Here is a 144179-nt window from a genome sequence, read left to right on the forward strand (position 1 = left end):
TAGGAGCGTGACTAACGCAAGGTCCTTGGTCACGTTAGTCACTTTTGTTGTTCTCTGTTTGCAGCATTTACCTCGATTCCCTTCATAATATCTGCAAAAAAAAAAAAAAAAAAAGCAAAGGAAGTGTAGTGTCCAAGGCAACACGACTCCGTGTGTGTGTGTGTGTGTGTGTGTGTGTGTGTGTGTGTGTCTGTGAGCGAGCACATGGGATGTGGCACCCTCTGCTCCACGGTTCACGGACAGGCCTGTCATTACATTTCTCTGGTACAGAGTCTGGTCTTCAGAGGAATGTCTACACCACACTCGCACATACACTGTGCGTCTGACTCACTTCTCCTCCTACCACAGCAAACATTTCCACACAACTCAAAAAAAAAAAAAAAAAAAAAAAAAAACAAACATAAAGAAAGCTCACAATTAAAGAGCCTGGGGTTATTGGTGGCTTGCTCTCAGATTCTGATGCTGCATGATAGATTTCACGCTCCTCTCGGAGCGATGGCCATGATATTGAAAATAATCACAAAAGGATTTTCAAGCTACTCGACTGAGACTTGTTGTCGACACAGACCTACAGGGGCGAGCGCTTAACACTGCCACGCACAAGCATGCTGCGGAGCGTTTGCTACAAGCCCACAAGAAACGATGACAAGTTAACACCTAAAGAGGCAGGCAGCTGTGCACGAGATAAAAGGCAGAGCTAAAGCGAGGTCACAGGTGTTAAGCAAAACTTTCTTCAACAGGAAACGTGATGAGTCATGTCTAAAATTTTGATTTATTCCACTTGCAGGCTCTGAGACCCTGTGAGATGTGGGGATGAATTTTTCAATGACGCACAGTTTTCAAGCATAAAAAAAACGTTAATAAACAGGAAACCCAGTTGCACTAGTTGTGCAGTATAGTACTGTAGAGAGCTCTGCTCTGAAAGCATTTTAACTGGTATCTAGTCATAATGTTAATGCTTTAAAGCACAGGTGTCAAACACAGGCAACGCTGTACGAGTGTCTAATCTGCAAAGTGAGAAAATGAAAATAACTGCTAGCTCTAATTTGTGGGCTGTTTTAGTTTGAGAAGTGGACACAACACAACACTGAGAATCGGGACTAGACAGCAGACATTAATGAGGCCAAATTGCACTTATTTTTCTTGAGAAACAAAAAAAGTAAAACAAAAGAGTTGGTTAAGTCTGTTAAGTCACTGGTCCGGCCCACTTCAGATCAAATTGGACTCTATGTGATCCCTGAACTAAAATGAGATTGACGTCCATGATTTAAAGTCTTTAATTAGAGAAGAATTGAATATTTTAAGACTTTATTATCCCCTTGGGGAAATTCTGTTTCACAGCACTTTACATGCACTGATCAGCCACAACATTAAAACCACTGATGTTCTGCTGGGAAACTTCTGGACTTGAGTGGATGTTACTTAGACATGTAGCACCCACCTAAACCAAACCAGACACCCCCACCCCATAGCAATGACACTCCTTGATGGCAACAGACACCTGCAGCCTGACACAGACACACACACAAAAAGATTTTAGGAACAACTAAAAAAAAAACATGAAAAACAGCATAAGGTGTTGACCTGGCCTCCAAAGTCACTAGATCCCAACCTCATCAAGTATCTGTGGAATGATCCACAGAGACCCCTCCCCTCAACCCATAGGACCCACATGAAGAAAGAGGCATTTTCAGACTAAGAACTTTTCTATCTTAATTTTATGAATGTTTTTCTTATCCTATTTTATTTTACTTTTAGGGATGAATAAAGTCTAAGTCTAGTGACAGTGGCAGAACACACAGTAAAAGTGGCCAGTGCAGTGAAGTCCAAGTTCTGCTTGGAAGGAAGTTGTTGCCATGCAGGCATGACGCTACACCAGCCAGCACTGTTTGTATTGGCGGTGCGAGTGCAAACAGAAAAAAAGCCCTTGATATTTATTTACCTGACGTGACATTTTCACTGCATTTCAACTAAATAGTGAGGATGATCCCTGCTGCACAGCCCTGTGCACACTGTGAATCCAAACACTCCAAAGCCACGAAAACATCTGGGTCTGGAATGGACATCATAATCCAACTGATGTGCAATGAAGATAAAATGTTTCTCAGCCTCAGGAATCATTCCTCTGTAGTAAAAAAAAAAAAAAAAAGAAAAACACCACAACTGCTCGTATTTTCATTTGACAGCTGCCTGATTGTAGTACTCCATCTTCACCCTGACCTCATCCTGCCCGGTGTCTTAAATAAAGCTTGATTTCTTTCCAGCGTGTGACTCTGGAACTGTTTCTTTTACAGACTGGCTGGGCGGTGCACTTCCTATGGCGTTCGCACAGTGGCCAAAGAGGACGAGGAGAAAAATAGATGGAGTGTGATGAAGAGAAAGGCAGGAGGAGAACAAAAAAAAAAAAAGTAGAAATAAAGAGGGATGAGGAAAATGAGCTAAGGAATGTGCTGCTGGGGAAAAGCAACGCGGGACAGGCCGAGGACAAAAAGTGGACATGCAGGAGATGTACACAGTCCTGAGGAGTTACATTGCTTAAAAGCAGCTCTGTGGTATAATAATTGAGCCGTTGTTCATAATAATGCACTCTCTCAGTTTTAGGTTCTGTTGTTATAAACCCTTAACATAATTAAAATCTCTTTGTGCGGATGCCTGTGGGAGGAGTTATAGTAAAGCATAGTATGAGACGCACCTGTGTGATCATGCATGATGCACGGAAAGCCTCCAAAACAGTTGGGACTCATCAGAGAATGGACATGGGTTTTCTGAGAGTGTCCTGGGGTGTTAGTGGGGCGCCTTCGGATCCGATGGGTTGAGGGGAGGGGCCTCTATGCTGGATCATCCCACGGGTACTTCATTAGTCCTGCTGCCCTCAGTGAGTGTCGTTGCTATGGAGTGGGAGGGCGTATTGCCCACAATACAGAACATTGTATTGCCGCAAGGGCGATGGTCAATGTCAGTGGTTCTAATGTTGTGGCTGATCAGTGTATGTAAAGCTACATATCTGCATAGTTATTTACTCTATGACAGACCAAATGCATGCAAGTGTGCATGCAAAAAATCACTTGATTTCAACACTACTCGAGAGTTTGTGTACTTTCAGTCTCTTTCCTACTCCGCCCCTACTGCACTTAGCTAACTTAAAATACAAATTTAAGATCCAGATCCAAAGTGGAAATCAAATATTTTTCAGAGAGTTCTTCCCAGAAATGTGCAGCACTTGGGTGTTTTCCTTTCACTCTTTTGTCCAATTCATCACAAACCAGCTCCGTGGGGTTAAAGTCTAGACCCTGGGCCGTGGTCCATCTCATGTTTTCAAGCTTTCCATCTTGTTTTTATCCTGAGGTAGTTCTGGTTGAGCTTGGACTCAAGTTTTGGGTCATTATCTTGATGTAGGATGAAGCCCTGAACAGATATAGCAGAGGATACTGCGCGCTGCTCTAAAACTGTTGACCGGTAGAGTATAAATATGAAGCAAACTCATCCACTGCAGACACACAGTTGCACTTGGTTTGGAAGAATTCACAGAATCGGTGGAATCGGTACACAGAAACATATTTAATTCATAAGAGATTTACAATATTTTACATATAACACATACTGTATCACAAGGCACGTTAAAATGTCTTTGGCGTTCTCCTCAGTTTCCTGTTGCTATAGGCAGAAACGTACACTGTTTTTAAAAAATACTTCTTTTTAATCTCTGCATTCAAAGGTAAGCGCTGTAGTAGGATTACTTTCCCTTTATTGCTGATTTGTCTCCTATGTACACTTATCGTCTCTATGTACAGTACATTGTGCTTGTTTATCTGGCAAACAAGGTTAAGGCAGACACACACACACACACACACACAAGCACGCACGCACGCACGCACACACTCGCACCCACTTGCACCCACGCACACACACACAAACGTGATGGAGTCAACAGCAACATTAGTGTTCAGGCAACATCTCTGCTGATTTTTTTTTTCCTTTTGGCTCAAAAACGACCACAGAAAGGCACTTTGTGGCAAAAGCATGTTAAAGTACAAAAAAACAAAAAACACATAGAATGATAAAAACCTGTATCACATGGTAAAGTGCACATCCAATATCTTTGGCGTAATCTGTATTTCTCTTAGAGAGGCGTGTTTGCTTGGACACTCTCCACACTCAACACATCTTTAAAAGCTTCCAGTTAACTTTGGCTTTTTTTTTCTTTTTTTTTTTGGCTCTGTTTTCAGCTCATTATGGCATTTTAAGAAGCGGTGAAGACCAAAAGCATCACCCAGAGTTTATCCGTACTGGGCTACAACAAGGTAAGACATTTCGACTCACACTCAACCTGGCTCAAAGTCCTGCAAGAGCTCAGCTCCTGAACATCACTGTCGACAGTTCTGCCCTCAGCCCCGTCGGAGCAGAGGAAGTGCTCTTGTCGGGGATGAAACAAACAAAACGAAAAAAACATAAAACCTCTCACTGGCTCTCACTTCGTGTCGCTCACCGAGCAGTCCACAGCTATGATGTTCTGTATCTCGGAGATTTTCACCTCCTCCTCTGGGATCTCCACCTCTATCGGGAACTTCAGCTCCTCGGGGATCTTCTCCGCCGAGGAGCTGCGGCTGGACAGTTTGTCCATCTCTTCCTCTAACTCGGAGAGGCGTTCGGCCACGCAGTGGGCGGTGAGGCGGGCCTCGGGGTCGTGGTCCCAGCACTCCGTGATGGTGGCACAGATCACCGCCACGCCCTGCAGAGGGGGAAGAGAAGCCAGATTTGAGACTTGGACTTTGCAGTTTTTAGCATCCGGGAATCCTTGTAGATGTTCAATTTTTTTTTTTACTTTAATGCATCTCAAATATTGCAGGGATTGCAAATCCCAGATGTGTGCTGCAATATTAGCAGAAGAGAAGCTAACAGTGCAGCTTGATCCCATGAGGCCAAAATGGATCACTCTGTTTTATTTTCTTTATATGTCAGTTATATGTATGTACACAGCAGTTAGGTATATTTATGTCAGGTATGTTCATGGCTACGGCCAACCTACTATTGCACAAGTTTGAAATAAAAAAAAATAACTTCTCCATTGTTTGGGGGTCCTTGGTCTGATATAAATATTTATATATATACATGATATATATGAGAAATATATTTTAAAAAATGCTTAAAAAAAATACATATTTTCTATGTTGGTCCATGTACACGTCCATGGACTATTTCAGGAGACATTAAAACAAAATTTAAACATGTACTTTATGTGTAAAATAGCAACACAGATTTTTAGAAGCCATTGACATTGTCTCTGATCAAAAGGTTTTTCGACCCGACCTGACACAATGTGAGGCTGTATTTACTTCTGATTACTGACTAAACGTGCAAAGTCCTGCTGCTCAGTTAATGAACGGAGGAGATGACAGCGCAGGGGTTCAATATTAACTAACAACTACATCCTGAGAGCTAGCATGTGTTCGTTTACAGCTTGTGTGTGTGTGCAAGCTGCCAGGGTGAAGTGTCCATGTGCTTTTAATGTACTTTAAGTCCGTGCACTTTGAAGTTATTACAATGCAGCGACCTTACTGGTCCTAATTAACATACTGAATAAAACATGAGCTACAGTCTCGGTAATCAAACATTCACGACTGTGCCCTTGTAAGAACTGCGAAGTATTTTCTCACTGCTCAGTGTGTTGCTTTGGAGGTTGGCTAGTCTCTGATGTTTCTTTTTTTGTTAATGCACTGTTAACTGCCAACTTTGATTGGCGGTGTATTTTAACTACCTCTCCATGATTGCACAATTTAGCAAACTGCAGCATTCAATAATATTTTTATAATAGGCTCTAAGTTATTCACTCTAAGATGATCAGTGTCTGTGTCTTCTCTGTGTAGCAGTGCCGGGTGTCTGACCTGATGCCTGAGCCAGCTGTCTGGTATCTCGGGTCTCCCTCTGTCTCTCAGCACGTTGTCCTTCATGCTCTCCACACAGGGGTGCTCTCGCACTTTAGATCCATACGCCAGCTCGTAGTCCTTCACCTCTGCAAGAGACAAACGCGCAGATCAGACGTGGACTGCTGATCCTCATCTGAGCCACAAGTGAAGGAACATCTAACCCCATCCTTGCTTTCGTGGTGGCTGTGGTCGTCTGCGCAACACTCCCAAGTTAGTTTTTAATGTCAAAACATGTACATGAACACAAACGAACCCACAAAATCTCAATGAAAACGTACAGGTTGGAAAAAAAAAAAAAAACATCACGACAACAGATGGCAGCAGGTTGCCTGTTGAGCCACTGCGACTAGAAAGTGTGAAAGCATCCTGGTATGAGATCATTCCACCCAAAAACCACTGAGGTGTTATTTCCTCCCGAGCTGTCAGTTTCGTACACTGGCACCAATACTGCTGACAGTTGGAAATAAAATGTCTTTTATGAGGTCTCCATGGGAGGGAAAACGCCCGTGCTGGCACCTGAGCGACGATCGCTCTTAAAAACAACAAATCAGCTTCCGCTACCAAGAAATTAGTCTCAACCTCAGACCGTAGGACATCAGAATCACTTTCTGGTATGTTTTTCTGTTTCATGTTGAAAGACTAGCTGTGGGGGGAAAAGGCATCACGATGAAACCATGAAAAATGAAAAACAAAGTTCTGGGATTGGGTCCAGACCTCATGAAACCGAACTCACAACAGCTGCAGTCTGTCTCCAGCCCCCAGAGAAGGTTCTCAAGATTTTGCAGTTGCTGTGAAACGAGACACTCGTCACTGAAAAGTCATCTTTGTTTATCCACCCGGGCCAGAGGATGATGTGCAAATACCTTAAGCATCGGGACCTAGACCTTTTTGCATCCTCTTGGTTCTGAGGGACTGAGATCTGTCAAGTGGCCCAAAACTATTCCAAGTGTAATCAGTTAAGGAAGTCTTGTTTTTTGGGGGGGTCACTAAGTCCAAAACCAGCTTTCAAAAGTAACAGAGCAGGTTAAGACACCTACTAAAATACAAAAATGGTATTTAAAATCACTCATGGCTAGAAAGAACGAGCAGCATTAAAATGGTAAAATGCAAACTTAATGCATTACTACATCTACTGTATGTATCCACCATCCTCAATATTTAAGCCCTCCTTTAGGGAGATGCTATCTTCAAAATTAGTCAGCTGTGACAACTGGAAATCCTGCAGGAGACTCTACTTTCAAACAACTCTTAGAGAAAATTCCCGAACAAGTAAAACCATGACAAACCCTCCAAGCAACAGGTGTGATTTTACTCAGCGAGACAGATATGAGAAGCTCGTATTTTCCTTTATTTTCTACGTGTATAATTCCTTAACCACTGAACGTGCTCGTGTGTTATGATTAAAGCTTCCTGGACTCCTGCTGGAATTTTTTTCGCTGCATGTATCTGCCTCCGATCCGCTACAGCAGAGCGGTGGTATGATGAAATCTAAGAAAAGCTGTGTCGTTTCCTATAAGTCAGGCTGCCGTACACTCAAATGCAGGAAGTGGGGAAGTTGGATCAGAACCGCCAGACAGGAAGTTGGAGGCCTGGGATTGGGACTATGCAAAGAAAAGCTGACTCTACAGGCCCACACTTCCTGTTTTGACATGTGGAACTTCCCCCGTTTTTGGTATTTTAAAACAGGACCCAGCCCGGCCCGACCTATTCCCCTGGAGGTTATTTATGCCAGGGCTGGTATTGTCCTCAGCGCTCTGCTGTTTAGATCTCCTGCTGTGGAGCTGGTATAAATACCACACATTTTCCTGGAATGGATACAGCTGAAACACGGAACAGCAGAGACGGAGCCGACCTAAAATGAGAAAGTTGGAAGCAGAAATAAAAAGAGGTGGAGTGCTTTCTAAACCTGAAGACATCTACAAGTGGAAAAGGTCTAATTTCATGGTCCATGACTGGCTTATATACACTTGTCCACATGTTTCTAAGAATGAGACATCATGGCTGTCAACAGTCTACATAAGGTGTATGTACATTTGAAAGCTATGACAAGAATTCCATCCGTGGTTTGAGGACGGATTTCACAGGAGACTACAAGCAGAGTCTCGCTTTCCCTGAGCTATCAGGGGAAATCTAGGATTGGGAAAATTGGGAAAGCACTTTACAACAGTTTCCTTTTCAGATTATCTGTCTGGACCCTCCTTTTACCACGAGTTTAGCAGAAACCCTGTGATCTGCTGCATTCAGACAATCACAGCTCCTTGTTTACCCTGAAGACCTCCGACTCGCATACTGATGCAAATTCACAAAATAAATGTGCAAACCTGTGCAACCCACACGGCCTAACAAAGCGTCTGTCCTTTTTTAGAGAAACGTGGGCTGGATTTTTGTGGCGGCTCTGTGGTTAGCACATTAGGGGGAGGTGAAAGTTCAGTGTCAGCACTGCCAATACTGCTAAAGAATAAATGGCGGAAAAGGTGGAGGATAGTTTTGCTACAAACCAGTGAACCCGTGTTATAAAAAGAGTTATTATATTTACACATGAGTGTCCAGCAAACAGCATGTGTTTTTTAATTTGTTTGGTTTCTTAGAATGCATGTATGAATGCATGGCATTTTAAGCTCTTCCTTCCTCTTCTTAAGGGCTGCGACACCAAGCAGATGGTTTGGGAGGATCCTGGTGTTGATCTGTTGGTAAGCATGGATGGCCCTAGTATTTCCAGTCACTGTTTACATGCACGTGAAAAAAAACAACTAATTATTGCCCTAATCCTTAATAACTGGACAACTTAAGGGCATGTAAACACGTTTCTCCGACTAAAATCAGTTAAGACTAAGACACGCAAATAATGTGATCGAGTGGAAATCGATTTTCCCCGGCATGTATACGCCTTAATCGGACTTAAACTGGATAACGCGTGTGTGCATGCTCCACAATTGCCGCGTTGGTAAATGACCCGGAACAAAAATATACGAGAAAGCTGGTCGCAGTAAAAGAAGGTAAACAGAGCCGGTAGAAGAACCACCTGAGGGATAGCGCCATCTTATCTGAAACTTAAGAATCCTGCACGTTACATACGAGATAAAAAGCTGCACTATTACCCAGGTTGCTGTTTGAAACAACTTTTCAAACAGACGCAAAAGGTCACCTGAAAGGGGGTCGTATTAACCTGCTGAAAAGACACATATCGCCACCTAGTGTGGAGGAGGAGGACATGTCCCTGTCAGTTATTAGATTTTCTCCATTGCATGTAAACTGGGACAAGAACATTCAACTTTTGAGCGTAGCACCATTAAGCTGTGCGGGTAAACTCAATGACTGTGTCACACACTGCTGGCACCAGTTGGACCCCTGTCAATGGCTCCTCCGGTCAACCCACGGGACCCAGAAGAACCCCACTAACAACAATCTGTTGCACCACAGGACGCCCTCCGTCCATTCTCTGATGAGTCTGTTTGAAGACCTACACAATATTAGGAAGGTGGTTATAATGTTAAGCTTGATCAGCGTGTGCATAAGCAGCCTGCCCAGCAGGGCATGACCATCAGCCTCTCAGCAGCTGTTGCCAGTGACCGTCACACTTCATGCACCACAAGGCTTTTGCTTGGCGCGGGGCAAACTCTTTGCCCCACTCCATTTACCCTGCATAACCCCTCAGCTCAAACAGAACACGCAGGCCTTGCCTCACCCTGCAGGCTAATTCAGGATATGTAAATAAAATGCTCAGAGACAAACGGAGAATGTACTATAACGGACCACAACAACAACTCCGGAGCAGGGTAGTATTTCAGATCCACCATTCTGGACCCTGTTGTTGCGGTGGGAACAGAAGAAAGACAAACACACAAATAGGCTATATACACACAATCTCAGACTGAGACATAAAAACAGGGGCGGATGAGGGTGTCTGTCTCGTACCTCTATCGCTCTTCCTCCGTCTCTAAGTGCCTCTGTCTCTGAAATAAACACGCACACACATGTTGGAATGTGGCTGTCTTATTCTAAATGTCTCAGACTGTCTAGAAAGGGCCAACGAGGCAGAGGGAATGAGTTGTGCGAGCTGCACTCTCATGAGAGCAGGTCGAAAAAAAAAAAAAACACAGTCAAAGTTGTAGCGTGCGAGTCTTTCTACTCTTGTGAGATCCACATTGAGATTTCAAACCCAAGACCGAGTAGGTTTTTGGAAAGCGAGGACACTTGGCTTCGTGAGCATATTAACTGTGAGATGATTCCTTTGTAGCACAACTGCATTGTAAAAGAAGTTCAGCCGAAACTAATTTGGTGTTGGCCTCTGTCAAAGTTTTCCCTTGTCAACAGATTCTGTTTGTGATTTATTTCCATGGACAGCATCTTCGAGCAGCAGCTGGGGTGTCTGGTTTTGGGGACGCCAGAATTGCCTTCCATCAGACCGTGACCTTCAGCATTTTTATCCAAGCTGCTCGCAGGATCCTACGAGATCCCTCACGTCTTCTACACTCCCATCAGGTCACAGACTGCCTTCGTCCAGCAGTCCAGCTCCTGAGCTCTGAGCCCTGTCTGCTCCAGCGTTATACTGATCCTCCATCCCTCATCACATGGTTTACCTCTATGTAACCAGTGATGCTTCAGAATACTTGGTAACATCTTACTCTAATCTGACCACTTTTTTCCAGTAATGAGAAATAATTTTTCAGACAACTCATGTCAACAACAACAAACAAACAGCAGCAAATGCCGCCACTATTTTGAGTTTGCGGAGTAGTGATTAGAGGCACAGCTTGGAGGCCGACGGGTCACAGATCTAACTCCCCAATTTGCTCCGGGGCACAGGATCAAAAAAAAACTTTGGTGGAAAACCAGTGAGTTGGGGAGAGCTGAAGAAGTTGGTCAGGCAGTGTGTTTTCCTGGGAAGTTAGGGGTGGGTTCATACCGATTACTGGTGTTTCTTTCGTTATGATATGAAATTGGATGAATTACAGAAATGGCAGTTTAAGTATGGATAATTCTTTTTCCATTTCATCTTGATAACATTTAATTCTATTTTTTTAATCTCTGCTGGAAATTTCCACCTCAGCAGTCTGAGGTGCCATGCAAACTTATTTTACCTCTAGTGTGGGTTTATTCTACAATATTTACTCATCACAGTAAAATAGTCCTTACTTAATCTACTGCATCAATCTTTATCTTAAACAATAGGAAAATGTTTTAAATATATTCACATAAATACCGTGATACCGGCAGAATTTTGATATATATCTTTGGTCACACCGCCCAGTCCTAGAGGAAATGTTGCCTTTATTTATTTTATTTTATTTTATGTTAAATAAAAACATGCATTTTATTTATTTTAACTTTTAACTCTGCATCCTCATATGGGGATATGAAGTTTTAGGTTTTATTGCAGCTTCATTTAAACCCTGTTAAAGATGATGCTTAGTTTTTATACGTCTTACTGATCCAAAATACCTTGGAGAAATTAAAACTGCTGACCAAATAAAAGCTCGGGTATCAGGAGGTTAATCTAACCTCGATACTTTCAAAATCAAGTGATCAGTAAAGCAACAAAGCGGAGGCGGAGGACACTACCTCCTGTATTGCAGTTTGCACATGTTGTGTTTTTACTTCCTTTGTGTTCCATGTCCACATCCTTTTAATTGCCCATCAGGGACAAATAAAGAGCTTTGAATTTGCAGTTGCTGTCAAGTGCGGAACGGTTGAGATGTCCAAGGGTGGAGGGGGACCTGTGAATATGTGTTACCTTCTCTCTATTAGTAAGAGTGTCGCTGAAGATTCTCAGAATATGGTCGGATAGGATTTTTTACGTTATTTTCTGCAAGGGAACGCACCTGTCCATCTCCAGGGTCCATCTTTCATTTGGAACAGATAAATCATATTTGAAACAAAGGAGAGAGTTGATTAAGGTACCTGTGAGAGGGTGAAACGCGATCCAGGAAGTCCAGTTCAAGTAGCAGAACAATGCATTTAAAAGCTCACCAACGGTAAAGTTTACACTTCTGACTATTACTTCAACTTCAACTGCCACTGACAAGCACGAGGCAAACTTGCAGCATCCAGACAGATGCTTGTGTGAGCTCCGAGTGAAAGAATGAAAGGCGTCCTCCTCTTGTTTTCAGCCTCGCGAACACAAACACACTTGCACACTCGCAGCCAGCTTAAACAGGTACAACATCCACTCCGGCTCTCTCTCCCCCTGATTTCCTGCCCAAAGAAGGGCAACAGCAGAGTTCAGATTGTCTCCCTCACACATCAGACATTCCTCAGATTCCTGCAGCAGACCTGGAGCTGAAATCAAGGTTCAGCCTGACAGAAAAGACCATCAGCCTCCCCGCTGACATATAAACCCTCAGCCACTGCACAACAGGAAACAGTAGACCTGAATCTACTGTCTGCGCTATCTAGGTCACACATGCACACAGAGGGGGCAGCGCGCACACAATGCATCTACTGTAGCAGGTAAAAACGACTTAACATTAACCCCAAGTTATTTAATTTAAAAAAAATTCTAAGTAGTTTCGCATTTTCCACTTTAAAGAATAAAAGGACCCGTGTGAAAACCACTGTCTTTATAACTCCCTAAACCTTTTCAGCAAATTAAAATCTAAAATTTCCGAACACAGGGATCTCGAATGTTTTTAATTTTAAAAGTCACCACTGTCATGATAAGGAGTCATAACGTCCAGTTTGGTTTTCCTTCTGCTTCATGTTTCATGAATGTTTCTCTTCTTCCTGTTTCCAGACGTCTTGACAAGCATGCCCCACTTTTTATAGCAATACACTGATCAAGCATAACATTATGACCACCTTCCTAATATTATGTTGGTCTTCCATGTGCCTCCAAAACTGAAAAAAATTGTTGTTAGTGGGGACCTTTGGGTCCTATGGGTTGAGGGGAGGAGCCTCTGTCAGGTTGGGATCTAGAGAATTTGGAGGCCAGGTCAAAACATTTTGTAGTTTTGAGTTAGAGTTGTTCCTAAACCGTTTATGTGTGTGTCTGTGTCAGGTTGCATGCTATGGCAAAGTGTCATTGCTATGTGGTGCGGGGGTCTGGTCTGGTCTGGTCTGGTCTGGTATGGTCTAGGTGGGCGGTAAATGTCAAAGTAACATCCACACAAATGAATGCCAGGTCCAAAAGTTTCCCAGCAGAATTGTCACAAGATGGTCAATGTCAGTGGTTCTAATGTTGTGGCTGATCAGTGTATGTGGAGCTACATATATAGATATAGTATAGTATAGTTATTTACTCTATGGCAGACCTAATGCATGCAAAATCACTTGATTCCAACACTATTCAGGAGTTCAGTTACTTTAAATACTCTCAACCTACTCCAGTCACACTACACTTAGCTAGCAAAAATACAAATTTAAGATCCAGACCTTTTTTTATAAATATATATATATGATCAAACAATGCACTGAATTAAAAACTTTGCCGTAGAAGCATCTGAAGTGAACACAGAGGCTTTTTTTATATACTAAGGAAATTCATATAAGAACTGAAGACCAATCAAGACCAAAAAACATCCTCCAACTTACTCAAAGTACAACCTAATCAGAGTCATGCTGATAAAGCGGAGCCAAATGCGACAAAACCCCCACTGTACACTATGACGTCGGTACTGTTGTGATAAGCCGACCCTCGCTGCTTGTGTTGTCGCTGTAGAGTCTACTTAAAGGCTGACCCATCACCTCAACAGATTTGTTTTGCACCGTGTGTGCACATTACCTCATCCACCCCACAGGCTAAAACAGGGCACTGCTGTGTTTGTACTAGTGTGTCTAGTGTGTGTGTGCGTGTGCACTGACCTCCAATAGCTTCACACCGCGACGTCATCTCCCACAGCACCAGGGCCATGGAGTAAATGTCCGTCTGCTTGAACGACTCGATGTTCTCCAGGTTCAGCCGGGCCTCCAGCACCTCGGGGGCCATGTAGCGCGCGGTGCCCACCTGCAGAGCGGAGGCAGCGCAGAGGGTTAACTCACGGGCCACGCACACAACTGCTAACACCCGCGCACTGAAAAAACACCGCCTCTTTGTGTCTGTGATTTATCGTCCTGTAGCAGCAGTTAAACATTGGGACAACTCACTGACAACAAACCTGACTCACACATCTGGCTTGATTCAATTAGTGGACGAGATACGGGAAAGAGATACAAGACATGTTCACTACTACTACTACTCATTTATTTGGTTTATGTGCCAAAAAACACTACACTCACCGTGACCCCTAGAGGGTACGCGAAGGCACTGCAGGGGGGGTCGCGAAATCTTTGATTGATCAGACATTTTTATAGATATTTTTTTCCATTTTCCACAAATTCAAATACACATTAACACAAATTCAACATATTTTAGTGAAGAGATAAATGGAGTCATATATTATATATTTGAACCCGTGTATTGTTTTAATAATTTAATACTGAATGCTAAATGATAATAATAATGTATATTTATAAACAGCACTAGGCCACGTTTAATATAGGACACATATAGTAGGTAGGGGCTCCCTACTTAATCTCCCCATCAGTTTGGGGGGCCGTGGCCTGAAAAACGTTGAAGACCTCTGCCCTACACTATGTCCATGTTGTGGCTTTATGGCTGTGTTTCTCCATCTCTTTCCGAGATAGAACAAGTTTTTCAAATAAACTAGTGAGTCAGGATGAGCGAGTCCTTATTCAAGACGAATTAATTCTATATGAGGACCAAATAAAAACAAAAAAAAAAACAGGGGAAGTGAAAAATATAAATACTATTTTTATCTATAGATATCATATGACATCTATACATAACACACATGACCAAATTCCTCAAGCCTGAAAGCCAGACAAACTCCCTACCCTCCCCCATTATCAATTTCAGTTTGTCCAAGTAAAGTCTCAAGTTCATATTCTCTGACTATGACTCCTTTTTGAACCTTTAACCTCTGTTTAAAACCATCTGACTCTTCTTTCTGCCACTGGTAACGTACGAGCAGGAAGCAGCAGATGGAAAACTTTCTCGTGAGTAACGTTTTATCGTGTGTTCAATCTGTATTTTATCATCAGGAAAACCCATGCCAGTAAGCGCTACTCATAATTATCGATGCTGTTGACTTGTGGCATTTTAATTTGATCTGAGTCCTATTACTGTGCATGGTAAAAGCAACACGCAGCGACAGCATTGCGTAAGATTAAATCTTTCAAAGGTCCTCTGTGGTTTAACACAGAGTCAGACAAGCTTATTGGCTATGAAAGAATAATGCTGACTACTGATTGGTGGGAGACATTTTTCATGCATAGCAAAAAGTCACTGGATCGCATGAACACACATGCACACAAATAACTGGGAATTTCCAGAGTCCAAATGTGAGTGGAACGCACAATGACAGTATTTGGTCTTGTAATTGTCTCGAATGATGAAATGGGAAGAAAAGACGCGATTACACAGCCTGGTGTGCACGGTCAAGAAGATGAAACAGCGATGAGTCATACGCTTTATCTTTACACGTGGAACACAGACTGAGAAGGACTGGGACTCTGTTGTGAGTGGCACTGAAGAGATTGCATGTCACAACAAAGCCTCTTCCTCTATCCCTTGATTACCTGTCTGTCTGTAAGATATCTATCTTCCGCCAGCAAACAAAGTAGTATCCCATTTAAAACACACTCTCATGAGAGGGAAGGAAAACAAACACGGAAAACTCATTCCTCATAAACCGAAGCCGTTACCGTAACTGCAGATAATAAGCTTTATCTTTAAGCCTACAGCTTCATCAGAGTCAACAAATAACACACAGTACTCAGTTGTTGGCCAAGTTTGCACAGAAGGTCTGTAGCCACACTGTAGCCAGGGTCTATTTTTGTTGATGAAACTGATCTACTTTCCGTGAGAAGGATGAAATGAATAATACATTTCACATAACACTTATTAGGGAAACCAGACTGCTATCTGACCTGGCCACTGTTGCCGAGCTCATCCACTGAGAGGCTGCTGTCCAGACAGAGTCCCAGGCCGAAGTCACACACGCAGCACGTCAGGTCATTCTTCACCAGGATGTTGGAGCTCTTCAGGTCTCGGTGGACGATCGGTACCTTCAGACGCAACAGAGGGCGTTTTGAGTTTGGGTCAAGGTGAGTTAATATTAAAGCAGGACACAGAATGTAGGCAGCGCAGTGGTACAAACTTCAGTGTAAGTGGATAGTGATGAGTGATGTAACTTAATGACATAACATGGGTCGTGGTGTGGTCACTAAAACTAAAATGAATCACAAGTCCCTTTCTTTAGAATACCTATTTCACTATTGACACTTTTACTAAGATTTAATCCCTTGTTTCCCACTGTCACAGTCCTACTTAGGAAATTTAAGAGGCAGGTGTATTTACGATAAGTAACAAAGGTAAGAACTGTGAACAAAAGATGTGTGATTAACTTGAACCAGCAGTGAAGCATAACATTATGGCCACCTTCCTAATATTGTACTTGTCTCCCTTGTGCCTCCCACACATGTTGTGACTCATCAGAGGACGGACCTGGGCCCTCTGAGGGCGTCCTGTCGTGTCAAGATTCAAGATTCAAGATTCAAGATCACTTTATTGATCCCCGCATGGAAATTGTTTTGTCCAAGTGTCTCAAGATAACAGAGAACATAAATGTGACCGTGCATAGACATAAGAGTACGAGTCAAGGAGAAAAAATAGAATAAGATAAAAATAAAAAATCTTAAAAATAGGGTAAGAATGAGGTAGTAAACTACAGTCCAAAATTCTACAGACACAGACATGAGATATATATACATTTTAAAGTGTTTCAGTCTGGATCCAAAGTGTCTCAGTGTTTGTTTTGGCCGGCAACACAATTTTGTTGGTCGGGGGCCTTTGGGCCGGGTCCTATGGGTTGAGGGGAGGGGCCTCTGTGGACCATCCCAAAGATACTTGATCAGTTTGGGATCTAGTGGATTTGGAGGCCAGGTCAACACCTTGTGCTGGCTTTCATGTTTGTTTTTTCTTCATATCAGTGTCAGGGTGCATCCTGCTGTGTGGTGGCTGCTGAACATCAAGGAGTGTCATTGTCATGGGGTTGGGGTCCCTGGTCTGGTCTAGGTGGACAATTCCTCTTTAAGCAACATTTACACGAACACCATATCCACAAGTTTTCCAGGAGAACATTGAATTGTCACAAGATGGTCGGTGTTTACTTCTCCTGTCAGTGGTTAAAATGTTGTGGCTGACTGGTGTATATTAAACTATATGATGTGACTGTTCTATTGTCTACTGTCAGATGGATATAACTACAGTGCTGTACCTTAAAGCGTCCACAGGGAAGGCGGTCGCTGTGGAGGTGGGCCACACCTCGGGCCAGAGAGCTGCTCAGTACGTGCAGCTCCTCCCAGCTGAGCACATGACGCGCCAGGTGCTCCTAGAGGGAGGAAGCATGGTAGGATTGGAAGAATAAACACAATTTATAAAACGAATCAACACTGCTACACTCATAATATGCAGCTGAACAGTGCTGCTCTCACCTGTAGATTTCCCCTTTGGTGGAAAGCAGTGATAAGCCAGTACTGTTTCTCCACTTTCCGCTCCTCGGCCGTCAGGAAATGGAGGATGTTCTCATGTCGGAGGTCTGTGTTGGAGAAGATGTCCTTTTCGTTCTTCCACGACGCATACTCCTCATAGGGGAAGATCTTCACGGCCACTGTTTCAAACTGATCCGACGTGGTCTGCTTCAGTTTAGCCTTGTACACCTGAGCAAAGCGGCCCTTCCCCACCTGAGACGTCAAAAGTTCAGATATTAGTTAGAGTTTGCGTCGGCAGCAGAACAGCTGCACAGAATAACTCTGAAATACTCAGTGGCTTCGTGTTTACCAGCTGGTCCAGCTCTATATTCAGCGGCTCCGTGTTGTGGTTGAGGTTGTTGGCGTGGGTCGAACTGCTGTCTGACCTATCGTCATCCATCATGATGGCGCAGGCGTCGCTGCAGTCCAGCCTGCTGGCTATCGGCTTGCGCTTCTTAATGCTGTTCTCCCACATTTGGTTGAGCTGGCGTTGGTGGTAAACTCTATACCAGTAGAATATTCCAACAACCATTAGCCCCATCACCAGCATAGGCAGCAGGCTCACCAGGATCACTGACAACAAAGGGTCTTCTGGAACTGGTACACCATCTACAACTGGAATAACAAGTTGGAGAGCATGAAGTATGGCTGCTAGAGCATTTCAAAGGAAGACACCTGATGAAGTGGATACGCTATAAACACATGTACTGTAGTGGAGGGAAGAGAAGAGTATTTAGCTACTAGACGCAAGATATAAAAATTCCCCATCTAAAAGCTGAAGTGCTTGTGGGTTGTTGATGACATTAAGAATCACTTTGAACCGAATCATAAAAGCCAGCTATGAAGAGGCTTATAATGTTGCATGTGCTGATTGTGGTTGAATGACTCTTAGAGTGAGTCAAAATAGTTTGTTGTTACGCCTACGGGACTGTGCCGTCTTTGACTTGCCTAACTGAAGCTAAGGTGGGCGGATGTAGATGTGCTTGTAACCGCTGACGCGGCTACAAAACCCTGCTGAAGAACTGGAGTAGCAGCCATTTTGGGACTATTGAAAGACTGTTAATGCACAGTCAGCATCGCAACAGGCTTTTTGATGACAAAAAAAAAAAAAAACTCTCCGCTGTTACGTCGGTTAGTGTTTACCAGAGAAGACGAAATTTGGCTGAAATCTAAATACGGTTTCAGTTCTTATTTCGGTTCTTTATTTTTGTGTGTGACTTGCATTTCTCCCTTGATATGCATGTTTGATCAGGTGCCTCCTAAATATTATTGTCAACACATCCCTGATTTTAAGAAGAAATCAGCAGCCAAATGAAAATCAGCATGAAGAGAAGGTAGTGGCACTTTTTGACAACTAATTTTTAATTAGTGTCTATCACTAATTTGCACGTAAAAACCAGCACACTGTTGCCTTCCACCCCCGGGCAGTAACACAAACCAGGCTACCACAGGGTAATCACCCTTTAAGCCTGTGATATGAAAACATCATGCTTGTCCCGGCTCCATACTGCTCTGTAAATCTTGCACATTCCCTCGTAACAATGAGCATAAAATTTATTTATAGGTTCCGTATCTTTTGGTTTGTGATCTCAATCAGTAGGCAGCTGACTCTATTTCAAAGCCGATGGACCTACAGTGGACGCCGCCAAAAGTGAGTGAGCTGCCTCCACATCTAAGTGAGCTATACCATTAACTCCATCCCCTCAATTTGACTGCCAGTCCGGCCCGAATGGCAGCCAACCCTCAGAACTGCAGCGGCGGGGAGAGAACAGTCGAAGGCCTGTCTGCCTAGACTTGGCCCGTCCCGGCCTGGTCTGCTCTGGCTGGGCAGCTTTTCAAAGAGTGTCTCACTCGGTGTCTCAAGTGTACATTACCCTCCGGAGTGAAGTTGCCACAGTGGCAGGCTGTAGGTTCTCGGACCAAGGTCTGACTATTGAGCTGAAGGAGCACCACTCTGCGCTGATTTTGTCTTAATATTTCATACTTTAATACATTTTCAGCATTCAGTGCTGATCCCGTATGAAATTCACACTTAAATTCTATATAACACATTATACATGGATTTGGTTTGGTTGGTTGCTGGTTTGAACCCTTGTCCATTTGCTCCTTCAGTCACTCAGCCTGCTCTGCAAAGGTAGGACAAATTCTGCAGACAACATGACGTCATTAAATTGCAGTAGCTAAGTGTGAGGAGTTGTGGTAGCTGGCTATTGACGCATGTTTGTTTGATTCCTGCGCTTCAACTGCATCACTTTTTTTATGAAAGTCTACACCAGAATAGTAACTGAGCCAGCTGGTTCAAATAGTAAACAAAACAGCCGTCCTGTATTTTGGTGGTTTCTGAACAGCTCTTGAGCTGGAAACCATTAGCTGCATCTGGCAAAGCTGTCACATTACTGCATTTTGCCTCCAAGTGCCTTGCCCTACCTAAAGCATGCACATTACTAGTTAGACCCCTAATTAAAACTGCCACTCAACCTAGCGCCCATTTCCCTAGGGCTATAGGCTAACGCCCAAGCTCTATGTGGCCAAACCTGATTCAGCAGGAGTTGGAGAACTTTAGTGCCGCTGAGCGACTTTAACTAGTACACAAGCTGAGGCTAGTACAGCGTAGCTAATGGTACTCAGGTTCTTACTTGATCATTACATCACAGAGAACTAAAGTATTTGAACAATAATAACTGAGAAAACCGAGAAGTTTGTTCCTGCACAGAGGGCTTTCAGAACAAAACTAATTTGTTACAACAGCCTTTGTTTGGGAGTTTTTGCAGCTTGTTCTCAACACATCAACCAGGCAGAACTTTTTTTTCTCGTGTGGTGTCCGACAACCATTATGTGATTGGTCAGAAAGTGGGGAGCATAGGGTGTGTGGTTGCATGCTGAATGAACCAGAGGGACCAGGTCGTCAAAGTGACTGGTCGACATCCAAAGATAATAAAAATGCCTCTCATCGTCCCTCTCCCACATCTCCTACAATTCCCCAGAGTTTGGTACTTCTCGTGAAGTATAAATGACTTGGCCAGAACATGGCTTTATGTTAGCTGCAGCTATAGCAGTAGACCAGCTACAAAGAATATTGTTTTATTTTTTATTTTTTAGTTAAGCTACCTACATGTGGACACCGGTCAGTTTGAACTGAGCCACATTCTGTCAGTTTTGGGTCAAAGTGTTACAAAGCATGTTTGTATTTTTATAGCTGGTTTAATTTGCAAAGGTGCCAAGATCAGAATCAGAATCAAAATATCTTTATTGGCCAAATGTACAATGTACAAGGAATTTTACCTGACGTAAACAGCAAAGATTGAACCACTACACAGCCAACTGCCGTGGCTGTCGGGCAAGTACAAGGAGGTTCTGAGTTTTTGTTTATTACTTCTAATTGCAACACATACAGTGTCATTACCTATCTAATTTACACACTTTAAACTGTCTGATTCCCACTCCTTAAACCAACTTTCTTTTCAAACAGCAGGATGAATAATATCTTCATTTTGTGTATGCATGCGCGTATGTCTGAGCACTTAGTAGTAAATCTTGCTCAGATTGCTTCGGGCAAAACCGCAGAGGTAATGAATCAAACATTTTGAACACACACGGTTTTTTATCTTTCCAGATTCAAAAGTTCAGCAGTAAAACGGGTTGCAAAAACGACTGCCAGACAGTCAGACACTTCTACTCGGATTCCATGTGGATGTACGTGTGTGTAAGCTTTAAGGGTTTTAGGATTGCTTGGAGGTTTTTAGGGTTCTATGATTATTTCCTTGCTGTCTCGCTGCCATGATTAGGGGTGTGTATTTGAGGCAGGAACACCGCCAATCAGACGGTGCCAAGATAAACCGGTAATAGGATTCATGTTGCCTTTTCCAATCAGGATGCCAGAGCATTGCTCCAAGAGGTTTGACACATCATTCAGACTAATAGAGAGATCCCCACCTCGGGCCTCCGATTCCCGCTCACGTCATCTGCGTGTGTGCGTTTGCGCATGTGTGTGTGCGTACAGTTGTAAATTCAATGAATCGCGAACGCTGCCATCTCTGACTCAGACTTTTAATGCTCTAACCAACGGTTAATTACTTGGATTCTTCAAAGCGGTTTGTTCAGTCACAAGTCGGATATTACAGAGGAACTCCTTTCTTCGGAAAACGACAGAACCAGACATGATTTCATGTTTGAAACAGGTGATGGCCAGATAGATGGCAGCCATTATAAACACAGCGGAGACCGAAGCACGCATCCAGCAGGCCCACACTGTGCCAGTTCATCCACACGGCCAGCATCTGAATCAGCATACGTGCTGACTTGACCATTTCCATTCAGAGTGGGATATTTTGTTAACACGGAAAAATGTTGTATTAATCAGTCAGATAATTGAATGTTTGTCGTAGCAAATGTGGTTCTTCGGATTATAACCAAGTTCTTTCCCGTACTTGGGCCACATGTGGCGAAACACTGTGATAAGATAACTCCAACGAGGAAGAGGAGGTGGGGGATGAGGTAATGTTTAGCCAGTGATAGCTTAAAGGTGACGTCTCTAAATCAGAGCTAGATGCTGCAATAGTAGATCCATGTTTTCCTGTAAAGTTGATTATAATACTCAGATTTACATGCAGGGAATTAAGAGCCGCAACAGTTCGTATAAAGTACGTTGACTGATTTCTCAAAACAAGTGTCGTCCACATTAAAGTTTATTTGTTTTATTTTATTGGTTAAGTAATTTTGCAGCTCAATTCAACTGCAGAACACTTGGATCTCGCCGTTTCTGGAAGTATTAGGGCCAAATTTTCATGTATGAGCCCTTCTGATCTTAATTATGACTCTGTTATTTCTGTTATTTCCGATGACCGTTGTTATGTTACAGCCTTATATTAGAGTTCTTTGATGGGATAACGGATGTCCACACACAAGCCATAAAAGAAAATCAACTGAATTTAATGCAGCTTCAATGTTATGCTGATATAATCAGATCCAGTCCAATCCAGTAGAGTTTGAACCCTCGTAATGTATATAAATAACCTGCCTTCATCCAGCCGGGTATCATATTATGGTGGAGCGTGGAGGAATCCAGCCACAGGCAGGCTGGTAACACGGACTAAAAGTGAGTATCACGCTCACTATTTACTTGTTATGGTAACAGCACTGCTTTTACAAGCACACTACTTCATAAACATGGCTCATATCCCTCCAGCTCCCTGCTCCTTCCATCCAACATCTCTCCTCTCTGGTTGGTTTGCACCTCTCCGTCGACTTCCTCAAAACATCCAGACGTTCTCTGTCCCGGCCAACGGTACTCTTGTCCCTCGCCTCCTTCTTATGCATCTAAAAGAGCTGGCCTGTTTGAGTCATTTCGTCTATAAGGCGGTCTGCTCTGTGACTGAACGACTGATGTGCTCACTGATGACATGCCAAGATTCCACACTGAAGGAGGAACTGTAAAAAAAATATGAATAAAAGGCACATCCTGGTACAGAGCACATCTTCTCCTCTTCCTCTTTGCAGGCTGCACCAAGAACTCATTCTACTCAATTTTTCCCCTTTTTTCCCAGCGCTTATCTCCTCTTCCCCTTCTTTATCGTCAAAATAGAAACCCTCAGTCGGCGTCAAAAAATCCCCACGCCACAAGGAAAACGGCCGATATGCCAAAATAACTTGTGAAATGACTCAGGCGACATCTGTGCCGCAACCCTGACTGCGCGAGTAAAGGAATCTATGTCAGAAATGAATTAGCTCTCCATCAATCTCACAATATAGAAAGCCTCCTAGCGCGTACAACTGAGATTCACAAGAGCACAGCTGCAAATACACCGCTAAAACAAATAGCATGTTACAATGACAAGGCAGCGGCATCAATGCCTGAAATGAGTTCCCGAGCGCCAGAAACACATGTGTAACTGATTCTGACTGAAAGGCGGTGATCGTCTGCTCTCAATCATTTTTACACGATCTTAATTTGAAACAACTGCTGTGTCAGAGCGGTCCAGGTCTCTCAGAGTGCGAGGGATAACCACTGATCACTTTTTGTGCCCTTGCCACATGAACGGGGAAAGTACGGCATGTCTAAAACCAGGATCCTAAAATTTCGGTTTGACTTTGTCCACATCTGAACTGTCTGAGCGTAGACTCGAACGCACCGAAAGATTACAGCTACGGCGAGGCCACAGTTTTCTAAACTGATTTAAAAGCACGTTGTATTGTACCCATGGAGAACATCTCGAAAGGGCTTTTTATTTTCCCTGCCATCTGAGATAGTTTTACTCTCAAATCAAACCTGTAACTTGAAACATGCCGGCTTTGTAAATATGCTTTTGTCTGAGGAGGATGTTTCCCAAGTTGTCTGGCAAAAACACAGTTTTAAGAAGCTCCAGCGTGTGTCTCCGTGGTTGAGCGTTTTTCTTGGCCTTTGGAGCAACTTATATTGAGACGTGACACATGGTGGTTAAAAGATGAATTGTGTTATTTTTTCTCCTTGCTTCCATTGATGCCTTGTCAGTCAAGGGTAGCGCAACAAGCTGCAGCTTTTCTGACAGAACGGGTTACACATCACTGCACACATGAATCAACATCAGGACTGGTGTTTGTTATTTCTGTCATCCTGACTAGTCTAGTGTACTTTGCACTATTGTTATAGGCTTTCTTTTTTTTGTACACCAATAACACTGTATGATAACATACACCAATGAGGCATAACATTATGACCACCTTCCTAATACTGTCTTTCTGAGGGTGTCCTGGGGTGACTGGTAACACGATGTTGTTAGTGGGGTGGGGGTCTTTGGGTCCTATGGGTTGAGGGGAGGGGCCTTTGAGGATAAGGCTTCTTCCAGTGCACCAACAGATACCAGTGACCAGTTTGGGATACACAGGATTTGGAGGCAGGCCAGGTCAGCACCTTGTGTCGTTCTATATGTTCTTATAGAGTTTTTTTGTATGTGTGTGCCATTGTGTGTCATTTCAAGGAGTGTCATTGCTATGAGGTGGGTGTCTGGTCTGGTGTAGGTAGGTGCTACATGTCTAAGTAACATCCCCATGGACGCCAGGTCCAAAGGTTTCCCAACAGAACGTTGTCATAAAATGGTCAATGTTGCACCATTTAGAGGCGGGATAAACACTTTTATCTTTTTATTTATAAAGCCCTCACTGGTCATTTACCACCATATGTATCATCCATGCAGGACTGGAACACAGGATTTCGCTCCGCCCGCTTAAATGTGTGTCCTAAACTTTAGTCCCAAGTGACCTCAGTGTGCACTTGCTTCACTTTTTTTTTCAATCTTTGTTTGGTTTTGTATTTTTATGTTGTTGTACCTCGACATCACCGCAAATGAGGGAACCTCAATGATTTTAGAGACTTAAATAAAGAATAATAATAATAATAATAATATATATATATAACCTGTAAGTGGTCTTAATGTGGTGACTGATCAGCGTAAGAGCCTCTTTACCTGCCAAAACCTCGAAAAAATATTCAGAAGACAACTGTAAACATTAACAGGCAGCAGTGTTAGCATGTTAGCATCTGGTTGAAGAGGGCACAGAGAACGAATAAAAACTGTAAAGTTGCTAAAACCAAAACAATGAGCTCAAAGAGGCTAAACGTCTTAATGAATCCTCATGAGCTGTATAATCCACAGTACTTTCATCATTTCACTCAATGTTATAAAAATAATGATCAGCTTAATTTTCTTAGCCGTCTGTGATGGATTATCAAGTTATTGCCTCATCTGTAAACTTGACACAGCTGTGTCTCCCACACTGAGCAGCTTTGAAGAACAGTAACAATGATTTATTATTATTATTGTTATTATTATTATTCCGTCTCATCAGATGGACTCTTGATACACCTCCCCATTTCACCAAGTCTCATTAGCATATGACTGGCATCTCGCTCAGCTGTCAGTCAGCACCAACAAACTCTGCCTGTGTTCGCTGCTGTGGGATCATAATGTTCGCTCCCTCACCGTGACATTTTCAACACATGTTTGATTGTACAAACACATTCGCTGTCACACATGAGAATCCACAAGTGTGACTCTCAGGCAATAAACGGCGCGCACAACAACACCATTGCGAGCATGTCACAAGAATGTAATGCAGGGGAGGAACAATGTGAGGCATTTGCAGAGGAATAAGCCATGGCAGTGGTCCAACAAACAAACAAGGACTTCCTGCTGCATGTATCCTCAATGGGAGGAAGGAACCACAGCCCTTACCCTCAGGGGTCCCAGTGTGTGTGTGTGTGTGTTTCTCAGTGTGAGATTAGACTGACGGACACAAGATAGAATAAGATTCAGAAAAATACTGAACGTATGTTTTGACAGAGCCTCTGGACTTGTTAAGCTCATCGTGAAGAGCAATGCTGGGCAGTGAATGATTGCACAGAGGAATAGAGAAACATTCACTGGACACAGGAAAGTCAGAACACCAGCTCTTTTACTAAACGGAGAAAAAATGTTACGTAAGTGCTGGTTATGGCCATGCAGATAAATAATAGCTAATATACTGCCCACATGTTAGTAGTTTGTGGACGAGGCCTTTGCCAAAGAGGTTATGCTCCGTTTGCAACACAAACTGGCCGAAGTTTAGCTGTACACAGACTCTGAGATTCATTGCTGTAACAACACCATGTTTAATGTGTCACATTTAAAGCCAAGGTATGCAGTTATAGCCATTATAGCTTAGCTATAAACGTATAGTTTACTCACAAACAGCTAGCGATTTTACACCAATCAGCCACAACATTAAAACCACTTGACAGGTTGAGTAAATAACATTGACCATCCACAGGCGCCCCTGCCCTCAACCCACAGGACCCCCACTAACATCATCCCGTTGCCAGACACCACAGGACGCCCTCAGAAGGCCCATGTCCATTCTCTGATGAGTCGCAACCGTTTTGGGGGCACAAGAGAGACCTACAGAATATTAGGACATAATGTTACGCCGGATCGAGGTATGTAAGAGCTACAGGTGCAGGTGCGACAGGGTGAAACTACAGTGCCAGAACAAAGGAGACAGCGTGTCCCTTGCAAATTTTTGTCCTACAGCCAAAGAAAATCCAAAAGTCTCCACACGACTAAGTACTGCTATGTGGAGTCTTGCCTTGAAAGAGTCTTGAAAACTGCTCTGACTACAATCATGGGCAGAAGAGGACACTAATCACCTTTAACGACATTGTCACATCAAACAATGATTAATGAATTAGCCGACCCGTAGCAGCAGCCTGTTATTCACCCCAGAGGTGCTCTGTACATAGTCGGCCTGTTCCCCATGTGCAGAAGATGTTTCAGATCTGAGTTAAACACAGACAGGAAACCATACGCCTGAGCTCACCACTGTGGCTGGCCTGCGCACACATACAGACATACACACAAACACACGTTCAGAGAGGCTGAGGCAGACAAGCAGTTTTTCTTCTCAGCGCTGTGAGAGCTGAACCCAGCTGTGGGTCTATGACCACACTGAGGATTCCCCGACTGTTGTTTACGTGCAACACAAACATCGCGTTTCCACTTCCTGCTCGCACTGACGCTGCATTCTCGAGTTACTCCACGGGACAGCAGCGAAGATAAAGAGACCCCACGCCCACCCCAAAAGAAACCCTGCAACACTGTGAACTTTACAAGAAGCATTACACGCCGAAATGCACGCAGAGTTTCCTTGTCAGTGGTTGGAGGGAAAGTCATAGGAGGGGGAGGAGGAGGAGGGGGTGGGGAGATGACAGTGAAAATGAATGATGATTTATTGGTAAATGAAAGTAGCCACGACAGGGACACATAAAATAGCGAGTCAATGCAGACAGAAGCACTTGGTTGCTCATTTACAACTAAAATATGACGAAGGAATTCAAATTCTTGTTGTTCTGATTATCCGTCCATTTCATAGTCGGCCGACCAGACACGCATTAACGGCTGAGTAAACAGTGTCAGCATTTTCTGCTCTTCGTTTGTCTCGCTCGAATGCATTTGTTTGTAGAAGCATGATTTGTCTGTTCTCCCTGGATGAGAACAGACAAATCATCAACAAATGCCATGAAAGGTTCACCATTCACACTGAGATCTTTAGGTATTTGGTATTAGTCTAGCCTAAGAAGTATACAAAATAAGCGTCATCTTTGAACTGGATGTAGGTTTTGAAAAATATAAAGGTGGACGTAGGACGATTTAAGTCACCGAATTATAAAAACTCTTTATTTTAATGCAAAAGCAGAATTGGAAACGACTAAATCCCAACGTCCTCAAACGAGTACTTGTGAATTTGTTAAATTTGCTTGTCATATCAAACTAGAAAAGTGAATAAACAAACAAGTCTATTGAGCCTTTGCTACCGGTACATGGCAGAGAAAGGTGTCTCCTTATGAGGACAACTGGTCTAAATGAAGCAGAATACGACGCAACAAACCTAAAACTTAATGTCCCCATATGAGGACACCGGGTCTCAGGAGGTTAAAGTATCAATAACTAATTTCTTTGGTTATCAATATGTCATCAGATAATTCAACATGCAGCCGCCATGGAGTAAAAATCCAACTGATGAATGCAATTCCAATTAGCGCTCACATTTCAGCTCTATTTGGTCTCCACCCTCTCCTGAGAAAAATACTTGACTCTAAAGTTGCTTAAATCTTGAATATATTTACCTCTTTTTGGTTTTTGTTAACCTTGTTTATCTGTTATTTGATGCTATGTACTCACCGGGGATGAACCGCAGTTGGTCGTTGCACTCCTCATCTGTACAGGAGCAGATGTGAGCCACGCCGCTGGTTATGTTCTTCTCCTTCATCATACAGGTGGAGCTGTTGTAGTCGTCCAGCATCACGCCGTACAGAGGCTGGAATCGGTCGTGGCAGAGAGTCTCAATGGAGAATCCTGTCTCATTCTTCCTCCTGACCGACAGACAAACAGAGGAGAGGTGTAAGAAAAACCAAACAGAAAAGAAAACATATTTACCGGGTAACTCATAGTAAAGTGACGGAGGCGGTCTTCTGCTCTGGGGTACGTACCAGATGGCCACACAGACCTCGTTGATGCTTTCGCAGGTGGATGTGATGCTGCAGTTGCTCATGCAGGTATTGTTGCCGTCACAGGACGAAGGCTCCAGATCACAAAACTTACAAAGATTGTGCATGCGGATGCGATAGGGGTTATCTGGTGATTATTAAGAAAAAACACAATAAAAATATCCATCAGCTTAGAATCACATTTCATGCATTCGTTTTTCCTGGGATATTTTCTTGTGGTAAGGTATAAAACATGGCAATGTGGTTCTTGGTTCACAGGATGATATCTCTGTAAGCACAGTTCTGATACACGTGATATTTGCTGTGAAGATTTATAATCCACAGAGGATGAAACATAGTGCTTTAGTCTCCCATGACCTAAGAAAATAAGGGAAAAAATCTCCATATTGCCAGGAAGCAACCCGGTCTAAGGAAACCCTTGCAATGGACACATGAACCCTACCCATTTGATGAATCCTTCTTATCCGTAAATGCTACCAGCAGGGTCACATTACCAAATACACTACTGGCAACTATAAACTAACAACTTCACAACATCCTGCATCCACTTCAATGTTTCCGGCATCACTAGTAGCTTGGAAGATGATCTGTTCTCTTTACAAGTACCGAATGAAGACTAAACAAGGCTTAGTGAGAAGGGTATCGACCATTTTAAAACAAAAAATAATAAAAAGAAATAATAATAAAATTGCTTCTGCATAAGTTGGTACATAACACGGACCAAGGCACATTCCCCTAGGATATGAGTCTCCTCCTTTGTGCACTGAAGCTGCGGCAGCTAACCTTAGCTTTCCTGCTGAAGGCTGTATTATACCAGGAACACTTAATGAGCTGTAAGCACAACACAGATATACTGTCATGCAATGGTGGATATGTTAGTAAATAATTAGACTTCCCACGAGCATGGAGGAAAAAAGTCCTTTGGAGTTGTGTTTATGGCCAACTGCAGAATGTAACTCCAATCCCCACTCACATTTCAGCTGTTTTGGTCTTCATTTCCTTAGAAAAATATCTGGCTCTGAAATTGCTTAAATCTTGAGTATATTTACCACCTAAGGCCTATTCGCATGGGATTACTTGTTACTTGATTATAGATTCTGATTTTCCCCCCTATGTCTGTTTCATGTGGCGCATTCACACAGGATAAACAAACTCTTTGTTTTACTCAAATGTGTGATAGGTAGTTGTGGCTCTGCTACTTCCCGCCTCACTCCACTGTGTGTCAGAGACAGTTTAAATTACTTTGCAAATTGTAATGGACGATAAAAATACATTTTTAATACTATTTGTCCTGGGTATGAAATTTCCAACGCCCTGTCAGTGTTTAAATCAGCTCCATCTTTACAGATGAACACATTAATGGTTGATTTAATGATTGAATCCGTCTAAACGGGCGAATAGTTCAGCGACATCTTGACTTTGCTCCCAAACATCTGTTCCAACTTTGAATTATAGCACATCCTTCATAGTCCTGAAGTGACAAGAGGCAGAAAAAAACACAAATCAAACAAAAGTCTTAAAAAGGAAAAACTCACCCCTAAATCACAGATGTCAATTCGCACTGGATTTGTTTTTTCAGAGGTACTCTGTGTTACTGTGAGAATTACAGTAGGTAGTTGGCGGCGTAATAGACGATTCGCATAGGATTAAGATCACAGACGACCTCCGTCATTATAACAAATTACCCCAGGTAAAAAGTAACCCCATGGGAATAGGGCTTTCCTCACCAGCTTTGTATATCTGTTTTTTTGCTTCTAGTCTTGACTATAGCAAGACAGATTTATCACAAGGATGTGAGGGGTGAGTCTGAACCGAAAAAGTGAAACAGCAGTCGGCAAAAAACAAACAAACAAAACAAAAACAATGAGCTGAAAGATTCTGAACTGCAGGAACGAGTCTCTGTGTGCGTTAATCAAAGCCTAATTAGTACTCACTGGGTGAGAACTGGAGTTGGTTGTTGCACTCCTTATCTGTACAGGAGCAGATGTGAGCGACGCCACTGGTCGTGTTCCTCTTCTTCATCACACAGGTGGGGCTGTTGTAGTCGTCCAGCGTCACGCCGTACAGAGGCTGGAATGGGTCGTGGCAGAGAGTCTCAATGGAGAATCCTGTCTCACTCTTCCTCCTAACAGAAAGACAAACAGAGCAGAGATGTCGCCATTAAAAAAAAACTACCTAACTAGTTACCAAGTTAATCATATTAAAGTAATGGAGGCAGTCTTCTGCTCTTCGGTACCCACCAGATGGCCACACAGACATCTCTCACGTTACTGCAGGTGACCGTGGTGGAGCAGTTGGCCTTGCAGGTCTCTGAGCCTTCACAGGACGAAGGCTCCACATTACAGACCTTACAAGTCTTCAAGAACTGGAAATTGGGATTACCTGGAGTAAGCACACAATAAAAATATCTATTATTTTGTTTTTCCTGGGATATTTCATTGTGATATGGTGCAAAACATGCAGGGCTTTTTAATTTAACACTAACTTAATATGTGTTATTATTATTACTATTTTTTAAGTCCTCTGTTTGCTGTTAGGACACGTTCTCCTAGCTTCATAAATTTACTGTGCTTTCCGAAAACAGCGACTTCAATAAAAATAGGCCGGCTAAGATGATCCCTCCCCGAAACTCGGAAATTCCATATTCCAACTTGAAAATTTCAGGCTAAGGCCTAAAATAAAAAATAAAATAAATTTTGTATATTGTCACCGTTTGCTGAACATTAAAATATGTGCAGCAGTTATCTTTTACTTTGGAAGCAACCATTCCTGAGTTTCACATCTCAGAGCTCATTTTTTTTCAAGTTGTCTTGAATGCAGCTGGATCTCAACCAAGTTTTCCATGACCCACCCCCACCCTACTTCTGATTGGCTAGTGATGTCAGTTTGGAGAGGGAAAGCTGCCTTACTCTCGGTCCATTGGTAGGTGAAGTCAGCTGACTGCTCAAACCTGACAATATCCCACATCATCATTGTTTTTCTCTCTAAATATGGATGTTTTTAATCGCAATCAAACGCCACACGCCGGAGAGCCTGCACAGTGCCAGAATACTTTAAGCCCTGAACATGTCAATGTGCTTTTTGTTTGACTGTGTGGTGTCTCGGTAAGCACAGTTCTGACACATGAGATATTTGTTTTGGAGATTTAAGGTCCCCAGAGGATAAAACATTGTGTTTTTGTGTGCCTTATGTTGGTTTTATGTACTCACGAAGGGGAAATTGGAGATTCTCGTTACACTCATCATCACTACAGGAGCAGATGTGAGCCGCGCCACTGGTTGTGTTCTTCTCCTTCATCACACAGGTGGGGCTGTTGTAGTCGTCCAGCGTCACGCCGTACAGAGGCTGGAGCGGGTCGTGGCAGATGGTCTCAATGGAGACGCCTGTCTCACTCTTCCTCCTAACAGACAGACAAACAGACCAGAGGTGTCGCCATTAAAAAAAAACAACCTAATTAACAAATAACTCATATTGGAGTCTCAATGGAGAACTCAATCTTCCTCTTGACCGACAGACAAACAAAGCAGTAATATTTAAACAGGGTATGCATTAAAACTGTATCCAGTTGCATAGTAAACCATGTTCATATACCTACCAGATGGCCACACAGACGTCACCGATGTTGCAGATGGATGTGATGGGGCAGTCGGGCTTGCAGGTTCCAGTGCCGTCACAAGTTGAAGGCTCCACATCACAGAACTTACAAAATCTGCCTTCTTGGATGAAGGGGTGAAACGTGGGCTGACCTGAAACATATACACACAAAAATAAACATGAGGTGGCATTTTTTCTTGCAGACATGCAACAGGCGATCTGGCCTTTGGTCCATGGGATGAAACCTGGACGCCATGCTATTAAATGAGCTGGTTAACTGTCAGTAGCAAGATAATAGTTACCTTAAACCGACATCATGCACCCCCTTCAATGTTTCTAGCTGTTTTCAGGCCCAACATATCAAACCTGAGCAACAGGAGTAGCAGGGAACATGATCTGTCCTGTCTCTCATCAGCTGACCTCTTTGCTAGTACGTAAAGGCTAAACATTAACATTAAATATCAAAAAGCACTACTTCTTCCCTCCTATTCCTCCTATTTTTTTTTCCAGAAGCTAAAAGCTAGTAGGAGAGTGCGGTTAAAGAACCAACATCTGCTGCTTTCAGTCATTATAAAGTAATGCCTGCATTTACTGTAGCAGTGACTGATTTCTTTGGCCATTTGGAACATTGGAATGAGCTGCAGGCACAACACATATGATAAGTTAGCAAATATCCTGGTCGTATGCACTCACTGGGGGAAAAATACAGTTCGCTGTTACACTCCTTCCCTGCACAGGAGCAGATGTGAGCCACACCACTGGTTGTGTTCTTCTCCTTCATCACACAGGTGGGGCTGTTGTAGTCATCCAACATCACGCCGTACAGAGGCTGGAGCGGGTCGTGGCAGATGGTCTCAATGGAGAAGCCTGTCTCATTCTTCCTCCTAACAGACAGACAAACAGAGCAGAGGTGTCGCCATTAAAAAAAACAAAACAAAAAAAAACTTCTTAGTTGACAAATAACTCATATTGGAGTGACGGAGGCGATGCTCTTGGGTACCCACCAGACGGCCACGCAGACATCGCTCATGTTATCGCAGAAGGATGTGATGAGGCAGTCGGGCCGGCAGGTCCTTGTGCCATCACAAGTCGAAGGCTCCACATCACAGAACATGCAAAAGTTGTTTTGTTGGATGATGTGGTCAAAAGGGTAGTTAGCTGAAAATTATACACACAAAAATAAACGTGAGGTTAAATTCAGGTTATGCCGTGTAGCCATACTCAAGGGTCAAGACACGTGTAGCGCAGTGTGGTCTGTCGGTACGTGTTTCTGAACCATGTGTTTAGTTTCCTCTTACAATTCATCACACAGGTGAACAGAGGAAAGTACGGTTCGTGGTAGTTTTCACAAAGACCCTGAAATACATACATAAGCACTTTGACGCAGGTGCTGTGAGCTCACATAAGTGTATATGAATCTGAGTAAACAGGAGCTTGTTTGGCAGAGGAAGAGAGGAGGCTAATAAATAGAAACCCAATCGGCTTTGACCCTCTGACACCAATAAACATGATATACCCTATGGAGAAAAGACGCACAGGTGAAGGATACAATGAATAAATATGCATCCGTTTCACAGCAATGTGGCAGATGAAGGTGCTGGATATAAATGAACATCTGACCACCAATAAGAGCCAAAATCAAATTCCAGGAATTAAAAAATACAAGTCTTCTAGTTGTTCCCTTTTATTTATTTACAAGTTTGGCTTAATACTTGTATGAACAGTTTATTTCGTGGGATAACAGGCTGTTGGCTTAGGTATCTGTACATATTTTCCCTGTGTAAACTAGAACACTTTTATTTGGAAATGCTAAATGCTTTTAGGTTTGTCATACTTTCCACCACTTCCAAACTTTCTCAAAGACCTTAAAAATCTCCACAGCGCTCAGGAGCTAGAAAGTCCCTATGGGTTAATCACTCTGAGTGATTCACTTCTAAATCTCATCATCATAATCCTTATAAACTGCGTCATCAGATTTAAACAAGCACGTACATGTCATACTGTACACAGTGTAAAAGACCTCAGCTGATGGAATTCGTTACGGTTGCGGCCATGTATTGTGATCTGAGGTAACCACCACCAGCGAAACAGCTCTGCCTCTGAGCCACATTCTAGATCAACCATTTCAAATGTGATAAATCAGGTCTGGGGCGACTACAGGCTCCAGAGAAGAAGGAAACAAGCACACACACAACGACAACACAGACAGCCATCACTGAATCAATGGCAGTCTGTGCCACAGCAATTCCTTAGATGAAAAGATTTTAGACACACAACCACTCAACTTCGCAGAACCTTGTCAACTTGACATGTGGCACTGGAAACTACTCAGACCCTGTGAAATGCGTCATCGTTTTGCCTTCGAATTTACTGCGAAGTCCTTTCCTAAAAGACGTAATAAATCCAGAACATTCATTCATTTTGTGCATGTGGGTAAGGATGTTCTTATCAATCCAGAAATATCGATACTTCCGATCTAAACCTGTCTTTTTTTTTTTTAGAATCGATCTTCACATCAAAATATCGACTCCTGGTCCACTTTCAGGAGAAGTATTAATACTTTTATGACACCTAATCTGTGATCATTTCTAAAAAAGTAAAAAGTGTGAGACCGAGCGCAGGGAAATGCTGCCAACACCTGAGACAGACCCCTGTGATGGAAGCCCTTAAATATCCAGGTATATAGTGGCATATCATGTCAGCAACATATCATGTTGTTTGTTAACAAAAACATATAAATGGGAAATGAAAGAGAATGTAGAATGAGACATTTGTGGTCAAAGTTCAAGTTCTATCGAGTTCCAATCTGAAGACCACTTTTGTCTGGTCCAAAATTAATTATATATGAGTCAGAGCGACTGTTCTTATTTTCCTTTTTGTTTGAGAGAGATTTTTTAAATGTGATTTGCTCAGATTTTCAGTTGACTGAATTTGGACACATACTGTGATTAAAGAGAAGTCTCATATTTAGCAGTTTGTTTCATTCTTATAAAAATACATTTTTGGTATTTGGTATTACTTGGTATCGGACCGAAAGGAATCCCTAGCTGTGGGGGGTTATCCCAGCTGTCATTGGGCAAGAGGCGGGGTGCACCCTGGACAGGTCACCAGTCTACTGCAGGGCCAACACAGAGACAGATAATCATTCAAACTCCAATTAAGCTAAGGAGCCCTTGGAGGTGGGAGGAAGCCAGAGTAACCGTACATAAACCACACAGACACAGGGAGAATGTACAAAAAACACAGAAAGGCCAAAGTCAGTCCAACCCAGAACCTATCAAAGTCAAATCCATGTGACAAATGATTCACAAGGTTTCCAAAGTACATGACCCCTGACGTGGATAATTTTAAACATGGACACGGACTTAGACGTGCGCTACGACTCGATGTGACCTCGTCATATGGTGAATGTGCTTTCCATTTTTTTACCGGGTTGTAGCTGAAATCTGCGTTTCGCATAAATCATACATACCGACTTTTTCTTTTTCTTCATTTCTGCCACAAAACAAAGGGAAAAATCAACTTTCAGATGTGGTTACACTGATTGGAAGGTAGTGCTTGCGGTACAGTGAGTCGCGTGCTGCCTGGGCACATAATCAGTAAAATCTTATCCCTGTCATTCTCCTTTTCATGACTCCAGCCGCCTACGCTGCTCTGATCTCCGCCTGCTCTGTGACCTGTTCGGGCATGTCCCTGACTTCAAGCCAGCGGCTGGCTTAGGAGAGACTGTAAACAAAAAAAAAAGAAAAAAAAAACGTAGACCGCGTTAGCTTGCACGGTTTACAGAGATTAAATGTGTCGTCCTATGATTTATTTAGAAATTCAGAAAGGGAAGGAAGCTTCTCCGTGTGGCTTTGGTGTTCAAATAATTTAACCTGCTGGGTGGGAAAGGAGCTCTGTGCTGGCTGTGTTGTGGTGCAGAGGGGTTGTTTCAGAGTCTTGGAAACTTCTGCTGGGAGGTCTGGGTTTAATACCTCCGCCCTGGTTGAGCTTCACTGAGCAGGACCCTGAATTCCACGCAGCTCTGCGCCGTGTTTATCGATTATATTCCAATGAGCAGAAACGCTGGGCAGTGGTTCAAGTCCTGAAGGTGTGCACTGAAAATGTGCAAATGTGCCTATGTTTCATACATGCACAGTATTTTTAATTTAAGTGTCAATATTAAAACATCTATGAGACATAAATAGCAGCACATAGTTTGAAAGGCATCAAAAGTAATAAGAGGCTTGTCATTTACGCAGTAAACATAAGACGCTAAGATTATTCTCCAGAATGTGCAACAGAAAATACATCACTTCCTGTCCTCAGATGACTCAGCATGAGATGTAAACCCCCTGGTAGTCTTAAAACTACATAAATAAAAACAGATAAACTACATGCCACCTGCTCTGTCAAACGCAGGGGTGCTTCTTTTATGTTATGGCCGTTTTTAACATGAAAATTCAGTGGAACTGTTTTTTTGTGTTTTTTTTTTTTTTTTACCAAACTTTCAGAGCTGACTTCAGTTCATCATTCAGAAAGACAAATATAGACAGTCAAAGAAACTAAACACCTGAGCAGGGTGAAGAGGTTCAATATCCTCAACAGTCAACTTGATGCAGACCAGACTTAAGGTGAGCTGAAGGTCTGAAGGAGGTGGCGTTGGAGGTCTGGGTATGAGTATTAGCAATAAAGCTATAAAGTGTCTGTCTATGTCTGGGTGTCCAAGGTGTGACAAGTTTGTTTGACTTTATTTGGATCTTTCCACTTGCTTTTGGTTGATTAGACATAATAGCTCAATATTGAATGGAAAAAGATAATGATCATGTATATTTATAAATAGCACTAGGCCGAGTTTAATATAGAGCACATACAGTAGGTAGAGGGTCCCCACTTAATCTCTCCATCAGTTTTTGGGTCCGTGGCCTGAAAAACGTTGAAGACCTCTGCTCTAACCCATCAGCTGCACCACATGAATGAAGCAGCTGATGCTAATCATCAAACACAAAGTCGACATCAGCTCTCTGCCAGAACTAATGCCAAACACTAGTGTAAATTTTACACACTTTACCCCTTTTATCCCTCAATGGCTGTCCAGTTGCTAAAACATCTAAGGACTCGAGACATTCCTCTTCAGAGCGAGTGAAGAAAAAGCTCATCTGATAGCACAAATCGCCGCTTCGCCGTGACGAAAAGGGCGCCTCTCCCGCAAATGACAACAACAGCCCAGACACGTCTGAAATCACAGAGACAACTGCAGTCTATGCTATCGCATAATCAACTGAAACGCCCGTGCATCTGTAGAGCCGCATGGTGAAACCCAACGAGATCAGAAGAGGTCTTCACACATGGATTCTCATCGCCTGCCCTATATGTCGGGGGCCAGTTCCCTTATAGGGCCCTTGGCCGTTCTGTATGTGTGTGTTTACATGGGAGGTGTGTGCGTGTGTGACACCTGATCGTAGTCTGCACAGGTCGAGTTATTCATTTAACAGGAAGCACAGTTAATATCCTTTCAAGACACATTCCGTCACACAGAGGCTAGTTTGAGGCAGGACAGGGAGAGTGAAACAGCAGAGAGCTAACACCCACACAAAACCTCAGAGACAAATAAAAACTGGCGATTTAGTGCCACAGAGACTATATGGATCTGAATGAGTAACAAGTTTAAAGTTACGCTCTGTGCAGCCACACAGCTCAATAAGTCTTTATGGTGGTGATCATTTTTTATTGTACTTTTGTGCAATACTGATTACACATTAGCAGTTATTAACTGTAAGCTTTTACAGAACTGTTTATTTACTCTTTATAACCCTTTATTTTGGTCTGGCACACGTGCCCCTGCTGTCCTATAAACATTTACTACAAACATTCTTTGCAACAGAATGAATAAAAAAGGATAAATGCGTCTGTCAATCCTTTTGTCTGAGCTTGAGTCAGAATCTTTATAGGCTGCCGCTAAAGCTAAAACAAAGATTTCCAAGTCGGGATAACGAATAACCTTTTGCGAATTCCAAAAGGGTGCATGGTAAGATCATTTAAGAAAACTGACTGCAAATGCCCCAGATATGTTTAAAAAGGTATTCCATCGACTTATAGTTCAAATCCGGCTATAATAAGTGATGTATTTCAGGAATAGTTAAAATTCAATGCAATGCAATGCTAGCTTACTGTCTAACGCCAGCTAAAAGTAACTGATTGACTGATCAACTAACTGGCTCTTGTTAAAAATACTGTTTTGAGGATACAGCTAACTATTTAATGCTCTGAGCTACAAAGCTATGTGTTTATTGTTAAAGTGCTGCATTGAATTGCTAGCTAACTATGTAACACTTTGAGCTTGTTGTTTAACTTGTCAAAGCACTGTGCAAAATGGCTGGCTAGCTATTTGACACTCTAAGCTAACTGTTCAGAGCTACTTGGCTATGCTACTTGGCTATGCTTGGCTGATAGCAACGTAAAACTAGAAGTTGTTTAGCTATTTGTTCAACGCTATCCAATAGGTGTCAACCATGGAAACAATATTAAAGTTTAACTATGCCAAATGTTCAGCTGTGATGAAAATAACACTTCCTAATATTGACAACTGACAAGATGTGACTTATGTGTTAAGTGTTTAAAGAATGGTGAGAATTTCCTGCTGCTGCCGGTGTCAATACAAAGCTAGAGTGACATGTCCTAAACTGTACTTAATACACAGACATGGAGATGAACCATTCCACACACACAGCATTTAGACTACCCATGTATCAAGGTTTTCAGCTAATAGCAAATATCCTGTGTCACCAAGAAGTACCACTTTGTGTTGCTTTGATGGTTTTTACTCTGAACCCATTCTCAGTCGCTCTACGTCTCTTCAAAGACTAAACCATGGTTTTTACATACTTAGTTGCTATTTATGAAAAAAGTAACAGCACTTTGCTGTGATCACACAACAGACTTTGCAGCCTTACACCCTACATGTTTCAGACTGTGCATTTACGTCTGTGGTGTGATACGGTCATTGTTCCAGCTGCTAGAACACTTCTAAAGAGACCTCTCTTGTTACTGCAGCAGTTTTTCCTGAAGCAAGTCCAATTCGTTGGAATTACAATATGAAAACACAAGTGACCCCAGCGCGTCACAGGAAAGTGGAGGAGGAAAGTGTGGATTGTCATTAACTGTGCTCTTGATGGCTCCTGAAGGGGCCGTAATTGAAATGTGCAATTTCTCCTGTTAGTGTAGGAGGGAAATCATGCTACTGTGACCAGCTTCCATCTGGCAGTCAGACCAATGAATAATGTTGATAAATACCTACTTAACTCTGCAAGAAAAAGTGCAGACAAGTGTGTAGATGAAGAATCGATTGGTGTTATAGAAGAATTGCAGGGAACTTAGTTTCCTTATAGCACATGTGCAAAAATAAGTCTGAATTAGATGTGCTTAAATGCATTCAGAAACTCAATGCCATAAACTGGTCACAGTCTGATTGGTTGCTCCATCTTTCAAGACCTTGAAGGGTCTTGTACAATCCAGGTTCTGGCGGGCTGCATCTGATTTAGTGGTACGTGAAGTACCAGCAGTATATTAGGTAGGTGCGGTCAGAACGTTTTGGCTCATTGTCGTACATTTCTATGCACATTTCAACAAAACTTTAAAAACAGGATTTCTCTTTAAGCCATTCATCTGTTTTGTTTGGAACCTGCTGGAACACGCTACAAAAAAAAAATCACCAATAATTATGTGTAACTCCAGACATCACGTTTCCCTCCAAAATAAACTTACATTATAGGCTGCGCCTTAATATTAAGCTCTGTTAGAATTATTTAGTGAATCCATTAATGTTACAATGCACAAAATTTGTTGAAATTCACTCTGATGACATTTAGAATTTTGGGAAATCTGCCCGAGAATAAAAGATAAGAAATGTCATCTGTATGTTAAATATGAAGCTGAGGATGTTAGCTTAGTTTAGCATAGCGGTTGAGGGAAATAGACTAGAACAAATTCCACCAACTGGTTACTATTATTCATTACTATATGTCACACATAGTTCATTAATTATGCATAGCATGTCAAAAAAAAGAGGTTACGGTTAGGGTCCAAATCCCTCGCACATTACATCCTTAGAAAGATCCAAGAGTGGAGTGAAGTGAGGGAAATTTTAAATGTTTTAAACAACTTAGCTTGAGGTTAGCAGATGTTGTTAACTTTGAATACAGCCAGGATAACTGTATCACCCAGTTTTTAGTCTTATCTCTAGCTAGCATATTTTCCAAATTGTCATGTGATTTCTGCTTTTAACCACAGATTGTTCCTCTTTCTTGACTATCACAGCCAATTAAAACCATAAAAGCCCATTCCACAACATCACGTCACATCCAGTGTTTCCTAGCATAATATCAAATTGCAAATACCAAACAAAAGCCTATTTTTCTATATCTTCACGGAGCACCTTGTCCCAATAGTGTCCCAAATAAGTCCCCTGTGCTTCTCCTTCCCTCTCCTTCTTTTTCCATACCAGTGAGGATGTGAGCTCAGAGTCAATGGGAGGACAGACAGGAAACCTGAGTGCAGTTTATCACCCGTGCACAGGAAAGACTGCTCCGATCTGCTCAGATGTGACTGGAAAGAGTGAAAAATCTGCACAGTGGGCAAATATGCTATAGATTTATGTCACTTAAAGGCCTGCAGCGAACCTGCCATAAATCAAACACGACTATGAGCAACAGAGTCCTCCAGGAACATTTCAGGATTTTCTGCATTTGGTTTACGGTAAGAGAAATAAAAATCTGATGGGAGTTGTGAGTTTGTGTTTTTTTTTTTTTTTTTTTTATGAAGAAGACTTGGAAATCAGGTTTTAAGGTGTTTTGGCAGGTTGAATTTTAAACCGTGCTTTCAGGTGTCTACATGTACTAAAGTCTGCTGGTTTATTGAGCACACATTCCACTGTTAAGCTACGGTTCCTCCCGATTTAAGCCTGTAAAATCTCCGAAATCGAAATTTATCATTCTTCACTTTCCTGGAGCAGTGCAGCGCCACAAACAAAAACGTGAAAACATCTGAGTCGGAAATAGGAGCCCTTCTTCTTTCTGGTCAAGTCATACGGCTGAAACGAGCAGAGACAACTGGCAAGAGTCTGCTCAGGGGCTACATAACTGCCTCAGCAGGCGGCTTGGCTCTCCCCCTCTGCTCCTGAAAGTTATCCTCCCACTTCTTTTAATCCATCTCTCACTTTAACTTGGCCCTAATCTTCTCATTCCTCCCTGTCTTTATCTCCCCCCCTTTAACTCCCTCTCAGGTTCCCCTCCGCCGCCATCCCACCTTCTCTTTGACCCGGAGGGTGCAGCAGAGCGCATCCAGTGGGAAGTCGACTAATATGGCAAAAAAAAAGAAAGTCAAAGACAGTCATTTCAGAGGGGGAGAAGTGGATGACCCTTCCTCTTCAGCCCAATAAACTCAGCAGGCAGCAACTCCCCGGAGGCACAAACTGCTTAAACTGAATGTATCTCCCAAAATACAGTTGTACACAAGTCTCAAAAGAGAGTTGCTCAGAGTCTGTCCCCCTTTTCCAAGAGCCCTTTTAACCTTGTCCCATGACTGACAGCTTCAAAGTAGCTGTCTTGGCTGAGCACAATGATTGGGAAATGCACAAGCTCGCGGTAGTCTCTGTCCTGACATGATGAAGACTCCCTGGAAAGGAAGGAAGACGGAACCTGGCTGTGACAACAAACACCCCCACACCCAGAGTGGATGGCTACCAACACCAACTGATGCAAAAGATTAAAAAACAACACGAGTCCGGCCTCCCCGTTTGAATAACCACAAATGTCAAGCTGCTCCAGAAACCGGGAGAGTGGTAAGGAGCTTCCTGCAACCTGAGGTGCTGTCGAGAAGTCAGCGAGTGTGTGTGTGCTGGTTTGTACTTGGTGAGGAGCATGGGGGCATGTGGGTGGAAGTTTGTATGTGTTCTTGTGCATGTGTGTACGGCTATTTGCGACACATAATGCAGCAGGACCCCACAGTCCTTCTGGTATGTGGGATTTCCAGATTGAAAATAGGCCCAGCCGTGGGAGGAGCGCAGGAACAAACGGCGGAGAGGAGCAAGGAAGGGAGGGAGACGTATAACGAGAGGGGGGGGGCCACGCGAGACATTTTCATTAACGGAGTCTTCTTATCTCCTCCTTCTCAGCTCGGTGCTCAGTCGAAGCACCTGTCAGAAAGGCACGGGGGAAGTTTTTTGTGGTTAACTGAAACGGGAGCTGTCACTGTGTGACAGATGGAAAGCGGCTGGTGAATTCACGCTGTTAACACGTGGAAGGGAAGCACTGCAAAAAAAAAAAAAAAACTTACACTAACAAATCAGAAACCACTGCCATCAGGTAGGAAGTGAGGCGCAGGCTCGGATTGTGTGAACCGACTTCCCATCTGATGTCACGGTGCAGCCACAGAAACATTAAGAAAAACAATGTTCGTTCGTGTGGTGCACGATGACACTCGAACTAATAACCATAACACAAGCCAATCAGTGTGATTTACCTCTGCCTTTAAGGGGGAAATCTTCAGTTTAGCCTTCTGTTTGATCAAGATTGCAGACTCCAAAATCAGGAAAAACACGACTAAAATCTTCTTGTCTGTTAGTGCCTATCCACCTATTAGATACTTCTCACATGGCAACTCAATCACGCCTTTCACTACAGCAACTGTCTGCTCAGCGCATTCCTCTTTAAAGTTTAAAGTGTCCCTGTTTGTAGCAGAGATACACCAATCTTCATGTATAAAACTGGCAGAAGGACCCTTAGATGCTCCTCAATGCAAGAGACTTTATATTCAGAGGGTAACTTCAGATACAAGATACAGAAGGTGATGAAGATGTGTGAAACTAAAGAGTAAGGAACACACAGTGTCCCACTTTGTCAGAAACCTTGCTTATTAAAAGTAGCTTTCCATCCAGCTGCGAACACAGCTGCTGACTTCTAGGTGATGATGCTGTAAAATCTGGCATCACGCAAACGGTATTTTGCGTTTGCATCCGATTTCCAGGAAGAGAACAAACTTTGCAACGGCCTCTGTGTACAAACACTCGCGTGCAGTAGTAACCACAGTGGGGAGCATAGCTGAGCGGTGCATCAGCCCCGCTGCGTGAGTCACCTGTTGAGCCTCGCTCTTCTCGGCTCTCCGTGGAGCCACGCTTAACGCCGTATTCCAACTACGCGAACCAAAGTTTAGTGTAAACGCGCCTCGGCTGGTGTTAGTTCGGAGGGCAGTTAGGAGCTCGGCGAACAGGCGGGGGAGTTCGTCAAAGTTTAGGATGTTCGTTCACTCACCGGCGACTCTGGTCTCCAGCAGCGCGGAAAAGAAAAAGACACATAGCGCTCTCCAAGTCCAAGTAACAGAAAACCGGTATGTTCCCATGTTTCTGCTTCTCCGGCCCGAAGGTTCTCATTCACCCCAAAGAGGACGTTAAAGATTAAAAAAAAAAAAAAAAAATAGAGGATGGGAACTAGTTTGGTGTGCGCTCCACTCCGCTCAGCAGCTGGAGAGTCACTGCTGAACCATCCATGCACACACCGACTAAACTCACACGCACTCGGCTCTGACAGGAAACCGGAGGAGGGAGGGAGGGAGGTGCTCTCTCTCTCTCTCTCTCTCTCTCTCTCTCTCTCTCTCCCTCCACCCAAATACTGGAAATGGGAACAGTAAACAGCTTTTTACGCATTTATGCAAACAGAGACGTGAAAAGTTGCCAGCCAACTTTCTGGAGCATCACAGTGCCTCCACTGACTTCTAGCGTAGACTTACAGCTTTAAACCCAGAGAGACACACTGAGGCCACTGTTATGTTGCAAAAGTGTGTGAATGTACACATGTTCACTGCCTACCCAAACATAATGAAGCTAAATAGCGTAAACTAATATAAAACATAGGGAATTCCACATTTGCGTTTATACAGTGGGAAAACTTGAGTGGATAAATTAACCTCTTGAGGCCCAGTGTCCTCATATGGGGACATTACATTTAGATGTGTTGTCATCATAAGGAGGCAGTTTTGTCTGCCATATACTGGTAGAGAAGGGTCCACTTTATTTATGTTTATTAACTTTTCTAGTTTGATATGAAATGCAAATTTAAAAAATTCAGAAGTACTCATTTAAGGCCATTGGAATTTCGTTGGTTCCAGTTTTGCTTTTGCATTAAAATAAAGAGTTTTATATTTTGGTTCACTTAAATTGCAATGTTTGTTTTTTTCAACACCTACATCCAGTTCAAAGATGATGCTTATTTTTTTATACTTCTTAGGTTATATTAATCCCAAATACCTACAAAATCATAATCTTATTTTAAATAAATTAAGATGCATTCCAAAGTAATGCTTGGGCCTCCAGAGGTTAAAAGAAACAACCCAAATCAATTGTAATGCATGACATTACAACCGAATTTACACTTTTGATACTTGATTGATACTATCGACTGGCACTGCACTGTTCCTTTTAGAAGCTTTTGGACTCTTGGAAGTGCGCAGCACAAAGTGACTGAACAGGTATGCACACCTGCTCACACAGAATAGGCAGTCTGCACACGTTTCTATTTGTTAAGTTTGTTCCTGCACTCTCCTGTATCGACTAACAGCTTATGAGCGACACGCTACTACGTCAGGTGATATCGCTTTGAGGAGCAGTCAATCTACATAGGTTTGCACGAGGCAGGTGGAAGAAGTAACACTTAGTTGAGTAGATGTGCCAACAAGGAAATGTTGATGTTGATGGAAAGAAAGGAGTGTTTAGGCTCACATTCCATTCACAGATGAATGGTATTGATCCCTAAAAATAGAAACTGCATTTTAACACACTCCTTACCTGATCAAGTATTAACATGATTCACATGAGTATTTAATGTGACGCTGTTTCCTGTTCATATTTTGTAAAGTTCTTCCTTGGTGTTTCTTGTCTTGTGGTCTTTCCCCACTTTCATTGTTGAATTGCTTCCTCCTACCCCTGCTTGTCTTGCCGTTCTGTTTCACGTGTTCCCGTCTTGGTTTTTGGTCTCTGCCAGCCTCTTTTGGGTTAGTATGTTCTGCTTTTGTTGAGTTTTTATTTGATTCATTTTGTTGCATTGCATGCAATGCGTTTCCGTCCAACTTCGCCAGAAACAGGACGAGTAAACCTCTGAATCATAGGTCTTCAACAGAGAGTCCACAGGGATACTGCAGATACTGCAAAATCTTGGCTGACTGATTAAACATTTTTATATATATATATTTTTTTTAAATACACATTAACATGAATCCTACATATGTTAGTGAAGGGATAAACGGAGGCAGAAGACGTTATCAGTCAGCACTTCAGCCCTGCTCTAAATTATACTTAAGCAAATTACTTGAACCAGCGTACAGTTTCCATACCTGTCAATCTCAACATTGCATCATGAGCAGTCAAGGAACCTGAGTTATCAACCAAATATCCATGCAAACTTGTGGAACAGCTCTGTGTCTACAATCATGTACAGTGCGTGCAGCATCCTGCCTTAATCCCACATATTGTTTCCACTGAGGTTAATTTGTCATTTAAGCACGTGAACTGTTTGACTGATGAAATTCTAGAAAAACTAAGTTCACATGTGGGGATACTGGGCGTGCCTGTGTGTGCGTTTGTGGGTGTGACCGACGAGCTCGCTGACTGACGAGTGGCAGCGCTGGCAGTGATCTCCGCTGCATTCTCGTGGCAGCACAGAAACCGAGCCCGGTGGTGAAGCTGAGCCTGTCGGTCTGCATATGTGACACAGCAGGTCTGAACATGCTGCTCTCTACCAACACTGGAACGGAGCCACACTCTCCCCAGAGTCTCACAGCCCCCTGTCGACTCCCCCCCCCCCCCTCCCTCTCCCCCCCTCCTTTACGCATCCTCCAGAGTCAAGCTCCTTCAGTTACAGGTCAAGACCCAGTGGGCCGGAGTCCTGGAATACAGCCTGGGACTACAAAGAGACTGAGTTTGGCTTAATGTCTAAAAAATAACTGAAAGGGAAATTCTCTGTTGTTATTTTGGTCTACTGTACCATGGAACTGTTCTCAGTGATTCAAACTTAATGAACAACTACAAACTGAATTTGAAGGTATTTGTTTTGTTGTTTGCTTGGCAACATTAGAGCATGTGTATACTGATCTGGCATAACATTATGACCACCTTCCTTATATTGTGTAGGTCTCCCTTGTGCCTCCAAAATGGTTGTGGCTCATCAGAGAATGGACATAGGTCTTCTGAGGGTGTCCTGCGGTGTCTGGTAGTGGAATGTTGTTGTTGGGGTGGGGTGGGGGGTCTTTGGGTCCTATGGGTTGAGGGGAGGGGCCTCTGTGGATCATTCCACAGATACTTGATCAGGTTGGGATCTAGTGAGTTTGGAGGCCAGGTCAAAACTTTGTGATGTTTTTCACGTTTTTTTTTTAGTTGTTTCTAAACCTTCTTTGTCTGTGTGTGTGTCATTGTCATTGCTATGGGGTGGGGGTCTGGTCTGGTCTGGTCTGGTCTGGTCTGGTCTAAGTGGGTTGTACATGTCTAAGTCACATCCACACAAATTAAAAGTCTCCTAGCACAACATTGTATTCTCACAAGATGGCCAATGCTGTTCACGTCCCGTGTCAGTGGTCATAATGTTATGGCTGACTGGTGTAGTTCCAATGCTAGTGAGGCTCCCAGCAGACCCAAACAACACCCTGCAAATGCTGTGGCCATTTTTTTTTTTTTTTTTTTTTTTTTTGGCACACCTTTATTTCATGCCAACATTAAAATCTGAATCCTGAGCAGCAGGAAATAACATCTGCATTTGCTCTGAAATGATTTATAAGTTTCCCTCCTGGTGTGATTTAAGGTAATTGCTGGTGGATGGGAGAAGTTGGGAGTATGTGTATCAGCAGTGTGCTGTCAGTTGTTTCCTGGTTTTGAGGAGTGTGAAACCAAGAAACAATTTATTTCTGGCATATTCCAAGTGTGGATCAGCTGTGGTCAAAACTTGGTGAACTAGGTCATGGCTGTTACACGATGCATTCAAATGTCCAAATGTTTGGAGTTACATTCTCAGACAGGACAATGTATATATACTATGTCAGTGTTTATAGGTGTGTGTATTTGTAGCTGTAAATATAGGTACATATATGTGTACATTTATGTGTGTATGTGCATATATATGTGGGTACACTGACTGCACATACTGCATATACCAATCTATATATTAGTATTTTATATTTTAAATACTATGGTTGTTAAATTCCTTCTAACTTAATACAGTCATATGACAATAGTTGTAGCTTGTTCCTTATTTTTGGGTTAATTTTGCATTTTCTTGCGGTTTGCACTTCTGGTTAGATGCCAAACTGTACAATGGGTTCTACACTAAACCGTGTGCGCTCTTTAATAACTACCAGCTGACTTCATTAAATCTCAGCACATTGAAACTTTCTTCGTTCTCCATCAGAACAGTTTTCATGTTTGTCAGGTCCTCGCTGTGTGTGATGATGTTTAACATCCTGAAGCTCTCTGGACCAGAGGAGTTTCGCAATAACGGAAACTTGGATGCAGATGGGATAGACTCTTTGCTTTCACGTAGGCTCAGAAAGCTATTAAAAGAATATTTTATTTTGACGCATGTGGTATCTGCTTTGTTTCTCTGGCCCCAGGAGATGTATAAACAGACACATCATGTTTTGAGGGGCCTGGAACAGAAAGCCTCCATTTAGTGCTCTGCGGTACATTTGCTCCATGTGCTGAATGATAATCTACAATTACAATATTTACAATGATTCATACTTGCATTCAAAATGATTGTCTAACTTGGCATGCAAGGGTTCACCTATGTAAAGGTTATCTGCCGATCTACATGTGCATGCATTAAAACTGACTGTGTTGCATAGTTAAGTGGCAGCTGATAATAAAACCATGAAATGTAGCCTTGCTGAGTTTGTATTTTTGGATTCTAGTCGCAGCATAATAAGTCAACTGCTATCTAATATAAAAATGCCATCTTAAAAATGTCAGCAGTGAAGCAGAATAAATATTTTTTTATTAGAAAAAGTCACAGGGTTAAAAGACAAATTTAAATGTCAAGATCCAAATGACACAGCTGACAGTGTCATACGCAACTTTCAAATCTGGCAAGTCTTGGATGCAGAAAGAATAGCTTAAGAATAGCTTTCTCAAATGGGAAGCTGGTGGTTGAAAACAACATCTGAGAAATTGCTACCAAAGGCTTCCTGATGGAGACGGGAACAAAAGTTTCTGTATAAGCAGGCGTGCAAGGACTGGATGTCCAGAAACATGCTCCCCTCATGTTCACTGAATCCCACTGAAGTTGAAACTTGTAGAGGTGCACTGGTAAAAATACGTCGCTGAATTCATCCCTGCTTCTCAGAACAGTGTACTGGAACGGCCTTTATGAAGATTGATCAGTGTGGACCAAGGATTGCAGAGCAACTAACGATCAGGGAATTGAACTGTACCCCAACCCTAACCCCCTGATGATTGCAATGGGCAAACCAAGGCCTTGTTGGCAGTGTAAATGACGTTTAACCACTTTATAGAGTAGTGAGACCACACTATAACTGACTGGACCAGTGGACTGGCAACACTGTAGGTACCGCTAACGTTCCCACAACAGTCTAGCATGGAGGTAGGTCTGTGCTGTTGTTGGGGTGCCTTGCTTCTGCAGAAACTAGTAAATGTGATCATATCAAATAAATGGAGAATATCACTCTGGACAAGTTGCGGGTCTATCACAGGGATAAGACACCATCAATTAACCTTCAAGCATGCCTTCAGACAGTAGGAGGAAGTAGCAGGAGTAGAGAAAGCCCACTCAGGAAGAGCATGCAACCCACAAACGGGGCCCCAGACGGCTGTGAGACATTAGTGCTAACCACCACACTACTGTGCCACCCACTGAAAATCTTCAGCAGCATATAAACTAAAAAATATTGGAGAGCAGACAGATGTTGCACATGAAGAACAGATTAAAACTCAAAAAGAGGCATCAGAAGCTTGTCAGAAACTACTCAGTGAGTACATGTAGGTGAACTATGCATTATTAAAGGGATACGCCAAAGAGTTGGATAAGTGAGAAGAAGCATTTTTAAATCGGTCCAGACATTGACCCCCAGCTTTCATTAACACAGCGGCGTGACTGGTTTTCAGGTGCTGCGTGGTGTCCATGCGCATGCAGCGGTGCTTTGCAAATCCATATCGTGTTAAGTGACATTGACATTTGTATTTGTATATGTACAGGTCACAAGAAGTAATTAGGAAAATTCTTGAGTTCATTTATCACTTTTATGAACATCTGGCTATATGGCAACAATACATTACAACACTTATGCTAAGCTAAAGCTAACTTAAAAGCACTGTTTCTTACTTGTGAGTGACTAAATTTCATATAGGGGCGCGTATCCCTTTAATCTTTAGTTGATTTTACCAAGGTCTTAACTAGAGTGTCTACAGCAAAAGTGCAGTATATTTGTTATAATACATCAAGTGTCCTTTAATGAAGACATGAACATTTAGATTTGAGTATTTATAAATGGGATATGCCACCATTTATGTTTCTGCCTCTCCTGTTACAGTAGCAGCTCTCCCCAATCACAATTATTAGCCCCGAATCAAAACCAAAACCAAAACCCTGCCGTGGATCCAACTGCCCCTCCAGTGATTGTCTTATTCCTATCGTGTTTGTGTGTTTAGAGTGCTTTAAGGGTGACGTCATAACAGGATGCCGTCTTCCGAGCTGATGAGGCCCATAGGGATTTTCAAGAGAAAGCAGAAGCAGTGGAAACTCACAGGCGCAGTAGGTACATTACAGTTTATCTGACAGCCCGCGGGCTCATTATGAATTACACATTTTATAAAGATAGTATCGGATTCTGTCATGCTCCGTCTTTTCAGGACACATACTGTGCTGCAATTGGGGGCCTACGTGAAACAGTAACTACACACTGCTCAAAACTTTCCCCTCGTGTCTGTGCAAGTTGTGTTTCTGACCACAGATGATGATTCAAAGCAGTTATCTCTTTACACATAAGCACTTTCACAGAAGAGAGAATGAATTTAAAAAAAAAAAACTCTCTTTCTCCCCTATGTATACATTTGCATATCAGTCTTCTCACTTTCTCGCTCTTTGTGGTTGTTTTCATTTCTTTATGTTGGAGAAGATCATACGACGCAGGGCTGTCTGGTTGCACCTGGAGGTTGCTCATCATGCTCTGCAAATGTAGGTGTTGAAACTCTATTATCTCCTTTCTCTTCTCTTCCTAACTGTCTGTGCGTGTTTCCTGCAAGAGGGAACCCTCCTCTGTTGCCGCTTCTGAAGTTTCCATGTCTCTGCCCCATTTTTCCTCGTCCAAATTAAGTGTTGCACATTGTACAAATTATAAAGTCCTCTGAGGGACATGTCTGGTTGTATTTTATATAAAAGACCTACAAAGACTTCTACCATTTGACCAAGCACAGGGGACAAAATTAATACTTGGCTGATTCTATTCTTGAGTCAAATCTGTGTTCATGTTTTACGTTTTAGACCTTTAAACTTGACATGAAAATCTAGAATCACCAGGACATTTTCAGGAAATACACCCAGAAGTTCCTTTCCACACAGCTGACAGCTGGTCATGTAACACTTACTGTAAAGGTTCCTCATGTGTCTTTATGTTCTCTGGTCACACAGAGTGGCCCTGAAGAAATGTAGATTACAAATCATAGCGAGATGTGACATTTCAGTGAACGTAATTCAATCCCTGAGTCACCTTATAAATAAATAAATAAATATACCCGGGTTTCGTTTTGCCCAGACCCAGTGTGGTTAGGTGTGAAACTGAACTACATATTGCAAACTGAATTTTCCCCTCTGTTATAAAGCTGATTAGCTGATTATTATCTAAGGTTACAAATGGAGATTTGGCCTCATTCACAATGTTTTTATTAGACTAATATTAGTAGACCACCAAGCAGAGCGCATCATGCTCTCGCACCCAAAGGCCCACACTAACACCCTTCTGTTACCGGATACCACATGACACCCCCCAGAAGGCCCATGTCTATTATCTGATGAGAAACAACTGTTTTGCAGTTGATGTTTTCAAAAGACGCTGTCCTGTCCTTACAGACGTTGCTGCCTGTTGGCATCAATGAGCTGAGAGCTAAAGACACTTCTACAGGAAGCTGCTTTTTTTGGCGTTGGTCGGGTGAACATGTGGTGTGAAGTGTGCGACTTCTATCTGATATGTAAAGTCCCTATTTGTGCAACCAACGTGAATAAACCCACTGACAACGTAGGCACGATGCAACACAAACACACGCGCGCGTACACACACACACACACACACACACATTTATCACACATCACTGATATGACTATTTAGTGAGTCAGATCAGCCCCCTTTCCTCTCTGTTTCTCTTCACAGACTAACTTGCATTCCTTCAAGTCCTGATCATTTGTCACCGAGGCAACGTGCCCAACAAGCAGCGGCTTACTGACCCTTCTCCAGGTTTCAAACCATGTTCTGTATGTTATATGTTGGCAGCAAATGCAAATGAACACACAGTTGTAGCAGTTAAGTCTTGTGCACCACCCCAGCACTTCACTGCCTGTTGACAAGGAAAAACACATTTACAATTATTCATAGTATTAGTGGTATTACTTTCGCCATGGCTACACACAGATGGCCTCGGTGCATGGCAGCACGATGCAGGACTGCGCCAATACGTGTGTGTGTGTGTGTGTGTGTGTGTGTGTGTGTGTGTGTGTGTGTGTGTGTGTGCGCATACGGGAAGTCCATCAGACTCCAGTAAGGAATGTTGAGAACAGCTGTGGATATGATCAAGAATTTACACAGAAACCGAACCTCAAGATGGTAAGACGTGCACACACACACACACACACACTCGGAAAACACTTCAGTCTGTGTAAACATTTAAAAAGGAGCAAACATCCCATCGATCCATTTGTATTTGGGTTACTGATCCATGTCAGGGTCAGGGTCACAGCGAGTGGAGTCAGTCTCTCTCGCCGTTTTAAAAATGATTAAAACATGCTCCACATATAAGATAAGATAAGTTGGCCCTCAGTGGGCTACAAGCTACAAGCTTATTTCAACTGGTGCAGAGAGAAAAAAAAAACACAAAAAAAAACATAAACTGACCTAAAAGTGTGACCTTTATATGTTGTGCCCATTTACTCTTCACGTTGTAACCTGGTGATGAGGCTTGCCCCATGAGGCCGGCCAACTCCACATGCATTAGTTAGACAACACCCACCGGCCTAACCACACACACAACATTCTAAAATGGTGGGCTGTGTGGACTGATTCTCTTACCGCCTCGAGGGACCATTCAGCCACAGTTTTTGTCACTTCCAAAGTGGTTTTGTGTTTGGTTTTGTTTGGTTTTGTTTGGCCTGGGCGTAGATCGGAGAAAAAAGACCCACTGCGGTGAACTACAGACTTTGCATGGTGAAACGTGGAATAAACAAATTACAATTTTCTCAGAAACTGTCTGATTCCACAGATGTGTTACATCAGTGAAACTTAAGGTTGGTGCCCACATATCACTTCTCATTACATTGAGCTATGTCTCTCTTGTGTTTTTCCACGGAAACCATGGTTACGATGTTTGGCGAACTGCGTGGAATGCATATACACAGACATAACATTATGACCTCTCATCTAATATTGTCTGCCAGACCTCTGAAAGTGGTTTGCAGCAGATCCTTGAAGTCCTGCTAGTTGTAGGTAAGCATCTCCACTTGATCTGTAGTATCTGAAGGCCAAGTCATCACATTTAACCAGGTCCACTCCTAAAACCATTCCAGGAAGATCACACTGGTCCAGTCCCTTTACGCAACAATCTGTGTTCCTATGTTCTGACACATTTCTGTCAGAACCAGCATTCATTTTTCCAGCAACTTGAGATACGGCAGCTAGTCTGTTGGACTGGATCACCCAGATGAGCCATTGCTGCATATGCATCATTCAGGTTCACTACTGCACTAACCACTGCAGACTGAGAACGCACCACGAGATCTGTAGTTTTGGAGATGCTCTGATCCAGACACTTAGCCATCAGAATTTGGGCCTTATCCTTCATCTTGCCTATTTTCCTCTGCCTTGTCCACAAACTAAGGGGTCAGCGATTTGAGACATGGACCACAATGAGCAAGATAGTGAACCCCAAGGCACTCTCAATGCACTGGAGAGTGAATGTGTATGTGCTTGTCGGTAGGAATGGGTATATAGGTGTCATTGTGACTCCAAAGGACTTTGAGTGCCAATAAATGCATGACAGTTTACACAATGTCATGACTGATTGTAGCTACATTCAAAAGAACAAGACAAATACCTACTCGCTCTTTCACACTTCCAGGCAAGTCCTTACATGCCATTGTCTTGAGAGTGCAGTGTCTTTTCTTCCTTCGAACACAACAGGATTCAGGAGAATTCTGAAGGAAACGAAAGAAAGGAAAAATTAACACACTCATCCCCATTCCGATACGAGTGTCATACTGGAACTGGATTTCGTAACAAGTGCCACTATTACTCAACTCAAAAGAGACTGCCTCCCTTTCGCCGCCATCTCATACACACACACACACGTTTGTACAAGTATCTTAGTGAGGACTTCCATTGACATGAACGTCGTTGACGTACATTCCCATAGGTCTTCAACATGGGGTCTGTGGAGATACTGCAGGGAGGTCAAAGTTTTTTGGTTGATTAGATTTTTTTTTTATTATTATTATTTCCTCCACAAATTTAAATTTCTTTAAATGCACATTCATATGAATCCAACATATTTTAGCAAAGTGGTAAGGGATGATAATAATATTAAATGCAAAACGATAATAATAATGTATATTCATAAATAGCACTAGGCCGAGTTTAATGTAGAACATATATGATAAATAGGGGGTCCTTACTCTCCATCAGTTTGGGGTCCTTGGTTGGCATGAAAAACGTTGAAGACCTCTGTCCTAGCCCCTTACCCTAACCATCTCAACTAAGTGCCTAAATGTCCTCACAAATGCCCTCACGCCAATGGTGTCAATCTCTCTAGATGGCCATAAAAATACACACACTCACAAACACACACGCACAGTTGTTTGCGTAATTGTGTCAACTCTTTAATCTACACAGCCCGAGGTGATTAGTGTGACACATGAGGTTGTGGAAACGGGCGTGCACACGAGCCCTGGTTGGTCTGCATTCGCAAATAAACACACGCACACGCGCAGTCGCGCCACTAATTGAAAGCAGCCGTTTGCAGTGAGCTGATAAGCGCACAGCTGAGCACGTCCACCTGTTGTGTTGTGGACTGAGGAAAAGCTAATGTTGCAACATATGGCTCTGCGGTGAAACACTCATTAAATAACCGGAGTACAAAATGCAGGAATTAATGAATGACAAAGTTGTCGTCAGCAGCTCATTCACTTACAGATTTTCAATAATCCTATCCCTTGTGGCTGAATGGAAAAAGATTAGTAGATTATTTCATGTGAGGCCGAACGACAATAGGAGCTCGTCGCCATCCAACAATGGACTCTTATTGGTTTCAGCTGACGCTGGCCATCACTACTTGCTTTTCTATCTTTTTCCCTCCCCTCATGTTTTGCGTCTCTGTTCATTGTTCACAGTGCCGTTTTGTGTCCAGAATGGAGTCATTCTCCAGAAAATATTCAGGGGTCATTCACTTCCCATTGGCTTCAGTGGAAACTCAATACCCTTTCATCGTGCCTTCACTCAGCAGTTCTTAATGCTTTGGGAAGTACCCTCCGCCCCCATCCCTAATTCTTCTCCCCACCCATCAGTGTCCTCCACCCAGCTGTTTTTTAAGGAAGGAGCATTGTTCAGTCAAATAACTTGTAACGCTTTGCGAGAAATGCAGTGGAAAAAGAATTGTATCCTGTTTCGTTTGCAGCATTCCTGCGTGAAGTCTTTCCAAACTGCATGAAGTAAATCCAAACGGGGTTCCCCCTTTGGCAGTTCTGAAGCATAAAAAACATGCACATACCTTTATGTATAAATTTGTGAGCATATTATCTAACTAGCTAGCCATATGTGTCAGAGGTAATCGGAAAGGAAACTGTCCTATGAGGACTTTGCAAAGATACAAAGATTTGGGGACATCACAACATGAAGATTGTAAAAAAACACAACCCAGTAACCAAGGAGTTACTTTTATCATATTTAGTGTTTGGTGCCAGTGGTGCTAATGTTTTAGTTGTGTGCAGCTCACCATAGAGCCAAGCCATAAACATTCTAGCTTGTTACTCCTAGCTTGGATTACAGAGGTTCTTTACTATCAAAAAGACTCAATAAGTACTTAAAATATGATCCAATGCACCACATCAGCCACAACACTAAAACCACTGACAGGGAAGTAAACAACATTCACCATCTTGTGACAGTTCAGTGTTCCGCTGGGAAACTTTTTGGCATTCATGCATATGTACCACCCACCTAGACCAGACCAGGCACACCATCCCCATAGCAATGACACTCCTTGATGGCAGCAGCCATCCCCTGCAGAATGCAAACTGAAAAACTATATTAGGCAGATGGTCATAATGTTATGCCTGATCGGTGTGGCTGTGCGGATATGACTTTACATCAGAGATCATATTTTAGCTTCTCTTCCTCTGCAACCTGTAAAATACAGAGCAGGAGTTAAAATCCCTCTCCTTGTTTTTACGTATTTGTTCATGGGGCTTAAGGCTGTTCCATAAAGCAGCTCGAGATAATCCTCATTGTTTATTACTGTCGCTGTATAAACACTAAACTGAACCGCAGCCTAAATTAGTCAGTAGTTCAACGCAGCCTAAGTTCCTTGGCTGAGAAACGGCACGATCATCATCTGTAAATCTGTCAAAGTGACCCGCTGTAAATAAAGATTAGTCTGATCCAGATAGTCTGAGCATCTGGACACATGTTTACTGACAGAAGACGTCTTTATATCCAGAAAGACATGTGAACAGAGGCGGAATAAAAAAGCTCCACAGAGAATGCCGTTGATAGAGTTGACCATGTTGCACAGTAGGAACGATGCATTGTTCGGGAGCAGAGGAAGAAGTGGAAACCTGGAGTGTATTAGGGTCAGTCCTATCACCCAGACCACCCCGCACTTGCTACACAACACCATTGTCCTGTTTGGGAGGTTGGTGGGTAGACAAAGGCCAGGAGGGCAAACAAACACTGAACAAATATACTGTGAGAAACCTGCACAGATCAAAGTTCAAGGATGCCAACTATGATTTTCCATCTGATAATTTCAACTGTGTGAGAAAGCGAGCTATCCTGATAGACTGCATACGACCATCACACATTCTCTAACTTTTACTCGAAAACAAACAACCCTCGAATCGACTTCCCACACTGACCCCTGCATGCTGGCCGTATTTGCCCAGGGAAGAGAGTGTTTTTCTTTACAGCAACCATCTTATGCAGGGGGGATGCTCGGTATGCCCAGAGGAATGTTGCTGACAGGAAGGGCCGGACCTGAAGCCAAGAAACAGGAGGAGCACTAAAGGAGAGGGAGATGGAAAGAAAATGAAGGAGAAGGAGGAAATAATGGTAGAACATACATTTTAAAGTTTTTTTTTTTGTCTTAGGTTGTTGGTTCTAGGAAATCCTTTATGTGTCATTTCAACCCTACTACTAAGGGTACTAAGGGAAATAGTGATGAAATGAACCTATTAAGTTGCAATTAAATCTGCAGGTTTTGGGGAGAACTAAGCAAAGTGCAACTCAGCAGCTGTCGCCTCAGAAGTAATCCAGGGATCATCTTGGCTTCCTCTCCTGTTTTTTGATGGGGTCTTTTGAGGATTAGAACCAGTTAGCAATTATTGGAAAACAGGAACTGATGAGTGAACGTCAGGATGTGTTTTTGTGCTTTTGGTGACTCGCGGACAAACATGCTGTCAAATTAATCACCAAGTTTTCTGAAAAACACTCTACCAGGAATTTTGAACGTTTAAGCCAAACCCTAGCACCTGCTAAAGCCATCCTTTGGTGCCACTTATTTCCCTAAACATGCAGCCTATGTTCGCTTTTTTGTGGTGCACCCGATTTAAAACACACATCCGCATTTAAAACTCACAGTAGTTTCCCATTGGATACGCCCACTTCCTCTGAGTTTTTCTTAACAGGACTATTCTGTGAAGCAAACAATAACATGTAAGCCAGCAGAGGTTGCAGAATATCCCACAAGACCTTGTGTTGCTCCCAAAAGAAGTTTCAGCTAGCGCCAAAGCCAGTGCCAGGAGGATTTTAACCCGTTAAGACCTAAACATCTTATGGCATTTGAATGACATTAACTCGACGATGGACTAAATTGAAAGTGTGGCCGAAGAATGTTAAGTTGCAATTTCGGGGGAAAACAAGCTGCATTTACAGTAATGATGACGCACAGCTGCTGTCGACTATAGTTTGGGGAGCGACCCAAAATCCGACATCCCCAGGAAGAGAGAATTGTTTGAGGAATTTGTTGGTAAAAGCGAAGTTAGTTATACCCTTGAGATGTCTCAAAGGTTTTCCAGACAAAAGCACAAATTCCCAGTGTTCAGCCTCAATTTGAATTTTGTCAATTGCGCAAACCACTGTGAGTGACGGTAACTGAAAATATGGGAAATACCAAATTCTCTCAGAAGGGGTTTTATTGCAATTTGTCAAATAACAAAACCTTATATACAACATGTTGGATGTGCAATAAGGAACTCACAGTCACTGTACCCCTGCAGCTGGTGTTGTATTAGGCAGCTAACCTGCAATGTTTTGAAGCTAATGGTAACGGGACCCCAGTCTGTCCAACTCAAAATAACCACTTCCTCCAGGACATCCATGCAACTGGCCAGTCTTTAGCATGTACCAGTCGTACTTACCGATATTGTTAAAAGGAGCATGCTAACGCTACTGTCAAATAGCCTCTGTTCATTCCAGTTCAGTCCAGTCTCAGGTTAATCCAATGATCTGAGTTTCAGTGTCCCCTCAACTCCAGCAGATGTTTCATAGAAAGTCAGTAAAGCAAGTTAACTGGGAACCTACTGACCTGTTCACGATGAACTAGAAAGTTGCTCTTTAAACATTCTTGCCTGCACACACACAGTTTTGTCCAACCTCACTAATCATCCAAGCTAGAAACGATAGCTACTTAAATATGTTGGTTAAGCCTTTTTTCATTGTTATCAGTCAATTCTATAAAGAAGGAAGACAATGGATGCAGTATTTGCAATAAAAAATAAAAATCATGCATTAGTTTTTGCATGTATTTCCTGTGATCCCGTGTTGCAGTCAACCCAATCTGATATCTGTATCTACTAATTAATAGTAGCTTGTTGCAGGCTGTCAGGAGTAATCAGAGTATGGGAACAAATAACACCAGATAAGAGTGGGCGGAGGGGCGGAGTGTGTTTGTGTGTTTCTCTATGTGTTTATGTGTGTGCAGGAGTTGTCCAGGCACTGCGAAACTGGAATGTTCGTCCATGCATCGCACTGCACAGACAATAAACTCACACACACACAGTATGTGAATCACGTCAAGGAACATAACCCTTGGCATAAATTTGTTTCATGGAGAGTTACCACTACTCCAACCATTTATCACCTTTATCCTAATGTAAAGCTAAACATTGTGATGGACCACATAAACAGATTTATAACCTCATAACATTTGTAAAACAAGTACAGAAAGTCTGTCTCTGCAACACAGTCATCACATTGTCCCATAAACAAAGAAAACATAGAAACAGTGTTGCCAAAGAACAATTTAGAACCTCAAAAAGAAAACCATAAACCACCATTAACATCATGAGGGAAATGAGTCAGGAAGCGATGACCAAAGCAACTTGTGTTCGAAAGTAAAAACGAAGCATCTAATAGAAATTGTCCCTATCTGTGTTATTGTGGAGCAAAAGCCATTTGACATAATCTTTTCTTCCTGCATTTCCTCTTCTACTTAATCACTTATCCTTTTCCTGGCAAGGATGCAGGAAAGACAGACGTCAGCAGCACAGAGGGAAGCGTTATTGGAAAAGGCAGCGGAGCAGGGCAGGGTCTTTTTGGGAAGAGATAGAGTGGAGTGGTTTGTGCCAAACACGACATCACTCACAAAAAAAAAAAAAAAAAAAGAGTAAGTGGGGCGCTGGACTTTGGATGCAAACTGAAAGGGCTATTATCATTAAGTTAAATGAGCTAAAATTGCTGAGAAATGCAAAGAAAAGCTTGTCAAAACAGTTTTCACACACACAGGAAAGGAAAGGAAATGAAAGGAAAGGAAAGGAAAGGAAAGGAAAGGAAAGGAAAGGAAAGGAAAGGAAAGGAAAGGAAAGGAAAGGAAAGGAAAGGAAAGGAAACTGGGGCACACTGTTGTGCAGATTCCCTTGCTGTTGGCATGGCTGTAGCGTAAAACATATACTATAACTAATGTCATATAAATCACTAGTTCATAGTGGTTATGTCAGTACCAAAGTCCATATGTTAATATATTTATTTGCCCATCCAACCAAATAAGTGCTCTTGTTGTCACACTTTTTAAAATTCACTTCTGTGTAATAATCATTGATAGTGCTTTTAGCCTGTTAGCTAGAAAGACTTCCTTTGAGAAAATTAGACATTTGTGTCTTTATTTGAGCAGCAATGAGGGTAAAATTAAGGTTAAGAACTAGAGAAGCTACTTGCATGAGTGGGAAGAAAACCCTGCAAGCCCGATCATGCTCGTCTTTTTTTGTTGTTGTTTGTTTTGTTTTTGTGGGGATATAAAATTAACCTTTGTGTTGAATTTACGAGTTTATAATGTGACTGAAATACAAATGGTTGGTGCCTGCATAGACAGCTGGACTAAAAAGTACTTGAGACCATGATATAAATGGAGTTTAACGTTCAAATATGCACAAACCTTATGTTGTTTATATAGTTCTACGTGTTTTACAAAGTGTTTGTGTTGCATGTGTCGCATGCTTATTGCTACAGTACCCAAAATGCTCCTGGCTTTGACATTTGCTTTTAATATGCATGTTCAGGATTATTCAACTATGTGGAATATATTTAGTCTCTGCAGCAGATGATCATCATTATACAACCAAAGGCCACTAAGGAACAGTGACACTCTTAAGGAAATGATTGTGTGACTACTACAAGATTCTGTTTAGCTTCATTCATCCAAAGCCTGAGCCTGATCTCCTCCTGCGTCTGTGGTTCTGTAATTCCATGTATTACTGCCGTGTGCTTGTTGACTGTCTGCTACCGCCTTTTCCTCCTCTTCCTCCTCCTCCTCCTCCTCCTCCTGCTCCCTGGCTGAGGCCCGTGTGAATGTGTGTCTGCGGTGTACCTCAGACATCAGATGTCGCGGCTCGACTTAGCTTTTAGAGGTTTGACCTTTCACCTCCGCTTTTTGGAATCCGCAGACTGTGAGTCCTGGTGTGAGGGAATCACGTGGCTCATGTCTGCTCCTCAAGCTTCATCCGTGGACCAGAGAGAACAGAGAGGATATAGTCTGCACGCGAACAAACGTTGTGGCAAATGAACATGGCTGCACATAGATACATGTAGAATGACACACAAAAAAAAACAAACATGCGTGACCATGTTGCTCCACTTACTGTTCCGGGTGCTTGTTGAGGAGCCACACAGCTGGCATGGTGGACATCATGCAGAGTCAGACAGTCAGGCATAACACCTGTCTAATATTGCGCAGCTCTCGCTTGTGCTACCAAAAAAAATTGTGACTCACCAGAGAATGCGTCACAGTTGTCAGGTGCAAACATTTCCCAGCAGAACGCTGCATTATCACAAGCTGATCGACCGCTGTTTACTTTATCTGTCAGTGGTTTTAATGTTATGGTTATGATCGAACGTGGCCGATATCACAGAATAAAGTTTCACTTTAGTCACTCTTCCTGTGTCATGACACCACTCACAGTTTATTTTAACGCTTACGCACTTGGTGTACACGGCTTCCTAAACTGCAACTCACAAGTTCCACTTTAACGCAGCGTCACTGTGCCAACACTTCAAGCTGCGTTCAGAGTCGGAGTGTGCACTTCGATGCAGGAAGGCTGAGCGCACCTGAGGCTGCAGATGATGAGGAATTCGTTCTTTTGGCATTAATGAAGCGAGAGCGTATTAAATAATATCTGTGCTGAGCGGTGCTATTAAATGCCCCAGGGAAGTTTGGAAGTGATGAGAGAATGTTATATAATTCCCTCGGCAGCCCCAACCTGCTTGCTTTAAACGCTTAAGTAGTTCTCCAGGACACATTTTCAATCCGGTCCAATTCCAGAGATCACATTGTTTTATTTTAGCTGACCAAACCATTAAAATATGCCTGGATCAGCCAAGATTTGATGCTCACAATAAGCCAGACATATCTAGATATCTCCAGTGAAATGCCTTTATTATAAAATATACTAGGAAAGAATAGTGATGAGGAGGAGACAGTAAAGCTGACTAAATGATGGCATTTACATGACCATAAGTTGTATATAATTTACATTGTTTATATAGTTCTGAATAAAAGCCTTCAGGGTCACAATAGGTGGTACAACACACATCTGCATGATTGGTGGTGTTCTAAAGGTTAGATTTCATTTTTTTTTTTCCACGTGCCAGACAATCATTGCATTCAGTTGTAGAAGCTGGATGTGGAAGCTGAGATGTACAGCATGTGTCAGGTTATGGAAGTACAACCACACAGCTTGTAAAATGCTTCCTCTCATTTCTCAAGCTGGCAGGACAGGAGTGCACTACGGTCGTCTGGCGAAGCCATCACACAGACACATACACACACGCACGCACATGCATGCATGCACACGCACACACATGCGTGCACACACACACGCACAGCTGGACAGCTGCTCAAACACTCACCCGTCATGGCAGTAAGTGAAAGTCAAGAGATGTTTTGATCTGAGAGAAATACTGCTGGAGAAGGAAAAAAGAAAAAGATCCAGATCTTTAAAGTGGAGATCTGAAGGAGAAAGGATTAAGAAGGAGAATAAAGGGCCCAGAAGTGAAGGTTCAGAATAACAAGCAACACATTAAAGGAGTCTGACATGCTGTACATTTGGGGAGGGAATATGTGCATGCTGCATGTTGCACAAGTTTTACACGATTGAAAGAGACTGGTCGAGCCGAAGGGAAGCAGGGGCTCATCAGTCAGCAGAACATGATCTGTGCAAGGTGCCGCCCTGTGATTTCCCCGCTGCCGCTGTTAATCTACCGCCTAACCTCTGCATTTCTCTTTCTGCAGCCAGAGCAAAACCCCTCGAGGTGGGAGGGGAGAGCGTTCTCACGCCGCCTTCATCTTCAGACTTTTTCTTCTGTAATTTACAGATTTTGAGTTTGCTTTTAATTATTCTCGCAGTCTGGTTTGATTTTCCTAAATCATTTCGGCGCAATAGATCACAGAAGGTTCTCCAGGCACCGCAGTAAATCACTTGAAATTTGTGCCACACATCATTACTATAAAGAAATTCAGAGAGGGGGATGGCGTTTATTTTCATCAAACAAAGAAGTCCATATGAAAGACAGAATATGACTGGTGTTTCTTCCTGTTTGTTGTCGCTCTGTTATTTACGACAGACATTGATTCACGCCGCGTGACGCTATTTGCATTTTCGTCTAATGCACGTTAAGCTGTCTGTAATTAAAGAGCGTGTGCTTTTCTCTCAGTTCAGAAGACACAGCATACCATTCTTGAGCTCTCGAACCAGGATTCAAAGACTGGAGCTGAAGCTGCTCTGTAATTTTGGTATTGTCTAAATCCCTTGAAATGACCTTATTGCCAGACATTAAAATTGATATTAGATGTTTCTGCAAGGCCCCAAATCAACATATTTTGACATTGTTTTTTTTCTATGACCATAAAGTCAACATAAAGAAAGGATTGCGTTTTAAAAAGCTATTATAAATGCAAATGTCTGTAAGAAAAAAAAAAACTGTCTGCCTGTTTGTCTGATGCGTTCAGTCTTTAATACATAGTTTTGTCTTTGGCCTTGATACCACTGCTTGCTGGGAGACAAAGGGCCTGTTCAGACTTCGCATTAAGATCCTATCTGGGTGATCCGATCCCGTAAAGTACAGGTGTGAACACCCCCAGGACGCACCGAGAGATCCGATCTCTGACCCCGTCGGGTTCATGGGAGACATCAGCTGCAACAATATTCTACTGCGCCCCAGATCAGAATGAGAATCAGAATACTTTGTTAATCCTTCAAGGCAATAGTTTCAGATCACGTCTGTGTTTATTTGCACACGGAGCGTGAAACTGAGATTGGATCTGGAGACGCGTGTTAATGTTAATGTTAATGTTACTGCGAGGTCTGAACACGTGCACCCAAACCTGGCCTCTTGTGATTGGAAAACCCAGATCAGCTCTTAATGCGAGGTCTGAACAAGCCCCGACCGACTGAGGTGGGAGTGGACTCACGCCTCAGTTCCTGGATAACAGATGAACTCTCCAGGAGACGTCAGTGCGTCAGGCTGTGAAACTGCACCAGAGCGTCACAAGGGACTAGGGTTACCTTTGCACATATGCTTTACTACACGACTACACTGTTTTTTGTTTTTTCTTTTTTCTTTTTACCTCATTTGCTGACTGTGATTCCTCATGTTTCTATTCAAGGATGCTACTGGATACAGAGTTTCCCACGGGATCAATAAACCTCTCGATATTAAGGGTCACGTGCAGCTTATATTGGACATATGCTGTAATTGATGGATGTATTTTATACAAAATGATGAAAAAATTCTGTCGTTAAAATACTAAATCGCAGCTGAATTACTCCATCAGTCTTACTACTTGTACAGCTATGAGAAATCTGCTAATATATAAAATATTCATACTGTACAATCATCTCCCTCTTCACCCGCTTTATTCTTTTTCATTCCAGTTAGTAGTGATATACAGTGTTTTTATATGCACGCGTCCATGGAGCCGCTTCGGCCGATATTTCACGTGAAAAGAGGAAGCAGGACAGAGAAGGCAACAGGAGAAAGGAAGCAGCGAGGAAGTACTTGAAATGATTCACCATGGGAAAGTGACACAAGGTTTTTAAGAGTTGGTGAACATTAAACAAAGCCCGCGTGAGACTTACGAAGCGAAAGAAAACAGAGAAGAGCTGGGTGGGACGTGCATATAATTCAATCTGTAATTCCATATTCGACTCATGCGACCTTGTCGGATTGCTGTAGCGGAAGGGCCTCTTGTACCGGGAAAGAGAACATTTATTTCCCCGGGCTGACTGGTGAAGGCTAGTAGTGGCTGGTGGGGGAGATTTGTTTCGGGAAACTGTGGATTTCTTGAAAACACTGGTGAAGTAAACCCATGCACAAACAATGAGTATATTTTATTTTTAATTCCCACCAGACAGATGAGGATGCCGGGACTATTTTTACACTGAAAAAAGGAATAAACACATATTTCAGTTTCACCTAGTAGTATCCTGTGTCTTTGGTGAGCAGCAACCTTGGTGCAAAAAGTGAAGTCACTTTGTTGTTAGCTATGTTGATGTTTTTATATTAGCTAATATCCTCAGGCATAAAACCTGTATGAGAATATTCTCAAACTCTGAGCCTGGTCCCTACCTCGCAAATGGAAATGAGAAAGTGGACTGTGTAAGGACTAGGAACTTGCAGTAGTAGTCTGAAGCGGAAAGCATTCTAGACAGTCTAGTGGTTAGCCCCATTCATAGACAACGGTCCATCACCCAAAGCGCTGCACCACATCCCCTGACATGAGGCTGCTGTTAGTGGGGACTGTGTCTACTGGCCTATGACATACTAATGCTAACGCTCATGGCCACTTCTGTACTCTGCATAGAGCCGGACATTTCTTGGCTTTAGGTCACGTTGTAGGAAAAAACTAGTGTAGAGGAAACGGGGTCATCACAAGTTGCAGGCGGACTGCTACACCCATTTTCCCATTTTGAAATGCGACCTGAGTTATAGGTGATTTAGATGCAGAAGTGATGGTGACAGCGCAGAGCATACGCGGTCCCTGCACCAAGTGGCAACCTCCGGGTCTGAGCGATGAACCCCATGCTGAAGTGCAAAAAGCTGCAGTTCATCGAGTGGCCACTTGAGGCTGTAGACCTCTAAGTTAAAAAGCCCAACTTTACAGCATTATTAAACATGCTTACAGTCGTTTATTTCCCTGAGCTAACAGGTAGTGTAGAGTTGAGTGGGCGGGTCTCAACATCCAGGCTGCTTTAGCTCTGCCCCAAAACAACCCCATGTCCATATTTAGAGTGTCCAGGTTTGGGCGGAGTAAAATTCATCCAACATAGCGATCGTGGGCCCCTGCCCACTTCAGGCTTCATTTTCAAGGATCAGAAACCAATGGGTGACGTCACAACGGGTTTGTCCATAGTATATACAGTCAATGCCCTGTACAGACCCAGCTGCACCTGATGTGCACCTCCCCTCCCCATCGATAAAGATGGAACACCTCAAGGAAAGGCTAACTGAGGAGGCTTGGAAATAAAAACATTTGCACGACTTTGGCAAAATTTCAGCAAAAGCCGCATAAATGTTAAAAGTGAAGCAGGAAGCAGAAACAAAAATGAACCCGACTGGCAAAGAAAGACACAGCGCCGACTAGTGTTTAGGTGGTGTTTTTACAAGGCGAGCCAGACTGATTTTTGCACAGCATAAATGACTTGCATAAATGAATGCATAAGTTATGGCGCCTATGTCCAAAAGTCCCCTAAAAGAGCCTTTAGACTTATTCAGATACTGTTTGGGTGGTGACTGCTACACTCAAACGCCACACTGCGCTTCAAAAGTGTTCCTCAGTAGATAAATGTACTTCAATCTGATACCATGCCGAGCAGTGGGAATATTAATGATATAACTTGTTTCCATTCACTTCTACTCGATCTCCCAATAAGTGCTTCAAAAGTTCGTCCTCATCCTCCCCAATGTGAGCTGCTGTAGTTGCTGCTAAGCAGATGCAATGTGTATTTCTCTGATCCATATGTGTATGTTTGTGTCTCTGCTCTGCAGAGGTTTGATGTCAATTTTGGTCAAGTGTTTTATGGATGTGTCATGTGTTGCAAAATGTCTGTGAATGTCTAGTGACTGGCTCGACGGAAGGAGACAGAGAGAGTAAAAGAGAGACGGTGAGCCCACATGGCCGTAATTTTTCCTGAATGATGATGTGATAAACTTACGGGAAGCGTGTGTGGTGTGTTTTCAGTCGAGACGAAACACATTTTTCACATTAATGTTGCAATAGTTTCACACAAATAGACCCGCAAAGTACGTGCTTGGCCAAAGGAGGAGAATAAACACGTTTGCACCACATTGCTTGTGAGGCCTTAATAATTTCCCAAAAAAATAGAAGTTTGAGAAGGATTTGGAAAGCTGATACTAACACAGACACGTCCAGGTATTCAAGAAAACTGTTCCAGAGGTCCGGGGGTCACGGTTTAATTAGTGAATAGCCTTGGCACTTGCACAGGGACCAGAGATCAGATCAGATCAGATCTGAGCTTCACATATAAAATCTCAAAGACACAAACTAACAATCAAAAGAGAAAAAAAAAAGAAAACTGAGAAGAGATTACATATGCTCACAAAGAGACACAAAATCAATGCTAGAAGAAACAAAGTAACCACAAAGTGACACATAGCCATAAAGAATGACTGTGGTATCACGTTTTGCTGCAGAGTTCTGTGTAGTCTGAGAGACTATGAACTGCAGAAACGTTCTGTTTAAGTATCATAATCATGTATTTAGATTTACACTCTAGTCCGGCCGGTTTGGTTTAGGTTGGGTTATCCACAGCAACATTTACGTGCGCTATTGAGCACAAACACGGCTAACATGCTAACATTTCTTTTGAGCTACTTAACCCAGGTACAGGCACAGACTAGTGGGGAAAGGTTTTAAGAAAAAGCCAGTCTACTGAAGATAATAGATAAGGAGGGACAGGAAGATGACCGTGCAGACATGAGCCGCGGAGCAGGGAGGGAGGCAACATGAGAACGAGACAGGAGCCAGGGAGACGAACTAAAAGTTAAGAGGCGGAGACAGAGCTGCAGGAGAGAAGAGGCAAGGGTCAGGAAAACTGGCGAGAGGAAACGCTCTGATGCAACATATGTAACAGCTTTGCAAACAAAGAGCATGGAATACCTGCAACAGAGAATAAGTTCTGACAAAGAGGTTATGGCGGATTTGAGGATTTGTAGAAGGTTTGATTGTAACCAAACCAGTAACATAACAGCACAATAACCTAAAAACAACTTTAGATGTTTTCCTTTATACGAACAATCTAAAATCGTTTAAGAAAAATGTTTCAGCACATTGCTGCCATCTTTATCTTACTTCCGGACCTCGGTGTTGTGTTATGTCTGCAATCAGAGCTGTATATTAGAGAGAGTCTGGACAACTCAAATCATAGGCGCCATGTTAGATACATCTGAGGGAAGATTCTATAGTGTAACCCTATGGGGCAGATGTGCTATACTGAAATAAATCACTTATTTTCACCATTAACAGGCCTATAAATGTTATTGCCAACATCTGTCAATATGTAAAAAGCCCTCACTTAAATATCCCAGTGTCTGTCAGGCCGAGACTCAAAGCAGGACTCAGGACTCAGAATGCAGAGATGACAAAAAGGCTTTATTTGGATTCCTCAGAGATCCCTCACAGAGGGACAAACAAATGGCCACAAAAAAACCTAGACGCTAATCTGACCAGTGAAAACAAAAAACTCTCCAGAAGGAGGAAACTCAAATCAAAGTAACAAATCAAAAAAATAACACAAAACACTCCGAATGGAGGAAAACCTCAGGACTAAGGATATAACTAAGAAAAGACTAAACAAACAAAAACTCTCTCTTCGAGAGGATTCACAGGCTTACTTGAAACTTCTTTGGTTGAAGACATGAAGCAAAGCACGAGAACAGGTTGAAGACGATAACACTCTGGCACGAGACAAGGGGAACACAGACTACTTAAACACATGGAGGGAAATAGGGGACAGGTGGACACAATCAGGAATCAGGGAAGACAATCAGACTGGTGACACATGAGGAAGGGCAAGTGACCTGAAACAAGAGGAGAGTTACTTTTCAAAATAAAACAGGGAATGACAGGACAAAACAACCCCAAGACAAGACACCCTCACCACGGTGTGACAGTGTCTACCTACTTTAAATATCTTGAATGAGCTGTAAATTTATCTTTCTACATGGACATAAATTACAAGCACACATGGGTTTCACAGTATATATGACACTAGCTGCTATTTTTCTAAGCCTTTAGTCTAGATAACTAGCTAGCATAAAGCTAGCATGAGGCTAGGTTAACTTCAAACTCAGTTCATTTGTAAAGCTGTGTTTTTGAGATCAAGCTACACATTAATGATGGTATGGCTTCATATAAAATCTTAACAAACGTCAAAAAGAGACATTAACATTTACCTCACATAATAGGGAGATAAATCAGCTGACATCCAGTTCTTCCTTTTAAACGTCTGCTACCATAACTTTCTGTTTTTGTTCACCCCCATGTTTTACCCCACAGCCTGTGTTAGGCATTGTATATATGTCATTTTCACACTTAACATTTCAAATTCATTGCATGTTGCAGTAATCCAGGCTAAGGTGGTCAACAATGCCAGTAATACAGCCACAGCACCAGATATAGGCCGCTGCATATTTCACTGCCTCCTTCCTTCCTTCCTGCTTGTTACCGTTTAAAAAAAAAACTATTTGTTACAGGAAACAAATTCAAAACCTCCAAGCTAGCGACTTACAGTGGGTTATTAATAATCTGATGTGCAATAAGGGACGCCAGCTGACTTCTGTAAAAAAAAAAAAAAAAAAAAAAAAAACTTGTTTGAAAGGTGCTGTGTGAACATATGTCTACAATACTCCGTATACAGCACAGACAGAGTCTCTGGTCAGGCTGACCGACAGCCTCCATCTTTCCTGGCAGCGAGCCGTGACAGTGGTCGGAAGCTTAGTGGAGATCAAACACTCGCTTTAACCAGAAAAGACAAACCAAAGCTCAATTAGCCCAGTGTACACAACTATCAGCTGACTGTAATCCCAGCACAAAGCAGAGGAAGATAGACCGGATTAACTCTTCTTCTCTTCTCTTCTCTTCTCTTCTCTTCTCTTCTCTTCTCTTCTCTTCTCTTCTCTTCTCTTCTCTTCTCTTCTCTTCTCTTCTCTCACACACTAGCTTCGCCTGATTGATTACTTCCTGGTTGCGCTGGCTTAAACATGAAAACGGTGGAATCAGGACCACTTAACATTTATCCACTCCTTTTTCTAATCACATTCATGTGATCGAAAGGTCACCGCAACCAATTAACTTCACCTGCGTGAGTCTGGACCGTGCCATCGCCAGCCAGTGAGACAGTCTCGCCCTCCTGTTTGCATAACTGTCCTGTTAATTGTGTTTACTTTTACTCCCTCCTCCACTTTCCTGCTTATTTTTTGGCCTCCACGGCTACTGCACAGCAGAGCACGTCTACGTCGGAGCTGACTTGTTTGCATAGGACTGACTCATGTCGACTGTTTCTTTATGTAAAAGCAATAATAGTATAAAAGATTATTTGTTTTTGTTTTAAATAAAGAAGGAGATTCTGAAAAGGTTGCAGTGATGCTTATCATTTTTTTTTAGAAAATCCAAGATGAAAGCCGCTGCTACGGACAGAACGTCGTCACAGATGCAGACTGTGAATTCTTTGTCTGAGGAGCATTGCATAACAGTCAGTCTTTTACATGTCAAACAAATTACAGCCTAACATGGAGAAAATAAATGCACACTGTCGCCGCGCTCGTTCCCTCTGTAACCAAAAGCAAATTTGGCAGCGTGTCCTCTCAGGACTGCTGTTGCACTACAGTACTAGAGTTTCTGTTGGCACTGACCCTGGATGCTTTCTGTGCAGGCGAGATTTCCTCCCTCTTGGAGCCGGGAGTTTAACCTGCCATAACACTGGATAAGATACAGTGTGCTTTTGCTGCAGTGTAGCGCCGTGATTTACGCAGGATGCATAGATTCGTGCTAATTCCCTTTATTTGGTCCTCATTCAGACTTGTGAGGTCTGTTTCCTTCTTGCTAAATTTTTCCAGTTTTATTTGCATGGTAACAGTTAGTCACTATTTTGCAACACACATCCCGCATTCTGTTACACACCATTTTTACTCTCCAAAGAATGCAGAAAGTAAACAATGCCAGATGTAACTGTGTGTTCTGCAACACAAAACGCCGCGAAATGTAGGAAACGCTGGCAGAGGTGGAGCCTTTCCTGACGTGATGATGTTTACTGGGTGGTCTGGGGCTGGACGCGCCTGCACACCGAGGGGTGGAACTTCATTAAAATGAAATGATCGGGGAATTAATCACGATCATGTCGGGACCGGGCAGAGCTCATCTTAGGCATGGACACGGTGGTAGTTTGGACACGGTCCGACTGATCCGCTTGGGTGGGGTGGGTGGTGCAGCAAATCAGTGTCGGGAGTTGGAAAACAGACAATGTACCAAACCACCCTGAGACAACCAGTGCGTCCACATTTTATATGGATCATTTCAGAAAAACTGGTGTAACTCTTGATTAATATCTCAGAGACTTCATGCTGCTACTTTCCTTCCCCATACCTCAGACTGTCTCTCATCGGCCTTTTCAAAGCCTTTTCCACAGCAAACAGTAGAATAAAAGTCAATAGTCTGTGAATGTCAGACTGTGCAAAGCCTGTTTAATGACTCATGGCCGTTCTATTGCAAACTACCTCCTGAGGTTGTGTTAAGCAATCGTTTCAGTCGAGGGGTCAGCAAAACACAGGATTCCAACATGGAAGTCCCCTGTTGGTTTTCAATCAATAACCAAGGTTGTAGCCATATGATACGTTGGAAAAGTATGTATTTTAATGCAAACCAGGATCTTTCACTGAAACAGATTATGTTTATTTCCAGAACTAATTACTTATTGCTTTATTGCAGACTTCCTGTAGCTCCGGCTGCTGCTATCAGATTGAAAGGATGAATTGGTTCTTGGGAAATGTTTGTTCAACTCAGGAATACAATTTCGCAAAAACTGGGAGGACACGGTGCATTAATTCACTCCGCAAATTGGACATCGCCGTTCTTACTGACATCACCATTGTCTGTCCTCGTTCTGGGGATGGATGCAACGGTTGTGGGAGGGGAGGTAGGGGAGAGAGTGTTCTTTTTGATTAATTTAAACAAACACTCCCAAACACCGACCGCACGTCGCAATCCAGAAGAAGCTACACGTGCACACACTTTTGTGCACAGTCCAGGGGGGATAAAAAACAAAAAAAACCCAGAGGAGCAATGATCTGTTACCAGAGATTATTTAAATTCTGAGGTTTTCTCCGAACAAAGTGCCTCAAAGTATTTACAGTAACTGCTCACGCCCATTCTGCAGAATTCTGTCCGTTGCAGAGAAGAGGAGAGAGCATTGGTTACTCAGTCACGGTCACCATCTGCAGATTTGCCACTCACTATCTGAGAGTCTGAGGTCTCGTCTGATTAATTCAGACAAATTTCAGAGGAACAACAAACCGCAAAAAAACAAACAAAAGAGAAAACCCACATGACAACACATTCTCACATGGCTCACATGTCCTTCTTTCCTCAGTCTTTTGTCATCATGATTCTTATGCAAAAACTGTAAGATGGTATTGCTTTGCAGTTTTTTTTTAAATATATATATATATATATGGAGAGAGAGAGAGAGAGAGCCTTTCTAGTCCAGGACACTCGGGATCACTAACCCTCTGGTTAATAACCCACTCTACCTGCTGAGAGGAGTGTTTGTAGGAGCAGACCTTTAGGAGGCCCCAATTACAAGGTTCTTTCGTTCCTTTAAATTAATACATTAATATAAAAACAATACTACTAATAATCTTTATCCCACAGCATGTTTTATCAAAGTAAATAATGGAATATGTTGCTTGCAAATCTATTCGACGTTTCTCACCTCTGCCAAACTCAGTTCAGTTAGGACACATTACACTGCTGCAGCCCTGACTTTTCCTCCTTGGTGGCAGGTGAAGTTGCACCAGAAATACAATTTATTTTCTGGGAAACGCTTATTAGTCACCACCTCTACTAAAGCTAAACCTAGTGCCAAAATACTGGACTGAGTTTGTTTTGCTTCTATTTATACAACTAGCACTTAGTTTGGTAACATAAAAAAGCAGAGTGGGGAGAAAAGCTTTTCTCCTGTCCAACTTTAGAGCGCGAGCATGCGGCCGCTCCGGAGGCGCCATTAGAAATGTGTTTCTGGGAAACGCATTCCTATTGTCCAAATTTGACCTGTCTCGAATGTTCTTCTGTGTCACATCATTTTATGTAAATGCTGTCTACTTCCCATTGATTTTAAAAAGAAATGTACAATATAGGCTATATATCTATATAAATTATCTCTATAGATGTGAAATACAGAATTAGATGCTACAACACTCAGGCTCACTCAAAAGGATTGGATTATACACTGTACTTATTATTATTATGATTATTTTCTACTCACACGGTCTCACAAGGTCGCTGCGTGGAGAGGTTGGCATGGTAACTGGTCGCCATTATGCCACATCCTGTATAGCGTCACATAGCAGCTTAAAACAACACTTATCCAGAAAATTGCCACTTGAACATGCATCAATATTATCTTAACTACCTGATATGATCGAAACCACCCTTGACAAACATTTTTTTGGCATGTGTTGTAGTGTTTTAGTTCGGCCCAAGTTCCATCCACTAACATGGCGGGAGTGGAGCTTATGACCTATACTGCAGCCAGACACCAGGGGGAGCTCTACTCGCTTTGGCTTCAGAGCTGCATATCAGAGACGGTCTGGCCTTGTAGATGTACTGTGTTGAAAGAAATGCCTTATTTTCACCATTAACGGGCCTATAAATGTTATTACCTCTCATCAGTCTCCTGTGTTCATCCATCGCCGTTAAAAGTTTGAAATTACTCAGAAAAATTATAAATACTCAGAAATAGTGAAAATTTAACTTGTCTTACGGTTATTTCTTATCTTATCTTATCTTATCTTATCTTATCTTATCTTATCTTATCTTATCTTATCTTATCTTATCTTTATCATGTTATTTTAGTAGTAACTGAGGCAAAGTTACATGTCAGTTAAATCTTTCTATCTACATGGACATAAATTGCATGCAGACATGGGTTTCTCAGTATATATGACAGTAGCTGCTATTTTTCTAAGCCTTTAGTCTAGATAACTAGCTAGCATGAGGCTAGCATAAGGCCAGGTTAACTTCAAACTCAATTACTTTGTAAAGTGTTGTTAGCATTTTTGAGGTCAAGGTTCACATTAATGATGGTGTGACTTTATTTTTCCCTTATAAAGTCTTAACAAACGTCAAAGAGAGACATTGACATTTACATCACATTATAGGGAGAAATCAGTTGACGTCCAGTTCTTCCTTCTAATCTTCTGCTCCCATAACTTTCTCCGTTTTTGTTTTCCTGATCCTGTGCTGGAGCTGTAGGATAAGCACTGTGGCGTATTTTAACTTTTAATCCAGTGTTATGTCTCTGTTATTGCCACTTCTCTGTGGATGAATATTGGTTAGATGTATCTAATATGGCGCCCATGAAACACCGGCTTAGAACCAATCAGCATCAGACGGTCCATTCCCTATAGGCTTCACTTTTTAGGAGCAGTTCTGCCATCCATCTTTGTGCAGTCTATGGTTATGACCAACAGAAATGATATTCCATGTTGCAAAAGTTAAACCCAAAACACCTGTTGTCAGCCAACTGTGATAGCATCAGTGTAAACATGACACAACTGTAGAGAAATCCAAGCTGGTCTCTGGATGTTATTACATCTGAACATAACAGTTGTGTATCCATTGCAACACACAAGTCTGATTTTCATTTGAACTCACAGATATTTACTGGTGTATGGTCAGTGTTGGGGAGTAACAGAATATATTTTGGAAGTATCCCTCCCAACACTGTGTATGGTAACCTGACTATATTTACAAAGCACTTTATCCAACCACGCAGCAACAATTTACCATGCGAGACGCTGGCCAGCCGCAGGGAGCAGTCTGAAGTTTTGCTTGTTGTTATGTAATAGCGGATTATACAATCAGCTGAGATATAAAAGATCTGAATGAGGTGCTAGAGAGCTCCGGTCCTCAAGACCTTAGTTATTTTTTTTTTTTATCTCAGAGGAAGTTACAGGACATTTGTTACAAATACAAGACAGCCAAAGTCCTTAGACACTTCACAAGCAAGGAGGAAATGTCAGGCAAATAGGAAAAGCACAATTTACACAAATATAAATATAAAGTTTCAGAGATACAGATAATAAAAAAAAAGAGTTTTGAGTGGAGGTCGGAGGTTTTTAGAAAGCTCGTCTAAAGTCTGATGTGAAGGTGTGAACGTTTTCCCAGGATATGTAATAATAATCACAATTAATTTCAGAAGTCAATCCAGATCAAATATGGTGTGATGTGAGGACTTGAAGTGTGCTAGGAAGTCTTCATCTTGTATCTCGAAGTTAAAGTTTTGAAATTTAAAGGATTAGCATATTCACACATGATACACTGATCAGGCATAACATTATGACCACCTTCCTAACGCCCTTTGCCAGGTCAACACCTTGTGCTGTTCTTCGTGTAGCGCACAGACTCGAAATTCAGTTCATCTAGTTGAGGGTGGTGAGGAGTGAAGAGGATCTCATGAGGATCACTGACTGAGTTTAGCACGGAGGAGAAGATGGTGGTGGAGACTGGGCGGGCAGTCCGAGCCTGGAGACCGTGGGAGAGAGGCAAATCGATGACTGAAACAGGGAGTTGTCGGCTTGGCACACGATGCAGATGTGAGGCGCAAGGAAAAGAAGCAGGAGGAGGAGGCTGGGGGTTGATGTACAAGCAGTGATGAGCTGATGAAGCCCAGCTGTCAGGAGGGCGAGAAGAGGGTATCTCTAAGTTAAGATGTGGGCTTCAACGTCTTTGAGTTATTATCCAGATGGGAACTTCTCCTCTTTCCTGCATATTGTACAATGGGGAAACAGTTCACATCAAGGGCACGCTCAAAAGTAGTGCACCAAACAAGCATAACATTATGACCACTGACAGGTAAAGTGAATAATACTGACCATCTTGTGACAGTACAACGTTCTGATGGAGCAACTTCGCATTCCTAGGAGAATATGTGTTGACTTTGACCAATCAATAGCTGGACGTATGAAAATAAAAGCATCTTTATTAGGAGATGGTCAGATAAAGGTTGATCTGATCTTTACCACGAAGTGTATAGAGGTGGAACAGCTCCTGTAAAGTAGAGGCCGTAAACTTCACCATCTCCATGTTAGTGGGCGGGACTTGGGCCGAACTAAAATAAAATAATTTATTTTCAAGGATGGTTTCTGTCATTTTAGGTAGTTCATACAATGTTGATGAATGTTCAAGTGTCAATCTTTTGGATAAGTTTCGTTTTAGAGTTTGTTATTCGACGCTATAGAAACAGGAAGTGATATAATGGCGACCACAGTTAAAATGCAAAACGTGAAAATAAAAATGGAAAAAAAAAAAAAATCAGCGTATAATCCAGCATTTCCAAGTAGCTGGTGGAGGTAGAGCAGAGCGTAGTATTAATTAAACAAAAACATCAGTGAGTCTGGAGGAAGTGTGGGCGGAGCATCCATATCGGGGCTCCGCCCTCTGGACCGCACTGATTAGAGACTCTGGCTCCAAACTCACAAGAAGGTGCTGCCCATATCCTTGAGAAAATAGTGTCAGTTTGGATAAATGGGAGGAAGTGGAGACTTGTCCATGGTGGAGACATCTCCTAATCAAGTATCTGTGAGATGATCCACAGAGGCCCCTCCCCTCAACCCACTTGAACCAAAGGCCCCCACTAACAACATCCTGTTGCCACAAACAAACCCAGAAGGTCCATGTCCATTCTTTGATGAGTCACAACTGTTCTGGAGCCACAGGGGAAACCAACGCAACATTAGGAGGGTGGTCATAATGTTATGCCTGATCGTTGTCTTGATTCTGAATCCATGCAGCCCCTTCTCTCCAAAACAGATGATGATGTCAAACTCCTCCCCTCTCCCTGTTGCCCCTTGGTCCCACACTATTTGCCCCCTTCCATCTCACCCTGTTCTCCGTCATTGCCCTCCTTACATCTATGTTTACTCCTGTTGTTAGGTCTGTCCCCGTGGCAACCAATCTGGGCTTTCAGGCTTTGAGTCTGAGCTCGGGAGCGTATCTGGAGAGGACGAGTGGAAATGAAGAGGGGAGAGAGAGAGACTTTCCAGACATGGCAGGGAAAAATGCATCTGTCTGGGAAAGCGAGTCCCGCTCTCGAGCTTTAATTATCTTTTAAGACACACACGGGGGACGCGAAGGGTTCCAAAACGTAGGGATGAGTGTATAGAGAAGCCAGGGAGATTCATTCTGCAGATTCCTGCGTCTTCTTTCGCTTCGCTACGAGTATAAACAGGCACACAATGTCTAGAAAACAAAAAAAAAGAAGAAAATATTAATGCGGGGAAGGAAAGGGCAGAGTGAGAGCATGTGAAAGAGACATTGTCGGAGTAGAAATAAAAATAAAAGCAGGGATCTGATTTCAGGGTCATCCTGAACCAGATAAAGATGATAGAGGCCTTAAATGAACCTGCTGTGCAGAGAAGCATCTGTTTGCCAGAGAATAACTGAGGCCTCCACCCCAGACCAGACCAACACTGAGGTCATTGTTGTTCCACAGCCACCGCTGGGCTCCAGCAGTGGGGCTTCACGCTGGTGGGTCCTATCTCAAAGTACTTTCTACTCAGTCCCATGGTTAGACAGAGATAAATCAATAATTCAGTGAGTTAGAGTGGCTTCACGGCTCATTATGTTCCACAGTGTGTATCATACCACCATGTCAAGGCACACACACAACAGACAGACAGTGCTGTTCTTGGTTCTGAGTAGCCGTAGGTGGATATCCAATGTTTTAATTCAGGATATTCTACTTTGCCCCAACTCATGTCTATGTTTATTTGCCTAAGGAGTACAAGAATCTGGTAAACAATTGGCCTCATGGTGCAGAGAAAACCACATTCAGATCAATACAACTAAAACCAAGGAGATTTTAGTGGATTTTCGCATGTCCAGGCCACCCCATGAAGCCTGTAACCATCAACAGGGAGTGGGTCGAGGTGGTTCAGACCTATACTGTAAGTATCTGGGTCTACATCTGGATAACAAACTGGACTTTTCAGCTAATATAGACTCAGAGTTGTCTCTATTCCCTCCGGAGGCCAAGATCGTTTAATATCCAGAAGCTGCTGGGCATGTTCTACCAGACTGTAGCTGCTAGTGCCGTCTTCCACACTGTGGTGTCCTGGGGAGACAGCACTAAGATAAGATAAGATATGCCTTTATTCATATCTTATCTTATCTCAGTGCTGTGTCCCCAGGAAGAAGCAGGAACCCTCACAGCTGGACAAACTGATACATAAGATGGACTCTGTGGTAGGGGCAAAGCTAGAGTCAGACATCGGTGGCAGATGCAAGGACTTTGAACAAAATCTGTACCATTACGAACAGTGTCCACCACACTTTACACAAGCAGGGATGGATAGCGACACTCGGCACCGGTGCTGACACAAACAGTAGTAACCAGACCACAAAGCAGACAAAATAGAGTTCGGTGCCTTTTAATTACCTCCTTATCTCTATGTACTTGGCACCTGCATGTTTGGAAGTGAACCTTCAAAATAGCTTAAGGGGAAACAGTCAAAAGTTTGGCTGTACTTCACCTCAAAAGATGCCGACTCGGCATGTAGTGGTGGCTCGAAACACATTATAATGCTGGGTGTGAACACTTGCTTAGAGCCGGCGGGTTATGATTCAACACACAGAATACCTTCAAACACATCTGTATAGTGACAATACAGATATGTTTGAAGGTATTCTGTGTAAGTTCTAATTAAAAGGCGTGGCTATAAATGAGAACCGAACGTTGATGCATTAGTTGTTTCGCTCTGAATGGAAACAGTTTTTGACCACTCAAGGAAGTGGTTTAGACAGTTACTTGTTCTTTGTGGTATGCAATTGTGCGTCAAAGTGAGTCAACAATGAAAAATCTTGTCTTGGACAACGTTTTCTTCATGTTTGTATGATTTTGTTTGCGAGAACACTTGTTGGCGTATTGCATTCCTTAGTCCCTTACCCTAACCCTAACCATCTTAACAAAATGCCTAACCCTAAACTTAACTCTCTTACTCTCTTAACTCTAAAACAGGCTCATAAAGAAGTGAGGATCGGCCAAAATGTCCTAATTTTGCACAAATGTGCTCAATCTGATGGTGTAAAACTCTAATTGGTCCTCAGAAAGATAGCTGTAAAAGAACACAGACACACACACACAATGCCCATCCTGTTTCATGTCCACAACACAGCAGAGGTCTGACAGTTAAAACTAATGACATCACTGTGCAGCTTTATTCCATGCTGAGCTCTGTTGTTGCCGTTTCCTTCTTTAAGTGATGCGATTGCATTCCTATGACACAGCTGTGATGTAGCAGACCTCAAATTAAACTCAAGCTGCAACCTTGAACTTCACGCCTTTTTACCACTCCTCGATCAGCTGAATCAATCTGTCAATTGAATACATTTTTGTAATGTCATGACTCTATTTCCAATATGTACCTCACCACTGAGGCGTATCCACAGACATTCCTTTATTGAAATTTAACGCGGAAACAACAAAGGGACAACCCTGTGATTTCATTTCACCCTCAGTGTTTGCTCATCCTGGTGATGATTGTAAACACATAACCGTTTCCGCTCTCATGAAGGTCCACCCAAATTATCCCCATCCTATTTCATTCCCCTGACTCACAGTTGAAAAAAAGCAGGCAGTTGATCAGATGTTTTTGACCGAACACAACAGTCAGTCTGGTTCAAATCATAGACTTTTTATAAATATGGACAATGTGCGCTGCTTCCTCGTATTGGCCAAAGTGACGCTATTTTTCCCTGGGATTCGGGCGGCGCCACCTTGAGACTTTGGAGCCAGAGTTTAATCAGTACGGTCTGAGAGTGGAGCCACGATATCGATGACCCCACCACACGTCAGCCAGACTCGCGTTTTCGTTTAATCAATTCAGTTACAAGGAAATGTTACTGGTGGTCACCATTATGTCACATTCTGTTTCTATAGCTAATTAATTCAAAAAGTTGTTACTTGAGTGTGCATTAACATTATATTAACTACCTGAAATGACAGAAACTGCCCTTGAAAAAAAATGTATTTGACGTATATTTCTGTTTTTTTAGTTTGGTCCATCCACTAACATGGAGGAGGCACAGTTTTTGACCTATACTGCAGCCAGTCACCAGGGGGAGCTCTAGCTGCTTTGGTTTCACTTTTGAGGAGCATTTCCGCCCTCTTTATACAGTCTATGGTTTTAAACCCCAGGGTCATCTGAGAACATTATGGTGGAAAATGTGAATGCACTGCGTTTGACGCTGTTGAATTAATTAAAATTTCCAAAACTATACTGCATAGGACGTTTCTGTCACATTCCCTTAATCAGTCCACTTCTCATGGTACTGCAGATGTTGGATTCTTTTCCGGGAGTGTCCCCGGTTAGCAATGCTTTTTGGTTACAGTACAGACGAAGTGTACATATTCGTAATGCCTTTACATCATATTAGTAGGGGAAGACGTATTGCTTTCTTAAACCCAGGCAAAAACATTTCAAGTATGCAGCACCTGTTGGCTGCATGCTCAGCGGTGATGTCACAGTGCACCTACACATTAGTCCAGGACGGACGGAAAATATTCACAGCTCTTATTCAGGTGAAATGTGTGAAAGGCTGCGCAGTCAAAACCATTCTCAAGTAAAACCATATGAGTTAATAATATATTTGCTTTAAAAAATGATAAAATAACATACTTAAAGTTCTTTTGATTTGATTTGACTATTTTTTTCTTACTTTATATTCTATAGGACTAGTTTACTTTTCAAAGAGAAACATTGTGAGTTTTAATTTGTTCCAATTATTCTTAAATGATTTCAAGAGTTTCAGTTTGATGCAGTCTCTCATGCTTCTACAGATTTCCAGCAAGTTCCTTTATCTTATTTCCGTGTGATTTCCTCGAAAAACTGGACCCAAATTCAGACACTGACACAAACTCAGGCAACTGAACGGAAAAAAATCCCCCAAAAAGCACACATGTCAAGTCATGGAAAATGGTCGAAGCATCTATTCCAGACATTTACAGCTTTTACGCTTTTCAGGGTAATATGGAACATGGATGTTTATCAGCTGGAGTCAAGTATTCCCAGTAGAAATACATGACCTGGGTAGGATTTATTGAACCAGGCTGATGCTGAAAAGGCATGAAATTAAGAGTTTTCCAGGCGCCTTGTGCATTCTGTAGCAGGTCTAATATAATCCAATTTGATTGTGTAGGATTTTAGTTGTTTTGTCAAGATTCATTTGTTTTCACCTAAATGAGACGCAGCCAAATTTCCCAGATATCTCTGCTGGTTTTAGCTGTCACAGCTCATTTAAACTATTTAATGTAACAAATTTTTCCTCTGCTTTTTGCTATTAGCTACAGCTGCTCATTATTCATTGCTTTACCAATTATTTTAACTCCCAATTATTTGCTATTTCTAGGTGTCAGCTCTCCATCCATCACGTTTTAGCCAACAGGTAGCTTTCTCGCCAGTTTAAATGTGTCACTTGTCGCGGTCAGTTGCAGCTTTGCCCCTGAAAAATCTGTTCCGCATTAGAAAATTTTATAATTTCTGTGCAAATAAGCACCTATACTTCAGCAAAACTTCGAAAGCAGTAAATGAGCTTCATACTTCATCATCCACTGGAGTACAAAAGATCAAATTAAGTGCATAGTATTAGGGTAAAAGGCACCTGCCACTGTAATGAGGATAAAGTGTCAGTGTACATGCAGTATATATTTCATTGTACTGTTAGAGTACTATGTCAGTAATTCCCTTCCCGCCTGAAAGAGTGAGACATCAGGGAAGAAGAAGAAGAAGAAGAAAAAGAGACCGTTGAACCAAAGCGGAATGGGGAACAAACTGTGTAAAAGCCTCGGCTGGAGTTTCCACACATCTCTCAAATCTTTACCCCCACTGACTGAACATACAAGGAAACTTATCTGATAATGGTTCAAATATGCTTTTGCGAAACAAGGCCCTATTTGTTATCTGTGCCTGTGACTCATGGTCTTGTAGGTTTATGGTGGGTGTCTCCAGCCGCTTGCTTCGGGAGTTTCTGCAGATTCTAATGAAACTGGCGCTAACCAGCTGTGGACTCTGCGAGCGAGACGGTTATATAACGGCAGACGTGTTGACAAAGAGGCGTTTGATGTGTTTCTCGCAGGTTGAAGATGTCTAGGTTTCTAGGGAGGGATTCGGCCGATCCGCTCCTTCCTCCGCTTTGACTAATGATTCTCTGATTACGACATGAGATACGTGGATATGGTCAGAGTGATGGTGCAGATTGCTGGTGTGGTTCCAGCTCCTCATAATGTACAGTAGTGTGAGCTCCTAGGAGTCCTGCTAATGAACAAAGCTCTCACTGTGCGGCAGTGGAATATCTCCTCTATCTCCCTCTCTGTGGCTTGGAAATATTCTAAATCTCGCAATCTGACAGAATGGTGTAATGCACTGTACATGCACACCCACTCGCACACAATCACTTAACTGGATGTGCACTTTGCTCCCCAGAAACCCCTCCCTTTCTTCTCTTGTCTATGCACACAGAGCGCCCTGTTTAACAGATCTCGTATTCAGATCAAATGTCATGGAGTGTGAGCCGTAGGGGTCCGCGTGGCCCTCGAGGTCGGAGCGAAGGGTCGGAGGTCAGCGCGTTCAGATGAAGCAGCTTGATTGTGCAGCGGGTTTTATAGTCATGGACATCAGTGTTGAGTGAGCGGGCTGCTAGGCAGCGCCGTGACAGAGAGGTCAGGGAGCAAATGAGCAACATTATCCGAGCTTTTGTTCCACCACGCTGCTCCTCGCACACACTTCACCCATCCTCACGTCGGCTCTTCTTTTTTGTTTCGTTGCACACGCACTTGCTCGGCTCTTGTTCTTTTCTAGAGAGCGCTCTCTACCAGGGCCTTTGCACGGGATGTGCTTCCATCTAGTGGTGTGATTGTAGCGATGCAATATGCCGCAAAAAGGAGTAACCGCCGACAGCCACAGCTTCTACATAGTTCATGCCATCTCTGACTATATTAAATTATTCTTTATGTTTTTGATAATCATTCTCTCATGCGTAAACTTATCGTCCTGCACATGTTCTGTTGAAAAGTAATTAAAATACATGTAAATAGAGGTGCACTGTATTTTGAGGCCTAGATGTCAAGTGTTTAAATCTAATTTTAAGCCTCTGTTTTCATTCTATAGGTCTCCCTTGTGTCTCCAAAACGGTTGTGACTCATCAAAGAATAGAAACGGGCCTTCTGAGGGTGTCCTGTGGTGTCTACAAACAGGATGTTGTAAGTGGGGGGCCTTTGGGTCCTTTGGAGTCTCTGTGAATCATCCCACAGATACTTGATCAGTTTGGGATCCAGTGAATTTGGAGGCCAGGTCAACTCCTTGTGCTGTTCTTAATGTTTTGTGTGTGTGTGTGTGTGTGTGTGTGTGTGTGTGTGTGTGTGTGTGTGTGTGTGTGTGTGTGTTTGTAGTTGTTCCTAAATCATTTGTGCGTGTGTGTCTGTGTGAGGCTGCATCCTGCTGGGGATGACGGCTGCCATCAATGAGTCAGGGAGTTCCTGGTGGTTCCTGGAAGGTGGTACATGTCTAAGTAACATCCACATAAATGCCAGGTCCAAAAGTTTCCCAGCAGAACACTGAATTATCACAAGATGCTCAATGTCATTCACTTCAACCTGTCGGTGGTCATAATGTTGTGGCTGACCAGTGTATGCATCATATGAAAGGTTGTCTACATTCATAAATGCTGTTAATACATCTGGTGACCTCATTAAACCTTGTGTGTAAAGTGAACGAATGCATACGTTTAAAAGTTGACTTTGAAAGACGGCTTGAAAAGGCAGAGAGGAAGGAGGGAGATGAGCCGCGTTATCAGCTCGTTCGTATTCATGATGCATCACAGCTTTTTATAGTGAAGGATGTGTGATGTTCATTTTTTTCATTTTTGAGTTAAACGTGTACCTTATTCCTTTAACAAACTGACTTTGACTTTACATTCTGAAACACTCTCGTGCGAGTAGATGAAGGAATGGCAAGTAGCCCTTTTGAACACAAGATGGCACTCTGAACCTTCAGCAACATTATTAATTTATGTAAGCCATAATCTGGATGGAGGTCATTTCTGTGAGATACATTAAGTATCATCTGTCCCAGCTGATGAATTGAACCATTATTTTCCCTTGGCTGTTAATAACATTAGCACTTCTCACAGGATATCTGTGGGACGATGTAGGAATATTAATGTAATTCAGTCAGATAAAACAGAAAACATTTAGACTGTAGTACTATTATTATCATTCCAACCTGTGTTTGATCGAGGAACTACCACCTGACATTCACAGGGCGGCTCAGCCACATCAGCAGGGGTTCTAGATGATGATCCTGGACAGTAGGCTACTGTACCCTGTCCTGGAGGCACATATCACCAATGTCACTCTGTCCACACACTTTCACCTCCACAGCATCAATCTCCTACGTCCATCTCTGGCGCAGAACTGCACGCCCTGATCACATCCCGCACTGATTACCCTCCTTCTTCTTCCTCTTTTGGTTTTAAACTTGTGTTCCAGCAGCTCCATCGGCTCCTTGTGAAGCTCGGCCCCGATTGCGAGATCACGTTACCGATGAGATGAGTTAAAATGAAATGAGATGAGATGAGACGAGATAAGCTAAAAGGAGATGAGATGAATTAAGCTGAAATGAGATGAGGTGAATGGGATTTCACCTAATAACAGGTGAGGTCAGGTCAGGTCAACGGAAATGAGATAAAATGAAATGAGATCAGCTAAGATGAGATGAGATGAGCTAAAGTTAAATGAGATGAAATGATATGAGGTCAAATGTCATGGCAGACGGCTTTAGATGAGGTGAGGTGAGCTGTGCCGAGTTTAAATGGTGTTGTATTTCAGAAAACATGCACATAATTCAAAGATAAATGAGTGTATTTCCTCAGAGTCATATTGTCCAGAGGGTGTCTGGGGTCCCATCGGCGTGGAGGAAACTGGGCAGCAGCTCTGAGTCTCAATCTGATCTTCACACACCATTTTACACATCATCCCACACTCTCAGATCCTCCCCTGCATGTCAACTCATGGCCCGACCGTCTTCCGTGGCTTTAGGAGCATTCAGTCACTCAGCTCTGAAACACTCTCCCCCGCTGACATCTGAAACATATACTCTCTGACGTCTTTCAAATCCAGAATACAGAACGCGTCTCTTTGAAACGGCTTCATCTCCTGCCACTATTTAAAGTCAGCATACTGTTACGTTTGCTTTGTTACCTTCACACTGTTTCCTTGTTTTGCGCGGCCTGCTCGTCCACATTTTCCACCCAGATTCATTGTCCCAGCCTGTAGACCGAAACCACTTCTGAAACCCTTTTCCACAAAAATGTCTCAGTGGTCCAACAGTAGTCAAGGAGGGACAGCCCGTGAACTAATGACAGGATGTTGGTTAACCGAGGTCGAAGGCTATATCATCTAGTTTGAGCTGATGGAGGAAAACAAGTCAACTCAAAAGAAATGGAAGAAGAGCTTGATTGAGTCCTGTTTTCTCTTATGTCATGTCAACCTCCAACTTTGAATGAGCGAAATACTGAGACCTGCAAAACCTATTTGATGAAAGAAATGAATGAAAGCGCCACATATAAGCTATAGCTCTGTTACCCTTATTGCATTAGAACTACAGTTTGTTGCATTTGTGAAATCAACATTTGATTTCTTTATGTAATAAAGAAATAAAGTATTATTCTGTTTAACTCTTGAAAGAAAGGCACTTTCATGAATAAGCTAAAAATAAAGTACACAGCTGGAATAATAATGAAATCATCAAAATGAATTCATCCATTCACTATAAAACCCAGGGCCTAGGTCGAAACATTGTGGCTGTCACCTCAACACTTTGTCAAGCATAGTTGAAGACCAGGTGCATCCTTTCATTTTCATTACCTCCCCAGAGGCCTCTTTCACCAGCAGGCACAGCTCAGGAAGAGTTTCAGTTGATCCTGAAGAAAAAGTTCAAGGTGAACAGCGCAGAATCTGAAACTCCCCATTCAGTCATAAATAAAAATGTTAACATATACCATTAAGCCCCAAAATGGTTTAAGAACTACTCCTGGCATTCGTGTGGATGTTACTTAGACATGCACCACCCACCAGGAACCACCAGGAACTCCCTGACTCAGCGATGGCAGCAGTCATCCCCAGCAGGATGCAGCCTCACGCAGACACACACACACAAAAACGCTTAAGGAATAACACAAAAAACTAAAACATGAAGATGAGCACAAGGTGTTGACCTGGCCTCCAAGTTCACTAGATGCAAACTGATCAAGTATCTGTGGGATGATCCACAGAGGCCCCTCCCCTCAACCCACAGGACCCAAAGACCCCCACTAACAACATCCTGTTTGCAGACGCCACATGACGCCCTCAGATCCCATGTCCATTCTTTGATGAGTCACAACTGTTTTGGAGGAGACCTACACAATATTAGGAAGCTGGTTATAATGTTACGCCTTATCGGCGTATGCTGTTTTGCACAGATATCTCCAAATTGTAATTTTATTATATTAGTAGTATAACTTTTTATACTATATTTTCTTGTTGTGAGCGAGTATATCAAAATTCTAATGTGCACGACTAGTGTGCAGCTTGAATGACAATAAAAAAAAAATAAAAGTCTAGCCCCCGTGGTCTATTTAAACCCGCATTTTTATTGTCTCTTGCCAGTATAGTCCGGGTTATTCCCTGTGCCAACGCCTGCCTTGAGCTTCCTGCCAGCTGGAGGAAACGCTATCATGCGGAGAGGGGGGAGAGTGTTCTCAAGTTTCGCTCTCATCACAGAGCGCGTCCCTCCTTAAGACGCACGGGCTCTTACTTTGAAACTCTTTCCCAGACGCAATCGTGGAGCTGGGACAGCCTGTCGATCAACTTGAAGTTTTGCGGAGGAGAAAATGAGCGTGTGGTGATGTTACCTGCAGCAGCTTGGACGGTCACAAGCGCCGCTGAGTTGGAAAACTTTTTTTTTTTTTTTTTTGAACTAATACGTCTTCGAGTGATTCGCAACTTCAGGACCACCGGCTGTCCGGTGCTGCCTGTGTGAGGATCCAGCAGCACAACTTCTTCCAGTCGACGAGATGTTTGCACGATAAATGACTTATTCACTGAGGCTGGAGTGGAATGCACTCGACCGGGGACGCGCACGATGGTAAGACAGTCTTTTTAATTTTTCTTTTTACCCAGCAGCAGTTTCTTATCAGACAAGACGGAACAGCTCCAAAAGTTTGGGCTGAGCAAACTGCTGAGCAGGCAGATCTTACAGACCTGCAGAGCCCGACTTAAAGGGTATCAGTTCATGGCACCACCAATAAATGTGCTTTCCAGATAGATTTGTTTCAGTAATGTACATTTATGTATATGTTGCTTGTCATACGAAAACATACTAGTGCAGCAGATGCACCATTCAGATTTTATTTATTTATTACATTTCTGCATAAAATGACTCAAAATTGAACCATGGAAGACGCAATCAAACAGATGAAACAGTAATACTGAATTGCATTTATTTGCGTTTACTTATTATGAGTTGCAAAAGTAAGTGGACATTTGTTTTCAGTATCTGGTCTGACCCACATTTTGCAGAGATAACTTCAACTATACGTTTCTGGTAACTGCTGATCAGTCGTGCACAGCAGCCTGGAGGAATTTGACTTCATTCCTCAGTACAGAACTGCTCCAGTTCTAAGACGTCTGTTTAACTTGGCCATTCCAAAAAAAAAAAATGTATTTGTTTCTTCTTTTATCATAATTTTGTAGAAGCCTTGTGTGCTTGGCGTTCTTGCTGCATGACTCAGTTTCTCTTAATATTCAGCACATGGACAGATGTCCTATATTTTCTTTTAGTATGATCGGAATTCATCGGGTCCATCAGTGATGGCAAGTCTTCCTGGCTCTCATTCAAACCAGACAACTTTACTTTGGTTTCATCTGTCCGCAAAATATTTTCCCAATAGTCTTCTGGCTTGTCTGCATTATGTTCGACAAACTGCAGGCAGGCAGTTTGGACAACAGTGGCTTTGTCCTTGCCCCTCTGCCATGCACACTGTGAATAAACAAATACACATGTGTAATTTCATTGGGAATTTCTTTGTCTGCTTTCAGGACCTTTGTAAAAAAGTATCCACCGATGTTTTGAATCATTTTATGCAGAAAAGGTCACTGCCACAGCAAAAACAGCATTTTTCTTGTTTATTTCTTGTTTTTTTTTGTTGTTGTTTTTGACCTCCTCCATGATTGTGTCATGGTTCCCTTAGCCTCTGATTAGTTGCCTCACAAGGTAGTCGTGTGTTATATGTGGATTTGTTAGTCCGGTATAAACATACTCATCTTTCACCCTGCGATTCTTTGCACACATGTTAAAGGTAAACATAAAATCACAAATCACATTCTCACCTGACATTTGCAATATGCCAGGTTGACTAAAAAGGGGTAAACTTTTGAATGGAGTCACAGCAGCGTTTCCCTCCCCATCCGACTGGTTATCATCTGCCTTTTAAAGGAGTCCCTATAGTTTCACGTTTCAAATTGGTTCCACATGTAGAGCAGACAGACTCCAACTGCCACATGGAAACCAAGAGAGAAAACTCTGCCCATTCTTCTCTTCTCTCTCCTCACTTTGTCTATATTTGGTAGTAAAGGAATGTAAATAATACTGCCTATCAGTCAAACTACGCTATGTTGTTGCAGCACATTAATTTCACTGAAGGTGAAGTTTACCGGGCCCCACGTTGGAATTCACTGCTGGGCACACAAAACCCCTCTCCAGATCCACAGTGTAGCCAGTCCCTCTGTGAAACCCACCGTGGGACTGCAGCTCATTGTGTTCTCAGCTGTGCTTTCCTGTTCCTCTGCTCCACGTCTGTGTGGGAGAGAGAAAGAAAAATAGAGGGTGGACAAGCTTTTACTGATTGCACTGATAAAGTCTCCATCAGCTGAGCTTGTCCACGCACACTCCCTTAACTTTCCCTCTAAACTATTTTTGCAGCCCTAGAACCCAGAGGTCTGCAGTCACACCAAAAGAAAGAAAAAAAAAATGAACTCGGCTCTCCACTGTTCTGCCTTCAGCCTTCAGCCTTCAAGGCCATCGCGCATACAGACAGATGCACGTATAGATGCGTACTGTAAATAAACACAAAATCTAATTTATCTCGGATAACGTACGGTATGCGCAAAAGGCAACAAACCCACATGAACTCCAGTTAAATAAACCAAGCCAAGTTAAATCACAGGAAACGTCAGTGTTATCATAAACTTAGGCTTCTAAGGCTGTAATGAATGATTTTGCTGAGGCAGCGCACTGACCCACACACCCAAACACCCACACACATTTATGGCTTAGACAGAGAATTATTTACCATCACGCGGCTACATCTCGAAGAGTGTGGATGTAGCATCGAAATACCGGAGCGGTTGCATGAAAATACGTTTAAGAGACACGGCTCAAGGATTCAATCTTCTAAACAAACTTAACCATTGTCTGTTAGTATTCTAAGAGATGTATGTTGTTCATGTTGTGTGGAAGAATGGACATGGGCCTTCTGAGGGTGTCCTATGGCGTCTGAAAACAGGATGTTGTTAGTGGGGGGGCCTTTGGGTCCTAAGGGTTGAGGGGTGGTACATGTCTACGTAACATCTGCATGAATGTCTGGTCTAAAAGTTTACCAGCAGAACATTAAATTGTCCCAAGACGATCAATGTTTTTTACTTCTCCTGTCAGTGGTCATAATGTTGTGGCTGATGTCCTATTTACTGTCAGAAAGGACAAATCCGTTCCAGGATGCTGACTTGTTTCTATAAAAAAAATGTATTAATGTTCTTCATGAGCACACGGGCATCAAACAAGACTTGAGTTTTATCAAGTTAAAATCATATTCAAAAAGAGGCTGGTTTTCTGCGGAGAGGCCAGGTCGCTGTGACGATGCTCATTCAAACTCTAATGCTGGATGAGCAGGACCGACGGAGAGAGAGGGGCTTTGTTCAAACACCTAGTTTGGATATGATAACATTAACACCTCCAAATGAACAGGAAGACCGGGTGCCAAAATTAACACTGCACTGAGCCAGCGTACAAAATATCCCGTCTGTTACACTGGCTAGCCTTAATGGAATGCAAGCCTTATTAATGCTCGGCGCCCAGCCTGCAGAGACTTGTCAAAAAAGGAAAAAAAAAAGGTGAACAGGGTACCATTCACTGCACCGATCATCAAGACCTCATTTCCATCCATTATTTAAAAAAATAAAAACATTCGAATGTGACTAATGAGCGCCAAAACAAAAACGCCGGCTAACAGCGCGCTAACATAAATGGACCGTTCAAGCTAAATGTACGATTTCATCTTTAAAAAATTCATGAACTAATGTTTAATCTCTCTCTACCTGTTAACACTGGAGACACAACAAACGTTTGTGAAAAAGAAAAGTCTACTGACCTGCTGTAGCTGAGAGACAACTGGTGCATAGCCAAAACTTTCGAGGTGGAGCTCAAAGTCAAGAGCAAGTATGTCGTAATTTATTTATTTTTTTTCAATAGTTCATATAATACCCAACAGGTCTCGACAAATACATGCACCGTTAATCTTTACTAGCTTTAAAGATACCACTTACACTCAGAGGTGTCCAGCGTCTTGGAATGGATAGGATTGCAAACAACAACACAAACAAACAAAAAATGTAACTGCACTCTTTAATAGTTTAAGGTTTGAGAAGGCGTAGATTTATCTTGCCTCCCGTAACTTCATATGTTGACAATTTGATGTATATCAGCAAATTTAAATGAAATAATCTAAAATACGACTTATTTTATTTAACATTTACACAACCAACAAAAATAAAAGTCTGGATAAGCTCTATTAAACTATTTCACCAGAACTGATGACTATTTATTTTAAGGTATTTTAAGGTAGAATAAACCCCATGATTAATTTGACTCAACTCTGAATTTCAGTGAGCATATGAACCTTATCCCACTGGTCTTAGGGCAAATAGACCAATAGACCTTTAAAAGCACATTTACAAAAACAGCAGCCAAGCGGTGGATCGTGGCAGAGATGGGATAAAGCTTTGCGGCGTTGACTTTGTAGAGCAACAAAACTCTAGAGAGAAACTACACAGAGAACAATACTAAATAGACACTTCTTCTCCCAGTTGATCCGTCGAGAGCACAACTCTGAGAGGGACGCCGTCCACACACAACCATCTGCTGCTTGTCTCCGCGTGGAGGTGGCTTGTGTAGAGATGAACACTCATGATGGGCTGCGTGACTTGTTGGCGGAAGCCAAATATTGGCCGCTGATAGAGAAAGACGGGGTCGGGTGAGGAGAAGGTGGCGAGTGGGGCGTTAGGAGGGACTAGACAGAATGACAGGCTCGCTCTGTAACAAGCCAGTCTTTCCTTGATGTGTTCCATCTTTACTGATCCAAAACAATGAATTCAAAAATTGTGGAGAAGCAGATGGAAATACTGAAGCGGAAATGTGCGACTACCGAGTGCACCAATCGCAGCTTTTGCAGCCTGCGTCGTCGCGATGCGTAGTTGAATTTCGGGGGATGGTGCACGTGAGGCTGCAGCATTAGGGTCTGGACCGTCGCCGTAAAGCGCCTCTAAGGGCGGGAATCCGTTTGGAAACTGCAGTGTTTATAATCGTTCTTTAAAGTGGACATGTTAAAACAGCTCAGCACTAATAGCCATTTACTTTATGATGTCTGATGGGTTTACAACAACAGCTGTGCCCCCCCCATCCCCTCAGAGCCTTTTAGACAAGAAGACAGGGCCTTGTAAAAAAAAAAAAAAAAAAAAAAGTAAAAAAGTAAGCATGTCTGCTTCTTTTTTCTCCTGTGTGTGTGTGTGTGTGTGTGTGGTTACAGGCTGAGGCCCACGGCTTGTTTGTAAAAATGAGACAACCAGGTTGGTGGCCCCGCCATAAAAACGACACCTGTGAGGGGTTTTTTTTTGTTTTTTTTTGTGTGTGGAGGTGAAATATCTGCAAAGACAATGGAGGACAGAGTAATGTAGGAGGCAGGGTCAAAATAGAAAAACATACAATGTAGAAGTTGCATAAAATGTGGCAGTGAAAGAAGAACTACAATATGAATGCAGACATGATAATTAATGCAGTTAACAGTGAGCTGAACTGCAAAGCTAATTGCACTGGAATAGTTTTTAAGTACAAAATATGCAAAAGTGAACCTCGGAATTGTATTTTTCTGCACGGTTTGGGTAAATGTACGTAGCTACTGTCTATATCTACAGATAACTTGTCACAAAGCTGCAGCTGAACCTCTAAATGTAATACCTGTTAAGTCTCTGGAGAGCTACTTAGAAGTAACAAAGCCGTGCAGCGTTTATAATCACGATAAGGTTGCGATGCCCTGCCAGCGGAGAGGGAATGTCGTGTTATTTGAAGTAGAATTTGCATTTTTATCTTCAGTTTAATTTTGTCTTAAGCAGAAGTAATTTGTCTCCGACCCAAATCTGCTCCGCGTCTCGTGCATGAGCGAATTATTTTGAAATGTCAGCCCCGGTTATCTTTTGGCTGCCACTTCTCTGGGCAAACATTCGCTCTCATGCATCACCTTCCTCTAAGGAGAATGGAATGTGTGTTGGGGAACGGATTCCAGATCCACGTGTGCACTCCCGCTGCAGCCATATGGAGCAAAGAGTTTTGTGCCACAGAGTAATTACTTTCAGAGCTGTGATCTGATGTCTGGGCTTCATTCCGCACACGGCAGATGAAGAATATAAAGCGCTGAATTACCTTTATTCATTTGCCAGAGGGAAAAATCAAATCTGTTTGCTCACAAACGAAGCTTCTTTTTTTTCCCTTTGAAAGCGTTCTCCTTTCAAAGGGAGATTGGTCTGGGACTACGAACAGAGAGAGATGTGTTGTGGCTGCCTGCGGTACATGTTTTGAAATCATTAGGTAACTTTTAGAAAATGGACAACAATAAAAGACAGATGAACCTTAGTTATATTATTATTATTATTATTTGTAACAGGAAAGTTACTCATAGTCAGAAAGGTCAAACCTTGAATTAGTTCGTAGCCAACGTCAAAAGGACTTAATAACTAATCTCGTCTGGCGGCTATAATCAGAACCCATTTAACCAGGCCTGTCACTTTTTCATTCAGCTTGAATCCACTTTATATTTGGCAAAAGAATAAATAAAATAAATCTGCTGCTGTTGTAATGATGGGTGCCTCTGGCAGCGTTGCCAAACTCTTCAAACCGAATGGCCAAACAACAGTTGCAGTCTAGCTCTTTTTGGAGTTTTCTGTTCAAGATTCACAGTTTCACAGAGTTTCTTGTCACGTGCACAGTATAGAAATACATGAAATAGAAATACTTCTTCGTCGTCGTCTACCCAAATGCTTAACGGCTTAGAAATAGAATATAAAAAGACGCATCTAATCCAAAATACAAATTAAAGGCAGTGTATGCAAAAATCATCTCCAGTCGCTGTAAAATGCATAAAATGCATCGTCATGGAGAAGACCGCCATTGAGCCTTCACTAGCAATGGGACGTGCATGCGCATCGACTTATGTAGAGTAACAAATAGGAACATCCAACACAGCGACACTCCTCGTAAAATGGCCTGTGGTTGGTGGAAAAAATGAAAAGAGGAGGCACAGAAGTCAGTTGTTCTCTCATAACAATTAATTAATCACAAATGAGAGTGTAAAGGATGCACTGAAATGAAAATAGAAATTGAAAAAAGTCAACAGTACATTGTATTACATGCAGTAGTGGATGGTTATAGACTGTCGGTGATGGAGGCAGCTCTCCTGTGGAGTCTGTGCTGGTGGATGCTCTGCAGAGAGGGCACTGTAGTCCTGGTGATCTTCGTTCAAGATGCTCTGAACGATGCGGCTATAAAGGTTGCCATGGATCTTAGGCGACACGCCGAACTCTCTCAGTCGCCGTTGAGCCTTCTTGACCGGCTGTGCGACCTGCAGAAAACGCTTAAACGTGTGTGAAATGGCTCACAATTCATCCAGAGGCTGACTGAATGTGACTGCAAGTACAGTTTAGAAGAGGCTGTGAATGGCAGCAGTAGTTGGCTCACAAAATGTCAGCAGGCGTATGATGTGTTCATTGCTACCTGGGCAGTTCTAAGGCCTGGTTTTAGTAAGTGGTCAGTCAGAATCTCACTGGTCTCTGGCTTTAGAAGTAAGGCTGTAGAAAAAAATAACTTCACAGATAAATTTCTCCTGAAACCCTAACCCTAATGGTTTTTGCAAGTGTTTTTTGGGTGCCTTATAATTTATGTGGTGTTGATCTAAATGTGGAAAAATCTCCACTGACACCAAGTTATACTGTAAGTATGTGGCACATACTGGGGTTATTCAAATAGCCTGGTTTCTCTGAGTAACGTGACTATTAAAGCAAATTGAATTTCATTGCTGTTGACCAACTACTAGCTCTGATTGGCTTGGTTGGAAAAAAAAAAGATGCTTTGCTTAAATATGTCTTTACAACAATATAAAGTCAAATATTTAAACTGAAAACCAGGCACGATAAACAGTAGCAGTGAATTTATATTTAGGAGTATTATGGATGTAAGGGACATTGTGCAACATTTTGTTTCTCTCTGAAACTTCTGACATGTTTACTCCTGTCTGAGTTTTAATCATCTACCTCTGATTCTGTTTAGACTCTTTACACACTGTGTGAACTCTCACTTGAGCTGAGCTCTTTTTCTTTCCTCAATATTTAAGGATGGCCACTAGGAAGAGGAACTTTCAGGCTTTGGCGCTGTGCATGCGGCTGGGAACAAAGCCTGGTCTTTTGTTCCACTGTAGAATGCAAGCTGGAAAATGAGAGTTTTTTTTTTTTTTTTTACAAAATGTGAGCAATTTAAAGTCACTCATGTTGAAAATGTTTACAGGAAAACTAGCGAGTTTGCTGACTGATGACTGATCCTGCTCCCATATCATTACTATAGCCTACATGAACATGCATGCCGACAAATATGCTAATTAGAGAATATGCCAAACCATGCATGGTGCACACATCGCCCACAAAGCATTTCCCCTCCCCCTCCCCACCGACACACACCCGTCGGCCGGCTGAAGTTCCTGTCAGTGACAGTCTCCCTGTCACACTCCAGCTACTCAGCAGACATATGATGGCAGACAGGTCACGGTGCAGACAGACCACACACGTACAACCACAACGCAATGGACGACAGCCGGTGCCACACAAACAACACAAAAAGACAGATCCCAACATCTTCCTCGCTCGTGTTTTCTGGCCGAGCATGAAAGAGTAGTCACTTATTTATTTATTACTAAGGAGTAAAGTTTAGCCATTAGCCTGTATTTGGATGACACCCACGTGTGTTGAGTCGCATGGAGTGGATGCTTCAAAATAAAAGCTCTCTGTTTGTGACTCCTTTATAAAATGTGTATTCATTTAGTTTGCCTGAGTGTTTAGATGAAGCTTGCTCCGTGTTCTTCACCAGTCGGCCTGCTAACTTTTTATTCATCAGTGCGGCGTGACACCCGGTGAGTTCGCTGTTACTGGATTAGTTAATGCCCTCAAATGAATAGTGCTTTGACTGGAGGTTTCTGACTGGAGTGTCAAGTGGAAGGAAAGCAGTACAACAAATATTACTCGAGTGATGAAAACCCATTTTTAAACCTTTGACAGGTTGAGGGGCCCCCAGCCAAACATTTGTTGTTGGGCCCATAATGACCACTGTTTTACATGACAGCTTTATTATTTCCCCAGATACTTCCCACACTGCTGAATGTTCAGATGATTGATCTGTTAGTGCTTTAAGAGAAAATGTAATGTTTTTTAATATATACGTAATGCATTCTTAAAAATATAACCATAACCAGTTGTTCAGTTTTCTGTGACACTAAACTCATCTTGATAACCTGAATTCACCAGTTTACTGCTGCTCAGAGGGAAATGTTCAACTGAATATTGTTATTTGGAGCTTCAGGAAGTCATGTGTCGCCATTTAGATTAGTGCTGTTCAACAAAAATGCCACACAGTTCTCTTTAGTGTTGACTCTAGCGCATCTGGCTTCTACTGGTCCACAACATGCACGAGCAATGGCAGCTTCTGAAGAGACATAACAATACCAAACATAACAATACCAAAGGAAATAATGACTTACAGTCATATGGGAATAGTTTTGGTTTTAGCCCAATGTTGAACAAACCACGGTAAACTTCATTAAAAGTCCATTAAAACAAAGATATGTGGAACCTCTACACCTCTAAAGAAAACAGCGACATAAGTGATCATCAGTGTGTTCATCAGTTATGACATCCTTTTGAAATATTCTCTCCTTATAGCTGTTAATTGGCTAAATTTGTGAAATTCTGTTTAAACTACGTTGATGTACGCAGTGTACATCACCCCTCTCAGTAATGAATGATTTACCTGCCTTCATTATTACACTTTCACTTCTGAAAACACTGCAGCATTTGTTCTCCTAAGGAGACTTGTTTTTGTCTGACATGTACCGGTAGCGAAGGATCAATAAATTTGTGTATTTATGCTTATTAACTTTTCTAGTTTGATAGGACATGCAAATTAAATTGTAATATACAGTGAAATAACCCGTGTGTCCACATAATTTTTTTAAACAACAACTACCAGTTCAAAGATGATGATTATTTTTTTTTTTTATACTTCTTAGGTCGTACTAATCCCAGATACCTCAAGATCTTAATCTTATTTTAAAGAAATTAAGATGCATTCCAAACAAATGCTCAGGTCTCAGGAGGTTAATCTGAGCTTTGAGCAGGTCACTACAGCTCACAACAGAAACGGAGATAAATAAATAACTTAAATAAAAGATGAACATGAACATGATTCAGAAAGATGCTCTCTGCATTTTAATGTCAGGTGTGAATACCTGTGGATCACTTGCATGCTTTTTCCAGGCTCATAGTCCTTTATCAAGACCGGAGCCAGAAGGTGGAGGCGCATCCCCCCTTATAGTTAATAGTGTGCTTCAGTGGAGCAATTCTGTGATTACAGAAGTTATACAGGCAACTATTTGGGATGAACCAGACCTGCCGTATTTATCTGGACCACCTGGCCTGCTATCCGTGACTGATAGTCCAGCCTTTGTGAACAGCGATACATTCATCTCAGAGTATTGATCTTCATTGGGAACATTAAACCTTCCTCTCGGTGTCGTAGAACATCCCCTAGATGAATCCATTGCAGGTCTCACCTTTGTAACTTGATTCAGTGAAAGCTTTCCAGAGAAAAAAGTTGCTGATCGGAGAGCCAGAACGTGGACTGCTCACGTTTCACTCCACAGGAAGAGTGAAACGTGAGACCACTGGTGGGAACCTTTAGACATAAACCTTCCTAAAGGCCAGAATTAAATTAGACATAAATCAGTGTGCACTATATGGTAGGGTTTTAACTGCTGTGTTGGAGCAAATGTAGGGTTCGCCTTCTTCTCCATACATGTAACTGGATGAGTCATTTCCAGATGTGTGAAATGAATTCCTCTTCCTATCCATCTGCTGAAGGCATGTTCGCCTTTGGCCTAAGACTGTACATACAACAAGATTATTGCTTCTTTCCATCCTTTCTTTATGCTATACTCTCCTCTCTTTACTTTATTAATGCAATGTCTTTCTGGTGTTGCTACCGTTTCAAAAGACTTGCTCTAACCTTTCTTATTGGAGTCTGTCTGACCATGGAATATATTCTGCCTTTCTCGTAGCGCATATGCACGGTACGGAGGTGGGTGGAAATGGAGCGGGTGGGTGGAATGGTCGTTTCATGCAAATGAGCCAGCACGAGGCTCGGCTCGGCGATGCCATTCTGTTGAAAACTTTAGTCTATGATCTCTCAGGTTTTCCAAAGTCCACAACTGCTTTCATATTCAGTGTCGCTGTAAATTTTATACAGTCCCTCAGGGAAGGCTGAAGGCACTGTGGAAATGCACTAGTAGAATAAAATGATCCTCTAACATGCAAGTGAATACACCAGTTGGCACTTTACGACTGGTAAATACAGTTATGTTCCGGGAAAGAATCAGCACTGAGCTATGGATTAGTGCTGACACAGGTCTGCATCAAGTGTGGACCTTGTGTTAGAATGTTGTAGGTTGAATGGTATGCTGTTGTTGTTTACACATAGAACATAGGATTAATTTGGTGGTTTTGTTATACAGCAATCAGCTGCAACATTACAACCACTGACAGGAGACGTAAATAACATTAATCGTCTTGTGACAGTTCAATGTTCTGCTGGGAAACTGCTGGCATCCATGTGGGTTGAGTTACCAAGATGGCCACCCTGTGTGTAAACAGTAATTAGAAGCTCCTGTAATAAGTAGTAAGTGTACATTAAAATGCATTAAATTAGTCAAACAGACAGTATTTTTTCAACTTACATGCGTTGAAATGCTGTGTTATATGGGAACTACAAGCCTGTGTCGCGTTAACAATGGATAAAAACAATAGCCTGGTAAAACCAAACCAGTGCAAAACATCATTGCGGCAAACTGTGATTAATAGTGTTTTGTTTTTTGTTTTTTTACATTTAAATTAAACAACTAAAACTTTTGAATTTTTTTTTCATCACTGTAAATAATTCTAGTAAAAACCTCATGAGTTGGTTCAAGTTATCTGTTCCATGTACAATTTGTGTAAGTTAAATAGCCTAAATTTAGTTTAACATCATAGCAATGATACTAACATCAAATTTTTAATAATTAAAAAAAAATAAATAATTTCACTCTGCACTCAAAATGTCCAATTTCCACCAAGTTATATTCAGACAAGGCCATCGTAGACGCGGCCATCTAGTTTTTTGACTTCTGGAACGCAGGTAACTCAGGTGTGACGTCATTCTCAGCTCCAGCTTCCGACCTCCGACCTCCGACCTCTGAGGTAGATGGAACACACCATTACTTAGACACGTAACACCCACCTAGACCAGACCAGGCACCCCTACCCCATAGCAATGACGCTCCTAGCTCCTTGTTTGCAGCAGCCATTTTTAACAGGCACAGACACATAAAACGCATTAAGAATAACTAAAATAAATAGATTAATAAAAAAACAGCATAAGGTGTTGACCTGGCCTCCAAATTGGGTTGTTCTAGAGAGGCCCCTCCCCTCAACCCCTAAGACCCAAAGGCCTCCCACTAATAACATCCTGTTCCCAGACACCACAGGACACTCTCAGAAGGTCCTTGTCCATTTTCTGATGAGTCACAACCGTTTTAGAGGCACACTTACACAATATTAGGAAGGTGGTCATAATGTTATGCCTGATCGGTGTATAAAGTATGTGAATCTTAATTACTAACTATGACTGACCCTTTTTCTTAAATATTGCAATCATTGTGTCTTTATGTCCTTTTATGACCACTCACAGCATTAACCTGACGTCTGGATGAGGAAATATCTTAGGTTTTTCGAAGGCTGCTAAAAGTGAAGAGTTCCCTGAGTAGTACAATGGCTAAAATGGGTGCAGCACTTTCCAATCTGACAGAACGTCACCTTAAAATTCGACTTTGATTGCGGATCTCACTCTCACATTGTAACAGGAGAATGTATTAGAAATGTATTTCAAAACGTAATTCATGTCTTTTTAGGTGGCAAAAAGTGTAAAGGGCTGAAAATTCTTCCTGATGATATGTAATAATGGTATAAAAACTGTTTATTATGATAGGCTGAGGTGGAAAAGTTGGTGGAAGATGGAAAAAAAGAATCTATTTTAGTGTGAATAAATATGTAAAAATCTCTCCCTGGGCTCTAAGTGATTTCAGAGAGCTTATTCTTCTTTGGTTGATTTAAACCCAGCAGCTGCAGCACAAATTCAACAAACTGAAAACAACCAACATTTTATAAGAAAACATCTTTCTTCCCCCTTCCTATGGCCGCTGTGCTCCCATTATTATCTCCGTGGAAAAATAGAATGGTATCAGGCTGTGATCTCTCAACTCATTTATTTTTCATCTTTCATGTGCTGTCATCATCCTCCGACGCAGCCAAATCAGAAAATGAAGTGAGCGGGTTTCTGAATGCAATCTGTGTCCTGGTACATCAGATTTACTTTTGGAGCAATGCTTTTGAAATTCTTTCATCTTCCTTCTCGCATCCTTCGCTTTGCTTTGTTTGTGCGAGAGAAAAAGAAGGACCCGACCACTTTCATTAAGGTCCCATCTCCGCTGATAAGCTGCACACACACACATTCTCTCCTCCAATCATTCCCTTCTGCAGGACCTGCTTAGATGATGTACCTATGATGTGCCTTTTCTCTCCTCTCCATCGCTTCTCTCTTTCGACACTCTTCACTCTTCTTTCAGCACAGTCGCTGGAACAACACCATGAGGCCTGGGTTGAATAAAATGTCTCAATAACTGGAACCAGCAGTAACATTGTTATCAGGATTTACTATAAAGAGCTTTGTTGATCCTTTCGCTCTTATTCTGGACATCATCTGGGATCAAAGGGTTTAAATTTGTGCAATACTTTGGTTCATGTGCAGTATGTGCAAAAATTAGATCACTCCCTGACGCCCTCGTGGGTGTAACATATGTAGAAATGTATGCAGAGAAAAATGCATGAATTGTTATTTTAGTCCGTCCGACCAACCACAATTAAGTCAACTGTTACACTCAAGTGATGCATATGGTCAAGAAGAAAAGAGGTGTCAAATTCAGCGTATTTTTTAAAAGAAAAATGGCTGGAGCGCTACTTACTGGTGTCCCTCAAACCGATGGTGCACTGGAAAGAGAACTACTGGCTGAAGGAAAATGGAAAGATCATGCAGGAAAATAGCATAAAAAACCCAGGTCCAGGCACTCAGATGGGTTTGAAAAACTAAAAGGCCTTTAATTCAATGGGCTGAAGTCATTAAAAAAACACCTACGTGTTTCTTCAGATACAGGGTGTGGAGACACAGTGTAAGTGTACTGACTCCAGCCCGTTGAATTAAAACGTCTTCTACTTTTTCAAACCCATTTGATTTTTTTATGTGTTTTTCTGCATGTTTTTTACATTTTCCTTCAGCGTACTCTTGTTTAACATTTAAAGCACAGTAACGCTGCCATTTTCTCTTGTTGACATTTGTTGTGATCAGAGTCATTTTAATAATAAAATAAATCAGGAATAGCTGCAGAACTATCAGGTCCATATCCCTCACCATGGTCTCTATGGATAGGAATGACTTAGGAGAAGGGAAATCAATATAGTAGTAATAATAATAATAATAATAATTCATACTGTATTGATCCCACAAGGGAAATTGTCTTTCCGCATTTGACCCATCCAGTCATTCACACAGTAGTGTACAGTGGAGCAGTGGGCTGCAGCCTCCAGGGAGTTAGGTTAGGTGCTTGGTCACGGCACCGCAGCCGTGGACACGAGTGGAGGTGAACCTGTGACCACTGCTCTAACTCCTACACCACAGCTCCCCTAATAGTGCTAACGTATAATGGTGACTCTATGGCTGTTACTGGGCTTGAATAATTTACAATAACCTACATTTCATATTATAAAATGACTGTACATGTTATAAAAAATTAACTTATTTGCCTCCAGAACTGCCTTAATTCTGTTTCCTTTCTATCATCTCCAACCAGTCTGCCCATTCTCCTCTGACCTCTCACATCAACGTTCGTACATTTTCGTCCGCTCACTGGATATTTTCTCTTTTTCGGACCGTTCTCTGTAAACTCTAGAGATGGTTGTGCGTGAAAATCCCAGTAGATCAGCAGCTTCTGAAATACTCAGACCAATAACCATACCACGATCAAAGTCACTTAAGTCCACCTTCTTCCTTATTCTGATGCTCGGTTTGAACATGAGCAAGTTGTCTTGATCACCTTTACATGAATAAATGCATTGAGTTGCAGCCATGTGATTGGCTGATTAGCTATTTGTGTTAACAAGCAATTGAACAGGTGTACCTGATAAAGTGGCAAGTGAATTTTTCTTTGTGTGAACAGTCATGGAGGTGCATAGAGCCAAAGAAAACAAGACACGTCCATTCAAACACATTGCCCACTGCTCCAAGTGTGCACAGTACTTTTTGAACTAACACAATAGTGTATAATCCACTATTATTGTTATTTTTTATTATTAAATCTTAAAGAAACACTTAGTATGAGTTAACACATTGGTCAAGTTTAAAAAGAAGGACTCAGTGTTGGCCCAGCTGAAAAGACATGAAAAGACTTTTGACAGAAACTGTGCGGAAGACACAGCAAACATAGCCGGCTCGGGCCTTTTTGTGTGCAGTTTGCATGTTCTCCCTGTGTCTGCCTGGGTGAAACTCTGAGCAGGTGTACTCAGTTCTGGTTGTTGGGTTTGACATCAAGATTATATAAAAGTGAATCTAATGAAAACATGAATCCAGAGCTATATTTGCCGTGTGACATATTGGCATGCAAATGTAGCTCCTAGGTTCTCTAGCAAAGCCACTACCATGTCGGTGTATACGGTGCTCGCAGTGTCAACTCGCATTATGTCAAAACGTATTTGGTGCATTTACTTGACTTTTACAAGGGAATCCAGTGAATGGATCCCACTGACATTAATAGACCCCAGTCCAGGCTGAACGTTATCAGCGCTGTGACATGCTCTGACTTCCTGTCTCTTTGTGTTTATCTCACACACGGTCTGCGTCTCCCGCGCTGGATCGCGTGGCTGTTAGTGGATAGATGATGCCCGTGAACACATGCATGATGTCTCGCTGTCAAGGGATTGCGTGTCTCTCAGATTGAATTAAACCAAACGGTGTTAACTGATTATTCTCTGAGTATGCGGATCCTCTTTGATCCAGTTGGAGAGATATTCTCTGCTTGAGCGGGGATTGTGTGGGTGTGTAGATGTGTTTATGAGTGGGTGTTATGTGTGTGTTGATGTGTGTGTGTGTGTGTGTGTTTGCTTGCTGTTAATTGAAGCCGGCGCAGACAGAGACCTCCTGACCTCATATATTTCAAACATGATTCCGGCTTTGATGACTCTATTAAACCAATCACAACTGCTGTATCATTGTAACTACTTTGTGTTACGTCATCTCCAGGGGCGCTTCCAGGAAGTTTTGGGCCCCCTGAAAGACCCCCCTCACCTGCACCCCCGACCCATCCACTACTTTTACTACTGTGTTTCTGTATTTTATTATTAATTATTATTATTATTATTATTAATTCTAAATTGTATCAGTCATATGGTCTTATACCATCTTTTCTTTCTAATATGAATTCATTATTGAGTAAGCAAGTTACACCAGTGCTTCCCTCTCTCCTATATACAGATGTTTAATTACCTTAACTACCTTAGAACGATGGAGCCAAGTACTTCACCTTATACATCTTTGGCAGAAACTGTTGGGTGTGCATCAGCTGTACTGTCTTAGGTTTTAACTCCTCCCTGATGGTTAAATGTTTGATATTTCTTTCAATACTGGATGATTTGAGATACGTTTTGGAAAATTCCTGATTATTAGATTTGGTTAAATTTGTCTATTTTGTCCTGAGCACCGCCATGATGATTTGCTGCCTCTCTAGCTTCATTTTGTGAAATCAGCTACAGACGTACGAGACTCCATTCAGAATCAACTATGGTGATCGTCCAGAATTTCCAGCAATTATGTATGGATGTTGCTTGACAGCCTCCTCGTACCAGAGGCTCTGTTACGCATATGTCAACACTTTTAGTTAAATGAAAACACCAGTGCGCTAACACGCACACACTGATAATGCTAACACATGTTTATTACTATCAGTGCATTAGCATGGGAACAGATGCAGTTATGTTTTCTCCTGAGCAAATCACACATTATGCCCACATTTTAAGAAAACCTGCACAAATAAACTAGCTTTTTTTCAGTCCACTGCTGTTATGCGAATTTTCATTCAGATGGTGCCGCTAATTCTCTACTCAGTGCCTTTAAGTGTTTGCAGATGAACAGGATGGAAGGAAATGATGTACATAATTACAGGGAAGAAAAAAAACAAACTAGAAGGAAATATAACACATCTCTCAGACATGTGACTACATGGTGATTGGCTGAATCCCAGTTATTTAGTTCACATTTGTGTTGACAGTCCATAAATTCCACCACCTGTTGAGAGACCATCGGATGGTCATTACTTTTTGCAATGCTTTATGGGAAATTTTGAGTCTCCTATGTAGGGCATAGGATTTGATCACTAAGGTGATCACTTGTGACACTACTACAAAATGGCATAACCCCTACATAGGGCCCTATATAGACTTAGACAGACTTTAATGATCTACAGGGTAAATTACTTTGTCAGGGTAGCTTTGTCGTACATAAACGCAAACACTCTTAAAAGGCTCAAGAAAGATAAAATAAAATAAGATTAGATTAAAATAAAATAGAAATAATCATCATCTAGTAAAATAAACAGTTTAATCAAGAACATTTACAAAACTAGCATTATGAACAAATAAACTAAAGTAGTTGGCAAAAACAGTGCCCAAGGTGATGTGGTTGCATAGCAACGATGGTGTTTCCTAGTCGGCTGAGGGATAGATGTAAAACACCAATGGAGTGTGTCTACCCACTTAGTCCCAAAGCCGGGCACAGACCTACTGTGGTCGGTATGAACCAGGTCTCCAAAGCTCTTCTCATGACGCACACAGTCCATATATAGGGGTTAGAGGGCAATTTTGGCTAATTTTCTGCCACACATCACCCTACTTGACAGACATGTCAGTAGAGTCCACAATCCTGTTAAGTAAATTGTCTCATTCATTCTGTTTCTGGAACCCTTTGTCCTCTCTGGATGATTGTGGGGGCCTTTTCCAGCTCTCATTGGGCCAGAGTCAGGGTACACCCTGGACACGCCACCAGTCTATCAAAGAGAGACAGATAACCATCCCTGCTAACACTCCATACCCCTAACCCTAACACTAATGAGCATGTTATTGGATGGTGGGAGGAAACCAGAGTACCTGGAGGGAACCCACACAGACACCGGAGGGAGAACGTGCAAACTCCACCCAGAATTGCCACAGTCGGCCGGTGGATTCAAACCCAGAACCCCTTAAGTAACGTTAAGTAAATCATTAAGTGCATTTGCTCTGTCCGTGTAACACTAACTACAGCACAGATGGTTAGCTAATGCACTCCCAAACTGATGGCCAGGTTCCAGTTGTTGACAAAAAGATCTCCATCTGGTATGTTTAAGTTCCCTGTTATAGCTCTGTCACACTGACTGCGTGTCAGAGTTAAACACGGTTTTGGACTCACACCACTCACTTGTGTCAGCATGCTGCTTTCTCAGGGTTTTTTTCTTCTTCTTCTTCTTTCTTCTGCTGTTGCCTGTCCTGTCTCTTTATACAGACTGATGAAAGGTCTCAAAGATGAGATGGCATAATGAGACAGTTTTCCGCCTCCAGACATCCTCACCTCCCCCCACCCCCTCTTCCCTTCCCTTACTCTCCCCTCCGTCCTCTCCTGGGGCTAGCCGGCTGGCTGCAGCACCTGTTGCGTGTCTCGACCTAATGCCGCATACCTCCCCTGCAGCCCTCAGCTGGGAGAGGAGAAAAGGAGGGAGATTAAAAAGAAAGAGAAGCTGGTGGAGGAAGAGGCAGGGGAGCTGTCAGATAGTCAGACACCTGGCCTGTCAGAGCGGGCAGAAGGTTATTAGGGTGGGATGTGTGCGTGTGTATTACAGATACACATCTGTATAGTGTGTGGGTGCGGAAGGGGGAGCTTCTGGCCTTCAACTGTCGGAGCAGCTCAATGAGAAGAGTGGAGCCAGACAAAGAGGCAGGAACACAGACACAAATAACATGTCAGGGAGGAAAAAAAAAAGGCCAACTTGGAAAGACACCAGGTGGAAAATGTTTTTAGTTTACCTGCAGCAGAGTTGTTTCTTTTGAAATAAATGTTATAATATGTCTTTTAAGTATATGCAATCCTTACCACTGCAGAAAAAAAAAAAGCCCTGTGTGTGTTTGTGTGGGTGTCATCTCTGTGAAATTAGTGGTTTCACTGTATTTATTCTGCAGGTCAAGGTGCATGACAGCAAAGTCAAAACACAAGAAACCTAAAGTACACCCATCCACACCACATGAAAAATACAGACTGTTTTCACTTCCCGTCCCTCTCCCTGGAATCCTTCTGTGGTTCGGCCGCGTGCGCGTTAGCTGCAGAGAGGTGTTGAAGGCAGCAGCACGCTCCCCTATTGACACTTTCACACTAAGCTGAGCTAAGCCGCACATGCCCAGACGCTAATTAGCGACGGTCAGCCGAGGCGAGCGCAAAACGCGGGTGAAAGGAGCGACAGTGGACCCCAGAGGGAAAACAAGAGTGAGACGTTTACGCGTTAAGATACAGTGACTTGTGAATTAGTTTCTGCGGTAATAGTGGTTGTTTTAACGTCTACACGGAGCCGCTGTTGTGCCAGGATTTAGAAACACACGTTTGATGTTGGTGCTGAGCAAATGAATGATGTACAACCTTTTGTTGTTGCAGGAGCCTGAAAAGATATGTTCATTGTGTTTAAATCTAGACTTTATCTTTGTTTTTCTAACAGAAAATCAAAAATATATGTAGATCCCAAAAGTCAGTGATATCTTAGGTGCTTTGAAATTGGTTGAGCTGATGATGATGATGTTACGTTCCCAAACCCAAACACAGTGCGACAGACACATGTAACGTGATTGTCTACAGCTTTATTGTTGGTTTTACACTCCAGCTTCATTTCTTGAAGCAGCAGGCAATTGCTGTCACTGGAAAAAAAAAGAAAAAGTTCTCAAAAGCCACGGCATACTACCTTCTGTGAACCAAACAGTGAGTAGATGCAGTTTGAAACTCGCTGGTTACACAGTGGAGACATTAAAAGGTAAAGGGACACATGCAGTATGTTCTTCAGTTGCTGGTGAAGACCAAAAAGACTAGGTTAAGAGTGAATGTCAGTCACCAAACACTGATATATCATTAAATGCTACTGTTAGTGATAATGTGTGATAATGTTTATTTCTGCCATCTTGTCCAAATATGGATCATCCCACAGGTACTTAATTAATTTGAGAATCTTGTGAATTTGGAGGCCGGGTCAACACACAAATATACTGTATCTCAATTCCCAATAACACATTTTGACCACTAGGGGAAGAACGCACACATTAAACAGCTAAATACCTAAGAGAGTTGTAAAAATAAACTCAACGGCTGCTCCACACACACACACACACGTACGATTCTTTTCCGGGTCACATCCAGCTGTGAATCCCTTCTGCGGGGCATGCAATTTTAATCCGGCCGTCGTCGTGGTTCAAAATCGCAGGGGTTGGTAGGACTTTACACAACAGACTTTTAAGCCTTTACACATCATTGCTGCAGAAGGCTAGGTCAATACGATGAGTACTCCATTGTGCCACTGGAGTGAGGCTGAGGCAGGCACGCTGAAAGATGTCCTGTGAAATCCACCCAAGCGCTGTGAAATATATAAAAAAAAAAGACTTTTTAGAGCTTAGTAGGGACTGCCTGTCCTCTCAGCAATAATCTCATAGTAATTCACCAGAGTCATACACTAAACGCAGTAATGATTCAGTGACATTAAATTGTAGCTCCACTGATCAATAACAGGCTGAGGCTTCTCTAGAGTACTAGAGATTTTATAGCAGTGTTGAAGATAGCATTAGGTGCTTTGGTGCTCTGACACTGGTTAAGTATATACTATATTTGAATCTGACACACATATTCCTAAGTCTTCCACGGGGACTGTTTAGACATACCTGTGTGTAAGATGTCAGGCGTATCTCAACACAGGGGTCCTCCATTCCAGGGGAAGAATAATGGGAACCTTTCACAGGAGGTGGGATCTGGGAATGTTGCTAACAGCTCTTGAGATGGGGAAGATGTTTCAGGGGCCTGAAACATTCCTTCACTAGCATAGGGGGGATGATAGAGGGAAGTAAGGAGCAGAGTGGAGAGGAGGCAGGTATCTGGGTCAACCTGGCAGCCGTTCACCTATGGCTTTACTTCTAGGCGAGGGTAAAAAGTGGGGCATTCAGATAGAGGCTACACTGTTTGGTTCACGTTGCAGTCGCTCGTGTCGTTCGGGCGCGATTCCAGCTTGTGGGAATGAAAGGAAGCTTCGTTACTTGGATAGACGGTCTATGTTACCTCTGTTGCTGTTTATCTTTCCCCTGCTCGGCCACCCTGTCTGTGGAAGAGCTGCCAGACTGTTCTGAGACGACATTGTTTGTGGTCTCAGGTTAGATGGCTTCCCTAACATTGACTAAATGAAATGTATATCAAGGTGTTTTTCAAAATTTTTCATGCATAATCACGTGTTCACAACATTTTTTACTGGTTGAGAGTGGAATTAATGCAGTAGATTGACTAAGGATGGACTATTTTACTGTGATAATGAGCAAATATTGTAGAATAATTCCACACTTGCAGTAAAACTGCGTTAGCACTGCCTGCTGATGTGGAAATCCGGGAACATTTTCTGCTCGGAGATAAAATATATAAATAAATAAATGTTACCAAGATGAGATGAAGAAACAGGGACAATTATGGTTTCATTTATTTTGACATATTTATTCATATTTAAACTGCTATGTCTGTAAAACCGATAGCAGCACTACCGTATTAATAATAGTCTGTGCGCAACTTTTTTTTCCTCATCCATAAAAAGCTAAAATTGGGGACATTTCCAGGGACAGCTTTAGCCGGGAGACAGGTCATCCAAAACAGAGACTATCCCCAGAAATCGGGGACGTCTGGTCACCCTAAAAAAACGGCAAGACTCCTTTTTTGGTCTTCTCGTTCCGCCGCTTCATTTTTCAAACCTTTCCATCTTCACCACACCTCTCAGTGATGCAGTCCCAAGTGTCGTTGTATTAAAAATTCATATCATAATGGAAAAAAATACAGATGATCAACTGGTATACCACCCACCACTAATAACACCCATGAAACTTGGCCAATAAATACTTTGAATGCTCTATTTTAGTGTCATTATTTCAATGTCAGCTTTTTTGCTGCCTCTTTTTAAAGTCATAAAACAAGAGGAGAGGAGTCCAAAGTAATAAAAAACCAAAATGTCTGCATTTTGAATTTCTACACTTTTATATAGAGCTCTTAGTGAGAATACAGTGAGCTATATTGGGGCAGTGACAGCATATTGTGTGAAATATGGCTTTTGCCTCTTGCTGTGCACTGCGTGCAGCAGGCAGCTCTGAATTATGGGCATGCCGCAATCGTATTGGTCTCAGCTGGATAAGTCCAATTCTGCTGAAAGCTACGGGAAACACACAGCTGACACAGGCTTTATACTCTACATATTCAGATTTGTGCAACACGATCAGAATGCTCTTGCTCTGATCCCTCTTTGTCCCCGAATTCACAATTTTCTCTCACTTCCATTTTGGGCAATAAAATGGTGACTCAAAGTTCACGCATCACTAACACAACAGAGCAAAGCACAACAACAAGAGCGCCAACTTTTCTTTTTCTTCCTCCTTTTCTTTGCAGCGTGACTCACATTTGCTTCACATGACAGAAAGAGATCTCAGTGTAGCCTTTGGGTAACCCCACAGGAATCTGAGCGCTCTCTTCTGCTTGGTGCCAATGCTTCAAATTAAATTTATGATCCCGCTCCATTGTAATTATGGCTCTGTTGGTCTTACTCTGACTTGTGTCTTGAGTTTCTTTTTGTCTGTTTTTTTCCTGCAGGCCTGGAGAGTGTGGTCAAAATCCTGCTGTGGCCAAAAATGGATCCTCCTCCTTTCCCCCCTCTTCCTCCTATTTCTCACCATCTCCATGATGACAATCACTCTGCCCCTTCCTTTGCCGCCCGCTGACATCGACCGGCGGTCATCCCGAGCTCTAAACTCCGCTGAGGAGTTTAGATCCAGGCCGCGGCTTCTTGAGCCCCCTCCGGCTGCTGCCTTCCAGCAGCCACTCAGTCACATCCACAGTGGTGTCTGGAGAACGGGCGCTGGAAAAGAAACCTCTAAACATTCAGTCTTACCTAAACCTTTCAGGGAAGCTGCTGGCGATGACAAAAACAACATTAAAAAGAGCAGGAATACCCACAAATGCAAAGGCATCGCCTGCAAGAGAAAAGAGACGGTTGGCGCCATCAAGCAAACCAGTCATCGACATCTCCCAGCGTTTACAGTCAACAACACAAAGCCAAAGCATAGAATTAAGCCAAGCAACCACAGTGCTGTGGTGAGGCACGCTGCACAGGCGTATATTCATCTTGAAAGGGATAAATCCACAGCTGAACATATCCCTGCTCCAGCAGATACCATAATAAGTGAAAAAAAATCTGTAGACAGACAGGCAGGCAGATGGGGGGATAGACAAATACATGGCATCTATACAAGTGCAAAGCTTGCAGGATATCACCAGGCTTTGGAAAAACACAGACAAACAACAAAGCAGTCTGGGAAATCTGACAAAGTCAGTAAGGAGCGGCAGGCTCCAAATAAGTCCCCCGGGGATCTCAAGAAACGCCACAATCCCTCTGAGGATCCCTCTGAAGTGGGGAAGAATTCTGCGTCACTGGACCGCGGGGGGGCTTTGTCCGAACCCCAGACAGGCGTGACGAGAGACGGCAGCGAGTGGTGTCAGAGCTTCAGAGAGCAGGACTTCCCAGACAGTGACCACAGGAGGATCAGGATTAGTGCGGATCTCCAGGCTCTTCCATGGCTCAGCTTGGACGACATCCAGAAGATGGAGCTCCTTGCCGGGGGTGAGGTAGCCAGCAAGGCCAGGGTGCCTGCTCATGGTCAGGTGCTGCAAGTGGCGCTGGATCCTCCTGCACACCCGCAGGTATGCAGGTTGACTGCTTTTGATTTCAAATTCATAAGTAATTTTTTCAACTATATACAGTTACCATCTGCTCTGTGGTGAACTACCTCAGCCTTTATTCGTGTTTATTTAGCCATTAAGTAAGGCAGGAATCTTCAACATTTTTCAGGCCAAGTAACCCCAAACCCTACCTACTATATTTGTCTAATAAACACACACTATTATTATCATTTTGTATTCAATATGAAGCTATTCAAATGATGCACAGGGTCAAATATTGTCTTATTTGTGCAACAGTAGGGTGGCCATAATACTGCAGCGTGCCTCTGGGATTTCACCTGGGGACTGAATAGGCTCTTGGCCAATCGCGGGGAACCTGATAGAGTTAGTGTGTAATATGCAGCCTCGTGATTGGTTCAGGAGCGATAGGGAAGGATCCTACGGCGTACAGGAGGCTTAGATTGACAGGTCTCAGCCAGTGTGGCGCTCTATGTGAAACGTTTGCTCTTGAGACAGTGTTGACTGAAAGTTAACGTCTTCTGCCTCCAATTTCGGGGAGAAAAATAAAAAAGACAAAGAATTAACACAAGTATTAATGTGTGCTGAAGTCATAATAATAAGATTTAATATGAGGATATATTGTTTTAGTGAGCTATGGTGCCACCTGTTTTTAAAAGCCCCTGTTCGTGTAGAAGGCGTGGGTCTGACTCCAGCATTAGCTTATAATTAAAAAAATAATTTATTCACTTGATTTGCGTTGTTCTGCACTAAACTGAATAAAGAGCATTACACAGCATGACTGCATTCCTCCTTCACAGAAGCTGTCACTAACCAGAGATTCTCATCAGCACACGTCTGCACAAGGACACGCTGCCTCCCACAGCGAGCGCTGCAAGCAGGGACACTGCTCGCTGATCAAACGCACCGAGGACTGGTTTGAGGTGTTCGCCTTCCACCTGGACAGAGTGCTGGGGATCAATAGAAGCCTCCCTGCAGTGCTGAGGAGTTTTCACAGTGACATTCTGCCCTACCGGTACACCAGTGGTATCCCCAGACCGGCAGTGTGGTGGGACCCAGGCATTCAGCACCTAGCCGACAAAGACAATGACCAGAACTCGGTGCCTCTCAGCTGGGACCAGTACCAGAAGCTACTGGAGGCTCGATGTGGGCGCAGTTCAGACCTGAGGTCAGCTCCCTGCGTGGGAGTGCAGCATTCAGAGTGGGGGAGACTGGCTCTCTTCGACTTCTTATTACAGGTAAGAGAAAGTATTTTTTCTCCAGCTGTGGTTGTTATCTGTAGGAGAGACATAGAGTCACACACACACACACACAAGTGGTATGATCTTTTAATATTGGTTGAGGATTAAAATAAATGTTTTCTAACTGAGGAATGGCTCTCTTAGGATTGGTTCATTGATTGGAGGATTTAACCTTCATAGTATGAAATGAAGTGTTATTAAACAAATAATTCCCCAAGTTTCACTGCAGACCTGCAGAGAAAAGATATGAATACAGATGATGCTGGCGTGCTGAAAGCGGTAATGACTGGCGGAGGAGTGGGAGAACTTGAAATGCCTCCAGCGTCAAATTTAAGTTGCATGTGCGGGAGCAGTTTCAGTTTCCACGTGTAATATGAGGACGAAGGAACAGACAAAACTGTTTTAATGGCAGTGTCAATACCATCACACTGACACGATGCTTCCACGCTGTGACTGGAGCTTCACTTCCTGGTGAGAAATGTTTCCAGAGCAGGGGACAAGACTGAATAGAAGTCTGCAGATTTTCTTTCTTTTTTTTTTTTACAGGTTGACCTTCTCCAAAGCAAAGACTGCTGACACTTTTGTCCGTTTTTGTTAAATTACACAGTTCTGGCCTTTCTGGTCGTAGCTGAGTTATCAGTTACCAGCTAAATTATTTCAACATGCTAGGTTACTTAGTAAATTCAAAGATACCAACAATCCGTTCACACCAATCAGGCATAACATTATGACCACCTTAGTAGTAGTGTGTAGGTCTCCCTTGTGCCTATAAAACAGTTGTGACTCATCAGAGAATGGACATGGGCCTTCTGAGGGTGGGGCCCTTGGGGAGGGGCCTCTGTGGATAAATCATCCCACAGATACTTCATGAGTTTGGGATGTAGTGAATTTGGAGGCCAGGTCAACACCTTCTGCTGGTCCTAAACCCTTTTGTGTGTGTGTCTGTGTCAGGCTGCATCCTGCTGGGGGTGGCTGCTGCCTACAAGGAGTGTTACTGCTATGGGGTGGGGGTGCCTGTCGTAAATCCCTGAGGATTGCGGAACATATTCCACAAATGATGCACTTCTCCTGTCAGTGGTTTTAATGTTGTGGCTGATCGGTGTAGATAGTAACTGCTAAAAACAGCTTAAAAAGCTAATCTGAAATCAGGTTGCTTTACACACTTGAGGGGAAACTGCGCTGATGGTCTTCGCTCTAGTTGAGGTGAGAAAAGCAGGAGGACTCTTTTCTTCACAGAGAACTGGAAGTGAGATTTTAAACGCCAGTTTTAATATTTGTCTACGTTAATACCCAGCTAACAATAGCCTGGAGGGACTGAATGCTTACCGTTGTCTGGCAATATTGTCAGCGGCTCCACGTCCTTGTAGATCCGTCTCTCTCCCTGGTTAAATAGGTTGTTAAATAGATGTTTAAAATGCTGAATTACAGACACGTTTGGCTATTAGATTCTCTGTGCTGATTTATTATCAGATTGTGGGCATGGGGGAATAAATCAGCTCGAAACTCCTTTGGTCTGAGCCCAGTATGATGCTGTGGATCAACTACACAGTTCAGCATCTTAAGGTTCACTAATGTTTTGACTTCATTAAAACGAGTCAATTTTTCAAAAATGTTGTTCTTTTGATGCACAAATGACCTCACCTGGCACAGAAGTCAATCTCATCAGTCCCTGCTCTTCCTTCCTCATCATTTCTTTCTAAAAAACGCTGCCAGTCATTTCCCTGAAACTGATTTCTGCTCAGCTAGATAAAGGCAATGAATGCATTAGGCTGACATTTGCTTCGCAACAAAGTGCACAAAGCGCGGCGCTGTACACACTGGTGCTTTCATTTGCTCAGTGAATAGGAAGGGTGGACACTCGCTGAATGCGAATGACACGCGTCTGGTCTCACACTCACAGAAGCGCGCAACAAAAACACACACACACGCACCAGATGTCCTTGCTGGTCGAGATACTGAATTGAGGATGTGATCAAAGATCCAGCATAATGTGTAAATGAAATAAGTGTCAGCGTAGTAGCCGTCTGATCACACGCGCACTGTAAGCGTGATAAAGACGTTCGCGGTCGTCCTCCCACTCAGCAGAAAGTCTCGCAAACTGTTCCTAATGAGGATTACAGGAGAGCAGCACAAGATCAGTGGTTATGGTATGTGGCTGGGGTAGTAATATGCAGCAATTACACGCTACCCTGTTGACAGGTTATTACGCTCTACAGTCAGAAAGGCATCTAGTTAATTGTGACCCAACAAACCGCATTTAATGGGCTATGGCTAACGAAGGGCTGCGGTGGTGCTAATGTGGAGTATGTATAATGCACAAACATTGATTATCTATATACATCTGTGCACACAAGGCTTTTTTGCATGTGGAAATGAGGCTGCCACTGGACAGAATATTAAATACTGAGCGGGCTGTTTTTGCATTTTTACAGAGACAGACATCGGCCTTATCGGAGCAAATGGGAATTTTCTTCATTCCTTCTGCCTAATTCCACTCTTTCCGTGCACTTACTCAAAATGCATCGGAAGCCTGCAAGATGCATGCGCTACTCCAATGAGACTGCTGATGTGGTTATGTTGTTAGTGTTCACTGGGTTTAAATGTCTCGGCCGTCAGCGATTAGCCGCATGTTCTTGTTATTTTAGTTCTTTTTGGGTTTGGAGGTCGGGCATTTTTGTAATTTCATGTTAATGGTCCGCCTCAGACTTCAACTTCAACAACCCCGTTCTCATGCAAACACAGCCAACAAAGAGGAGGGCCTTAAAGAATCAATGCTCAAAATCCTTGGTTGGTCCCAGACTGGAGACTGGGGATGTTTTTTTTTGTTTTTTTTTTAAATAAAAATGACACTTAAATTTAAATTATAGGATAGCATATATGAAAAACTGTTGATGCATGGACTGCATTTTTGGTAAGAAGAACCCAGTTTTTATAAGGAATTAAATTATGGAATTTAAGAAAATGAGTTTGACAATGTCATAGGACTCCCGACAACCGTGACAGACGTGTGGATAAACTTGTGCAAACATGGAGAGAACATTGAACCACCGCACACACCCACAGGTCTTAGTCAGTGAGCAGATCCAGCTCAGAAGCCGAGGCTCTGTGTGTGCTGGTTTTGTCTTTTGAGCTGGAGACATGCAAACTTCCAAATCCTGCATCAGAATTTGATACAGTGGCAGCAACACCTCAGTGTGTCCTTGTAATAAAACAGCATTCCTCGCTGTGTATCCTATAGATATGTACAGAAATCCAATAATGTATTTCTACTGCAGGGCAAACCTGACATGCTCATTTCCACATAAAGGCTCGACTTAATGAGCAATAACTACGTACGAGGAGTGTTCATGTGCTGGGTGCTGGTGTGTCACTGTCTGAGGGTATGAATGCAGTACTGCTGGTTCAATTAAAAATCCAATACAGCTTTCTGTGTGGGTATTTGTGTGTGTGCCTTTGTTCCTCACTTTCTGTGCGTGTGTGTGTGTGTAGGTGTTTGTCTTTTGGGTGTAAACCTTGAGGGGAGCTGGCATGTGTCAGGCGCTAATGATCTCGCCAGAGCTGTTGGTTTTGTGATGAAAGAAAAGGCTGGTGAACATGCAGAGTATTAACAAGAGTAGATAGATAGAGACATAGATAGATGTGGACGAGGTAAACCAAGGATGGATCTTTAACGGTTTACCTGCCCAAAGGGCCTGCATGTGTGCAATTTTGGCACCAATTGTCCTGCCAGAAGAAATGTGTAGCGATTGGACTGAAATGGTGCTCGGCGGCTGACTTTGCAGCACATTGGTGCAAAGGTTCAGTGCCATGACAGCACAGGATGCATTTCTGTTTGTTTTCCCTCCTGGCTCAGTCACTCGTATGTGCATACAGAATCTTCATGTTCACACTACGAAGCAGTGACTACAAACACTGTGAAGAAACCAGCTGTGTGTCTGTAATTGTGTTTACGCCGCTGGAAACGGTGTGTGATTATCCAGAGGAAATGGTGTCTGAGTTCCTTTAAAAATTGTTTTTGACAGCTTTGATGGAGTTCGGGATACAAATGATTAACACTGTGGGAGTGTGGAATCGGTGGGTGACTGTCAACTGTGTACTTGTCCTGTGTAGCTAGTTTGTTTAGATTTATTAACATATACACGTTCTCACTTTCGTATGCATTTATTTCCCAAGGATCAGCCCAGAGGTAACCTTAGCCTACCACATATATCACATACATCACTGTAAGATGATTAATAACTTAATTTAAGAAACTGTAACCTTAAAACTGGAAAAGTCCCCATACACTCACTTTAAGGACTGGTTTAAGTATGTGATATCTGATTTAATGCATCTTGTTGTATGTATTGCTCATTGTATTCCTCCAAAACAAAAATGTTACATTGATTTCTTTAGAAACACAAACTCTGAAGAGAAAACCGAGTTGTAAAAGAACCTCTGGACACCGCATCTTTCTCAGCCACTTTCAATTTTGGCTCCGCTTGTTGAGGAACTGTCTGAACAAGTCACAAACCATATTGTGGAAATTCACAAAGGCCACCGAAGCTGGACCACAGCTGCAGCAGGGGCCAGGAAGTAAAGAAAGAATCACGTTACAGTGGCCTTCCTCAAAAGAACGACTCCGTAAATGGCTCATTAAACAGCGCGGAACGGAAAAATGACACCGTGTCAAGAACCCGATGAATATTGGCACCTTCTCTGGCGATTGAACAAAAAGCAAATGCGTTCGGTTCCCGTGGCTTTCAGCCACAGAGAAAAGACCACAGCTTGAAATCTCCGTACTCTACTGTTGCTACTGAAGCAGCTGGTTCCACAGAATCTCTTTCATTCAGTGATTATCCACTGGTGAACTCGAACCATGTGCAGGAAACTGCCAATTCTTGTCTCCCCCTTGTGGCAGTGTGAGTAATTAGTATGTTGACATGTGAATATGATGCATGCCTTCAGTTTACAGTCTCATAGCCTTATCTCCATTATCAGCGTCAGGGTTAGTTTGGTTTCTGGATACCTGGTTTCCTTTTTTTCTTTGCAGAAACTTTTGTTAGACGCTTCCTAAATTCTATTTTTATGTTTTTTGTTGACCGCTAGTAGAGAATAGGCTCCACCAATCCTCATAGCTCATAGCTGATCCTGGCTGATAGTTATAGTAAAATGCATTTCTTTCTGAATGTTGCAGACACCAGGTTTAAAGTACACTGTATACTGATGTATAATACAGATTCACCTAGGAACCCATTTGGCTTGAGTGTAACAGATGTTTTTTATATGTAAAACCCTTGCACTGTAGCTTTAAGTTGAGTGTGTGAAATGCGTTTTTCACATTAGGTAACATATCGCTGTCATACCTTTTGTCTGTATCAGAAAAAAGGAAGAAAAAAATGGAGACATCAGTCTTTATTTGCTCTTTTTGTCTGTGATTCAACCACCACGGTGGCTGCACAGTGAAACTTGGAGGTCAGAGTGTGCTGACATGGGCCTGCACCAGCAGAAAGACTGTAAGGGCAGAAGACATTTATGGATGACTTTATAACAGCAAGTTTCCTAAAAAAAAAAAAATCCTGCTCCTAGTCTCAAGAGGAGTTTTGCAGCTTGGCGTGGATTCCAAACGCGCTGCAATAAAATGAGTCATCTGTAAAGAGCATCTCTCCACAGATCTGTAACCGGTGGTAGCATCACTGACCAAGAGGATCACATCTGTCATCAAGAGAATAGGCATACATTAAAGAAGACCAGAATTGTGCATTTAGGCTAGGGCTTTAGTTAAAATCTATTTCATATGAGAGAATGTAACATTTTCCTTGTAGACCCCTTCATGGCCTAAGTCACTGTGATGTCACAACGTTAGCTGGAGGTAAAACAGAGGGAGGCTTGAGGCGAACACTGTCACTTTCAACTATAAAAATGTTGTCTTGCTGTATTTTGGGGGCCAAAACCGAAAAATCAAAAACACTAACTTGAAGTTTTAGCACATACCACATACACTGCCAGTCGTAGAAACTTTGGTTTGACATTGGCGATTAAAATGATTGGAGTAAGACAGTTCATACCAGGTCAGATTAATATGTAATGCATCATCAGTTTCAGCCTGGATAACGTAACGATCACGTTAAGTTAATTATTGTTTGGGGATTCTTGTTACATGTTAATGCTAATGCTAACCGCTAGGTAATGCTGCGTTAGTTGCGTGTTTCAGGGGTGTCCAAGTAGAGGTTGCATTTGCTACGTTACCCTCCACAGTGGTTCCACTTACTTCTTGTAATATCTCTGTTGGAGAGGCTTCACTTGATAAAGACAGACGAGACTTCGTCCCCTCTGTGTTTGGTCAAATCGTCCATCCAGTAAGTGAGAGTGTAGAGGTCAGTGAATGTATCATCAGTTAGAGTCAAGTCATCAGTTAGAGTCAGAGTGTATTAACGTATTCTCTAAAATATGCATTTTCCTCGTCCATTCGTGCCAAAACAGTCCATTTAAATATGCTAACTGCCGTTCACAGGCTATAATGTTTGAGATGTTTTTCATCCAATTAAGCCCCGCCCCTCAAAAAACGTCGCATTGTTTACAAGCCGTGAAGGGGTCTATAATTACCAGAGGTTTTCCACTCTGTAAGAGCATATTGTGTCAAATTATTTCTTTCAGTCTCAGTTTTCCAACAAATGGAAAAACACCTCCCTGCATTGTTCAACGCATCACAATCATTTTCACATTTCACCTCAGTGTCGAGCTCGCTCTGACACGCCACACTTCCACTGCACCCTGCCACTGATTTTACAACCTCCACGAGTAATTTGGACCTGTTTGTTCAGATGGAATGTGTATCTAACACCCATCTACAGTGTGTGGGGGCCTGGATATGAATAACCCATGAGGCTGCTCTCTCTTTCTGTCTCTCTCTTGCTGCCAAAAGTCAATCCCTGTAACAGGGCCAAGCTCTAATAGCCTCCTATTGATCTGCTGAGAGCCGATGAGAGTGCCTCTGAACACTTGTTCCTACCTGCTCCCTTAACACCTCCCTTGGCTCTGATAGCAGGGAACCAGACACCAAAGATGCAGGAAGAGCAGTGTGAAGGACACATACTCACTCATTCATACACACACAGCAGCAGCAGTGGAGGACACCCTGGGGAGGATGGGGAAACTGAGGATATGGTGTGCAGGTTTTAGAGATTGAAAGGTCGCTGCTCCAGACTGCTACCTAGCTGTTCCTGTTATAGCTGCAAGAGGGAAAAAAAAAAAAAAAAAAAATCGACCAAGACCTCAGCATACTCAGCATGTTCACAATGGGCTCGGATTATATTCAGAAATCATTTAACAGCGTGATCAAACCAAGTCTCAAGTCAATACGGCTCAAGTTCGGAGTCAGCAGCACCACGCGCTGCACGGAGCAAACAGCGTGATTATTTTCTGAAATGCAAGAAAAAAAAAAAAAGTATTTCTAAAAATCCACTTTTCCGCAGTTGTTGCGTAACATCTTCTCGAGCTGTCCTCGTGTCCTTAGAGTGGCACTAGAGGAGAAGATGTTTGAGTGTGAGAGCGTCTCTTGTGTCGCGAGTCAGAAAATAAAAACGGTGTGAAATCTGCCGCTAGTTTCAGTAGGTGGTTGAGCCTCGCACGCTCTCAGCAGCTCCTCGAGATGAAGAGGCCGACTGTCGAAACTGAAAAATGCCAGAAAAGGACCCAGCTTATGTCCATTCTTTTTAGTTTTACACTTGTGGATCTTGGTCCTGACTCATTTGGTTTAGATAGATTGTTTTGAGGTGAAAATGATTAAATCCTTAAAAAAATAACAAAGAAATTGTTTGTATATTATACTGTTTATAAGTCTAGTTCTTTCATAAACCCAGTGACTTCTTGGAGTCTGTGTTGGTTGCCTAGTAACCTCAGAAGTCACACCACGAGGGGTAAAAAAAAAAACAAAAAAAAACTGAATTTCCCAGATAAAGAAAAGCAGGTAGATTATTGAGGGAGAGGAGGGAGGGAAAGAAAAAAAAAGACGTGCTTGAATCCACATTTAGGATGACAAAGTGGAGCTACCTCTGAGAGAGACAGGTGTGGAAGTTGCTGTTTCTGCTCGATAGGTGACTAACATTAGTAATTCTCTTGTTCACATGACAGCTGTTGCAGTGGGATCTGGAGCGTGAGGGTTGTGAGTAGTGCTGCCTGCAGCTGGGAAAACACCTCTACACGTTAGCTTTCAAAAAGCAGCAAAAGTTTAGTAACCCTCCACCAAGCTCGTGACTTACGTATTTCTCAAGTATTAGTAAGTAGTAAAAGTATTTCTGCATTTACGTCTGCTAGCATGGGCGGGGGCTCTTTTTTTTTTTGCACACAAATTGACACCCAGTAGTTTGGCGATATCGATCCGATACTTTGTGTTAAAACGTGTCTGATAAACCTAAAAAAAAGTAGTGTATTTCAAATCATAGCTTCATAAAGAATACAAGAGCTCAGAGTAATTTATTTATTTATTAAAATCAGAAGTATAGTGAGGTAGTAGCCTCATTTATTATATATAGCTGAGCTAATACAACAAAAGAAAAAACAAACAGAGGACACAATCATATAAAATATGCAAAATTGTTGAATGAAAAGACATAAGTAAAATAATAAGACCATTTCAAATAAATTATTGTTTAACTATAAAGAACTACTATAAAATGAAAACTTCTGACACTGTGCTCTCCTCTTCTGTCCTCCTCATCATAAATTCCCGTCACAAGGTTTGTTGTGCAATGAACCCAATGTCACTCCCTCTGGATTATTTGTGTGTGCGCTTGTATGAAGGAGAGAGCAGATGCGTCATTGACTGTAAAGTTCTTTGAGTGCCAATAGAGAGTGTGTATTTACATACTTTACATTAGATAAGAAATAAAAAGAATAAGAAAAGAACTCAAAAAAGGAACATGTCTGAGAATATAAAACTAACCAACCGAAGATGGCCAAGGGCCTACCTCCAGTCCGGTTGAGCTTGTTACGTACTTGTTTGGGAGTTCTCTCAGCTTGTTCTCGACACATCATCGGGGCAGAACTTTTTTTCTCGTGTGGTGTCTGGTCAGAAATTGGAAGTGAGCATCAAGTCCTTAATTTGATCTGATAATCCACATTTTGCCCATCTCACTGTATTTACAGATGCATTTGGCCCCGTACTTGCTTATCTCGAGAACAATAACGCATTTCTTTATAACAAGCTTTAGATTTATTGTCAATGTACAAGTTCAGTGAAATGTCGCCTTATCAAGCCCATTAGGTGGCTACAGAGTCTGAAAACAAGGTACTAAAATAGAAATAGATAAACTTAAAACTTAAAATTTACTTAAAATAACATTTACAAATGCACAGTCTGCAGTTGAGACCTGAGAGAACATATAATTATAGGCATTGCACAGTAGATAAAGGTGAAATAACCATGTTAATTGATCTACTAAACATCTCACCATGCAGCCCGCCCATCATTGTGCTAAAGATTTGCAGGCAAAAAAATGATTTTCAGCGTATCAGACTCCCTGGATACACTCTGCACTGTGTTCCACTTTAATTTTGTGTTGACTCTGACCTCAGTGGAGCTCCACATGTTGTCTTTTCCTGAGGCTTGCTGGTGTTCAGCGGCAGTGTAAGTCAATATTGGCTCAGTCTCCAAAGGGCCCCTGGATCGAGCTCAATATCAGTGTGGGAGTGAAATGTGGCGGCAGGGTGAGAAGTCTCCTAGAACCGCCGCACAAGTGAGAAGAAACAGCGGAGGTGCATTTTTCAACTGTGCAAGAAAACACAGCAACGCTTCATCTCACGCTTTCTCTCACACACACACACGCACACACACTGTGTTGACCTGAAGGCACCGGGGTCGTGTGAGTCTCTGCTTGTGCACACAAACACTCACATGCAGCCTAACCCCGCAGTCGACTCGAGAGCTGATCTCATCAAGGTGGCACCGGTTTGTTTCTCGCTTAATCAGTTTCCCACTTAAACGCCAGAGAACAAATCACATGGCCCTGCTCTTGACGAGATCCTCTGTAATTGTTAATCATCTCACCAGCTGCAGAGTGGGAGAACTCGCTCCGGGTTCTGATTCTCTATACCCACACTGTCACTACAAAATGAGTCATAAACTGATCAGGCATAACATTATGACCACCTTTCTAATACTGTATAGGTCTCCTTTGTGTCTACAAAACAGTTGTGTCTCATTAGAGAATGGACATGGGTCTTCTGAGGGTGACATGTGGTGTCTGGTAACAGGATATTGTTAGTGGGGGTCTTTTGGTCCTATAGGTTGAGGGGAGGAGCCTCTGTGGATCATCCCACAGATACTTATACATATAAGTAACCTGGTCTGGTGTGGTCTAGGTGGGTAGTACATGTCTAAGTAACATCCACATGAATGCCAGGTTCAAACGTTTCCCAGCAGAACACTGAATTGTCACATGACAGTCAATGTTATTTACTTCTACTGTAAGTGGTTTTAATGTTATGGCTGATCGGTGTATATTTGTTATATGTTTGTCATTTCTATTGGCAGTAAGCTTGTATGAGTCTCAGCTCGTGAGATCTATAAACCTTTCCACCATAGGAACTTTCCCAACGATTCTGAAGCACCCGGTTCTTCTACCAGCTCCTCCGTCAGAACAAGATGGTCCAATTTAATCCAGTTTTGCAAACTTGACATTAATTTGACATTTGACATGACTTCTCCTGTCTGGGTTCCTATAACATTCTCAGAGTGAAAATCTAATTTGGTTCAGCAGAAACAGAGAGTTCATTGTGTCGGCGTAAACTCTGCAAAGCCCAAACAGCAGAAACCTGTGATCAGAATCAATTCACACATCAGACCAGTGAGTCAGTAAGATTACAAATCTCTTCAGCAGATGTCATGTTGGGGTGAATTTCTTAGTCATATCCTAACCCCAACTTTATGCCTACATTTATGGCGATATGGACTAGGGGTGGTTATCGATAAGATACAATACGTATCACGATACTTGAGTCACGATACAATATTGCGATATCATGATACTGAAATATATTGAAATGTTCTACATAATTCACCGAAAAAATTTAAACTCAGCTTAAAATGCAAATTGTATATATGTACATGAGATGACATCAGTGATAATTAAATGGATAAATTGAGTCAAAAAACAATTCTTTTTCAGCATGTAAAGAAGGAAGTAAGGAAGTAAAGAAGTAAGGAAGGAATTAAAGAAGGAAGGAAAGAAGTAAAGAACGAAGTAAAGATGGAAGGAAGTAAAAAAAGAAGTAAGGAAGTAAAGGAAGTTAAGAAGGAAGAGAGGAAGTAAATAAAGAAGTAAAGAAGGAAAGAAGGAAGTAAGGACGCAAGGAATTAAAGAATGAAGTAAGGAAGGAAGGAAAACACAACCTTTTCTTTTGAAATCGATGACGTTCAAAACCGATATTGTCTCAGAAGAAAAAATATCGCGATATATTATCACATCGATATATATATTTTTTAATATGGACAGTATGTGGTTCATACTCTCATCCAGGCTCTGGATTATAGTTTTAGACCTCCGTTCAGTCCTGACCACCAATGTTCATGTCATCCATGTGATCTCACGTGAACACACACACACTAAATCTGAGTCTGTTTTTACACTAATAACTGATTATGTGTCTGACTGAGAGCAGCAGCAGATCTCAGCACAGTAACTGAGACACCGGCTGCTACTTTCAACAAGACTTACAGTGGAAATCAGTGAGGACTGAGTAGTCTGCTCAGTAGAAGCACTTTTGACTTGTTAAAGTTATTACTAACAGTTACTCTGCTCATGTTATTAGTCACTGGTAGTCTGCTTTTGCCATTTTTCAGATTTTTAGTTCAAATCATTGTGTCACAAAAGACTTGGTTTCACTGGAAAGAGAAGCACTTATATCCTTTAATATCAGTCCAACAAAATACACATTATGCTACAGTCTTCTGAAGAAATTATTAACTATTAAAGGATGGATAAAAACCTCCATCTCATGCTCATTTAAACTAGCATGCAGCTTCTGAAAGCTAAAGACAAGGTTCATATCATTATAAAATGGTCCTCAGTAATTCCACCTAGCATTTGCCCTCTCGAAAGTATTCCTTTGAGTCAGTTATTCCGACAACAACAAACACCGGCGATGCCTCCCACTGCTGATGCCAATTAGTTTCTAGCACCTTTGTAATATTTCAAAATATGAAATCCTTTTCATCTTCAAACAACTTGTAAACTGTCATCGGGCCTTCATCACTTTCATTCAACAGTTTTTCTTTTTTCTTTCTTCCTGTTTGTTTTCGTGCCTAAAAGAAGCACTTTTGACTTGTTAAAGTTATTACTAACAGTTACTCTGCTCATGTTATTTGTTTTTCAGGTGAACGACCGTCTGGACAGGTACTGCTGTGGTTTCACTCCTGATCCAACGGAGCTCTGTGTGGAGAATTTACTGAACGCCAGATGTGGCCACACCAAGGACCTGCTGCTGGTCCACATCCTGGTACGCATCCTCTCCGACAGTAAACTCTTTACTTCCTTTCTGTGCACAAAGTGATTTATGTCCTGAGACACTACGAGGCGTTTTCTCTGTACTTGCAATAATGAATTAGCCCCAGTCAGTTCAGAAGTTTACTGATCTGCGTGCCATTGATTTGTTGGGAACAAAGAAGATACGTTCTCCCTGCCACGCTGAATTGTTTAATATCAAAACTTTAAAAGCATTTGTCTTCTTTCTGTTGTTGTCAGATCGTTATTCATTACCGTGGGGATGAAGCAAATTGAATCCATCATTGATTGCCCCGTTGTTGTTTTTCTTGCTTCTTCCGTGTCAACGCGAGACAGTGGATCTATATTTAAATGATACGACGGCAGTGTGCATTAAAGTCTTGGCGCTCTTGATGTACGTGTTTTATTTCACAACTTGAGAACGAGCTCTCAGGCTGCAACATGTTTCCGGAGAGGGGCTGATTGTGTTGCGCGTGCGCGTTGGTATAAGAATAGATACGGCCTGTGAGCGAGAAAATCACAGGTGGAACTTTCTCTTCCTGTCATTGACTCTGGGGCCTTTCAGCTTCACTTGTCTTCTCAGACTTTAGTAGAATTATTGCTTAAGTCCTGCAGAGTTACGATATGCAAAATAAATACATAGATGTGAAATCTACAGTTATGTACTGTAGTAAACACAGTAATGTTACTGTGTCCGATTTTTACAGGAGAAAGCTGTAAGACCTTGTCCTCGAGACAAAATCACAGTAGTTTGAATATTACTGTAAAAATCACAGTGAACAAAGGGCAAAGAAAATCCCAGTAACCAGAACAGTACTGTAAATAGTTAAGTACTCTACTGTGTTTTTACTTAATTGCGTATATTAGATTTAAAAGTATCTAATATAAGCAATGATTATCTCATGATTTCAATTTTTTGATTTTTATCATAGGTTTGGGGAAGGAAGTAAAGAAGGATGGAAGGAAGTAAATAAGGAAGGAAAGAAGGAAGTAAAGTGCTTTGAGTACCAAAAGCACGATATAAAAACAATTTACCAATTACCATTTACCAATAGACAATATTTTTAATTACCGAGCTAACGAAAGCTAACTAAGACTAATGCTACATTTCAACACTAATGTAATAACGTAAAAGTTTTATGCTGCCTGCGCAACCTCGTTAAGGTAAAAAATATATATATTCGACAAAAATAATGATGCAGTTAAGTCGTGTTTTGTCCAGTCAGAGCCTCCTCTGTTTAATTTCAAAGATGTATAAGTTAAACGCACTGTGAAATATTGGTAAAGATGGTGAATAAACATCTGTTATTGGACCAACTTAGCAGTCAGCAGCAGCTAGAACTTAATAACGGCTCCTTGTTGTTCACTGGTAATGACAGCAACCGGTGTTTCCATTTGCCTCTTTTCATGAATATCCTCAATTTTCTGATGCAAAATGAATAAAATGCACCACTAATTTGAGTAATTGCCCACGAAAACAACAGCCTCAGACTTGAGCTGCCAATGCTACCAGTGTGATGTTGCAATGATTTCCAAGGTGACTCATTCAGTGGGTAAATAAACTTGCACAGTGTTCACCAGCTAGTTGCAATGAGATCTGTAAGACTGAATCAAACCAGCAAAGACAAACCAAAGAGCCGCGGATTAAAAGCTGCAGCTAAGACCTGGAAAATGTATCTTTACGTCGGTTTTCTTGTGCCAGAGAACTCGTGTTATCCTCCTACTGTTGCTTTCTCAGTGCTGAATGTCTGTTGAATGTCTGGTGTGTGAACCATCCAAGCCTCTCTGGTGGTCTGGGAACTGTCTGCTCACGGTTCACACACTGAACTTGGACCAGTTCAGTTTTATCTGGAACGAAGTCCCAGAGTTCTGCTCCAACTTCTTTTAGTTCTGCGCTTTATTGAGTTATATGTGAGAGTATGTTTTCACGGTGTGCGCCGTAACCGAACTCCATTTTCATCCCTTCGATTATCTGCCTTTTTATATCGCGTCGTGTTTGTCTTTGAAAGGCGCTGTGAAAATAACTGTTTCTTTTCACGAGCGAAAGAGGTCAGATGCTGAAAATAACATCTCAATCTGTCACCAGGATTCCGCGTAATTATAATTATTGTGTGTCTGTGTGCGTTCAGGTGAGGAAGACCGATCCCTCCAGACTGGTTTTCATAGACAACGCCGGCAGACCCCAGCAGACCACCGACAACCTCAACTTCAGGCTCGTTGAGGGCATTGATGAGTGAGTACAAAACACTGTGTGCAGCATGCAACATGTCACACAGAGAGAGATATTATTATTATTATTGTTGTTACTCTCCATTTCAGCAGAGACCATCTACACATTACACCACACAGATGCACAAACTCATTTTGCCTCACAGCAGGTAGAAACACTGATGTGCTGATATGTTTTCAGGGGAAAATAAAACGGCATATTTCCCTGGTGAAAAAGCCTTTCAAGCGAGCAGCACAGAAACGTCCATCGGAAGCTTGTTATGGTTTTTGTTGCGGCGTCTGTCTGATTAGATTAGTGTGCTTTCAATTAGCGCGCTATTCAATATGCTGGATGGTTCAGGTTTGATAGAAATCCCCCCTTGTCTGTCATTTAGGATTACTAAACAGCTAGAAGTAAAATCTCTTAAACATCTTAAGCCTGGACTTGAAACTGAGTAAAAATAGCATGTTAAAGTCTGGTGTTATTTGTCGTCACTGGGGAGCAGGGAGCTACATTAAATGAAACCTGGTTAGGTGCACCCTGGAAGCCAGACCGACTTCCACGTCTACACATTCATTTGCGGAGTGAGGTTGGACTAAAAAACCCCATCAACCAATGAAATGCAAGTCAGTGAAATCTTTTAGGTGGACTTTATGTGGGAGTAACAGTGACGTGGTCATACACGTCAGGTGAGAGCCATTAGGTTGAATTGGTTTATAAGAAAGTGCCAACCGTCAGAGATAACAGCAAAAATGTATATCATGGTATCTTTCAAAATTCTGACAGTAGTTTTTTTTCATTCATAATCACGTGTTCACTACATTTTCTACTGGTTGAGGAGAGGAATTAATGCAGTGAACTGACTAAGGATGGACTATTTTACTGTGATTATGAGTAAATATTGTAGAATAATTCCACACTAGTAGTAAAACAGATTATCAAGGTGAACTGAAGAAACAGCCAATTACAGTTTCATTTATTTTGACACATTAATTCATATTTAATCGTATTTAAACTGCTATATCTGTTTGCAACTGGCTACCGTAATAATTGTAGTCTGTGCGCAACATTTTTTCTTGTCCATAAAAAGCTAAAATTGGGGACACTTTTATAGCCGACTGTCGACTTCCCCAGAAATCAGAGATGTCTGGTCACCCTAAAAAAAACAGCAACAAAAAAAACACACAGCACACCTTTTTTATTTTTCGCTTCATTTTTTCGCACATTTCCATCTTCACCACACCTCGCAGTGACGCAGTCTCACCCTGTGTGTTTAGAAGCGCCTTTTTTTTTTAATCCTGAACCAACAACACATTGAATCCCGTGTTGTTTCTCTTGTCAGGTTTCCAGAGAAAGCCGTGTCCGTGCTCCACTCGGGCTGTCTGGAAAGTCTTCTTCTACGCTCCCTTTACACGGACAGGGAATTCTGGGACAGCCGTGGAGGCGCCAGCGGTCTCAGGCCTCTCATCCGCACGGTGGAGCAGAGGGGGCAGATTCTCCTCCAGCACATCAGGGACAAAAAGCTCCGTCTCAAGGGGGACCTGTGACCGAAAATGCCAATGCATTTCATTGATGCACCTGGCACGACATCAGAAAGGAATTTGCAAATCTGTTTTTATATATTTTTATTAGTTTGTTACTAAAAGGAAGTATCACGATTAGATAGGCAGAAAATTAGGTTTCTGTGCTGTTTATGACAATACTAAAAAGTCGTTGCTTGAACCGCGTTTCATTTGTTTTTCTTGCCGAGACGATTCAGCTCTGGAAGCAGGATCAAACATAACCCTCACAGTAACGCGTGTGTCAGTGTGTTGTCTCCTCTGGACTGTCATGAAGCAAAATACACCCCGGATCCAATGTCCTCAAAGTCTAATTGATGCAAATGATTCGATCGCCTGCGCCATGTGAAATTCCCCCTGTAGCTGTAGCTGTAGCTGTGTCTGTTGTTCGGGATGCACCAAACATCATTGTGATTTTAATTCAACTCTGCAATCTGCATCTCACCAAATGTCCCTTCACAAAAACAAAATGTGAGACAGTTAATCCCCCATTTCCACCGACGACAGCAAGCACTCGTTTTTTTTCCCAAGCGGTTTAATGGAAATAATTTTTTTTCCCCCTCTCTATTTTAATGTTGTACATGGAACTAGCAGCCGATTGAGCGTTTGATTTGGATGTCTGTTTTTATGAGATAAGCTTTTAATCGAGGGATTAAAAATGGCTGTCAGCAATTAGCTTCTGGACCGGATCCTGGAAGCCTTTTGATAAAAATGGACCAAATATATAAATATATATATGTGTGTGTGTGTGTGTGTGTGTGTGTATGTGTGTGTTGCGTCAAAGCCTGTCTTTGCACATTGTCAAAATGCACCGCAGCGTGGAGAAGCGAAGGGTGATAGAAAAGGCAGAAAACTGGATAAAAATCAAGCGTCTTCAAGGAAAGAACGGAGCTGAGGCTTTTCCGTCTGAGTGACACATTCCTAAAGCCGAACTGTCACAAAACATTCATTTGCTATGTGGGTCTTATGAAGAGCACAAACGATATCACTTGAAGCTGTTTTATGCCTTATTAAAATTCCACACATATTGGTAGCTCGTGGATTAATGACATTTTCTATGGCTCCCTCTTTCATCACTGAATAAATGGCTCTAATGAGAAATGGTTCAAATGTGTGATCCTCTCTTTATCCCCACTTGATCTCTTTTACATTGAATACCACTCCCACCTCCCCCCACACACACACTTTTGTCAAACAGCCATCAAAGTGTGCAGGACGCTGTTGGTTTTTGCTCATTTATGGTTTGGTTCATTAAACCCCATGTGGATTATTTCATACTTTGCATTTATACATCCAGGGTAAAGCCTTCACGTGTTATGGCTAGAGGACGTGTTTCAGTATAGCAGGGTCCTGTGCAGAGAGAAAGGACAAAAATCAGTGGGAGCTGGATTTAAAATGTGACGCTAGACCTCAACTAATGCATGAATGGGTGAAGAAGAAAAAAAAAGCACAGGCTCGCAATAAAAAAGTTGATAGAAGTAATTATGTTTAATAAAGGTGTATTTAGGATTTAATATATTCAAAGGTCATGCACCATTACTGTGATCCACCCATCTTTGAAATTTAACCCTCGCAATTAAATCTGCAGAGTTAATTATCTGGATTTATTCTGACCCTGCTAACACAGCTGGGCAGATAGACAACAGGTCCCAAGAAAAACTCAGAAAGACTCAGAGGATCCGCTTAGAGTCTTTACTTGAGAAACACTGGACAAACAAAACATATAAACAAATACTTTTATATACGGAAAATACCGCTAGACAAAGATGCGTTAGCTTCCGGCTAACGTCAATGGAACAATGCATGTATATGCTAACGCTAACATTCACCGCGATTAGGGGTAATCCAAATAATACATCTACAAAACACACGGTATTATCACTATCATAAACAATACATTTAAATATACTCACAAGTGTGTGTTTCCAAGCCGAACATTGAAATCGAAATATTAGTGGTTATCATGTACAATAACCTTTCTGTCGTGTTAGCACATGGTAGCTAAAGTAGCTCACATTAGTCCATGTGTGAACCACGTGTTCTCACATACGGACTCTATCTCAGAGACAGAGTAGTGACAGCTGCATATATTATATGTGTATACATTGCGCATTCCCTTCAATAAACGTATTTTATACCATAGTTTGTCATCTAAACTCCCCTCATCACTTCTCATCACTACAACACACACTTGGCCAGCGAGAGAGAGGTTGATGATGCAGAAAATATGTCTGCCATTAAGTCTGGATATGCACAGGACCATAAACAGATTTGGATCCAGTCGACAGTTGGGATTAAATTCTTACGGTTTCTGTCTGAACACAGGTTGTCATTTTGTTTGAATGATTTCTCCAAAGGGTCGCACTTGCAGCCAACACACACAGGAGTCAGCTGTGGAGCATTACATCAAAGGCAATGTCAAAGGATTTATGTCTTTGCGAAGCTGATTTTATAGGTGATGTAAAGCATGGAGCTTTGCATGTGTTAACTGCAGCAGTGCAGCTGAATTGACTCACAAAGAATTAACTGCGTTAGTGGAATATAACTCCCACCGTCACCCTAACATTTCAGGAGCTTTCCCTAAACTGAGGAGGCCTTGACAAGAAAATGTAAACCTGCAGCTTTCTCTGTTGATCTTTTTGAGAATTAGTCCTTAGACATCAGAGCTCTGATGTCGGCACCAGCCATTGATTCAGCCTTTGCATTCCAGGCAAATTAAATCTCACTGGAAATATCTGAAAGGCTGCACCTTTCATTATTGTGTATATTACACCCTTTCTATTGCTCCTCTGAACTGAAGAGCATGTGCTACTGTCTCCGCCATTTAAACTAATGCACATCAGAGGCCAATTATATCTGGCGCATGGCACACCGCAGGACCACATTAGCCCCGTTCCTGTTTGCAGAGACGTCCATTAAATGATGTATATGCCTCCCGTACATGCCGGAAAAAACAAACGCGTTGATCCATTTCTGCGTGCGCATGTGAGAAAAAGAGAGCGGAGCGGAAAGGAAAGAGATAAATGGCAAACATAAGCAGCCAGTCACCCATGACTCATCCATAAAAGCTATCACCGTGGAGCAGTATGGTGAAGGTCATTATCCGGTGCAGCGCTGAAAGAATGGGCTGTTGTCAGAGGCAGAGGGCCGCCTGTACGTTGAGGCTGTGATGGAAACGTGTAGCTGTCTGGGAAAAGGAGGCCATGCAGGCGATGGAGATATATCTTTACCTCGATAAGATGAAATTTAAATGTTGCATTAGCTTTATTTTTCACACGGCTCCTGTTTTTTTCTGTTGATCTGCACAGGACTAAAAATTGATCTGGATCCAGTAAACAGTTGAGATCAAGTTCTTTTGGTTTCCGGCTGAAGTCAGGAAATCGTTTCTCCTTTCATGATCCCAGGTTATGGTCACGATCTCGTATTTTTGGCTCCTCTGTTGTCCTGTTTGGGTCTCTTTTAAGCTTCTTCATGTGTTTTCCCTCCTTTGATTGTTTGATTGGTTTCTCCTTGTGAGCTCCAGCCTCGTTGGGTTCACTCGTGTCCCATCAACCAGCGCCTCTATATATAGTCCTGCACTTTCCTTCGGTCTTTGTCAAGTCGTCTGTTATGGTTTCCTCTGTGATGTGTATATTTCCTCGTGTCCCTCGGTTCTTATACTGCTTTTTGTTTTTGGATCACACCTGTTTTTTAGATCTGTGTTTTGGGATTTTACCTGCTTCACAGCTGCAGCGCGGTTCCGTTATGTTCAGCCTGCCTCTCTGGACTGTGTATTTTCCACCTGGGTCTTCCCTCGTTCGCTACAGGATTTGACTGAGCTGTGTAGCATTACGTCACCTTTCAGAGACGATTCCCTCACAATTCTGCAGCCGATTGTTTGTCCAACGGTTCAGTCTTTCACGCTTTTAATGCATATGATTTATTTTTGATGAAGCAGATTTCACATCTTAAGCACGGTGGTCCTGAGAACAGAGTGCAGCATAAGAAAACCCAGGAAAATGTGGGGAAAAATAAAGTAAAATTAAGAAAACATTTATTTTATATGCAAGTGTTCATGTAAAAATTACCACATTATATGTCAATTTAATAAATGGAAAACAAACCGCGGAAGTGGGGTACACTCTGGACAGGTTTCCAGTCTATCACAGAAAGACAGACGACAATTCAAACTCACACCTACGGCTAATTTAGAATCACCAATGAACCTAACGAGTGTGTCTCTGGACGGTGGGAGGAAGCTAGAGGCCCACGCAGGCACAGAGATTTAAAAAATAAAATAAAATACGCAGCGCACTTCTAGAAGGGCTCAAAACGTCACACCACCATGGACTGCTGGTCTCTGGAAGGAGGTTGCGCAGCTTACAGACCAAACCAACCAGTTTTGGATGGAAATCTAAATGACAAGTAAATCTATTTAAGTCTCGAAGGTAACGAGTTGCATTGTTGGATTTTAACCAACAGTGAAGTGCTTTCTCCAGATGCTACACTACAGTTCCGACATTAAAATGTTAAAATGTGAAGCAATGGTGAAAGAGTGAGACCTAACAAAACTTTGTGTCCAGCTCTGTTGACACATCCATCATCTCATGTGAGTCCTCCTTACTATATGTGTTTCCAACCATCCCTTTTATTTTCTGAATCTCTGAATGGACATAACTACATTTTAAAATAATAAAACAGTTTTACATCAATTAAGTTTTTAATGAGATTTGAGAAAAAAATCTGAAAATGTTTTACTGGTCAAAAGTTTTAGAACTCTCCAATATTTCCTTCTTTTTTATTGAAATGTATGCAGTTAAACAACTTAAGTTAAAAAATTAAAAAAAATCATGGAATCAATTTATCACCCATAATCAATTGATGGTCCTTTGCTTTCACTCTTCTGTCCAGTTCAATACAAACCAGCTCCATGGAGTTAAAGTCTAGAGAAACTGAAATTAAATTAATAAGTAAATGGTTGGACCGAGGATCCTGCGGCATTCTTCAAAGTATGACATGAATCTAAACTAACTACTCCAGCAAGGGTCCTCATGAAATCCTGCCAAATGAGTGTTTCTGTGTCGAGGATCCTTCAAATTCCACCATGAAAAGAATCTTTCGTTCTGAGACTTTTCAAGGATGCCTTTGTGTATCTTCGTCGTTCTTAAAGCACCCACAGTCCTGTGTATACTCCTGGAGTGGTTGAAACCTTTATGAGTTTGGCCCCCACAACTTAATAAAAGCAAGCACACGATCACAAGCTCACAGATTTTTAGCCACACACATAAATCAGCCTGCTATTTAAAACTTCTTTATTATCTTTTCTTTAGTCACCCAGGTCAGGATATATCCACGAAACTTAAACAAGACGTGTTTGCAACTCATCCAAGTAGCTGGAGCTGAAGAAGTGGTGAAATGTCAGAAAACTCTACAAGAAAAGTCCAGTTGCACAAACTTTTTTATTCTGCAAGGTTCAAGATTCAAAGTGTTTGCCCTGTACAATGAAATTCTTCCCTTGCTGTCAATAATAAATAACGCACAATATAATGTATCAAATTTTTAAATATGCGTGGTGCGTGTGCAAAATGAAATAGTTGTGCATTTCACTGCGAGGTCTTTCTTCTCCACTGCCATTAGACTGGAGTTTATTATTCTTATTAATATTGTTAATAAGAAGAAAACATTATGAAACATTGTTTCGTAATGAGTGTATACGTTCCACGAACTGAACTATTAGAAAACTTGTAATGAACAACCTGACATTGCATAAGAAAAAGAAATGCAATTTCTGTTTAGTTCTAGGTCTCAGTGTTGTGTTAATGTCTTCATTGTAATTTTTTCACTTTGCAAATTAGACCTTCTGGTGGGCCGCTTTTGGCCCACTGGATATATGTTTGACATCTGTGAAGGTTCTCAGTCATCCAGGTCATGGTAATCCAAAAGACAACTGGACTTGTAGACAACAACAAAAGTCCAAAAAGTGCCTTTATTTGACGCCTTTTGGTTTGACACCTGTGTTCTATATGTTTTTTTCCTTTTTCTTAATTCCTATAATGTTTAATGCACCAACACTGGCTTGTGTGGGAATACATCAGTCTGATTCTGACTGTGAGTAGTGATAATTCTGAGATGCACTTCATATGGACTTTAAAAGAAGAGACTCCTCTTTGTCAGAATAAATGTTTGATACTTTACCGCTGATAAATGTCTGTAAAGTTTTCCCCAGTACTTCACGATCATCTGAGCAACTGAACTGTCTGCATTCATCTGCTAGCTGTCAAGGCCAGGTGAATACAACATTCCTCATTCGAGAGGCAAAGTCCTGAGACGTGATAGCGTCTTTAAAGTGTGATTGTCATCAAACATAGGCGAAGCACATTTAGTGCAAAACAGTATGCGCATTTTCCTTCAAGTGTAAATGAAGTAAGCGGGTATCTGTTTGAAGTGAAGAATGTAAAGCTAGAAGGGTTGACACGTGTCATCCAGAGAATTCAGCCCCCCCCCCAACACAACCTGATTACTGCTCCATTCACGCCTCACACTTGAAGTTGAAGTGGCTGCTGCAGGCTGCCAGCGATTAGAAGAATATTTACACATTTTCTGCTCATGCCCATCAGCTAATAACAATGTTTTCATGGCAGGCGACCGCAGGCCATAAATAAGAGAGATGACTTCCAGCTTCTATCCGCGGAAGAGACAGAGGGAGGGAAAGTGGATCGGAGATAGGTCAACGCCTCAAGCCTCCACTGTTCTCTTGTTTTGTTTTTTTTATTTATACACTCAACTCTGTTCCACTTCTTCTGTCTCGTCTGCTCTCCTTTCAGCTCTATGTTTGGAGCTCTACGTGCAGATTCATGCAGAGTCCTGCACCTCTGCAGCCAGAATACAGTAAATGACCTGCTAAAGAGTTTCAGTGTTCAGGCGTCAGTGACAGATGGAGGAATGCAGCATAAGAAGAGTATTAAAAATGTTAGTTTCCAACATATTGTGGAATCCATGATGCAGCTTCCTCCATGACAACACAGGCAGGACAGATAGGTCCTTTAAAAAAGGTGAGAGCAAATCTCAGTCCATCACACTGGTATTTGTGTTTTCTATCATAATGGTAGTTCAGCCATTAACTGGTGGTGTTTCACAAAAACACAACATTTCACAAAAACACGACGGCATTTCAGAAAACACAACATTTCACAAAAACACAATGAGATTACAGAAAACGCGACATTTCACAAAACACAACAACATTACAGAAAACAAACTAAACTCAGCTGTGTTTCTAAAATGTTGTTGTGTTTTCTGAAATGTCATCGTGTTTTCTGTAATGTCGTTGTGTTTTGACCTTTGGAGCCACCGTACATGAGCCCTACTTTTGTTGTATTGGCACAAACCAGATATTTTATGACAGACAGTCCCATATTTGCAGCTTTACAACCGGGCAAACATTTGATTAATATTTTATTACTTTCACAAACGATAAGATTAGATTGAAACGATACTCTATTTAATTATTATTATTTTATTCGTGGTCCAGTAGCTTCATCGCATAGAAATGGATATAAAGATATTTAAGTATTATAATAATAAAAATCCAGCGTGATAGAGTCTTTTGGCCTAAGGGACAAACAACCTCCTCAACCCGTCTATGGAGCAGCATGCACACATGGCTCTTTCGGTATCCTTGAAGAAGCTAAGCTCATCTGCTTCATGTCAAACCTCTGTTCTTGCCATGACAACACAAAATAATTCTTTCCTTTAGTCTCCACAAAATCCGCGGAAAACGCATGCCTCTACGCTCTGTGCTAAATCTCCCGATAAGCGCATTAATAACAGCATCAGCCTTTGAGAACCACGGATGCACCGAGCAGAATAAAAAACAACATGAAACGTTTCTGAGGACAAGGATGCGCAGTGGGATACAACATGTTATTTTTGCTTGGCCCTCGCTCGTCTCGCCGCTCACTCATTATGCCCGACTGTGGAAAGTGTTAACTAATTGCGGTGGAGTTGCAGCCTGGGAGCCAGACAAATATACTGGGTTGATAGAAACCAGACTGAGATGTCAGCTGTTGCTTATCCCCAAATTAAAAAGACTCCACCCGAGAGTTTTAGCCTTAAAAAAAAAAAAAAAAATGTGTGCAACAGTGCTTTTTAGAGCTAGTTTGTGGTTGTCATTCTGTATGTTTAAACGCACACTGCACACTCATACGCTCATGCTACCTTTTTTTTTTTTTTCACTGCGCCACAGCTCCTCATGACAGCATTACAGCATTGCAGTGTGGATTACGTGCTGTAACATTCATGCGAGCACGCCGTGTGGTCCTTTGATATGACACCGCTGCTGTGGAGATTCAAGCGGAGCTGACTGCTGCTCTCTCCCCGCAGGGCCCCCGTCACTTCTTTACAGGTGACATGATGTGACAGGAGCCGACACATTAGCCCCCTGCCTGCCACGAGTTAACCACGCGCCGGTCTGCGGGACAGAGAGCTGGCGCTGACCTGCACAAGCTGCTTATGGTGGTGTACATTGCAGCGTGTTCACCAGTGCACGCCTGCGTGAAATAAAAATATCAAAACATTGCACACTGTCTTGGATCAGGCAGCGGTGTCCTTAGGCTTATTTCAGGAGGGCTGAAGCGCCCCTAGAATAAATATTTTGATGTTTGCAAAAAAGTGCTGAGAAATTCAATAAAAAATGGCCAGAAAATGAGTTAAAATAAATGAATATATGTACATAGTGCTCACGTGCTATGTTCATTCACATCCTGTGCATCTCCTGGGGGCTAGGCCTCCCCTGTCCTTAAAACCTAGTGACGCCCCTGGGTTCAGGAAAATCATTTTGCATACTTCTTTAAACCTGCATGGCTAGCATGTATTAGCAAATGCTTTTTTACACATCTAGCAGACATGGAACAACATTAATAGACTGCTGAATCCTCCTGCATTCACCATTTTGCTATGATTTTGCCCTACCGCAATCGAAACACTCGCGTGACAGTGTTTAGTCTCCCTTGTGCCTCCAACACAGTTGTAACTCATTAGAAAATGGACATGGACCTTCTGAGGGTGTCCTGTGACGTGTGGAGACATACTTGATCAGTTTGAGATCTAATGAATTTGGAGGCCAGGTAGAAGTAGCTGGAAGTATTAACTAACTTTGCTAGAGTTGCAGCCTAGAACAGTGACAAATATACTGTATCTCAATTATGAAGTTGGACGTTGGAGGCCATCGCTGTTGTGCAAGCTGACGCTTAATATGAGCAATCTGAAAGTTTAGTTCACAGAGGACAAAATGTACTGCATGTTTCAAAATGAGCAATCTGTGAGCTACAAAATGCTCTCCTGTATACTGTACACAACTATCATATCACAGACAGAGATTGCTTTTTCACAGCTAAGGCTGTTGGCTCAAGGTCTTATAGCTTCTCTTTCCTGAGATGCTTTTGCTGTGGCTGAGGTTCAGACTTGTTTTCTGGGAAGAATTTCTTCAAATATTCATTAAAATGGCTTCACTAGCCTTGACTGTCCAACATTTTCAGTTCATCGTACAATGAAAGCATAAGTATATTTCATTTGTGTCCAGTATGGGAGGACTGAATAACTACTAAATATTGTTCTCTTACATAACATAGAGTTATTCTGATCAGGTTTTATGTATTCAGTTTGGCATTGCACCAAGACTTTCCTGAATATATCCACAGTAAATGTAAGCAAGTCAACAAATGTAATGAATAGTCTGAGCATAAAACCAGCAGATAATGGACTGCAGTACTGCAGTGTTTAGAGAAGTTTAAATAGATACAAAAGCCCCAAAGAATCCATTGAAATTGTTGTGAGACCATCCCGACTGCAGTTTCACAAAGGAGCAAAGCGCATCTCCAAAGAGGAATATAAAAAAGAAGTATTTATTTAACCTAAAATGACTCAATAAAATCATTTTGGCGCTACACTGAGTTGTTAGAGAAGAAAATGTCTTGACCCATCTATCATAGAACCTCATAACAACACTACGATAGCATTAAGGTACTGGAAAGTCTAATGTAGATTAGTCATGTTCAATACCACCGATTTCCTTTCTGATCCCAGACGTAGTAAAATTCAGACTGGTATCAGCGATACGGATCTGATACCAATACTTTGTGTAAATACACGTCTGGTAAAACTAAAAAAGTAGTGTATTTCAAATCATAGCTTCGCAAAGAATACAAGACATCAGAGGTATTTATTTTAAAGTCAGAAGTATACTGAGGTAGAGGCCTCATTTACTATACAGCCGAGCTAATACAACAACATCCACACATCACTAATGTATGAACTGAATTGAATTAGTGGACAAGGTGCAGTTAAAATTCGGTTAGAGAGATTCTGCTCAAACATTTTTTAATGTTTTTCTGAAGTTGGGTTGTGGTGGTAGCAGCACCTAATGCAATAGCCTGACATACACTTCCCCTGGAATGTAACTACGCAATGCAGACCGCAACGATCGTGATTTGTCCCCTTGGTAATTGCATGTTTCCGCTTTAGTATTTCCAGCTGCTTCTCCATCTCCACAATCTTCTAATTCATTGTTTTGGATCAATAAAGATCGAACATGTCAAGGAAAGACTGAGTGAGGAGGTTCAGCGTTATAAACATTTGTAAGACTCAACTTTGCCAAAGTTTCAGTTGGCATTTGTTGATAGTGAAGCAGGAAGTAGAAACAAAAATTAACTTGGGTGGTAGCGCACAAGTATAAATGGCTCACACCTGCATCAGCTAACTGCACAGGTTATGGCGTCTAATTCCCACAGAGGCATCAACTGCTAATTAGGACCTGAACTGAGCTCTGTACCACATCTCCACAATGAGCCCAGTCCCCATCTAATGTTGCTGAATCTTGACATGTGCATTAAGAAATAATAACATTTAGGAACATTTACATCATTATTCCTTATATAGTTGACCAATCATCTCAAATCTTTTGCATCACAGAAAAAGCAGCAGTTCAATCTCGAACGAAAGCTTTTCCCTGAGGTTTATGTTCCTGGAAGGTTTAAATGGGACTAAAGGTAAATTTGCCTATTTAATACTTTGTGAAAACAAGTGATCTCATACTTGCAGGTTACAGAACTCCACAGTTTCTCCACAGATGACAGAAGCACATTTTGTCATCAGTGTAAACGAGCATAAATGTGTCCCCGTCCCTCATCGAGCAGCAATGCTGTTAGCAAAAGATGACTAAATAATTAGGTTCGGTGGCAACTTAACTGCAGCTGCCAGGCTGTTAATATGTCTTTAGTCCCTGCTATAAGATACTTTAAGAGAAAGAGATCACAGTCCCGAGTACGCTGAATAATGAAAATTAGCCCTGTCTCCTGCTTTGGAAAGTGAGCTGCTGAGTGGCAAGGCAACACCCTGGCTTGTCTGGCTTGGTCTCAGAGTCCTGGCTATTGTTGCTTGAAGCGCGGCCAACAAGGCTGGCACAGCTGATGCTCCTGACTGCTGCACTGATCCTGTGTCTCTAGCATGGCAGCCTGTCAGACGCTGACTTCACTGTTTCCCCGCTAAACTCTGCCAAAGCATCAGCTTATTATAACAGCCCTGCCTTTGGTACATGAAGATATTCCACCAGGCATCACGGTCACCCGGCATTGTATTCATTCATTTGTTCCTATTGCACGCATGGCACAGTTAACCTGTCGTGGGAATCGGCAACATATACATCCAAGAGAACAAATACGCAGTAGTTTCAGATTCTATTTTAGTGGTGACATATCTATAATATCTGAAGCCAGACACATTAGTAACCCTACTCCCCTTCCTTATATTTTAGTGCATGTGCATTCAAGAAATTAGAGAAGCATATATTTATTTCTGTTGATAGCTTTATATTTAAACACATAGTTTTGGCATGACCACCACGATAGCACTCTTATGGTTCTTTCACTTAATTATACACATAGGAGGCTTTTAACTGATATTGGCTGCAGACATGAACAGTCAGTGTGTTTTCATGCTTCAGCTTAATGGAGCTATGCTTGTAATTAAACTTTCTGAATGAGGCCCTTGTCCCAGTTTACATGCAAGGGAGAAAACTGAATAACTGACGGGAATATGTCCTCCTCCATCACACTAGGTGGCGATATGTGTCTTGTTAGCGGGTTAATACGACCCTCTTTCCGGTTGACATCATACGTCATATAATAGACAAGAGTCGTTCATGCGTCACACCAGCATTTCACACAACAACAAGATGGATATTAGAACAGCTTTTTTAATCTTGTACGTAATGTGTGCACTACTTATGGCTCAGATAAGATGACGCTATCCCTCAGGTGGTTCTTCTACCAGGTCTGTTTACGTTCTTCTTCTGCGACTGGTTTTCTCGGATGTTTTTGTTCCGGGGTCATATGCCAGCGCAGTGGTTGTGGAGCATGCGCACACACGTTGTCCAGTTAAAGTCGGATTAAGGCAATAATGAATTTTTTTCACGTGCATGTAAACGTACTGAGTGACAGATGAGAGGCATCTAACAGTCTAACAGGTAGAGATGCGTTGAGAAGCTGATCAACCTGTGAGAGATATTTTTCCAACAGAGAATATACTATCAGTTGTCATATAACATGTGAATGTGCAGACACACTAGGCTACCATAGTTTACATTAGTTTATTCATTCATTCATTGTTCCATATTTATTTTTCATTATTTTTGAAGACCAATACCTCATAGATCATGGTTTAAAAAATCTGCTTTTTAATTCAAGTCTTAAAAAAAACAAAAAACAAGTGGTCCACAGATATTTTTATGGCCGGCATGATCACTAATGTTATCCCTACTGGGCAATCCGATCGAAAGTGACCAGCTTTTGGTGCCTGAGGCATTAACAAATTCATCCTCAGCCAGCTCTCCAGATCTTGCTAGTTTCGCAACGACAAACGCTGACATCATTTGAAGAATGAATAGTAGAATATTTTACCAGTAGTTGCTTCTAATGGAAATCCACGACTGTTAAAGAACCAAAAACATTTTTTTTTTCTTTTCGGGTCTATGTCATGACTACACTTGCACAAAACTCAGATTACAACTCCAATCATGGAAGCTTGGCACAGCATTGGGAAAAATGTGTAGATGCCAGATTGGTTTATTGTGCAGACTTTAACTCCAGGTTTATCTTTTGCGTGGTTTTTGGAGGCGCCCTGATTGCTCACCTGGTTGAGGTGCCTCATACTGAACCGTGAACCAACCACCCACCAAACACCAGACGCCATTTCAATGTTGGTTTTTGGGCTAAATCTGGTCGATCCGTCATAGTCTTGATTTAGTCCAGAAATAGTCATTGAAAATTGGGTTGTGTCTTTTTGAAGACATCTTTTCAACGTCATGAAAATGACGGCTTTTCACCTTTCACCTTTCAACCAAATTTAGAAGTTGTTTAGACGGGAAGTGGGAAGACTACAGTCCTCATTGCAGTTCTCTTTGCTGTGTTTCATCCACTATCTCTACTGTATCTTGTTCTGCCTCAGTTAATCACTCACTCTCTCCAGTTGTTAGCTGTCAGCTTGGATGCAAACTGGTTCAATCTCATGTCCTGCCAGGACATGGAAGGCATCAGCAACCATTACAGGACACAAAATGAAATATATCTGAGTTTGTTGGTGTTTAGTGAAGCTGTGGTTAATTTGAAAAGGCATTTGCAGGCAGTAAAAAATCTCACAGAGCAGATAAAAAAGAAAAGAAAAGAAAAACCTTCAGTAAATATAAACTCGTAGCTGTGTGAGGTGTTGATGAATGTCACAATGTTAATGCGCTGAGGTCTAGTGTGTAAAAACATTACGGTGTTAACACAAAGATGGCAAAACCTGCTAATTAGCACTAAACCCAAAGTAGAGCTGGTTTCACAGGCATTTCATCATAACTTGATCCTGTTGCTGCATGAATGTCTAAAAAATTCATCTTTGTTGGAAACGTGAATGTTTGGAAAATCCATCTAATAGAATACATTTCATTCTGAACCCTAAATCTAAAGGTGACATTACATTAAACCAGACTGTATTGTGGCTTGTCGGTAACCACTGCAGTATTAGCACAAAGATTCAGAGGTAGACTTTGAGAAAGTAGAGGGACAGTTTGTTTTTGCCAACACTAAAGACATAATTCGCTCCCGGCCAGTGTCGTTGTGGCAAGGACATCACACTTCTCGTAAGGGCAAATGAAGTCATTGCCCACACAGTGACTGACAGCCGGCGGACATATACACACATAGGCATAGAAGGAATAATGATGTGAACTTTAAAGAACATATATCTAGAGGTGACAATGTGAGAAAAGGCTTTACAAAGACATGAAAAACTATGAAGAAAAGCGGCGAGTAAAGCCAGTAAAGGTCTGAAGTAAAACATAATGAAAACACCATATATAGGAAAACATAGACACAAAGATATTAAAAGAAGAAGAACACAGAATTAACAAAGTGGCATGTACATTGGCCTACCTTAGGTTGAGATTGAAGAGGTTTTACATTTTAGTCATTTTTCAATCAACAGAATAGGTTGTGATTGTTTCTTAGCATCTCTTTATGTTGTTTCACATTGTTTTTGTTTTCTAATAAATAGTTTCCAGGTTTGTTGTGCATAGGGATAAGCTTGATTTTCCTAATATATAACTAGAAACAGGACTATGCATTGAGCTCATATGATCATTGAAGAACGTCTGTAACATCATCACCAATTAAAATAACTCAGTTGTAATGGTGAAGAGCAAATACTGCTTATTTCTGCATGTCCTTGAGAGAGAGAAGCTGGTGGAAGTGGATGGGAATGCAGCAAAAATGTATTGTCTGGATTTAGTAAACATGTCCTAGAGGCAGCATCCGCTGTATGTTGAAAACAAAACTGGGCCGAGAACCAAACCCTGAGGAACTCACTGTAACCAATATGGAAAGTCCAATCTTTGAATAGATAAACACCTTGGCTTAAGGAAAATAATGACAGGTGCATTCTGTTAATATTATAATGTACTATATTGTACAATATTATACATTTACGCTGATCAGCCTTAATATTATGACCACTGACAGGAAAAGTAGAACAGACCAGACACGTAGAACAGACCAGACACCCCCACCCTAATGCAATCTGCCACAGACACGCACATAAAAACGGTTAAGGAACAACTCAAAAACGTTGTTGACCTGGTCTCCGAATATGTCAAACTGATCAAGTATTTGCGGGATGATCCACAGAGGCCCCTCCCTTCAATCCATAGGACCCAAAGGCCCCCGCATATCCATTCTCTGATGAGTCACAGCTTTTGTTTATTTTTTCTTTTCATTTTGGACATCGACAGTTATAATTTAATCACTAATTTTTTCATCTCAAATCTTCCTGGCTGTGAATATCTCAATAGAAGTTCACGGGAATCCATCCGCTTGCCGTAAAGAGATGTCCGTGTGACCAAAGTGAAGCACTGACCAACAGTCAAAGAGGAACTGTCATCCTGATAGCACCAGTGAGGGTAAAAATTCATCCACATCCACGGAATTTAATGAGCACGAGCTCCACTCCCCAGACAATGACCCTTTTCAATTACGAGCGCTCAATGACAGTTTTACTTGAGCTGCCCCTCAAGCCACAAAAAAATTGAGAAAAAAAAAAAACAAATATGAAACGAGCAGTGAACCTTTCTGATTTTAATAACCCTCAACAGCTGCTAGAAATGTTGGTACAAATCTCCAGGCAGAAATATTCATTAAGCAGTCCAGAAGCCTCTGAATCCACGGGAGAGCTCAGTGTTTTCTGATATTTCTTTTGCAGTCGACCAAATGATTTTATGCATTGAATAAGCTGATGTAATGAAACCCCAGCCGCCCTTGGGTGTAATTAGCAGTGCGATTTATTCAGCATTTTATTTCTTTCTGATGGTCTGCTGAGAAAAGTGAAATATTGACTGTTTTTGAACAAGAAGAAGCACATCGTAATGTTTGTGGTATAGGTGGAAGAATCACATAAGCGCATGTTCTGTACTATAGTGTTAAATATCCAAACAGAAGATGGTAGACATCATTTCTTTCACATGATTTAACACTTTCTCATTTTTAAAGATGTAATATTTATTACTAGTCATCAATAAGATCCATTCAAAAGTGTTTATAGTTCACCCAGCGCCACCCACCAGGCTGGTTTTTTGTAGGCATCTTGAAACATCCTCCCCAGGGAACCACTGCACTGAGTTCCCCTCCTTCTGATGGAAGAGTGGGGATGTCAAATGTGTGTGTGTGTGTGAGTGTGTGTGTGTGTGTGTGTGTGTGTGCGTGTGGTAATGGTACACCACCATCTCATACCTTATTTATAAAGATGTCTCTGTACTGATTCCCCTGGCTCGGAGGATAAAATGCAGAGATGGATGGATGGATGGATGGATGGATGGATGGATGGATGGATGGATGGATGGATGGATGGATGGATGGATGGATGGATGGTGCGAAGGCTGAAGACAATGACATGGCGAGAAACTGGTGACTGAGTGACGTCAGGCGGAGCTGTACTGTAATAACCCGGCACAAAGAGAGGAGGAAGAGGTGGAGAGAGAAGCAGAGCAGCTTTTCCCGCAGCCATCCATCCCCATGAAGAGGTGACGCCAGAG

At 42.1% G+C, this 144179-nt stretch overlaps 2 protein-coding genes across 4 annotated transcripts; one reads left to right on the top strand and one right to left on the bottom strand.

Annotated features, from left to right (window-relative positions):
- Positions 1-3538: 3538 nt before the first annotated feature.
- LOC125016388 (TGF-beta receptor type-2-like) lies at positions 3539-43603 on the bottom strand. 2 transcript variants are annotated; one of them, XM_047598866.1, is made up of 16 exons: positions 43347-43603; positions 33066-33219; positions 32755-32945; positions 32063-32213; positions 31677-31867; positions 30708-30849; positions 30402-30592; positions 28450-28594; positions 28142-28332; positions 17764-18068; positions 17418-17666; positions 17201-17314; positions 15852-15989; positions 13725-13866; positions 5883-6010; positions 3539-4729 (listed from the first exon to the last, which is right to left on the bottom strand). In XM_047598866.1, exons 1-16 carry the CDS (start codon positions 43432-43434, stop codon positions 4469-4471), a joined length of 2781 nt encoding a protein of 926 aa, XP_047454822.1. In that variant the 5' UTR covers positions 43435-43603; the 3' UTR covers positions 3539-4468. The 2 variants fall into 2 exon arrangements, with proteins under 2 accessions (XP_047454822.1, XP_047454823.1); XM_047598867.1 differs by lacking the exons at positions 30708-30849; positions 31677-31867.
- Positions 43604-86064: 42461 nt separating this feature from the next.
- Positions 86065-128686, top strand: gask1a (golgi associated kinase 1A). Of its 2 annotated transcripts, none has more exons than XM_047597658.1 (6): positions 86065-86469; positions 108988-110094; positions 110922-111329; positions 123687-123809; positions 125944-126047; positions 127366-128686. In XM_047597658.1, exons 1-6 carry the CDS (start codon positions 86467-86469, stop codon positions 127568-127570), a joined length of 1950 nt encoding a protein of 649 aa, XP_047453614.1. In that variant the 5' UTR covers positions 86065-86466; the 3' UTR covers positions 127571-128686. The 2 variants fall into 2 exon arrangements, with proteins under 2 accessions (XP_047453614.1, XP_047453613.1); XM_047597657.1 differs by having other exon boundaries at positions 86067-86469; positions 110892-111329.
- The last annotated feature ends 15493 nt before the right edge of the window (positions 128687-144179 follow it).

This window comes from Mugil cephalus, chromosome 11, assembly GCF_022458985.1.
Source record: "Mugil cephalus isolate CIBA_MC_2020 chromosome 11, CIBA_Mcephalus_1.1, whole genome shotgun sequence".
NCBI classification, from domain to species: domain Eukaryota; kingdom Metazoa; phylum Chordata; class Actinopteri; order Mugiliformes; family Mugilidae; genus Mugil; species Mugil cephalus.

Bases quoted from the DNA above. Each gene is read 5' to 3' on its own strand.
- LOC125016388 (XM_047598866.1), bottom strand. From the start codon at position 43,434: ATGGGAACATACCGGTTTTCTGTTACTTGGACTTGGAGAGCGCTATGT. The intron at 30,593-30,707 runs GTGGGTACCGAA...TCTTTCTGTTAG, and splicing joins GATGTCTGTGTGGCCATCTG to GAGGAAGAGTGAGACAGGAT. The intron at 17,667-17,763 runs GTAAACACGAAG...TTGACGTCTCAG, and splicing joins ATATAGAGCTGGACCAGCTG to GTGGGGAAGGGCCGCTTTGC.
- gask1a (XM_047597657.1), top strand. The intron at 110,095-110,891 runs GTATGCAGGTTG...CCTCCTTCACAG, and splicing joins ATCCTCCTGCACACCCGCAG to AAGCTGTCACTAACCAGAGA. The intron at 123,810-125,943 runs GTACGCATCCTC...GTGTGCGTTCAG, and splicing joins TGCTGCTGGTCCACATCCTG to GTGAGGAAGACCGATCCCTC.